The sequence below is a fragment of the Miscanthus floridulus genome, chromosome 5, assembly GCF_019320115.1.
Source record: "Miscanthus floridulus cultivar M001 chromosome 5, ASM1932011v1, whole genome shotgun sequence".
In the NCBI taxonomy this organism is placed as follows: Eukaryota; Viridiplantae; Streptophyta; class Magnoliopsida; order Poales; family Poaceae; genus Miscanthus; species Miscanthus floridulus.
In genome coordinates, this window is record NC_089584.1 from 625086 (window position 1) to 766829 (window position 141744).

General features: G+C 46.8%; 10 protein-coding genes, 1 non-coding gene and 1 pseudogene across 14 annotated transcripts; 8 read left to right on the forward strand and 4 right to left on the reverse strand.

Moving 5' to 3' along the window:
* Positions 1-27025: 27025 nt before the first annotated feature.
* LOC136451232 (uncharacterized) lies at positions 27026-38802 on the forward strand. Its single transcript, XM_066451956.1, has 5 exons — positions 27026-27399; positions 27483-28338; positions 28477-28750; positions 28916-29394; positions 38788-38802. The coding sequence occupies exons 1-5, from the start codon at positions 27026-27028 to the stop codon at positions 38800-38802; spliced, it is 1998 nt and encodes a 665-aa protein (XP_066308053.1).
* A 439-nt stretch (positions 38803-39241) lies between these two features.
* Positions 39242-42017, reverse strand: LOC136451285 (WRKY transcription factor 6-like). Of its 3 annotated transcripts, XM_066451991.1 has the most exons (5): positions 41499-42015; positions 41232-41327; positions 40591-41040; positions 40373-40486; positions 39242-40191 (listed from the first exon to the last, which is right to left on the reverse strand). In XM_066451991.1, exons 1-5 carry the CDS (start codon positions 41832-41834, stop codon positions 39415-39417), a joined length of 1773 nt encoding a protein of 590 aa, XP_066308088.1. In that variant the 5' UTR covers positions 41835-42015; the 3' UTR covers positions 39242-39414. The 3 variants fall into 3 exon arrangements, with proteins under 3 accessions (XP_066308088.1, XP_066308090.1, XP_066308089.1); XM_066451993.1 differs by lacking the exon at positions 40373-40486 and having other exon boundaries at positions 41499-42017; XM_066451992.1 differs by lacking the exon at positions 41232-41327 and having other exon boundaries at positions 41499-42016.
* Positions 42018-55652: 13635 nt separating this feature from the next.
* Positions 55653-61781, reverse strand: LOC136451233 (uncharacterized). The gene is made up of 3 exons (XM_066451957.1): positions 61514-61781; positions 57283-58071; positions 55653-57169 (listed from the first exon to the last, which is right to left on the reverse strand). Exons 1-3 carry the CDS (start codon positions 61779-61781, stop codon positions 55653-55655), a joined length of 2574 nt encoding a protein of 857 aa, XP_066308054.1.
* Positions 61782-63469: 1688 nt separating this feature from the next.
* On the forward strand, positions 63470-64118 carry LOC136451234 (AT-hook motif nuclear-localized protein 21-like; annotated as a pseudogene).
* Positions 64119-65023: 905 nt separating this feature from the next.
* LOC136553230 (uncharacterized) lies at positions 65024-66735 on the forward strand. The gene is made up of 4 exons (XM_066544607.1): positions 65024-65330; positions 65410-65477; positions 65778-65899; positions 66058-66735. The coding sequence occupies exons 1-4, from the start codon at positions 65033-65035 to the stop codon at positions 66596-66598; spliced, it is 1029 nt and encodes a 342-aa protein (XP_066400704.1). The 5' UTR covers positions 65024-65032; the 3' UTR covers positions 66599-66735.
* A 2751-nt stretch (positions 66736-69486) lies between these two features.
* LOC136553231 (glucan endo-1,3-beta-D-glucosidase-like) lies at positions 69487-70468 on the forward strand. Its single transcript, XM_066544608.1, has 2 exons — positions 69487-69619; positions 69864-70468. The coding sequence occupies exons 1-2, from the start codon at positions 69544-69546 to the stop codon at positions 70151-70153; spliced, it is 366 nt and encodes a 121-aa protein (XP_066400705.1). The 5' UTR covers positions 69487-69543; the 3' UTR covers positions 70154-70468.
* A 1367-nt stretch (positions 70469-71835) lies between these two features.
* Positions 71836-74941, forward strand: LOC136451286 (uncharacterized). 2 transcript variants are annotated; one of them, XR_010758577.1, is made up of 7 exons: positions 71836-72199; positions 73604-73709; positions 73868-73930; positions 74058-74105; positions 74229-74335; positions 74438-74501; positions 74686-74941. XR_010758577.1 is itself a non-coding variant. In XM_066451994.1 (7 exons), exons 2-7 carry the CDS (start codon positions 73608-73610, stop codon positions 74724-74726), a joined length of 372 nt encoding a protein of 123 aa, XP_066308091.1. In that variant the 5' UTR covers positions 71849-72199; positions 73604-73607; the 3' UTR covers positions 74727-74941. The 2 variants fall into 2 exon arrangements, 1 of the variants encoding a protein (XP_066308091.1); XM_066451994.1 differs by having other exon boundaries at positions 71849-72199; positions 74229-74282.
* A 5602-nt stretch (positions 74942-80543) lies between these two features.
* On the reverse strand, positions 80544-82915 carry LOC136451287 (uncharacterized). Its single transcript, XM_066451995.1, has 4 exons — positions 82546-82915; positions 81991-82125; positions 81785-81871; positions 80544-80935 (listed from the first exon to the last, which is right to left on the reverse strand). The coding sequence occupies exons 1-4, from the start codon at positions 82672-82674 to the stop codon at positions 80774-80776; spliced, it is 513 nt and encodes a 170-aa protein (XP_066308092.1). The 5' UTR covers positions 82675-82915; the 3' UTR covers positions 80544-80773.
* A 4395-nt stretch (positions 82916-87310) lies between these two features.
* Positions 87311-90605, forward strand: LOC136451288 (protein FAR1-RELATED SEQUENCE 5-like). The gene is made up of 4 exons (XM_066451996.1): positions 87311-87811; positions 87912-90045; positions 90151-90342; positions 90432-90605. Exons 1-4 carry the CDS (start codon positions 87798-87800, stop codon positions 90465-90467), a joined length of 2376 nt encoding a protein of 791 aa, XP_066308093.1. The 5' UTR covers positions 87311-87797; the 3' UTR covers positions 90468-90605.
* Positions 90606-94719: 4114 nt separating this feature from the next.
* On the reverse strand, positions 94720-96786 carry LOC136451290 (zinc finger protein MAGPIE-like). The gene is made up of 3 exons (XM_066451997.1): positions 96403-96786; positions 95866-96262; positions 94720-95753 (listed from the first exon to the last, which is right to left on the reverse strand). The coding sequence occupies exons 1-3, from the start codon at positions 96584-96586 to the stop codon at positions 94835-94837; spliced, it is 1500 nt and encodes a 499-aa protein (XP_066308094.1). The 5' UTR covers positions 96587-96786; the 3' UTR covers positions 94720-94834.
* Positions 96787-104924: 8138 nt separating this feature from the next.
* TRNAI-UAU (transfer RNA isoleucine (anticodon UAU)) lies at positions 104925-104998 on the forward strand. The gene has a single exon. It is a non-coding gene; the product is annotated as a tRNA-Ile (tRNA).
* A 14205-nt stretch (positions 104999-119203) lies between these two features.
* Positions 119204-119587, forward strand: LOC136451235 (uncharacterized). Its single transcript, XM_066451959.1, has one exon. It carries the CDS (start codon positions 119204-119206, stop codon positions 119585-119587), a length of 384 nt encoding a protein of 127 aa, XP_066308056.1.
* Positions 119588-141744: the final 22157 nt, after the last annotated feature.

Sequence of the window (141744 nt, forward strand, 5' to 3'; positions counted from 1 at the left end):
TGTAAAAATGGCTCAAATCAACAACACCAAGAAGCCACCCCAATTTGATGGCTCAAATTATCCTTATTGGAAAGCCAAGATGATAACTTATATCAAGGCAATCAATAGGAATGTTTGGAAGGTGGTAGAGACTAAGATTGAGATTGAAGATGAAGAGGCTCCCACCACCGCCGAAGAAATGCTACTCCAAAATAATGACATTGCTCTTAGTGCCATCCATGATGCTTTGGATGAGAGAACTTTTTAGCAAATCAAGAACATTGAGAGAGCTCATGAGGCATGGAAGAAATTGGAGGAATCATTTGAGGGCACTCAAGCCATGAAGAGTGCAAAGGCATACATTCTCAAAGAAAAGTTTGCAAGCCTCAAGATGAAGGAGGATGAGAGTGTGCCGGAGATATTCCATAGGCTTCAAGTGCTTGTCAATGATCTCAAAGCACTTGGAGAAGAGGTGAAGGATAAGGACTTCTCCCACAAGTTCTTGAGATGCTTACCTTCAAGATTTGGCACATTGGTCACTATTCTAGTGAGGAGTGGTTTGGACACCATGACACCAAACCAAGTGCTGGGAGATATAATGACCGATGATACATATAGAGATGATGATGAGAAGGAAAAAAAGAAGGAGAAGAAAGATGAGAAGAAGGATGAGAAGAAGGATGAGAAGAAGAAGAGTGTGGCATTCAAGGCCACATCATCCAAGGGCAAGGCAAAGCAAGATACATCAAGTGAAGATGATGGTTCATGGGATGATGATGATGATGAGAAGATGGCTCTATTTATCAAGAAATTTGGCAAATTCATGATGAAGAAAGGGTACCGTGCTAGAAGAAAGAAATCTTCATCCAAGAACAAGGAAGTGATGTAGACTAGTCCCGATCTTTCGAAAGGTATGATAGCGTCGATTGGTGGAGACTCGATGTTCATGATCTAGGCTTCGAATCAAGACTAATTTGGACCCCCGCAACCGTTACACCACTGCTCCGTTGGTTATCAACCACGCGAACATGATTGACCTCGTCGAGAAGGCTTTCCTGCAAGCGAATCGAGAACACAAGCAAGAACGGGATGAATGCAATCTAAAATTGCAAATAAATATGAGGCTTATGATAACAAGGAGTTCAAGTCTTTATTCGAAAGGACTAATCACCACAGACGAACAAGATCAAGAACTGGGGCCCTGGTTCACAGCAAGTAGCCTTGACGGCACAGTTGCAGCAAAAAGATGTCTGTTTCACGAGGAAATCAAGAACTAAAAAAACCCAAACCCTAAGAAGAGCGACGGCTGTTAATTATAGAGTCTTGGGTGTCACCCCCTGCACATGCCCCCTAATAGACCCAAACACGATACATGGTCCAACGGACCAAAAGACGGTGTCGCAGCACCCTGGCAGATTCTAGACGCTGACTTGTTTCGACGATTCCCGTTGATTCTGAAGGTCTTTTGATGTGAGACCACTTGGATTGGCTTCCTTATCAAATTAGCTTTCGAACCATATGTGGATCATCGAAAACGGAGTCCGGATGCGTCCTGGGTGACCAGTTTAAGGTAGACTGGTCCTGGAGGCCGAGGCAGACTCGAACTTGAGTTGCTTTGGGCCTCCACCTCGGGGACTCGAACCGAATTAGCATCGGGCCTCCTTCTTGACTTGGACGCCCTTACTGGCCTCCTACCCCTCCATACCATGCACCAAACATGGTCATATGCATGGGTGTCATGTCCTCATCATCCTCCCCTTCTTGACGAAAAGCCGTCCTCGGCGTCGATTGTGCTTGAAACTGATCCTGCACAACACAAAGGAGAACGGGGTTGCGAAGACAAAGGGAACTAAAATAATTGTGAGAAGGAACGTGACCATGTTTCTAAGTTTCTAGCATGTCATCTCGCATAAAAATTTCAGCAAGCATGTAGACTCCATGATCCGAATGCACACGATGTATGTCAACACTATCCTGCAAAAGATTAGAACTAACCAAAGACAATGCAGGAATAGATGGTCTAGCTGACATAGGTAGCAACCAACAATGCTCCCCTTCTTGGAAGTGAACTTGTTTCGTTGATGAACATGAGAAAATGTTTGTATTATTATGGCTGCCCTCTAAACGATCATAATCTTGTACAACAAAAGGAGAATTCATATTACTATGAACGTATACTCGATGTATCATATATTGTCCTTTGTTGTTATATTTGCCAATAACATGATATGTGTGTTTAGAAAACCAAGGCAAATCAGCATATTTAAAAAGGCTCTCCTCCAAACAATCTAGGTTACACAAAACATCAAATTCAATGTAACCCAAAGTATGTAAAGAAGACAATAGTTTGAGCTCATCAGTTTTAGTAGCAATATGAATAACATGTTTATTTTTAGCACAAGTGGTTGGTTCCAAAACATGTAAAACTGAAGCATCATCAACCAATTCATCTTTATCACAAGGAACATCAAGCAAATTATCATGGGACAAAGATAAATCAAGAGAGGGTTCCACTAACAATTGCTCTATGATAGCATGGTTTGAGAAAAATTTAGTACATTAAAACAATTCTCACCTTCTGTGAGTGTAGCACCATGGGCATTACCTATGTTCTCAGCAGGAGTAATAGGTGCATTGTGAAGTGATGGCTCTGAATTTGTATATGAGGTTGTGAGCTCCTCATTTTCTTCCATGTCATCCTCTCGCTTATGTACATTATCCTGTAGAAGGTTAGTCATAGCAAGAGGAATAACAACAGACTCTTCCTCTAAATGGTGCACCTCAGCATATGAAGTCAAAACAGGAGGTGGATTAACAAAGGTTTTTCGCATAAGGAGTTTCATATCAGTCCAAGTTTGAGGTTTATCAGAAGGATCTAAAGACTCCCACCAAGATAAAGCAGAATGTCGCAAAACACTAGCTACATTTTTTACCTTCCTCCTTAGACACATAAAGCGAGTAGCAAATATGTTATCTATGGCAATTTCCCACTCCATGTACTCATCAGCACCTATACCATCATAAGTCGGTGGATATGAACAACCTATCATTGTTAGAAGATAGCAAAAGACAACACAAAAGTATTATCCCTATCAACTACTTAGGTTGTGGACAAGGAAAAAACAAGGCACTCAACTCTCAAGCGTCTTACCACGGTCTTACAAGTGTTCTTACCAAAGCAATAGGCGGTGTAATCGGTTGGTGACTGTGATACCATTGTAGCTTGAGTGTAACAGTTGCAAGGCGAACCTGTACTTGGTTAGAAGAAAGTGGAGCTTGGACAGACACAATATAGTAACAAGGAATAGCAATATTCACAACTGAATAGCAAAACTGAATAAGTATCCCAAGTACTTGTCTTAGTTGCTGGCCTACTCACGTTCCAAGTACCAGATGTATGAAGTGATATGAACAGCAAGAATATGATTAGGAACAAAGCAGAAATCAGCACATGCAAATACAGCTCAAATGGCGCTCTATGTGCTCCTCTAGATATTGTTCCACTTTTGCCCCTCTTCTTTCTCTATTTTTTGGTTGTCGTTGTTTTTTTGGGATTCTTTGACTTTTTCTTTTTATTTTTTTGACATTTTTTATTCACTTAGGAGCACAAAAGAAATAACCACAGAACATATGAGCTTAAAGAAGTGAAAGGCGTGGCCTGTGGAAATTTTAGAAGACGTGCTCAAAATCGACAAAAAGCTTGTGACCACGAAAAGAGGATCTTATGACCAGTTTTTGACCAAAATAAAAATCTCCGACCCCGATTTTGATATATGGATAGATCCGAAAAAAATTTCTGATCGATTTTGATATATGGAACGTCGAAATCCGAGTTCGTATGCAAAAACTAGACCAGTTTTACAAACTGACTCTGAATTAGAGGACAAAACGAGAATAATGCGCGCAAAATTGGTCACAACAGCAAGGATTTGATGGAAACAGTGAAGACAAGTATAACAAATTAGATGGCGAGGACTAGGGTTTGATGGATATAAAGGAAACATAGCAAGACTTGAAGGTGTTCATGGATTATGATGAAAAACAAAGGAAAAAACCATAAACTGGACTCAAAAACGATCTAAAACCAGCAACCAGAGCTTGACCTAGGGCACAAACTCAACCACGTGACATAGAGACAAAATTGCACACCACAACGAGGCTATAGGACAGGGAATATGTGGCAGTGTATATTTTTTTTGGCTTTTTGTGGACTATAGGTAATGCAAAAATAGTAACAATCTAAAGGGAAAAACAAAGTTATATACCAAACGAGCAACAAGGTCTCTGATACCACTTGATGTAGACTAGACCCGATCTTCCAAAAGGTATGATAGCATCGATTGGTAGAGACTCGACGTTCACGATCTAGGCTTCGAACCAAGACTGATTCGGACCCCTGCAACCATTACACCACTGCTCCGTTGGTTATCAACCACGCGAATGCGATTGACCTCGCCGAGAAGGCTTTTCTGCAAGCGAATCGAGAACACAAGCAAGAACGGGATGAACGCAATCTGAAATTGCAAATAAATATGAGGCTTATGATAACAAGAAGGAGTTCAAGTCTTTATTCGAAAGGACTAATCGCTACAGCCAAACAAGATCAAGAACTGGGGTCCTAGTTCACAGCAAGCAGCCTTGGCGACACAGTTGCAGCAAAACGATGTCTGTTTCACAAAGAAATCAAGAACTAAACAAAACTCAAACCCTAAGAAGAGCGGTGGTTGTTAATTATATAGTCTTGGGAGTCACCCCCCTGGACATGTCCCCTAATGGGCCCAAACACGATGCACGGTCGAACAGACCAAAAGACGGTGTCGCAGCACCCTGGCAGATTCTGGACGTTGAATTGTTTCGACGATTCCCATTGATTCTTAAGGTCTTTTGATGTGAGACCACTTGGATTGGCTTCCTTATCAAATTATCTTTCCAACCATATATGGATCATCGAAAATGGAGTCCGGATGCGTCCTGGGTGACCAGTTTAAGGTAGACTGGTCCTGTAGGCCGAGACAAACTCGAACTTGAGTTGCTTTGGGCCTCCACCTCGGGGACTCAAACCAAATTAGCCTCGGGCATCATTTTTGACTTGGACACCCTTGCTGGCCTCCTACCCCTCCATACCATGCACCAAACATGGTCATATGCATGGGTGTCATGTCCTCATCAGGAAGAGTCAAGAAGGTGCTTCAAATGTGGAAGCGAAGATCATCTTGTTGCTCAATGTCCATACAATAGAGACAATAATGATGACAACAAGAAGAACAAGAAGAAGGACAAGAAGGAAAAGAAAGAGAATAAGGACAAGATGGCCTTCAAGAAGAGGAAGGGTGGTTCATATGTGGTCACTTGGGATAGTGATGCTTCCTCAAGTGATGATGATGATAGTGATGATGACAAGACCACCAAGAAGAAGGCACTTGCAAGCATTGCAATCAATGAGAAGCCTTCTCTCTTCGACACTCCATCATGCTTCATGGCTAAGGCCACTAAGGTACAAATTTGTGATGATGGAAGTGATGAGGAACATGATAATGAAAATGAAAATGAAAGTGATAGTGATGACAATGAACCTACTAAGGATGAACTATTTGACATGCTAGAAGATGCTAAAGAACACTTTGACATCAAGAGAAGGGAATGCAAAAGCTTGCGTAAGGAACTAAAAGCCCTTAAGCAAGCCTTTGATGAGCTCAATGCATCTCATGAGAGGCTAGAGGAAGCCCATGAGAAGCTTGGCAAGGCTCACAAAAAGCTTGAAAAGGCTCATTTCTCTTTGCTTGATGAGCAAAATAAAAAGAAGCATGTTGAAACTTGCAATATTGGCTTAACTTGTGATATAATTGATGAATCATTATATATGCCTATCATTGTTGCTCCCACTAATCCTTCGTGTAGCACTTCTACTTCCACCTCATCTAGTAGTGATGGTTTCACTTGTGATGCCTCACTAATGGTTGAGAATGAGAACCTCAAGAAGGAGGTCGATAAGCTCACTCACACCTTGGCTAAGGCTTATGGTGGTGAGGACCGCTTGCTTATGTGCTTGGGTAGCCAAAGAGCTCCTCTCTACAAAGAGGGATTGGGCTATACCTCTAAGAAAGGCAAGGCGGCCTTTGCTCCTCACAAGACTAGTTTTATGAAGAACAATGGTCGGTTTTGCACTAGTTGCAAGCAAGTTGGTCATAAAGAGCATGAATACAAAAACAAGAGTAAAAATGCTAATGTATCCTCAATTAAGATTAATTCTTACTAAGGGTACAAATGGTGTGAAGGCTAAGTTCATTGGTAAACCATGGATGGGCTCAAAGAAGAAAGCCATTTGGGTACCAAAGAGCTTAGTAACTAACCTTCAAGGACCCAAGTAAGTTTGGGTACCTAAAAAGAATTGATCTTCTTTTGTAGGTCAATTACAAAGCCGAAGGAAAGCATTGGGTTCTTGATAGTGGGTGCACTCAACACATGACCGGTGATGCAAGAATGTTCAACTCAATCGACACCAATGGCAATGATGGTTATGATAGTATCACATTTGGTGATAATGGCAAAGGCAAGGTTAAAGGGCTTGGTAAGATTGCAATATCCAATAACATGAGCATATCCAATGTGTTGCTAGTAGAGAGCTTGAACTTCAATTTGCTATCTGTGGCTCAATTGTATGATCTTGGATTCAAATGCATATTTGGGGTAGATGATGTAGAGATCATAAGTATAGATGGCTCTAACTTGATCTTCAAAGGCTTTAGATATGAGAATCTATACTTGGTTGATTTCAATGCTAGTGAAGCTAAATTATCTACATGCTTGTTCACTAAGTCTAGCATGGGTTGATTATGGCATAGAAGGCTTGGTCATGTTGGAATGAAACAATTGAATAGATTGGTTAAGCATGACTTGGTTAGAGGCTTCAAAGATGTTGTGTTTGAAAAGGATAAGCTTTGTACCTCTTGTCAAGCCAAAAAACAAGTTGGAAACACCCATCCTAAGAAAAGCATGATGAGCACTAGTAAAGCATTTGAGTTATTGCACATGGACTTGTTTGTGCCAACTCAATACACTAGCATTGGTGATAACAAATATGTCTTTGTGATAGTGGATGATTATACTAGATATACTTGGGTATTCTTTCTAGTGGACAAAAGTGATATGTTTGCAACATTCAAATCATTTGTCAAGGGCATCCATAATGAGTTTGAAACAACCATCAAGAGAGTTAGAAGTGACAATGGTAGTGAGTTCAAGAACACTAGAATTGATGAGTTGTGTGATGAATTTAGAATTAGACATCAATTCTCAGCCAAGTACACTCCACAATCAAATGGCCTTGTTGAGAGGAATAATAGAACACTCATTGATATGGCAAGGTCTATGCTTAGTGAGTATAATGTGAGTCAATCTTTTTGGGCCAAAGCTATCAACACAACTTGCTATTGTAGCAACCGTCTCTATTATCACCCATTGAAAGAGAAGACACCATATGAGCTCTTGAATGGTAGAAATCCCAACATTGCATATTTTCGGGTCTTTGGTTGCAAATGTTATATCTTGAAGAAAGGCACTAGATTGGGCAAGTTTGACAAGAAATGTGATGAAGGATTCCTACTTGGTTATTCCACTACAAGCAAAGCATATAGAGTTTGGAATTTGGATAGTGGTACTCTTGAGGAAGTTCATGATGTTGAATTTGATGAAACGAAGGGTTCACAAGTAGAGAATGAGAACTTGGAAGATGTTAGAGGCATTCAACTCTCAAATGTCACAAAGAACATGGATGTTGGTGAATTGGGGCCAAGGCAAGTAAATGATGATGAAGATGATCAAGTACAAGTGCTCTCTAACTCAAATGTGCAAGATGACACAAATCAAGCTAGTACAAGTGGCTCTCATGATAATGAACAAGATCAAGTGGCTAGTACATCATCTCAACCTAATGATCAAGAAAGTGCAAGCAATCAAGTTCCAATCCTCCAACCAACTAATGTTGCAAGGGATCATCCATTGGACACTATAATTGATGATATTTCTAGAGGTGTACAAACAAGATTAAGATTGGCTTCATTTTGTGAGCATTTCTCATTTGTGTAATCCATTGAACCAAAGAAGATAGAGGAAGCCTTGAAGGATGTTGATTGGGTAAATGCTATGTATGAGGAATTGAATAATTTCACAAGAAATCAAGTATGGGAATTAGTGGAAAGACCAAAGGGACACAATGTGATTGGAACCAAATGGGTCTTTAGAAACAAGCAAGATTAAGATGGGATAGTAGTAAGGAACAAAGCAAGATTGGTAGCACAAGGCTATACACAAGTTGAAGGTCTTGACTTTGGAGAAACATATGTTCTGGTTGCTAGATTAGAAGCAATTAGAATCTTGCTAGCTTATGCTTGTGCCCACAACATCAAGCTCTATCAAATGGATGTTAAGAGTGCATTTCTCAATGGCTACATCAATGAAGAAGTGTATGTTGAGCAACCTCCCGATTTTGAAGATGACAAGAAGCCCGACCATGTGTACAAGTTGAAGAAGGCATTGTATGGCTTGAAGCAAGCACCTAGAGCATGGTATGAGAGATTGAGGGACTTCCTACTCTCTAAAGGGTTCATGATGGGCAAGGTTGACACCACTCTTTTCATCAAGAAGATTAGAAAAGATTTATTTCTGTTGCAAATCTATGTTGATGACATCATATTTGGATCAACCAATCAAGACTTTTGTGATGAGTTTGGAAAGATGATGGCTAATGAGTTTGAGATGTCCATGATTGGAGAGTTGAGTTACTTCCTTGGTCTTCAAATCAAGCAATTGAAGAATGGTATATTTGTGAGTCAAGGCAAGTATATCAAGGACATGATCAAGAAGTTTGGCATGAGTGATAGTAAAGCCATTAGTACACCAATGAGAACAAATGGCAACTTGGATAGTGATGCAAGTGGCAATATGGTGGATCAAAAATTGTATCGGTCTATGATTGGAAGCCTACTCTATGTGACCGCATCAAGGCCGGATGTCATGTTTAGTATATGCATGTGTGCAAGATTTCAAGCCTCACCAAGAGAAAGTCATTTGAAGGCTACCAAGAGAATATTGAGGTACTTGAAGCATACACAAAATGTTGGTTTGTGGTATCCCAAAGGAGCAAAGTTTGAGCTAGTTGGTTACTCGGACTCGGATTATGAGGGATGCAAGGTTGAAAGGAAGAGCACCTCGGGCACTGTCAATTGTTGGGAAGATCACTTGTTTCATGGTCATCAAAGAAGTAAAATAGTGTTGCATTATCAACCGTCGAAGCCAAATACATATCTACCGGTAGTTGTTGTGTACAAGTACTTTGGATGAAGGCCACCTTGAGTGACTTTGGAATCAAGTTCAAGAAAGTGTCATTGCTATGTGACAATGAGAGTGCAATCAAGTTGACCAACAATCCGGTTCAACATGCAAGAACAAAGCACATTGATGTCCGTCATCATTTCATAAGAGATCACCAACAAAAAGGGGACATTTGCATTGAGAGTGTAGGCACCGAAGATCAACTTGCCGATATATTCACCAAGCCATTGGATGAGAAAAGGTTTTGCAAGCTAAGGAATGAGTTGAACATATTGGATTTCTCAAATATGTGTTGATGCACCCCCCCCCCCACTTATATGATATGCCTCTCCTTTGAGCAACCCAAGGTAAAAGTTGACTGGCATGCCATACATCCTTGCTAAGAACATGTTTAGTGCATCTAGACATCTTTCATATTTAATAGGCCCATTCATGAAAATCAAATGAATTTGATGATTATATGGTACCACTATTGCTTCTATGCTTTTTTTATCTAAGTGGTAGCAAATGACATGTTTGTGGGCTTGTAAACCTGGTGTTTAATCTAGAAAATGAGCTCTAAGTGTTTAACTCAACATGGTACAAGATAACCCTTATTTGAGAGGTGTGAAGAAGCTTGTCCTTGGATCAAACCGAGTTAAATATCTTTGGTAAATGATCTAGATTGGACCAAATTTGGGAAAATGATCCTCACCCCATTGATTGGCATTGATAATCTCACCTATCTATATTTTGAACCTTTGTGGTCATTGATGACAAAGGGGGAGAAAAACAAAGATATTAGTACATGGGGAAAAACAAAGATATTAGTGTACTAAGATTATGAAAAGACAACAAAGGGGGAAAACTTGACATGGGGGAGAGATATGACAAAGGAAGGAGAGCAATTAAAATTTTGAGCACACAAGTAGGGGGAGCAAGCTCATGAACTTGTATGGTGCATTTGAATGTGCATTTCATATGTTTGCTTGCATGGCACAAGTTTTAAATTTCAATATTCATGCTTGTGTGGTGTATGCTAGTTATAGGTTTGAATGATGAAATGAAAATCTAGCATACATAGGTTATCTAGTGATTTCATTTCTGAGTGTTTCCAAGTGGTATCAAGCTAACATGGTGCTAAGGATGGTATAATGGTGTACTCCGATTGGTATTACGCTTCAAAGGTCCATCTTTTACACCTTAGCATCATTTGGTAGACATTGTCTCCTATATTTCCTATCTAAGCATACGTGCAAGCTACAATCCAAACTCTTAGCACATATGTAGGGGGAGCAATTGCTACCATATGGAGTTCATGAAACTTGTCCATATCCTTTTACACATAGTAAATATGCTTGGACAAGCAACATGGATTCAATTGAATTTCAATTCATATCTTTGTGAAAGGGTTGTCATCAATTACCAAAAAGGGGGAGATTGAAAGCTCTAGTTTGGTTTTGGTGAATTGATGAAACCCTAAGTGCTAACCTAGTTTATCAAGTGATCATGAGATAGGTAGCACAATCCAAGTGATGAAGCAAATGAAGACCATGACATGATGATGATGATGCCATGGTGATGATCAAGCGCTTGGACTTGAAAAGAAGAAAGAGAAAAACAAAAGGCTCAAGGCAAAGGTATAAATGGTAGGAGCCATTTTGTTTTGGTGATCGAGACACTTAGTGAGTGTGATCACATTTAGAATCGATAGTCGTACTATTAAGAGGGGAGAAACTCGCATCGAAATGCGGTTGTCAAAGTGCCACTAGATGCTCTAACTCATTGCATATGTATTTAGGATATAGTGGAGTGCTAACACCCTTGAAAATATTTGTGAAAATATGATAACACATGTGCATAAGGTGATACACTTTGTGGTTGGCACATTTGAGCAAGGGTGAAGAAGATAGAGATGGAAAGGAGTTAGTCACGCTGGTCACAAAGTGACCGGACGCTGGTCTCAGTGGGACCAGTGCGTCCGGTCAATGATACAGCAAAGATGCTGGCGTCGGTCTTCGACCGGATGCTGGGTCACTTGGTGACCAGACGCTGACAGGGTGCATCCGGTCCTACTGATGTGGTAGTGCACAGAAGAGTCACCATGTTACCGGACGCTGGGTGAGTCCGATCGAGCTTGACCGGACGCGTCCGATCATGAAAAGTCATCTCTGGATGCTTATTGGATACGATCGGACGCTGGGGCTCAGCGTCCAGTCACTTTGAGCTGCTGCGTCCGGTCATCACTTGACCGTTGGGATCGAGCGCTCAATATTTGAAGAGAGGGGACACGTGGCGTGTATCGCACGACCAGATGCTGGGGTGCAACGTCCGACCAATATGACCGGAGAGTCCGGTCACCCCGTGTTGTGCCCAGTGAAGGGGTACAACGGCTCTATTTTGTGGAGGCTTCTATTTAAGCCCCATGGCCGGCTCAAGCTCACTCTCTTGGCCATTTGCATTGACATAGCAACCTTGTGAGCTTAGCCAAAGCCCTCCCACTCATCTCCATCATTGATTCATCATCTTTGTGAGATTGGGAGAGAATCCAAGTGCATTGCTTGAGTGTTTGCATCTAGAGGCACTTGGTGTTCGTGTTTCGCTGTGGGATTCGCTTGTTACTCTTGGTGGTTGCTACCACCTAGACGACTTGGAGCAGCGAGGATCGTCGAGCGGAGGGTGGTGATTGTCTCTGGCTCCGATCGTGGTGATTGTGAGGGGTTCTTGACCTTTCCCCAGCGGAGATCCAAAAGGTACTTTAGTAAATTGTTCATGGCTTATGTGATCCTCATCTTGTGTTGGTTGTGCGGCACCCTATTGAGGGTTTGGCGTGTGATGCCAATTAGCACGTGAATCTCCAAGTGAGTGAATCGCCACAACGAGGACTAACTTGCCGGCAAGCAAGTGAACCTCGGTAAAAAATCATTGTGTTCATCATTTGATTCTGAGGTGATTGGTCTTCATTGGTATTCATTCTTGTGATTGATTGGCTCCTTCCTCGACACGGTGGTATAAATAAATTGCTCACTCTCTTTACATTACCGCAAACTAGTTGTCAAACTCTTTAGTGTAGCTAGTTGTGAGAGCTTGTTAGTTTGGTTAGTGTGGCTCTTTAGTTAGCCTTTGAGAGCACACTAACTTAGTGTAGTGACATAGCTATTGTGTGGATAGAAACTATATAAACTAGAATTGTGGTTGGTGGCTTGCTATTTTAGTAGGCTAGCGCAACACTTGCTTCGCCTCATAATTGTCTAACCGGTTGGTTAAGTGTTGTTGTAGAATTTTTTTAATAGGCTATTCACCTCCCCCTCTAGCCATTAGGACCTTTCAACTGGACAGCTAGGGGTGGTGCCCCCAGGGCAGCACTCCGAGCCTAGCTTTGCCTTTCTTTCTTCACCTTTTGACTTCTCCTTTGCAAATGTGCTAACACCACCAAGTGATCACCACCTTGTGCATGTGTGTTAGCTTTTCTCAAATATTTTCCAAAGGGTTAGCACTCTTTTCACAATGCCACTCGATCCTAACACGTACGCAAAGTTAGATCGCTTAAGTGGCACTAGATGATTGATATGCAAACAAGTTTGCTCCTCTTGATAGTATGTCATCTATCCTAAACCCGATCATGCACTTCTCTACACAACCTTTGATCGGTGAAATGAAATGCCCTACAAATATTCCTTTGCCTTGCGCATTCCATTCCATCTCCTCCAATGTTGATGCAACACATGCACCAATCAATCATAAATGATATGATCCACTTCATATCATCATGTGACCTTGTTGGTTCATCGATCTTGACCTCACTTGCTTTTCACCATTGCCTTCGTCCATCGGCGCCAAGTCTTGCACAAGCTTCACCGCCACGCGGTCCATCGCTCCAAAGCCTCCAACTTGCCCTTCATGCTTGCAACCGGTCCATCAAGCCAAGCCTTGTCTTGATCTTCTCCACCTTAGTCACATCACTCCATGTCATGTCTCATATGCAATGAGCTCCTTCATCACATATGTGAGCCTTGCAACAAATCCATGCCATCTCCACCATCATGGCATGAGTTGCTCACACAAGTGTACCTATGGACTAATCACATGTATGTCTCACATTTAAACATATTAGTCCACCTAGGTTGTCACACAATTACCAAAACCAAACTAGGGACCTTTCACACCCCTATCTCTATCTCACTTCCATCTAGGCCTCACACGTCAGGGGGCAAAATGAAAAAAAAAATCCAAGGGCTTTCTTCTTCTTTTTCCTCGAGCTCGGGCGTGGGGGAAATCTAAGCAGCCAGGCGTGTGGCAAGCCAGGGGCAAGCACGGTGGCCGGCCGTGGCTCAGGCATAGAGGCCACCAAGGGGTCGGGCACGGCGGCTGGCCTCGGCTTGGGCACAATGGCTGAACTCGGCGAGCACGGCGGCCGACGGCCAGACTCGGTAGGCGTGTAGCCCCTGCAGGCGGGGCTCCGACGAGCGCGACGGCTGCGGGCAGGGCTCCGACGAGCGTGACATGCAGGGCCACCGTCGCATGCATGCATACTTTCTTAGGGCGTAGTCAACAATATGAGACAGCAGTTGGCTCATACATGCCATGTCATTGTCACTTCATTATGTGAATCCCACAAACAAGTGATTTTTTATTCTACATCTTCTTTTCTCCTCTCATTCTTTTCTTTACGAGCAGGCCCAAACAACCTCGTTTTCTGAGCGAGATAGGTGTAGAGATGAGAGATAGTCTCTTCTCTTTTTAATGCTAGTATATTGCCCATGCTAACGCCACGGCTTAATTTCATGGCTCTTACCATTTATACTCTATTACTAAAACTAAAACCCTATCAAGAGATCAACATCAGCGGGAGGGAAAACAAAATGTTAGAAAACCATCATTGTATCTTGTTACATCCATGCTCATTACAAGACCAAAAATGGCTTCACATGTGGGTTCAACTACACCAACAGCCCACATAATATTCTCTCTCTCCCACATAAGAAAAATGCTAATATAGATTGCTATGGGCTAGCTGAAGTGACATTATTGGTGACCTCCTTAGAGCTTCAGAAGAAGCCAGCCTGCAGGGCCCAGGGGACGGGGACAGGGACAGGGACAGGGACAGGGACAGGGACAAGCCGGTTGGAGTTGCAGGCGAATGCGTGCAAGACAGACGTAGCCTGCCAATTCGAATGTCAGTGTCGTCGTGACCAGTTGTCTTGGATCCTCAATGTCGCCACCACCGTTGTCCTGGATTTTAGTAGATTCCTAGCTAGCTACCTTGATTGATCCCCGTCTCGGGCCGTCACCGTTAGTCGTCTCGGCCCACGCGGGCTTTCCTAGCTCCCATCTTCCTTCTGCTTTTCGATCATCTATTGCTGTCCAACTGTCCATATGCATATGCGGTGGTGTGTGCCGTCTTTGCCCGACTTATTACGTCCTCACCTGCTCTATCCACAAAATTACCTACTCATATGTTGTATGTTCAGGGTATATGACTACTTATCACACGAATCTTATTATGTTATTAATATTAATAATTATAGAGGCCTCTAACAAAATATTCATATTAGTTTTTCACCGGACACGCTATGAAAAGAAATAAATAATCATATAGATTCTCAGAATAAGTATAAGCAATTCATCCTCATTTTGGTGGCCTCTAGTGAGCATCAACGATAATAACCATTAGATCTACTCTATTTCCTAAACAAAATACTCACTTTTGTCATTATGAAAAATATATAAATTATCCTCTGAACTTACATTTAAATTACCCACGTCTGCTATATGAAAAGATAATTTGAAATAACTCTTTAATTTGCATCTTTTTTCCTGCGATGATTAGGACAAAGACTCAAAGATATGACCAAGATGTTGGCATCGACTCATAAGGCACCTACGACGGAACCAGCCTGGACAAGTGGACAAGTTAGAAGCAAAGAAATTGTCTATAAGTTTGGAAAGTATTAATATTATCTAGTAGTATATCCTATCTAGTCGTAGCCCGTAGGCCAACACTTTCACGGTGCAACTGGTCAGCACAACACGCCAAAGAAGCGGTTGGCTGAGCCAGCCCGGGTTCGAGTCACGGCACCAGCTTCTTAAGATGAAAATCAGGGGGACATCTCTCCCCCTGGTCAAATCGGTTGAGCTTAATTAATTGTTGCCTTGTTCTGAAATTGCTCTAACTAAATGAATTAATTTTCCTTTTTAAATCACATTTAATAGCTACTATCTTTGTCTCTGAATAAATCAGTTCCTAAACATTTCTTAAGTCAATTTTTTTAGAGTTTAACTAAGTTTATAGAAAAAGTGTAAAATATGTTACATCAAATTAGTATTATTAGGTGCACCGTACACCATAAACTATATTTTTAATGTAGCTATTTTGTTTCATAATTTTTTGTGCTCCGCTTTTTTATAAATTTGATCAAACATAAAAATATTTTATTTTAGACAACTTTAAAGATTAATTTATTTAGAAATGAAGGGAGCAGCTGATTTGGAATGATGTACAGCTAGCTACCTACGAGATGGATGGGTATATGGTGATGGTACTGACATTAAGGGTATGTTTGTGACTATTTTGGTCCACCTTTTCAGCTCTGCTTTATGTTTTTTCAACTAATAAAGATATATGTAGCTTTACAAACTCTGCTCTAGAAAAAATATGAAGTTGTTAGAGACATGCTCTAGAAACTTAAGATTTTATAGAGCTGCTCTGCAGTAGAGAGTTTGTAGAACAGTCCTAAAGAAATCCTAAGTGTGCTCTCGTAGGCAGAGCAGACGAAACGTCTTGCTTGTCTGGCTTCCATTGCCTGCCGGTGCCAACTGACTAATTGATGATGGATTTATTTACTACTAGTAGTATAATAGTAACTATTAGTAGCTAGTATTAGACTAATCTTAGTGGAGGGTTTCATGTCTCAACTTTCAATACTCTATATGTTGAAATAGTGTAGATAAGTTTTATCCTACGAAACTTTTATCATCTCTCTTCATCTATTATATACCATGTTAGCTTATTTAGGGCATGTTATAGGTAGTTATTAGATAAACTAAAAATTAGACCAAATTAGTGATGGTTGGCTAGCTAGTTGAAGACTTGTCTAAAAAAATTTGCTCATCTATTAGTTCTCCAGTTTAGATGCACTAAAGCTAATTTAGGTTAATTTTTAGCTAGCTAGCAATTAGCCTTTTGATGCAACCAGGCTCTTAATAATGCCATAAAATTCTCATAAAACTTTCACTTAGAGAGGCCTTACTCCACAGGTTTATCAGCCGCCGCAAGGTTGGACTTGGACTAGAAATTAAAGAGAGCGATTCCCAAACTAAAGCTAGCAACGGAAGCACGCAACGCAACGCAATGCAAAGGAAACGAGTCTCGCATGCAATGCAATGGAAGCACGCAAATACACGCAAGCAGGTACCTGTCCCGGTCCCGGACGGCAGCATGTTGGCGACTGGGTCTTTGACGGCATATATGCATGGCTGGCACTTGCAGCAGAGAATTTTTTTTAATTTTAACCCTTGTTTAATATAATTTTAAATCTAACACTGACGATTTTTTTTAAACTAACACTTTTGGCCGCGCCTATTGCTCTGGTGCGGCCAAATGCCTGTACCGCGCCATGCATGCTGGCGCGGCAGAGGGCTGACGTGGCGGCGACCAGGAGCGCTAACCGCTGACGGGGCAGGGCTCTGCCGCGCCACCGTTCTTGGAGCGGCACTGCTGCGCCCTGATCCATGGCGCGGCAGAGCCGAATATAGCTCCCGCCGCGGCCTTCCTCCTCCCGTGCCCGAGCAGCCGCAACAGCGCAGCGCAGCGCCTAGCCACCGCCACGCCCGCCTCCGCCCGCGCCAGGCCGCCGCGCCACGAACGCCAGCAGCCCGCCCTCCGCCCGGCCCTCCATTGCCACCTCTCTCCCCTCCCTTCCATTCTCCAATCGCCTCCCTCCCTCCTCGTCCTCGTTTAAGGTAATGATGCATATTTTATTTTCGTTTGTGGCACCATAGTGGATAGGATATTATGAATGGGAGTTAAGGTTAGGAGAAAGATTATGTATGAAGGAAGATATTAGTTTGATTTTGTCAATGTTAAGGTTAATTATTTAGTTAGAAGTTTATTTATCATGTATTTTTTTGTTGCTATAATTGTCGGTTATATTATTTTAGTTGCATTGCAAATGATTATATTTTACATTAATCTTCGTAGTTTCGATTGATATTTAATTTGAACCGTTGTATTAGATGGAAGACATGTTTCGGGAGTAGTTATGGCGGAAACGGGGTCGTCCTAGAGAATTGTACCCCGACGCTTCTAGTAAAGATGCCCCCGTTCCTCCTGAACTCCCTGTCCCTAACTGTGACTGTGGGCGTCCGGCCGACGTGTTTCAATCGAGACATCCGGACACAGCGTCTCGTTGCTTCTACACATGCAGTTGTTTCAATGTAAGTAATTGTTTCCATATGTTTTTTTTCTTCATTTGTATTACTAGGTTACTAATATTTTGTTTGAATTTTGTTATGTAGGCCCATGAGAGGTGTTTTTTCTTTCAGTGGATCGACGGTGCAGACAAGTTTGACCCCAGGTACCTCCTTTTCGACGATTGGTGGAGGGGGCGAAATCCAAGAGAGCACTTCCAGCGGTGGGTTCCACCTCCCCTAACCCCCTCCAATGACGGGTAAGGAGAAGCACTTAGCCGCGGTCAGACGACTCGAGGAACCTCCTCTGTGCCATTACGGAGACCGAGCCGTGATAAACGCTAACAATACGTTGGAGTTTGTGTGTCCAAACAAGCATGAAGTAAGTGCAAATTGTATTTGTTGAAATGTTGAGCTATATGTGTCATGTACTAATGTCACCTTATTCAGGTGTATCAAATGGTGAAGTGTCGTTTCAAGGAGTGGTTGTATGGTCCTAAGAACAAATGGCCCGAAGAACCTCCAAATGCAAAGCAAAAGAAGAAAGAAAGGTAATCTTTTTTTGTGAGTTTGCTAGACAGTGAGTGCTTGCTGCATTATGTGCCAGTGAGTGCTTGGAATCTTTTTTTTACCTTGTCTGATTTTAAATGTAATACAGTCACGTTGCTAACAGATTGTATTTTATACATGAAGGGATTGGATGCAGCGAGGAATATGCTGCAGAGGTGGCTCGTGCAAGGTACGAGGAAAAGAAATTAGATGAGCACAGAAAGCGAGCTGGTCGCACCGTTCAATCACCGATTGTGTTGTCTGATGAGGGGGACGAGGATGAGGACGACACTGCCAGACTCAGCGAGCTCATCGCTCTAGCAGAGGCGGGCTTACAGGCGGAGGAGGCTGAAGACGACACTGGTAGACTGAGCGAGCTCATCGCTCTAGCAGAGGCGGGCTTGCAGGCGGACGAGGCTGATGACGACACTGGCAGACTGAGCGAGCTCATTGCTCTAGCAGAGGCGGGCTTGCAGGCGAAGGAGGATAACGACGCATTCTTCACTCAGGCCACAGAGGCCGCAGATGAAGCAGAGGCCGCTTACTACAGGCGAAAGGCAGATCAGGGCAATGCGGGTGAGCCTAGCCATAGCAACAGAGTTGTGGTTGATGACGAGTTGCTTACTCATTATGTTTCTGACTGAGGGTTTTTTATTACGCCGTCATGTATCATGTACTTGGATTTATTGTACCCATGTATCATGTACTCAAATTTATTGTACCCATGTATTATGTACTCGGTTTGTAAAACGAACGTAATCGATCGAAATTATCTCAAACAGAGCGCCATAGCCACTGGTTCGGCCACGACCGTGCGCAAGTTGAAACGAACATGAAGCAAATAAATGAACACCATGTTCGCACACAACATGTTCAATGGTTTATGAGTCTGCAAGTTTTCGGTGACAATATTCATTCGACAAAAGTTCGATGTAATGAACTAAGTTCTAGAAATGTAAGGATCCCTCGAACGCCTCTTGGAAACCTCGTCGTTCGATGGAAGAAGGTGGTCATCGTACTCCACCTCAAGAAGGTGGTACAGCTGGTGCGGCGTGGGACGGGCCATCCTATTACAATTTGATAAACAAAGGGTTAGAGTATTCAAATTAACAATATTCAGATTAACATTATGTAGCCATTTCTAAATTTGAAGTACTTGTTATGCAATACGAACACAATATAAAATCACCTGCTGCCCTCGTACTCTATGCCGGCTAGCCTTGTGACCAGATTGTTTACAAACGGAGCAAAGATTCCTACCACGGGTCTCATTGAAGTCTCCCCCGCCATACATATCTTTGTCGTACCCTCTCATAGCGTCCATGTCCCCCTTGAGTCGCCTCTTCTTCCTCCTACCCTTCCCTACCTTCATTAGATCTGGATGCGGCATGTAGTCATAACCATTATAAGGTGGCCACTGTGTCGGGTCAAGGTATGGCTTGAAGCTCATCTCCCAAATACTAACGGTGTTCAAATGGAGATACAAGGGTGACATATATGGCAGATCCTCATAGTTGTACCCACGAACCCTGCAGGCCGTGATCATATGAGAGCAAGGGGCATGCATGATCTGAGGGATGTTGCAACTGCACTCTACCTTTTCAAGATCAACTCGGTAGTTTCGTCCACCATAACATTCGCCACCCAAGCTTGTGCCACCCTTGCCCCGTACACTAAAGATATGACGGCAGGGTCCATACGGCTCGGCGGTGTGCTGCTTGGCCAATTCCTCGGCCTCCTTCAAATGTTCAACTCCGGCCTTTCCAAAACGCCCCTGCTCAGCTATATTCCTCTGTGCAAGTCCCCACCTCTTCACAAAATATTCGTTGCACTTATGAAAGGAGAACTCAACAATTCTAGACACAGGCAACGATCGTACTCCGGTGAATACACGGTTGAAGGACTCCTAGGAGTTAGTGGTCATGATGCCATACTTGAAACCCCCCTCGTCATATGCTAACGCCCACTGAGCCTTCTGTTCCATCTGCGCCTCTAATCAGGCCTTTCCCGATGCATTTACCATCTTGTCTAGTTCTCTCTTTGTCTCCTTGAACTGGTGCTCTGTACATACACAACATAGAGCCTTTACCTTGTCACATACCCCCTGCTTCCGTTGATGCCGCTTGAAATTAGCGGCAAAGTGTCTCATGCACCATCTATGTACTAGAGGCGGGAACCCATCTATATGCTCAGCTGCAGCATTAAGAAGCCCTGCGTGACGGTCGGAGATCAAACATATAGTGCGAGTTGGGCTGAGCACTTGCACACGAAGAAGCCGCATGAACCATGACCACGATTCATTGTTCTCTCCCTCTGCCAAAGCAAATGCGACGGGTACTATCTGGTCCTCAGGATCAACAACAACAGCCATCATCAATGTGCCCTTGTACTTTCCTGTCAGAAAAGTGCCATCAACAAGTACGACTGGCTGACAAAACTGGAATGCATGTTTCGTTTGCGCGAACGACCAGAACACACGATACAGGACATGCCTCAATGGGTCCCAAAAAACATCCCTCCGGTGTCCACAAACCATTTCAAACCAGGGTTGTAGTAATGCATTGCACATAAGATGCGGGGCACCCTATTGTACGCTTCCTCCCAAGTACCCCATCTAATGGCCAGAGCTATTTGCTTAGCACGCCAAGCCTTTTCGTACGTCACATCGTACTGAACAAATCTGGATATGGACTGTTGTAAAGAAGACACTGAGATGTCGTTATTGTCATCAATGAGCCCCAATATACGACGGGCAAGGTAACGTGTAGTGAGCTGCTAATGATTTTTCTTCCCCCTATTGTCTAGGCAAGTGTGGGGTTCAACAACTTTAGTTATCCTCCACTTGCCATCACTCTGTCTCCTTCGTGCATTTAACCTCCACAGACAACCGTTTTTGCATATCACGTGGTACCTCAACTCCTGGTCCAAATGAGTCACGGTGTACGGCCTATGGTGGTACACAGCATAGTCCTGAAGGAAGAGTTTCATCTCTGGCATTGTGTTAAATATCATCCCCTTCCTAAGGATTTCTTTCTCATGGTTGTACAATGAATTCCTACACATCTAGAGACCGGTGTCACAAACTGCCATGTCCGTCATGCTGACATCCCTATAGTTCAGAACGCCCCTGAAAGGTACATTCTTCGACCTTAGTTGCTCAAGCTCAATCGCTGTGTAAGGTGGTGGTGGAACATACTGCTGTGCTTCACTAATTCTAGCCCATGAATCATATGGGGTATCATCTGCATCCAAATCTGTGACTAGTCTACCCTGAGCCTAGGCACCATGCAAAACCTCAGTTGGTACTGGTAATGGCAAAGTATGAACAGGTACTGCCATGGCATTAGGCGATGTTGGCATAGCATCTGTACCTCCTTGGTCCTCATCATAATCGTCTGAATCACTGCTGACTACATCACCGATCCTGTCCTCCTCCTCCTGCTCCTCCTCTTCCCGTTCAAACTCATTCACATCGAAGTCATTGCTTATACAACCAACTGCAGTTGAATGAAACTGCTCCTGCGTCAACTAATCGTCCAAATCCATGTTATCCTGAGTTGCTTCCCCTTCGACCCCTAATTCTTGGTCATTGCCTCCAAAACCAACAATGGACGGGCCATCATGAACACCCTGCATCATGTACCCATTATCCACCACCACCGCAGCCATGGGCACATTGGAACCTTGGAGAACCCTATTGTAGTGGGACTAGTGAGCAGGGTCGCACAAGGGCATAAGGACATAGTGTGCCCTAGTCTTCCCAGTATCAAACCTCCCCTTTAGTGTGAAATCACCGCCAAACTTTTTATTCAAACGGACACAAAGGTCGTTGAAGCTAGGAGGTTCATCAAACCATTCCAATTCTTCTTCCATATCCTCAAACATACCATCTTCTCTCCTAACACTTCCTCCATACAAAACTCTAACACAACAATCCATCTGCAAGACTGTCGGTGTTTTGGACCGGTGAGCCCTCAACCAACTAGTAAATTTGTACTGTGTGTTCCCAATCCCGGATGGTGATACAACGAGACACAAGGTTTATACTGGTTCGGGTAATGGGTACCCTATATCCAGTTTGAGAGTTTGATCTTGTATTCCTTGCACCGAAATGCTCGTAGTAGGGCATTACAAGCAGGGTGAGAGAGGGGGCTTAGTCCCAGGTCTCTTCGTGGCGCGACGTGGATTGCTTGAGATGTTGATCTCAAGCCATGGGGGAGCTTGGGTATTCATCCGTGCGTTTATGCGTGAGTTCGTTGCGTGAGCCTAGGTCTAATTGCCTCTGTCCCATCCCTCGAAACGGCCCTGGTCCCTCCCTTTTATAGTTGAAGAGGGGACAAGGGTGATACATGCGCTAGTTACATGGCGTCGTGCGAACGGAGGCGGCATGTCTGAGCCCTATAGCCTGTTGCTGTGGTGGCATGGTCGATGGAGTGGTCCTGTCCTTTAAGTACTAGGGCGACACGCCGGTCACATCCGTTCCTGTGCTTCGTGGGGGCTCTAGTGTTTGCTTGAAGTGGGGCATGGCGGCCGACGCGCCGGTCATCATGTGCTAACTGCGTGAGAAGCTGAGGCTCAGCTGGTGCCAAGGCTAAGCCATCGTGGGAGGCTCGGTAGACGTGTATCTCGAGGTTGCTGAGACCCTGAAGTAGATTGTCGCGGCTCGGAGGGAGCGGTTGGGCTTGCATGCTGATTTCGAGGCTATGGTGACCCGGACTTGACTCCCCATGCCGCGTTGTTCCTGGGGTAGGGATTAGGTGGCACAGTGTAGTTTAGGCACTGATCGTGGGCACAGTACCAGTGCACAGTGGCCGGTAACCCCTACCCCATCCTATCCTAGACGGTATGGCCTTGATGCAATTTCTTGTCCCGTCGGCCACTCCACGGTGTCGAGCCGTCGTCTGGCTGAGATTGCGGGAGTGGTTGACGCATTAATAGGACGCGACGCACTATCGGGAAGACTGGTCGAGGCAGGAACGACGGGTTATTGCTGAGCCAGTCTTGAGCGATACGGAGAATCTGTGTCCGAGGCCTTATGCACGGGGCCTCGGGCGAGACAGAGAATCAGTTCCTCGTCGAGGCCTCCCGTGCGAGGCCTCGTGCGAGGCGGAGATTTGGTAGGCCATCGAGACCTCCCGTGCGAGGCCAAAGGCGAGGCGGAGAGCCGGTGGGCTCGGATGGGGCCGGTGGTTAACCAATGGCTTACCTTCTGGCTTTGTTTTTTATGGGGTTTAAGTGGTTCTTTCGATATACGCTCGGGGTACCCCATTTTATGGTACCCGACAGTAGCCCCTGAGCCTTAGGGAGAGCGTGAACGCTCTCCTTGAGGTTTTGACGAGGCTCAACTTGTGGTTGCTCCTGGTGGGACGGTGTTTTGTACTTCGAGGCCTCGGTAGGTGCGTGCAAGCGCACCCACCGGGTGTAGCCCCTAAGGCCCTGGGGGAGTGGATTCATTCCCCCAGGGTCTTTTTCTCATGTTGAGCGAGAGATTTTATCGCATTTGCCAAGCCCACAAGTGCGAGTTCGGGTCGCGGGGTTTCGGCAAGGTCGTAGGAAGGGCCCCCAAGCCTCTACATGGAGCGAGAGGGCGATCAGGAGCTCCCCTGACTTTTTGTATGACCCTCGCGCTTCCTTTTCACTCGGAAGGAGGGGTGGAATATGCTAGGCTAACCTCGGTGGGCGCGAGCGGTGACACTTCTGGTGAGCTGTTATCGGGTAGTCCGAGTGGAGGCCCATGCCCCATTCGTTAGGGGTCAGCTAGCGGTCTAGAGACACACTCCATGAGTACCAGAGGGTTTCTCTAGTGGGTGCCAGGGCCGTTCGTTGGGCCCCAGTGGCTCGGTGCCTCCCTACGGTGGGATCCCATTCGGAGACCTCCCTGCCGATCTCGGACACAACTTAGGACGTCCCGAGCGATCGTTTGCTTGGGTCTTGGCCATATGTGGGCTCGCCCATAGTCGTCCCTGACTCTGTTGCCCTGGGGCAGCTGTCGAAACCCTCGGGGGCCCAGCCTTTGAACCCCTAGACCGTAACAGGCTCGATGCCCTTTATCGTGTTTTTCTGAGTTTTTGAGTGCGGGCTTTGGTTGTTTGTCTTTGTCTTGGGTGCAGGAGGAGCCCCCGAGCCTCTGCATGGAGCGAGAGGGCGGTCAGGGATCCCCTTGACTTTTTTGTTCGACCCTCACACATCCTTTTCGCTCGGACGGAGGGGTTGTTTGCCGAGCCCATTCGGGTGCGAGCCTGGGTCGCTGGGTCTTGGCAAGGTTGCAGGAAGAGCCCCCTAGCCTCTACACAGAGCGAGAAGGCCGTCAGGAGTTCCCCTGGCTTTTTGTACGCCCCTCACGCGTGAGGGTTTGTTTGCTGAGGCCCCCTCGAGTGTGAGCCTAGGTCGTGGGGTCTCGGCATATCTACAGGAAGAGCCCCCTAGCCTCTGCACGGAGCGAGAGGGCTGTCAGGAGTTCCCCTGGCTTTTTATATGACCCTCGCGCTTCCTTTTCGCTTGGAAGGAGGGGTTATTTTGTCGAGCCCCCTCGAGTGCGAGCCGGGGTCGCTGGGTCTCGGCAAGGTTGTAGGAAGAGCCCCTTAGCCTTTGCACAAAGCAAGAGGGCCATCAGGGGTTCCCCTGGCTTTTTGTATGACCCTCGCGCTTCCTTTTTGCTCGGAAGGAGGGGTGGAATGTGCCAGGCTACCCTTGGTGGGCACGAGTGGTGGCACTTCCGGTGAGCTGTTATCGGGTAAGTCCGAGTGGAGGCCCATGTCCCGTTTGTTGGGGGTCAGCTAGTGGTCTAGAGACGCACTCCAAGAGTATCAGAGGGTTTCTCTAGTGGGTGCCGAGGCCGTTCGTTGGGCCCCGGTGGCTCGGGTCCTCCCTACGGTGGGATCCCATTTGGAGACCTTCCTGCTGGTCTCGGACATGACTTTGGGCGTCCCAAGCATTTCGCTTGCTTGGGTCTCGGCCCCATATGGGCTCGCCCACGGTCGTCCCTGACTCTGTTGCCCTAGGGCAGCTGTCAAAACCCCTAGGGGCCTAGCCTTTGAACCCCTGGACCGTAATGGGCTCGACGCCTCGTTCCTTTGTCTGAAAGGAATAGGGTGGGGGGATATCTCCCCCATCGGCTCGACAACGACTGGCGCGCCTTTTGAGGCAATTTTCTTAGGGAGGCGGAACGACGCCTGCCACTGCAGCGGTTGGACGCGACGTGGTGTTAGTGGATGGGACATAACTATTCCCGCGATTAATGAGGAAAAGGTGGGCACGTGGGCGGTAAAATCGGATCAGGATTAACCGCGCCGGATCTAGGGGAAACTTCCCCGATTTCGTCGCCCGTCCGTTTCGCCTTCACCCTGCATAAATACGCAACGAGCCTCGCCCCTCCCCTCCTTACCTTGCCTGCATTAGCTCTACCCCCATTGAGCCATCGCTAGAGCAGCGAGCACCGGGAAGAAGAAGGGAGAAGGGCGAGCCAGAGAGAGAGAGAGACAGAGAGACAGACTCACCGCCGCATTCGAACCCTCCACCGCACTCATGGCCGATGACATCGTTGTCATCGAGGCGGACCCTTGGGATCCATTCGACGTCACCATGGAGATGCTTCAGTCGCTCATCGACGACGGACTTCTTCGTCCGGTTATCAACCCCAACAGGCCAGAGTGGATCGCTCTGTTGGGCGAGCCAGAGTCAAGGCCTCGCGATGGTTACGTCGTGAGCTTCGTGTCCTTTCATGAGCGTAGCCTCGGCCTCCCAGTGGACCAGTTCATGTGGGCGCTCCCGCATTACTACGGCGTGGAGCTCCACAACTTCAACCCCAATTCCATCGCGTAGGCGGCCATCTTCGTCGCTGTCTACGAGGGGTATTTGGGGATTGCTCCCCATTAGGAGTTGTGGCTCCATCTCTTCTAGGCGGGGCATACCACCAAGCCGACGGGTACGTCGGGCATGAGGAAGGCGGTGAGGGCTAGCGGCTGCACTCTCCAAGTGCGCTAGGACCGCCAGCACCTCTACATCCTGGCCCAGCTCGCGTCAACCAATCATCGATGGTACATGAGCTGGTTCTATCTCTACAACGACGACGGCGGACTTCCCCCCTACACTGGGCGGATTGTGGGGAGCTACCTAGAGAGGTGGAAGTATGGCGTCCCAAGGGAGGATCAGCCCAAGCTGCAGCCGCTCCTAGAGTGGCTGGAGAGGCTACGGGACCGTAGCCTTACTGCGGCTATGGTCGTGGCCGCCTTCCACTGCCGGAGGGTGCTACCGCTGATGGCTCAGCGGTGGCTCCTGTTCAAGATGAGGCCAGAAGAGCCGATCGCGAGCATCCGGATGTCTGCCTCTGCCCTCCTTGACGAGGAAATTCTTTGCCGGGTGAGGGAGACGGTGGATGTGAAGCTGAGGAGCGGTGGTCTGACCACCCTCGTGATGCGTCCGTCGTGGGGGTTCCTCTCGCTGGTAAGTCACGTGCCGCTGCAGCCCCTGAGCCCTCTCCGTTTCTCATTATTTCTCATTCCCTTATCCGTGTTTGCCGTTCCTGTAGGGGATGAGGGACGTGCGAGCCTCCCCGCCGCCCGTTCCTGAGGACGTGAGGCGGTGGGCGATCAACCGGGTGCACACCAAGGCGTAGAAAAAGCGGAAGGATGCCAAGGTGGCAAAGCGCACGAAGAAGATCCTTACGCGCGAGGAACTGGACAAGCGCCATCGGCAGCAAAGGAAGGATGGTCTCCCATTGGAGGAGTCCCCTTCGCCGTCGCTATCGACGGATGCCTTGGACGGAGATGACGAGGGTGAGATGGGGTGGGGTCCCCTGGACCATCTCCCTGACATCGGGGAGACAGGGCCTGGGGCATCGGCAAGCAGCTCGGTGCTCCTAGGAGGAGGAGGAGGAGCTGTCCTGGGGTTGGCAATCGCCTGCCCCGAGGCCAAGGCCGACACGCCCGAGGCACAGGCGCTAGGCAAGCGTGCCGTCAGCCCGGTGGGCTTGACGGCAGTAGTGGAGCAGGTGGTGGCGGGGGCGACACAACTACCCCCACAGAGGACCGAGGGGGCGCCGGGGTCCGTCGAGGACCGGCCAGCGCCGGCGAATACAGAGGTCGTGCCTCTACCACCGCCGCCGCCATTGCAGATGAGGGTTGCCGTGCCGAATCGGTTGCAGCCTCGCTCGAGGTAAGCGTATTTTTGGCAGAGCCGCAACGCTTTTCCGTTCGTTCTTCGGTCTCGTGCTGACCCTGCAAGTGCTTTGTCCTTAGTCGGAAGCGACCTGCGGAGGTGCCTACCTTGGCGCCCCTAAAGGCACTCAAGGTGAACCCTGGCTCCACCGCCCACTGGGTGGCAGAGGCGCAAGCCGCCATACAGCATGGCGCGGTGTCGGCGAGGGCTGACCCGAAGGAGCCAGCCACCCAAGGAGGGGCTGGAGAGGCGACCCCGACACAGACGGGAGAGGGAGCGCCTTCGCCCCGCGAGGGCGAGGCTCATGAGTCAGATGGGGCCGAGGTGCCCTCAGTTGCTGAGGCCTCCGAGGTCGAGGCCCCCAGGGTCACTGAGGCTAGGGCGACGGAGGCCAGGGCGCCCGAGACCGCCGAGGCCGCAGCGGTGGGGGTCGGAGTCTCTGCGACCACCGAGGCCACGATGGCGGAGGCTGGAGCCCCTGAGACCACCGAGGCCGACGTAACGGTGGCGAGGCCGTCGGCCCAGGAAGTGGAGATGAAGGCGGTGGAGCCCTCGGTGGCACCCTTGGTGCAAGGCCCGCCGTCGTTGCGGGAGAGCGCCCGGGAGGTGGAGGTCCATCCGATCTCCTCCGATGATACTTCTCGGGCACAGGAAGTGGTCGATGCCGAGGTGGCCGATGCCGTGGAACAGCCGGTTCTGACCCTGGGCGAGGGAAGCTCGGCCCTCGTGTGGGTACGACCCGAGCCCCGTGGGTGGGATCACCCGCGTGTCCTGTGGCAGAGCCGATACGATCCTGAGGGGGAGCCTCTGTTCGCCCTCAAGGACGTGGCCGAGGGCGGGCGCTGGGACACCTTCGAGCAATACCGTGAGCTGGCGGAGCAGTCACTACGGACAGTGCTGTCTGTGGTGGCCGATGATCTGCCCGGAGTCACCCAGGTTCGTGCTTTCTTTTCTCGTGCGGTGTTGTCTTTTTCTGAGTTTTCTTGTAGTGAATGACCCTGTTCTGCTTCCCAGGAGCTCGAGACCTGGTCCCTTGGGAAGTCGGTCTTTCTCTGGTGGGAGAGGGACGTCTAGGACCAACTCCAGCGGCAAAAGGGCCTGCTTGCGGACACCAACGAGCTTCTGGCGGCGCGGAGCGCGGAGGTGGAGGACCTTCGTCTTCGTTGTGCCGATGCGAAGGTCAAGGCGGCCACGGCCCAGGAGCAGGTCACCCCTTTGGCGGCACGGGTCAAGGAGTTGGAGGAGGAGCTGACCCGTGTCACCGGTGATCGGAATGCCTTCAGGTCCCGGGCTGAAGAAGCGATGGCCTCGGGCAAGGTCCTTACTGGGCAGCTAGGGGTGGAGCAGAGTGCGCACCAGCTGATGAAAGGCGCCTTGGATGAGGCCCTTACGGTGGTTGAGGCCTCCTGGACTGAGGCTGTGGTCTAGAGGGGAAAGGCCGAGGTTGAGTCCTATTCCCCTCGTTTTATTCGCTTTTCTTGTGTTCGCCCCCTAATTCTCTGGTGTGATGCAGAGCTGGGGAGAGAGGCTTCCAGGGTGGCCGAGGCTACTCGGGTCGAGGCCCAGCACCTAAAGGAGAAGGCCGAGGCTTCCCGGGCCGAGGCCCAGTGCTGGAAGGAGAAAGTCGAGGCCTTCGTCGCGGTGCAGGCGGTGCTCGAGACCGAGATCAAGGAGCACGACGCGCTGAAGGGTGCTGCCCATACCGCCTGCAAGGCCCTGGAGGTCGAGGGGGTTCAGTCAGGCAACTCCCTTGGGAGCCGTCTGATTGCATTGAGTGGTCAAGTGCACGAGCGGCTCCGAGGAGCGCTACATACGAGCGTCAAGCGCGTGCTGGCTATCATTGCCTCGCACTACATCGGCGTTGACCTTCAAGCCATCAGCGATGGCTACGTCCTACCCGATGATGAGGAGGAGGCCGACGAGGTGGTCGCAAAGCTGATAGAGGCAGCGAAGGGCCCCGGCACGGCGCTGGCCAAGCTATTCGAAGAGGAGGTGGTCCCTCCCCCGCCGTCTGCCGATGCTGGAGGCCCTGAGCCTTGACCTGGGCCCCAGAGCCCATGTAAATAGAATAGGGATTAATTTTGTATCATAACGCTTGTGGCCGTCGAGGCCTCTTTTTAAAGTACTCGTGTTTCTTAATCGTTTTTCCTGTATTTCCGAGCATCTGCCCTCTTTTGTCCCTGATCAGATTTCTTTTGCAAAAAAACCTCCTTGGAACCTAAGCCGCCCCTTGGGCGAAAGGTGGTGAGGGAGTGCCATAGCCCGGGGGCGTAGGCCGTCTCGCAACTCTACCGGCCTTCTATCCCTGGAATAGACTTTTCAGTCCTTGGGTTTTTTACAACCGATTCGTCAGAGCGTGCTAGAGAGTTTGGCATAGGAATTTTTTCAAAAAACAACTTAAAAAAATGGTGTGTGGGACTTAGGGGAGAGTCCCCCATCTAGCCCCCGAGGGAGGCTCGGTTCTGTAGAGGCAGAGCCGAGTCTCCCTTATAGTGTTATCATATTGCCGAGACTCGCGATGGGTTCGGGGGGGTTTCTCAAAAATTAGAACAATTAAAGAACGCTTCTCAATTGTATTCCGAGAAACAATATATACAATGCTTGGAAATTTAAGGGTAAAAGCGACGTAGCTGTTCTATGTTCCAAGCGTTGGTGAGGATTTCGCCCTTCTCGTTGGCTAGCTTGTAGGTCCCGGGCTTCAGCACTTGGGCAATGATGTACGGTCCTTCCCATGGTGGGGTTAGCTTGTGGCGGCCCTTGTTGCTCTGTGTCAGCCTCAACACCAGGTCACCTACCTTTAAGTCTCGGCTTCGAATGCACTGGGCCTGATAGCGCCGTAGGGCTTGCTAGTACTTGGCCGAATGCAGCAGCGCGACATCTCGGGCTTCCTCCAGTTGGTCGAGGGCATCCTCACGGGTGGTGCGGTTGCTTTGCTCGTTGTAGGCCTGTAGCCTCGGGGAACCATATTCCAAGCTAGTCGGGAGGATAGCCTTGGCTCCAAAGAGCAGGAAGAAAGGTGTAAACCCCGTGGCTCGGCTTGGTGTGTTCCTCAGGCTCCAGATGACCGACGGGAGTTCGGTGAGCCATTTCTTGCCAAACTTCTTCAACCGGTTGTAAATTCTTGGCTTGAGGCCTTGTAGGATCATGCCGTTGGCACGTTCTACTTGGCCATTTGTCCTTGGGTGTCCTATGGCCGACCAGGCCACATGGATGTGGTGGTCGTCGCAGAATGTCAAGAATTTTTTGCCGGTGAACTGTGTCCCGTTGTCGGTGATGATGGTGTTCGGGACGCCGAACCTATGGATAATGTCAGTGAAGAATAGCACTGCTTGCTCGGATTTGATTTGATTGATCGGACGAGCCTCGATCCATTTGGAGAACTTATCGATTGCTACCAGTAGATGGGTGTAGCCCCCGGGGGCCTTTTGTAGAGGCCCGACCATGTCGAGCCCCCACACAGCAAACGGCCATGTAATGGGGATGGTTTGGAGGGCCAGGGCCAGGAGGTGCGTCTGCCACGCATAGTACTGGCATCCCTCATAGGAGCGTACTAACTTGGTAGCGTCGGTAACCACCATCGGCCAGTAGAACCCTTGGCGGAAGGCATTTCCGACGAGCGTCTGAGGCGCCGCATGGTGCCCGTAGGCCCCTGTGTGCAAGTCCCAAAGTAGGGCTTGGCCTACCTCGGTGGTGATGCATCGTTGGAGGACACTAGAGGGACTTCGCCTGTACAATTCACCATTGCAGAGGACGTAAGTTTTGGCTTGTCGTGCAAGCCATCGGGCTTTGGTCCTATCACTAGGAAGCTCTCCCTAAGCGAGCCAATCAAAGAACGGGACCCACCAGTCCGTGTCCTAGTCGGTCTGGGGAGGCCCGGTGTCGACTTCCACGACCTCGGGCTCGGCCGAAGGAGTCTCGGCAGCAGAGGGGGCGTCGAGCCCCGTGGTGGGTTCGGCCACTGGGCCCTCTTCCACTGCCGAGGCGTAGTCAATGGAAGGCTTGTGGAGGTCCAGGGCAAAGATGTTCGAGGGCACCAGAGCCTGTGTCGAGGCCATCTTTGCCAGTTCGTCCGCGGCCTCGTTGTATTTCCGCGTGATGTGGTTGAGTTCGAGACCGTCGAACTTGTCTTCTAGGCGACATACCAACTTGCAGTACGCCTCCATTTTGGGGTCGAGGTAGTTTGACTCCTTCATGACTTGATCAATGACAAGCTGCGAGTCGCCCCGAATGTCGAGACGCCGTACTCCAAGTTCGATGGTGATCTGCAAGTCGTTGACGAGGGCTTCATACTCGGCTGCGTTGTTGGAGGCGGCGAAGTGGAGCCGAACCATGTAGCGCATATGTACTCCGAGGGGCAAGATGAAGAGCAGACCCATGCCTGCCCCGGTCTTCATCAGGGACCCATCGAAGTACATGGTCCAGCATTCCGTCTGAATTTGAGCAGGTGGCAGTTGGGTGTCGGTCCACTCAGCCACAAAATCGGCCAAGACCTGGGATTTTATTGCTTTTTGAGGTGCAAAGGTCAGGGCTTCCCCCATGAGTTCAATGGCCCACTTGGCTATCCTACCCGAGGCCTCCTGGTAATGGATTATCTCTCCCAGTGGGAAAGACAATACCACAGTCACCGGGTGGGACTCGAAGTAGTGGCGCAGCTTGCGTCGAGCCAAGACTACGGCGTAGATCAGCTTTTGGATGTGGGGGTAGCGTGTTTTGGTCTCGGAGAGCACTTCGCTGATGAAGTAAATAGGTCGTTGGACGGGCAGAGCGTGCCCTTCTTCCTGCCTCTCCACTACCACGGCCGCGCTAACTACTTGGGTCGTTGCGGCGACGTAGAGTAAGAGGGCCTCATCCCTAGCTGGCGGTACCAGGATGGGAGGATTGGTGAGCAGTGCTTTGAGCTTGGCGAGGGCCTCCTCGGCCTCGGGGGCCCAAGAAAAGCGTTCGGATTTTCTCAAGAGGCGGTACAGAGGTAAGCCTTTTTCGCCAAGGCGCGAGATGAAGCGGCTCAGGGCTGCAAGGCATCCCATGACCCTTTGCACTCCCTTGAGGTCTCGGATTGGTCCCATACTGGTCATGGCCGAGACCTTCTCTGGGTTGGCCTCGATGCCGTGTTCCAAGACTATGAATCCCAAGAGCATGCCTCGGGGGACCCCGAACACACACTTCTCGGGGTTGAGCTTGATGCCCTTCTCTCTAAGGCATTTGAAGGCTATCTTCAGGTCGTCGACGAGATCCCTGGCCTTTCTGGACTTGACCACGATGTCGTCCACATAGGCCTCGATGGTTCGCCCAATATGGTCGCTAAAGACCTGGGTCATGCACCGCTGGTATGTGGCCCCTGCGTTTCTGAGGCCGAAAGGCATAGTCACATAGCAGTACATAATGAATGGGGTGATGAAAGAAGTCGCGAGCTGGTCAGACTCTTTCATCTTGATTTGATGGTAACCGGAATACGCATCAAGGAAAGACAGGGTATCGCATCCCGCAGTGGATTCAACGATCTGATCGATTCGAGGTAATGGGAAGGGGACTTTGGGGCAGGCTTTATTCAAACCAGTGTAGTCGACACACATCCTCCACTTCCCATTTTTCTTCTTGACTAATACGGGGTTAGCCAACCACTCTGGATGGGATACTTCCTTGATGAACCCGGCCGCCAAGAGTTTCTGCACCTCCTCACCGATGGTCCTACGCTTTTCCTCGTCAAATCGGCATAGGCGTTGCTTCACAGGTCTGGAGCTAGCCCGGATGTCCAAGGCATGCTCGGCGACCTCCCTCGGTATACCTGGCATGTCCGAGGGACTCCATGCGAACATATTGGCATTTGCTCGGAGAAAGTCGATGAGCATGGCTTCCTATTTGATGTCGAGGGTGGCGCTGATCCTCAGCGCCCGATCGACGGGGCAGGCGGGGTCAACTGGGACGAGCTTGATGGCCTCCGCGGGCTCGAACGTCCCGGCGCGACGCTTGGAGTCAGGCGCCTCACCACCGAGCTAGTCGAGGTTGGCGATGAGGGTCTCGGCCTCCACGAGAGCCTCGGCGTACTCGATGCACTCGACGTCGCAGTCGTATGCATGTTCGTATGTGGACTCAATCGTGATGACACCGTTGGGACCCGGCATCTTGAGCTTGAGGTAGGTGTAGTTGGGGACTGCCATAAACTTGGCGTAGCATGGTTGCCCCAGGATGGCGTGGTAGGTTCCCCTGAATCTGACCACCTCAAAGGTAAGGACCTCCTTGCGGTAGTTGGAGGGGGTGCCGAAGCAAATAGGAAGGTCGATGTGTCCGAGGGGTCACGTGCGTTTCCCCGGCACGATGCCATGGAAAGGCACGGCGTCACCCTGAAGCCGCGACTGGTCGATCTCTAGGAGCTCCAGGGTGCTGGCATAGAGGATGTTGAGGCCGCTGCCTCCGTCCATCAACACCTTGGTGAGTCGGGTGTTGCCAACGATTGGGTCGACAACAAGTGGGTACTGCCTGAGATTCGGGACATGGTTGGGATGGTCATCTCGATCAAAGGTGATCGCCTCCCGAGACCAGTCAAGGTATCGGGGAGTGGCCACCTTGATCGAGAAGACCTCTCGGCGTTCCCTCTTTCGCTGGCGCGTCGTAAGGCATGCCGAGGGTCCACCAAAGATCATGAAGGCGTTGTGCACCTTGGGGTACCCATCGTCCTTGTCATCGTCCCGGTTGCCGGTGCCTTTTTGCTTGGTGTCATCGTCGGGGAGCCTGAGCCTGGCGTAGTAACGCCGGAGCATGGAGCAATCCTCAAGGGCATGCTTTACCGGGCCCTGGTGGTAAGGGCAGGGTTTCCTAAGCATGTCATCGAAAGGCCTGGGGCCCTTGGGGCCTTCGGGATTCTTGCGCTCTACGGCCACGACTAGATCGGCTTCGAGGACCTCCTGCTTTCCCTGGCGACCCTTTTTCTTTTTCTTGGGGAGGTGGGGTGTCGAGGCCTCGGGGGCCTCGTCCCTCCGCTTCCCTTTGGCGTCGTTGTCGAGGAAGATGGCCCCAACAGCCTCTTCACCCGAGGCGAAGTTGGTGGCGATGTCGAGGAGCGCGGCGACCAAGCGCGGCACATTCCGGCCTAACTCTTGGACCAAGTCTTGGTAGGTGGTGCCAGAGAGTAAAGCCTGGACGATTTCCGAGTCACCGACGCTGGGCAACTCGGTGCACTATTTGGAGAAGTGCCGGATGAAGTCTTGAAGAGACTCGTCCGGTTTCTGGCGACAGCTCTTAAGGTCCCAAGAGTTTCCAGGGCGCACGTATGTGCCCTGGAAATTCCCGACGAAGATCCTAACCAAGTCGCGCCAGTTGTGGATTTGTGAGGGATGAAGGTGCTCGAGCCAGGCTCACGCCGAGTCTGACAAGAGCAAGGGGAGGTTGCGGATGATGAGCAGGTCATCATCCGCGCCACCTAACTGACAAGCCAGGCGGTAATCGGCAAGCCATAGTTCAGGATTGGTCTCGCCGCTATACTTCGTGAGGTTGGTTGGTTGTCGAAACCAGGCTGGGAAATGAGCAGCGTGGATGGCTCTGCTGAAGACTCGAGGGCTAGGCGGTTCAGGAGAAGGACTGCGGTCCTCCTCACTATCATAACGGCCACCTCGATGTGGATGGTAGCCCCGGGCGGGCCCCTCATTGTTGTGGCGTCGTCGCCTACTGACCCCCTCATGGTCTCCCTGCACCTCGCGTTGGTTGCCGGGGCGGTCGAGCAGCAAGGGGACCCTATGGGCTATTGGTGCCCGAGCAGGCTTGGGACATATCGAGGCCTCCCTATTCTACTGAGGCGGTGCCATGGGAAGGTCCGAGGCGTCCCCCGCACCGTCGAGAGGCAGAACTCTCGGCTTGCTGCACCGCGGCGGTTTCGAGGAGATCTTGGAGCTCGCCGTGGACCCGTCGCCCCTCCGTGGTGGAGGGCTCGGGCATTGTGTAGACTAGCATCGCCGCAGCCACGACGTTCTGGCTAGCGCGATTGAAGATCGGGGGTTGCTCACTCCCTTCGTCATCGTTGATGCGGTGGTGCACATCGTGGGCCCTCGGTCGGGCTCCTCCGCCCTCGCCGCGACCTCGCTGCTCCTGCTTGAGAGTGTCTCGAAGCTGCTGTAGGAGGAGTCGGTCTTGTTCGACCTTGTCCTGGAACTCACGGAGCTGTTCTAGGTTCGGGCGTTGAGGTCGTGCGGGGGCGAGGTTCTCGTTTCACGCTGCCGGCAGGATAACGCGCAGAGGTGTGGCGGCGCCTGCACCCAGGCAAAGCGGGGAACGGCTACCTGCCCCCTCGTCCTCCTCACCCGTCCTTGGCATCCTGAGCCCAATGTGGAAGCACTCGCAAGTGGGGTCGTAAGCACCTTCGTCGTCAGAGTTGGAGTAGCCGAAGCAGTAGTCGCTTGCGGCCAAGAAGCGGCGCATGGTTTCAGGGTCATGGAGTTCAGAGAAATCTACTCCGGCCCATGCCTCGTCCTCCTTCGAGGAGTCAGCGTGGGTGTGGGTCGACGCGGTGGTGTCGAAGTCAAGGGCAAAGCGCTGGCAGCGTCCGAAGGGATCCGCGTGAGCGGAAACGTAGGAGGCGGTGGCATTTCTCAACCCAAAGGGGTATGGAGATGGTGCCATCGTCGGGCTCTGCTCCGCCGGAATTGGCTCCTCAGGGAGTGGTGGAGCGGAGCTTGATGACGGGGCGTCACCGTGCGCCGTCGGCGTTTTTTCCTTGTCCAGGCTCAGGCTAGACAGGTCCCCAACTAGGGACCTTGTGCCAACAGCTGGGTGTGGGATACCGGCGGGGCGTGGTGCGTCGCCCTAGGTTTGCGCAGTGTCGTGGTGGTACTGCCCGTGTCGCGCTTGGCGAGCGCGACGAGAGCGGCCGCCCGGGCGCCGCCTGCGCCTAGGCTGCCGGTGCGTGGCGTCGTCGTCGGCCGATGGGGCTCAGGGTGTGAGGAGCACCATGTCGTACTCAGATCCTAGAGACATGAACTCTAGGCTCCCGAACCAGATCACCGTGCCGAGACGTAGTGGTCGTACGGGGTCTGCCATCCGGAACTTGTTGGGATGACGAGGCTGACACGTAGAGGCCCCTACCTGGCGCGCCAACTGTCGGTGTTTTGGACCGACGAGCCCTCAACCAACTAGTAAATTTGTACTGCGTGTTCCCAATCCCGGATGGTGATGCAACGAGACACAAGGTTTATACTGGTTCGGGTAATGGGTACCCTACTCCAGTTTGAGAGTTCAATCTTGTATTCCTTGCACCGAAATGCTCGTAGTAGGGGGTTACAAGCAGGGCGAGAGAGGGGGCTTAGTCCTAGGTCTCTTCGTGGCGCGGCGTGGATTGCTTGAGATGTTGATCTCAAGCCGTGGGGGAGCTCGGGTATTCGTCCGTGCGTTTATGCGTGAGTTCGTTGCGTGAGCCTAGGTCTAATCGCCTTTGTCCCATCCCTCGAAACAGCCCTGGTCCCTCCCTTTTATAGTTAAAGAGGGGACAAGGGTGATGCATGCGCTAGTAGTACATGGCGTCGTGCGAACGGAGGCGGCATGTCCGAGCCCTGTAGCCTGTTGCTGTGGCGGCGTGGTCAACGGAGTGGTCCTGTCCTTGAAGTACTAGGGCGACGCGCCAGTCACATCCGTTCCTGTGCGTCATGGGGGCTCCAGTGTTTGCTTGAAGTGGGGTGTGGCGGCCGACGCGCCGGTCACCGTGTGCTGACTGCGTGAGAAGCCGAGGCTCAGCGGGTGCCGAGGCCTAGCCATCGTGGGAGGCTCGGCAGACGTGTATCTCAAGGTTGCTGAGACCCTGAAGTAGATTGCCGCGGCTCGGAGGGAGCAGTTGGGCTTGTATGCTTATTCCGAGGCTATGGTGACCCGGACTTGACTCCCCATGCCGCGTTGTTCCTGGGGCAGGGATTAGGTGGCACAGTGTAGTTCAGGCGCTGATCGTGGGCATAGTACCAGTGCACAGTGGCCGGTAACCCCTACCCCGTCTTGTCCTGGACGGTATGGCATTGATGCGATTTCTTGTCCCGTCGGCCACTCTGCAGTGTCGAGCCGTCGTCCGGCTGAGATTGCGGGAGTGGTTGACGCATTAATGGGACGCGACGCGCTGTCGGGAAGACTGGTCGAGGCAGGAATGACGAGTTATTACCGAGCCGGCCTCGAGCGATACGGAGAATCTGTGTCCGAGGCCTTATGCACGGGGCCTCGGGCGAGACGGAGAATCGGTTCCCTATCGAGGCCTCCCGTGCGAGGCCTCGCGCGAGGCAGAGATTTGGCAGGCCGTCGAGACCTCCCGTGCGAGGCCAAAGGCGAGGCGGAGAGCCGATGGGCTCGGACGGGGCCGGTGGTTAACCAATGGCTTACCTTCTGGCTTTGTTTTTTATGGGGTTTAAGTGGTTCTTTCGATATACGCTCGGGGTACCCCGTTTTATGGTACCCGACAAAGACCATTTCCAGAAACTTCATCAAGTCGTCGAAATCGTCGTACGTAATATCCATAGTTTAATAACTATACTCGCTATACTAACTATACTTTAATAATTTAACTAACTTTATTAACTATAATAACTATATTAGGGGAGTACCTCGCTGCAGCGGCCGTGCCGTGCCGTGGCCCGAGGGGGTGGCGCGCCGACGTGCGGGCGCGGTGTCCGTGCCGTGCTCGGCGATGGGCTGCCTGGAGAGGGCGGACGCGGCTGGCTCGCTGGCTGGCGCGGGAGCACGCGGGCGCGGCTGCCGGCCTGGCGCGGGCGGAGGCGGGCGTGGCCTGCTTCACGGCGGCTAGGCGCTGCGCTGCTGCGGCTGCTCGGGCACGGGAGGTGGAAGGCCGCGGCGGGAGCTATATTCGGCTCTGCCGCGCCATGGATCAGGGCGCGGCAGTGCCGTGCCAAGATCGGTGGCGCGGCAGAGCCCTGCCCCGTCAGCGGTCAGCGCTCCTAGTCGCCGCCACGTCAGCCCTCTGCCGCGCCAGCATGCATGGCGCGACACAGGCATTTGGCCGCGCCAGGGTAATAGGCACGGCCAAAAGTGTTAGTTTTAAAAAAAAATCGTCAGTGTTAGATTTAAAATTATATTTAAAAAGGATTAAAATTAAAAAAAATCGCAGCAGATACATACGGCGCCGTGCGCCTGTGACCCGGCTGCCCTTGCATTGCATGCATAACCTGGTAGTCTAGTCGTCTCTCTCGCGATCTACCGAGAAATTATTCTTAGAATCGAGGGGCAGCGCTATTATACACCTAGGTGTAGAATATTATTTACACAAGGCAAAACTAATCAGAAAAAAATATTGAGTAGTACTGAACCATGTCCAGTATCAGTCAGTACTACACTCAGTATCCCGAAATACTGAATAATACTGAAACAGAAGTACTGAATAATACTAAATTTTGTTCCGTATAACAGCTTAGCGAAGAATAGTATTATATATATATATATATATATATATATATATATATATATATATATATATATATATATATATATATATATATATATATATTCTGTCAGAGACGCTAGGAGTACTACTACATGGAAACACGATCGAATTAAAGACAATTCTATAAATCTATTTATTCAGGACGTACACTACTACTAAGAAAACACGATCATCGAATTAAAGAGCTACTCCAGCACGGCCGGGAATACTAAATGAAATCGAAAAATTAATATACTAGATTGTTCCCATGTAGGAATATATACTGCTGGAATAGGATCGGTCGAGTACCAAAATTCATTCATTCTCCATTGATCCAGGATCTATTATCAGTTATTGCATCATGCATGCCTTGTGAATAGGACTCCTATGTATCACTGTATCTAGTTGGATGCCCTAGCAGCAACGCAAAGAAAGTTAAAGTTAGGGAAATAATGAATCAATACAACTTTTTGCCGCAGAGAATTAACAAAACCGTGCCACTGAGAAACAAGTTACAGAAAAAGAAAATGCAAGCTAAGAAATCATTTGAGCTAGCTAATAAGCGGAGCTGATGAGGTGATCTTGCAGGTTGTATGTATGTACGTATGTTATGTTCACTGGGTCTCGCTGTTGCTGGTCGCCGTGTTGTTGCTGTTGCTTGTCACCACCGCATTGTTGTTGTTGTTGGCGTTGCTGTTACTCGTCGGGGTCGGGGTCGGGGTCGGACCCTGCTGCTGCTGCCCTTGCCCTTGCCCTTGATGCATCGCAATTGGAATTGGATGGCCTCCTCCACCTCCTCCACCTATGATGGAGGTGATGGCTGCCGCCAGCGCCACCGTGAAGTTGGGGTCCGCTGTGATGGCCGCTGCCGCCGCGGTGACGGTGTCCATGTGCGGCGGCGCGTCAGCCGCTGCCACGGCGGCTCTGCTAGCAGTGCCAACATTATTGTTATTGTCCGATGTCGATGACGATGACATGTGCAGGCCAGAGAACTTGGACAAAGACTGGTGACTGCTGTAGAGCGCGGCCGCCGCCTGCAGGTGGTGGTGCTGGACCTGCTGGTGCGGTGGCTGCGGCACTTGGAAGTGCGGCTGCGGTCGTGCAGCAGGAGCACCAGCACCACCGGGCGGGCCGTGGGTGAGGTCGAGCGTGACGGTGGGGAATGGCGCGGAGGCGGAGATGGTGGCCATGCTGGAGGAGCACGGCAGCACGGCCCGCGCCAGGAAGTTGGATGTCATCATGTCCCCGCTGGGCATGGAGCCGGACAGCAGCATGGAGGCGGCGGCGGAGGTGGTGGAGGCCATGGCCATGGCGGCGGGCGGGAGCGGGTGGTTGTGGGTGCCCTCGTAGGTGGTGATGAGGATGGAGCGGTCGTCGGCGCAGCGCTGAACCTGCGTGTGCCAGATGCAGCCAGCTGGTCAGTCAAAGTCAGCATGCACAAAGGAAAGGAGCATCCCTCCCGGTCCAAGGTCCGGTCAAAACACGCAAATAAATGCAAACATGCAGGAAAGATAAAGAAAGGAAAAGGGGGAACTGAAGGTGCGTGGCGTTGACTGGGTCCCGTCTCCTCACCTGCTTCCGCACGGGGCAGCCGTTGGCCATGGTGCAGCGGTAGTAGGCTCGCGGGCATGGGTTGCCCTTGGCCATCTTCTGCCCGTACTTGCGCCACTGGCAGCCGTCGGCGATCTGCGTGCACCGCCGTCCGTCCATTGCAATGGATGTCAGGGCCTCAGGTGAAGGAAACCACATGTGCGAGGAAGAAAGGAAACAAACTCAGACAGACGACTTACGATGGGCGCTTCGGATCGCGCGCGCACCGAGACGCGAGCCTTTCTCATGCTGGCCTCCTGCTGCTGCGCTAGCTGCTGCTGCCTTGCTGTTGTCGACGGATCCGCCGGGTCCGGGCTGTCGCGGCGCTCCGCCTCAAGCTCCTGCCGCCTGTTGCCTCCGGTGGACGACGACCGCCGCGGGCTGCCCACCTCCGTGGACGAGTTGGACGTCTCCTCGGCAGCCGCCGGTCCTAGGCCGAGGAACTGTCTCGGCATGACAGCAGCGCCGTCGGTCGCCGGCGGCAGCGCCTGGGCCACAGGAGGCAGCATCGGGCCTTCGGCCCGCGCCTGCATGAGCGCCACGAGATGCATCTGGAGGGCCTGGTAGCTGCTGGTGACCTGGGTCAGCATCCCGCGCAGCCGCTGGTTCTCGTCGTTCATGCGCGCAAGCTCCGCCTGCATGGCCGAAAGCTGCAAGGGCATCAAGTCAAGGTCAAGGTGTAATAACTGGCAGCGCTGGCGGCGGACAGATCCGAATTGAATCGGATCGATCCGCTATACATGGCATGGGCATCAACGACGCTCGGCGGGCGGTGTGTTTGCAATCGATAAACAACACGTACATACGTAAATAAAGAAATAAAAAGATGGCCAGCGCATACCTCGTTGGTGTTCCTGCTCTGCTTGTCTTGGCCCGGCAGCCGGAGCCTGGTGGCCGCCTCGTCGTCGTTGGCGTTGCTGCCGGTGACGGGAAGGAGCTGCACGCACGCATCACGCATGGGTCGGTCATCGTCGTCACTCGTCGACGGGGGGAATTCAAGGACACACAAGGGGGGATCGGATCGAAGAAGAAAAAAAAAGATCCGCTGCTACTCTAATCCAATGAAGAAATGAAACAAGTAATTAACACAAGGTAGTAAGTAACGTACGTTAATGGTGAGGTCCTCCTTCTTGATGGCGAGGCAGCTGGCTGCTGATCCCGATCCCGCCGGCGGCGGCCCGGTGGTCCTGCAGGTCTTGTTGTTAGCTGCAGCAGCAGCGGTCTTCTTGTCCTTGTCGTCGGAGAAGAAGTCCACCTCGATGGACCTACGGCCCCTGCCTGGCGGTGTTCCGTTTCTGTCGGCGGCGGCCTCCATGGTGGTTGTTCTTGTTCTGTGGAACGGCGGCGACGTCGTGGGCGGTAGCAGATTGAGGAAGCCGAGGGGCCGCGGCGACGCGTCTCGAGCTAACAGGCCTCCTCCGACTCCGAGGTGGGCCTTGTCCATGCAAGAAGTGGGGGGGATGAGATCGTCCCAGGTCCGATCTGATTCGTCGTCGGCTGCCTGCAGGTGCAGCCAGCCGTCTACTGTAGGAGAGGAGACTGATCTCACTCAGACAGAGGAAGAATGGTGCGTGGTGTGGGCGGAAGAAAGAAAAGGGAGGAAGAAGCCTCTGACCGCTGCCACGGGGACGCGTATATATAAAAACAAAAGGGAAGAAGGAGGAGGCGATCGACGAGGGAGAGGACTGGGTAACAGACTAGTAGAGACATGACATCAGGAGCTGCGTCAGTGGAACGTGGCCCCTCCTCACTGGCCTGCTGCCCGTACCCGGCGACGAAAAGAGAGACGAGACGACGACCGGATCGGATCGTCTCTCTCTCTCTCTCTCTCATTTCCACGCCACGCCGTCCGTGCCGTGCCGTGCCGTGCCGTGCCATCCATCTCATTCATCAATCCTCGCCCGCCAGCGCGTCTGCGTGCGCGACTCGGCGACTGTCCTGTCCTCCTCTCCTCTAGTAGTATGTCCACACCACACCTTCACCTTGAACAGTACTCCTAATCTTTCTGCTTGTATTTGTCGTCGTCCCTCTGATTCTCTTCAATTTCCCTCAGCTCAACCGGCCTCTCTCTCTCTCTCCGGTCTCCTCCGGCCGACATGCCCGCCCTTTAGAAGAAGGCAACGCAAGACGACGACCAAGAACAAGAAGAAACCATGCCGGCCCGCCGTTTGATTCTGACATCATATGATGGTTGTTACTGTTATCCCTCACTCGCACTCTCACCCTCAAATGACGAATAACACTATAACATATGTCACTGACATGGTATTCCCCGTAAGTCTGATAAAAAGTTAATTATCCCTCAAATATCTATCTCCCTCGCAGATGAGTCGCAGCAGGCGCTTGATAATTGTAGGTGGGGATGGAGGTTAATGTAATGGAAGAAGGAAAACGAATCAACAAACCGATTATCTGTGCCTGATGACGAAACGCTTCCCCTGACATTGACTTGTGTCTACTCCACGTGTCCCTACCTACTACTACTAGCTTAATCACGCTATGCTAATGCTACTACTTACTAGTAGTATGCTACTTCCATTTCAATCCTATGTGCTTTTTTTACAAGACACCGTATAGACACGGACGGTGCATACTCCCTCGCTCCCTTTATATTCGTCTGCTGTAGAAAACGTGCATGTCAAAGTTTCTCATCTAACTCTAATTAGATTCTTACAAAATATTAGCAATATTTGTATCTCTAAGTAAATTTATTATGCAAAGTAGATTCAATAATCTTTTTAATCATGCTAATTATGTACCGTAAACATTAATATTTTCTTGTATACATATATTTGGTCAACATTGAGTTTGTTTGACTTCTCAGAAAATGAGAACGACAGATAAAAGGGACGGAGAGAGTACATATATGACTCTACTACATTTCAACTAGTGCTATCTTGTACTTCTTATTACTATTACTACGGTCCGTTTGGATCCTTTTATTTTGAAGGAGTTGAAGTCTACTCTACACATTAGACTTTTTATTTTGGAATTTTATATTATAGAATTTTCCAAAGTTTAGATATAAGTCTGTCGATCTTGAATTCAAGGGTTGAGAGATAGAAATACCTCATGTCGATCCCATGCTTGCTCTGTTTCTAATGTATCCCACTTCTGCCAATATTAAAAAAACTACAAAAAATAAAGAAATCCACTTCAATGTACAATTACGTTATGACCGACAGATGGACCCGCGATACAGTGACTCCCTGTGATTGTGGTGTGTCTGTCAACGCCGGTTGGTGATGAGCTGTTGTTGATTACTTGACAGCTACGGCTGCTGGCTATATAAGCCGTCGGGTGTTAGGAGATAGGGGCAGAACGGTAACCGATTAGCTGATAGATTCATAGAAATAGCAGTAGATTCTTCAGCGGTTCATCCGCTCTTGTATCCAAACATTGTTACGGTTCGCAATAAAGCTTACCGATTTGCCCCAATTCTTCCTCCCACTCATCCAGGTCGTTACAATTGGTATCAGAGCCTGTCGATTTGAGGGGAATTTTTTTCTCTCAATCGATCCATTCCGTTCTGGCGCCGAAGCGGGAACCCACCAAAATCCAGATCGAGATGGCGGCTTCGATCGAGGACCTCAAGACAGCCATGGATTCCATGGCGCTGCAGCTCATCGGTGTCCAGGACATGGCGAAGCAGGACATGACGAAGCAGTTCGTGGGATTTCAATGTAGGTTATCATCATATTAGAATGGCAGTAGAAGATGAGTACAAGATCGCTTTTAGAACGCATCAAGGCCTCTATGAGTTTCTGGTTATGCCGTTTGGACTGACAAACGCACCAGCAATATTTCAGAGCCTCATGAACACTATATTTACAGCATTGTTATGTCGAGGTGTCTTGGTTTTCATGGACGATATACTCATTTATAGTACCACTTTAGAAGAGCATATGAAGTTGTTGGTTGAGGTGTTTGCAATTCTAGAGAAACACTAATTCTACATTAAGAGATCTAAGTTTGTATTTTCCCAACCAGTTGTGGAGCATCTTGGTCACGTTATTTCAGCAGAAGGGGTGGCTACTAATCCCACAAAGGTACAAGTTGTGGTGAACTGGCCTACTCCTACAAATGTGAAACAGTTAAGGGGGTTCCTAGGATTAACAAGATATTACAGGAACTTTATAGAGCATTATGGGATGATGGCTTGACCCTTAACTGAATTATTAAAGAAAGGTTGTCAGTTTCAGTGGACAACACAGACTGTCATGGCATTCCAGTTACTCAAACAAAAGATGGTGCAAGCACCAGTTCTTGTGGTGCCTAACTTTGAGATTCCTTTTGTGCTAGGAACTGATGCAAGTGCCTATGGAATTGGAGCTATGTTAATGCAAGCTAATCATCCGGTGGCATTGTAAGAAAAATGGACCCTAGGCCCATTTACTTTGGATTTTGGTGTTTGATGACCAATACAACCAAATTAGATTAATAAATTTGCAAGTAATTGTTTTGTAGTTCAATAGGGTGCAAGACGTGACTTGGACGAATGCGACATGATGATCCCACGATCAACACCATAAGCAAGACCCTAGAAGCACAAGAGAAGACTCAAGATATCAAGCAAAGTCCAAGCACGGAGATGGGAACCTAGCCGGACACAAGATCACGAAGAAACGAGCTTCACAGAGGTGACCGGACGCGGTCCTTATAGCGACCGGACATGTCCGATCAAGATGCTCGGCAACGGCAGGCATCTGCAGCAGCGACCGGACGCTGAGGATTCAAGTGGCTGGACATGGTGATGACACTGTTCACTGTCGCGACAATAGCTTAGCACTGATCGGACGCTGGAGGGTGATCGACCGGACACAGGAACTGCATCGTCCGATCGACAGTGACCGGACTCAGCGCCGAGTCCGATCAACGTGCTAGCTTCAACAGTCGGGACGACCGGATACGTCCGGTTAGGACGACAACAGCGTCCGGTCAGTAGCAGAAAGCTGGGTTTTGCCCCCAATGGCTACTTTCTTAGTGGGGCTTAGATATATACCCCCAACCGGCCATTTGAGTAGTGGAGAGCTGAGAAAACATACCAAGGGTGTTGATACACCATTTTAGTGATCTCCACTTGCATAGTGCTTAGTGATTCATTAGGTGATTAGCGTAGGTGTTTTGCGAAGTGCTTAGCTTGATTAGACCACCGCTTATGCGCTTGCTCTAGGCTTAGGCCTAGTGCTTCATGAGGTTTGAATACCTCTTACCACTCGGTACTTACACGCACCATTGTTGTATATTAGAGGGGCTTGTAGTTTTACAAGATCACACCAACCGTGTTTGTGGTGTGGCCGCCATCGTGTACCAAAGAGAACAAGGCCCGCGGCATTTCGGTCAGAAGCTTGATAGTGAAGACGGCGGGAGCATCCAGGAGAGGCTTGCCGAAAGGCACGTCAGAGACCCACTTGCGCGTGGGGAAGGTTCGAGGCTATCCATGGAGTTACCTGACCGGGAGCTTGGCCCTTGCGAGGGATTCCTTGTGAGGGGCTCCAACGAGAACTAGGGGAAGCTTGTGCGCTTCTCGATACCTCAGTAAAAAATACCGGAGTCATTAATGGGAGTTTGCATATCTCTACCTTACTCTTTAGCTTTTGCATTTACATTGTTTGCATAACTCCTTTTTGTGGCAGAGATAGCAACACACTAGCAAAACCATAGTTGCACATTTAGATAGTTGTCGACACGAAATTTCTTCCCATGCCGAGGACACACGAGCAAGCCGGAAGGGTCCGCTCGATGGAGCTAGAGATCCGCCTAGCTTCAGCGCAGGGATGGTCAATACTGCGCACTCCTCCTGAGACATACCAGTCAATTTGACCCTGCAATTGACAAGGAGAGAAAGTTTATCAGTAATTAAGGGCGGAACATGCCGGTGTTGCCAGATAGTCCCGAATGTGCAGCTCTAAGAGCCGATATAAAAGGAGATCAACTAAATAGTCGATTCTAGCATATTCATACGAATAAATCAGTTAAAGCTCATGGGGTTGTGTTAGAAGAATCAGTTATCGTTCAGAATGAATATCATTCTTTAGACAAATATTAGTCAATGGCAATAAGATGTCAACAATAATTAATTCATGCTAAACCAATGACTGCAAGCAACCAAACTCCTTTATAAAAGAAACAGTTCATCAACATTCAACCATTTGATAGAAATAAATCTAATGAACATGTTAGATCTCATCTATCGTTATAACCAGTCGGGCATGAGGCAGAATCATGCAGGCCATAGAAACAACAATAGACTCGATGACTCTAACTTATTACTAATATCAGTGGGGCATGAGGCAGAATCATGCAGGCCGTAATACAATAATAAGATCATGGGGCTAGCACATCTTTCAACCTATCGCTACTTCAATGATCTCGTGATGTGAACTATTTATGAAAGCGCTTGATATCGGCTAAAATAGCCGATTCAGGCATAGCGCATAGTTAAGGGCATGCCCTCTCAAGAATAGATCTACCAAATAACGATCCCCATTCCATGGTGCTAACAGTGGGGTGTGAGGCAGAATCACACAGGCCGTGATAACGGGCCATGGAACAGTTTCGCTAGCCAATAGATCTACTCAAGATCAAACATGCCTTAACCGCACGCTATGCATGATCAAGATTGATGTAAAACAGCCGATAAAACATAACTCATCGTTTAAAGTACAGATTAGATCAGTTTAGATTAACAAACGATGGGTTAAAAAAGATGTAAGGCCGATCTAGATCAATCCCAATCGGGCGAAGTGATATTGCTGTAATTAAATAAATAATGGAAGCAATAAGCAATATCAGTAACTTAATGAATCTATCCGAAGGAACGCCACCCTTAGATAGAGCCAATAACTTGACCTTAATCTAGTTTGAGTAGTGCAGGTCGACTGGATCGATGCAACCGTACTTAAACTAGACAAGAGTCGATAACTAACTTATACCAGAGTCGCAGTGGAGGTCGACCGGATCGATGCAGCCGTACTTGCTGAAGAACTCGCCAAGATCTACTCTACTCCTACTCCTAAGGGGTGGCCAGAGCCGAAAAAAATAAATAACTTGTATTGGATTGATTGTGTGTTTTACAATAGCCGGGCTTTGATATTTATACCCGGGACCTATGCATGACTCCTATCTAAGCATGACTCATCATAATCTTTGACTCTAGAGAAAACATTCTTAATTTAAGATAACTTGGACTCTAATCTTTCTCTTTTTATAGAGTCCAACATGCTTTGCCCTAGCGCCGACCATAGCCTTTGTCGCTATCTGCTGGCGTTTCCTGAAGAAAGCCAATTTTAGTGTTGCATTCGAATCACCTGGTTCTGATCTGCATGCAATTGATTCCTTGATGACATGATCTTAGTTGCTTTCGAGTCCCTACGACTCTTCTTCCAAATTTTGGTGTAAACAATAGTTTATCTTTTTACATAGGTTTTGCTAAGGTTAGAAAAAGAGGCCATAGTTTAGAGTTGGAGTTTTAAGTTACCTAATTCATCCCCCTCTTAGGCGTCACAGTCTCCTTTCAATTAGTATCAAAGCCGGTTGGCTCAATTTGGACCTTTGGCTTCACCGCCGTTAAGCCAAAGTTATTTAGAGTGGTTGGGATAGATACCTCTAGACCTCCGCACTTTGACGGCACTAACTTCCCCTACTATAAAGCTAGAATGGCTTGTCACCTTGAGGCGGTAGATTTGGGTGTTTGGAGAGTCACTCGTGACGGGATGAAACCCATTAAGAATCCCGATAAACCCACAAAGAGTGAAGAAAATGAATTTCATTTCAATGCTAGAGCTAAAAATTGCTTGTTTGAATCTTTTAGCATGGATATGTTTAACCAAGTGTTCACTTTAAATATGGCACATGAAATTTGGTTAAATCTCCAAGAGCTCCATGACGGCACAACTAATGTTCGTGAGCAAAAACATTGTCTAGCTAAACAAAATTATGATTTCTTTAAAATAAATGATGATGAGCTTGTTCGTGATATGTATTCTCGTTTGAATCTAATTATCAATGAGCTTCATTCAATAGGATTAACGAAGCTAGATGATGTGGACATCGTGAGGAAGATCATCTCCGTGTTACCACAAAAGAAATATGCAAGCATCATCACCATCCTTCACAACATGGAGGACTTGAGCACAATGACCTCGGGCATAGTCATTGACAAGATAGTGGCTTTTGAAATGTCATGCAAGATGGGTCAAGAAGAAGCCTCTTTATCAAGAAAAGGCAAAGCTCTCACATGTAGTGAGAAAAAGAAGATGAAGGTCATGCAAGTTGAGACAAGCTCAAGCTCAAGCTCCTCAAGTGAAGATGAAGAAGAAGATCAGGATGATGATGACGACGAATCAAGTGATGATGATCAATCTTCCTCCTCCACCTCCGACCTTGATGAAGAATCTATCAAGCTTATCAACAAGGTGGAGAAGATGATCCAAAAACTCAATGTCAAAGGTATGCCCATCCAAATTCAAGATTTCGTCTTCACCAATCAAAGAAATGAGCAAAGAAAGAAATGATGCTATGGATATGGCGAGTTAGGGCACTTTGTGGAAGTTTGTCCAAACAAGCCCACACCCAAGACAAAGAAGAAGGCAGCAAGGACAAGGCCCTCACATCAATAAGGTCATGGGAAGATTCTTCAAGTGAAGAAGAAGACCACCACAAGAGGCGCGGGCACAAGCACTCATCATCAAGCACTTCACGTGTGTGCCTTATGGCACAAGGTAACAAAAAACCTATCCCTAGTGATAGTGACAATGATAGTGATAGTGATGATGAGCTACCTTCTTATGATGAAATTGTGCAACAAAATCTTAACTTTGCTAAAGTTTGCACTAGTCAACAAAAGAAGTTAAAAATGTTGCAAGAAAAACTAGATAGCTCACAACAAGCTTATGCTACTTTGCTTGAACAATATGAAACTTTTGCCAATCTTAACATGGAGCTATCTACTAAAATTAAGCAACTTGAGACTAGTGCAAACACAAATAATTACACAATCAATGATGAGCAACTTGTAAGGAAAAATGAAAAAATAAAGGAAAAGTTAGCTAGCTCACAAAATGATTATAAAAGTTTGCTCGCTAAAATGGAAACTATGTGCAAATATTGTGATGAGCTAACTAATAAAGTTGCTAATCTTGAAGTCGTCGATTCTACCCCCATGGAGGCACCTAAAAATAAAAGTTCTATCTTTGACATGCCTAAAAAGGATGCTTCTATTTCTTGCAATGATTTATGTTTAGACTCATCCTTGTACAACTAAGTTTGTGTTGAGAAAGTTGTTGTAAATATATACACACAAGAGGTCGCAATAGAGAATGAGCAACTCAAGCAAGAAGTAGCTCGCCTTACCAAGGACTTGACTTAAGTAAAAGGCAAAACGGAGCAAGCCCAACTTCATCAAGATAACACCGTCAAGGGAGTGAAGAAGCTTGATGAAGGACAAACCATGATTTGCTACGTGTGCCACAAGGAAGGCCACAAGTCCTATGAGTGCAAGGTGAAGAATGGGGGAGGAGCTAAGAAGAAAGAGAAAAACAAAAAGGAAACAAGCAAGCTCTCCAACACCTATTGCATGTCTCCTATAAGTATTTCATACTTGTGTGCATAAATTTAGGGGGATGTTACTCTACAAGTTGGATGCTTTGAGACTAATACCTTTTCAAGCTTATCATGTGTGTAGTAGTCTCATTGCAAGGAAAATGGAGTCCCCGAAGTTAAGCATCATACTTCAAATATCCACCACCTATTGCAAGTGGTATAAATCAAATTGGTTTCCAAATGTGGTATTTCTAAACCGATATCATCATGTTGATTTCACTTTGGTATTTATATGTTTTCTCCATGCATTATATAGATTAAACTCCCTTGAGCATTAATTTGCTAATTATGCATAAACTACGTTCTCTATCATATGTATGCATATATTTAGGGGGAGCTTAGTCTATGTAATGTGAGAGTCCAATTTTGTGACCTATTCCACTCCACATACAAAGGATCGCAAATTTTGACCTACCCTTGTGCTACTAAGGTCTTCCTTTTCGATGTTTGATTCCAAAGGGGGAGAATTTGTAGGACCAAAAGCAAGCCTAATTATAATAATTTACAAATGGTAATGGTCCGAGAAAGGGAGGATAGTGGATTATGGAGTTAGGGAAGGCTTAAATCCATAATGCCACATGGGGACATTTGCAAGGGCAAGATAAGTTTCCAAAGATGTTTACATGTGGTATCTTTTAGCATCACAGAACCTTGCCCTTTGCATTGCATCCTAGCAAGTAAATAGTTTTTAAATTCCAAAAATTTTATTATTTGCTTGTTTTGGTCATGTTGTCATCAATCACCAAAAAGGGGGAGATTGTAAGGAAAATGGACCTAGGCCCATTTAATTTGGATTTTGGTGTTTGATGACCAACACAACCAAATTGGACTAATAAATTTGCAAGTAATTGTTTTGTAGTTCAATAGGGTGCAAGACGTGACTTGGACGAAGGCGACATGATGATCCCACGATCAACACCATAAGCAAGACCCTAGAAGCACAAGAGAAAACTCAAGATATCGAGCAAAGTCCAAGCACGAAGATGGGAACCTAGCCGGACGCAAGAGCATGAAGAAACGAGCTTCACAGAGGTGACCGAACGCGGTCCTTATAGCGACCGGATGCGTCCGATCAAGATGCTCGGCAACGGCAGGCGTCTGCAGCAGCGACCGAACGTTGAGGATTCAAGTGATCGGATGTGACGATGACACTGTTCACTACCGCTACAATAGCTTAGCACTGATCGGACGCTGAGGGTGATCGACCGAATGTAGGAACTGTAGCGTTCGATCGAGTCTAGAGAGGTTCTAGAGCGGCGCTAGCTTGGCCGGACACGTCTGATCGACGGTGACCGGACTCAGCGCCGAGTCCGATCAACGCACTAGATTCAACGGTCGGGACGATAGGACGCGTCCGGTCAGGACGACAGCAGCGTTCGGTCAGTAGCAGAAAGATAGGTTTCACCCCCAACGGCTACTTTCTCAGTGGGGCTTATAAATAGACCCCCCACCCAGCCATTTGAGCAATGGAGAGCTGAGGAAACATACCAAGGGTGTTGATACACCATTTTAGTGATCTATACTTGCATAGTGCTTAGTGATTCATTAGGTGATTAGCATAGGTGCTTTTGCGAAGTGCTTAGGTTAATTAGACCACCGCTTATGTGCTTGCTCTAGGTTTTGGCCTAGTGTTTAGTGAGGTTTGCATACCTCTTTACCACTCGGTGCTTGCGCGCACCATTGTTGTACATCGGAGGGGCTTGTAGTCTTGCGAGATCACACCAACCGCGTTTGTGGTGTGGCTGTCACCGTGTACCGAAGGGAACAAGGCCTGTGGTGTTTCGGTCGAAAGCTTGATAATGAAGATGGCAGGGAGCATCTGGGAGAGGCTTGCCGGAAGGCACGTCGGAGACCCACTTGCGTGTGGGGAAGACCCGAGGCTATCCACGGAGTTACCTGACCGGGAGCTTGGCCCTTGCAAGGGGCTCCAACAAGGAGTAGGGGGAAGCTTGTGCGCTTCTCGATACCTCAATAAAAATACCAGAGTCATGAACGGGAGTTTGCATATCTCTACCTTACTCTTTAGCTTCCGCATTTACATTGTTTGCATAACTCCTTTTTGCGATAGAGATAGCAATACACTAGCAAAACCATAGTTGCACATTTAGAAAGTTTATCTTTTTGCATAGGTTTTTCTAAGGTTAGAAAAAGAGGCCATAGTTTAGAGTTGGAGTTTTAAGTTGCCTAATTCACCCCCCTCTTAGGCATCATGCTCTCCTTTCAGGCATACTTGAGCAAGCATCAGTGTCCTTGAAGCTAAGCTATGTCAGTATATGAGAAGGAGTGCTTAGCCATTCTGATGGCTATAGAAAAATGGAGACCATATTTGCAACACAAGAAATTTCTTATCAGAACTGATCATAAAAGCTTGCTGCACTTGATAGAGCAAAGGGTTACTTCAAAAATTTAGCATAAAGCTTTAGTCAAGCTCATGGACTTGGATTATCAAATCTAGTATAAGAAAGGGATCACCAACGCTGCTGCTGATGCTTTATCCAGATGTGCTGCTAGACAGGAGATAGTGGCTATTTCAGAGTGCATTCCATCTTGGGTGCAACAGCTCAGAGAAGGTTATGATGAACATTTGGAAGATAAGAAGCTATTGGCTGAATTAGCAATATCTAAAAATAATCATAAGGGATTTGCCCTGACAGAGGGTGTTATCAGATACCAGGGCAGGATTTGGGTAGGACACAATAAGTTAGCATAGCAGCATATCCTATAAGCCCTACATGCTAGTGGAATTAGAGGTCATTCAGTCATTTCTGCAACTTACAAGAGAGTTAAGGCTCTATTTGCTTGGTCTAGTTTGAAGCAGTCAGTACACCAATTTGTTCAGCAGTGTCACATATGTCAGCAAGCAAAAGTGGAACACACCAAGGTTCTAGGCCTACTACAACCACTTCTAGTTCCATCACAAGCATGGGAGGTCATAAGCTTAGACTTTGTGGAAGGGTTGCCTACATCTGACAGGTGCAATGCTATATTGGTGGTGATGGACAAATTCTCTAAATATGGTCACTTCATTGCTATACATCATCCCTATACTGCTTTACACATTGCAAAGTTGTTCCTGGATAACATCTATAAATTGCATGGACTTCCTAGAGCTATCATTTCATATAGAGATCCTATCTTTACCAACACTCTATGGCAGGAGTTATTCAGACTGACAGACACTTAGTTGCTTATGAGCTTGGCTTACCATCCCTAGACTGATGGGCAAACCGAGCGGCTCAATCAATGCTTGGAAGGCTTTCTCAGGTGCATAGTTCACTCTTGCCCAAAGCAGTGGAGCAAATCGCTATCAGTTGCTGAGTTCTGGTACAATATGCATTATCATTCAGCATTAGGGTAGTCACCATTTCAAGTATTGTATGGCCAGAGCCCGAGGCAGTTAGGCATCACTAATCTGAATCTAAGTGTTGTGCCAGAATTGGAGCAGTGGATGAAAGAAAGAGAATTGCTCAAAAGAATCATTCAGATGCAACTCCAACGAGCTCAGCAAAGAATGAAATCCCAGGCAGATAAACACGGAAGTGAAAGGGAGTTCCAACCAGGAGATTTGGTGTATATGAAACTGCAGCCTTATGTGCAGTCATTAGTTGCGGATAGGTCCAATAAGAAACTTTCATTTCGATTCTATGGACCTTACAAGGTGTTACAAAGAATAGGCAATGTGGCCTACAAGCTGGACCTTCCTGAAGGCAGTAGAGTTCATCATGTACTGCACGTATCCCAGCTAAAGAAGCATGTTCCGAAAGATCAGACTGTCTCTGAGGAGTTGACTTCAGTTAGTACAGACCCAATGCTTGTACAGCAACAGGAGAAGATTCTGGCCACCAGGGAAATCTTGCGCGGTTCAAGACGGGTGAAGCAGGTGTTGGTAAAGTGGAGTTTGATGCCTGAACAGATGGCAACTTGGGAGGATGAAGCAGACATTGCCCCGGAGCAAGTTCAGGAGTCCACAGACTGAGGACAGTCTATTTCTTAAGGCGGAGAGAATGTTATGACCGACAGGTGGACCCGCGATGCAGTGACTCCCTGTGATTGTGGCGTGTCCGTCAACGACGGTTGGTGATGAGCTGTTGTTGATTACTTGACAGCTACGGCTGCTGGCTATATAAGCCGCCGAGTGTTAGGAGATAGGGGGAGAATGGTAACCGATTAGCTGATAGATTCATAGAAATAGCATTAGATTCTTCAGCGGTTCATCCGCTCTTGTATCCAAACATTGTTACGGTTCGCAATAAAGCTCACCGATTCACCCCAATTCTTCCTCCCACTCATCCAGGTCGTTACAAATTACCAACATGTGCTATAATGAAAAATTGTTAAATTACCCATATACATGTTATCTCTGAAGTATCCCATTCTATTGACATTAATATATTCAGAATGATTAATTTAAACATACATGTGCTATCATGCAGATGATGAAGGGCACATGCTTGTATGAATGTGGATTCATCATAAGAAAACATTCACTTCACGGTGATGACTATAAGCATTCTATATTGATACTATAGTTATAAGCATTCTATTTCGTTTATATATAGTAAAAAACAATATTTTACATATATAATTATTTGATAAAGAAAATTCAAAGTCTAGATAGACAAGTGGGGTATGTTATTCCAAATGAGGTGGCTACGATCTCCTTTGAAATAAGCAATCATTATAAAGTTGTCTTCGTTCGTAATGAATTTAGTGGTACTTGTTGCGCATCATAAATATTTATACTTTTTTTAAAAAAAAACTTTGGTTAAACTTCAAACTGTGTGAGAATTGCATCCTTTTATTGACATATATAGAGAGTATGAATATGGATGGTTATTTCTTAGCTTCTCTATATAAAAAATCAGTAATTAGCTTCCTTGGTTTTTTTTAGAAAGCACTTTGTTGGTTAGTTGTGTTATTGGACAAATAAAAGATATACTGATATAGATTATCTCCTCCGAGTTTATATTGCCGTCAAATTGAGAATGGTCCTTGGGGCGAGGAATAGTCAACGGGTGGTAGCAGTTCCAGTAAGGTCCCTATTGGGCGGGGCCAGCACTACAACACGTGTGGTGTGGCCGGTGTGGACAAGCCGGTCAACGCCGGTCGGGCCAGGGTGGGAATGACCGAACGGGAACGGTCCAAGATGCCTGCGCTGCGCATCGCATCGTTTCTTCTGCTTTGCTTTGGACGTAGTACAATCACTTTAACCAGCAGGCTGAGAGAGCTGATACTGAGCGCGATGCTGTCTGTGTATCGGAATCGGAGTTCTCAGCTGAGCTACACATACCTCTCTCCTTGTGTAATTTATCCATGCCATGCTCGGCTAGGCAGTAGGTGGTGTGGTGTGCTGACCTAGCTTTTTCTTCTTCTCACTCAATGCATGCAAAAAGTCTCTTGTACAGCCGTACGTATACTTTTCATCCCACTGTATACGTGGGTTCCTGGCATCAATTTAAACTTGAATCCAGTGACGGACCTAGGTTTTATCTCTGGGTATGCGCAGCAAAAAAAAAAAATTCTTATGCAATTCGATAAACCATATATAATTTGGTAAAACCATATTCTCATTCGGTAAAACCATATTCTAAAACCATATAAATTGTTCAAATGAAATACAAAATACTTTAAAATATAGCCATATAAGAGACTTACAATATTACTTGTTGATCCGTCGCTTTCTCAATGACATGAATGTCTCAATTATATCATCTTCATCAACTTGAAAGAAAATATCCCGCTCAATAAATGTTTGTAGACAATCATCCAGAACAATATCACCTAGCTTATTCCTTGATTTTGTTTTCACTATAACCAATGCAGAAAATACCGTTTCAACGCTCGCAGTTGCCACCAGTAAAAGCAATACCAATTTGAGAAGCGAGTACACCATATCATACACTTTGTGCCTATTTGTATCAACAAGCTTAACTGAGAGATCAACAATGTTGTCTAGACCTTGGAAGCATTCGGTTCGTTTCATGTCATCAATATAATTATCAAGTTGCAATTCTAGCTGTACCAAATTGTTGTTGGAGAAGTCATTAGGATAAAATTCAGCCAATCTACGCAGCTTCTGTGCATCAAATGAAGCAAAGGACTTGGAAGGACTAAAGGCTGACATACAAGAGAGTAGCTCCATGTTGATCTCATCAAACCGATTATCAAGCTCTTGACTAATTTGATCAATGACACCAATGTACACTTCTCTTCTAAAATGGTCATCATTTTTTTGGTTTCGAGCACGGGCATACCTTGCTGATTTTCCATAAGGCACATAAGCATCATCCATAGCAGGAACTTCGACACCATGTGTAATACAAAAAGAAGTGACCGCCTTATGAAATTTATCCCAACCATCAGACCTCAACTGTTGTATTCTGCTCTTTGCTACATTAACAAGTGAGATTGCATTAAGAATGTCTTGATCCCTTCTCTGCAAACACTCGGATAACTCATTTGTGTATCCAAGAATAACATACATTAAGTGCACAAAGAAAACAAACTCAAAGGTTTCAAATGCTCCAAGCACAAAATGAATCTTTGTCCAATCATCCTTATATGCAATATCAGCACCAAGCTCAATGAGCACATCATGGATTGAGGAATACATAGTGATGATGCTACATATAGTTTTGTAATGCGAGCCCCACCGAGTGTCACCAGGCCTAGGCAAACCCATCTCTTGATTTAAACCACTCCCTGATTCAAGCTCACCACACTGTAGTGATTTGTTGACATTCTCCAGCCTAGCATTTCGAAGCATACCATGACGCTTGCAAGAAACCCCAACAATGTTCAACAAGATAGATACTTGATCAAAAAAGGTCTTGCAATCAGTATTTCCCTTGGCAACAGCTACAAGAACTAGTTGGAGTTGATGTGCAAAGCAATGAATATAATAAGCAGAAGGTGATTCTTTCATGATTAATGTTTTCAGCCCTTTAATATCACCTTTCATATTGCTAGCCCCATCATAACCTTGACCTCTAATCCGAGTCATACTCAATCCATTACTATCAAGTAAACCTTTGATTGCTTCCTTAAGTGACAAAGACGTAGTATCATCTACATGAACAACTCCAATGAAGTGCTCACATGGCCTTCCAAGTTTATCAACAAAACGCAAGCAAAGAGCTAGTTGTTCTTTATATGATATGTCACTAGACTCATCGGCTAAAATTGCAAAGGGCTCATCACCAAGTTCCTCAATTATTTTTTTCTAGTTTCTATGGCACAACAATGAATAATTTGCTTTTGTATCTTTGGGCTAGTCAAAGTGCAATTACCTGGTGCATTGTTCAAGACATACTTGTTCACTTCATCACTATTTCCTGCAAGAAACTTCAAAAGTTCAATAGAGTTGCCTCTGTTGCTAGACTCTTCACTTTCATCATTTCCACGGAATGCCAATCCTTGAAGCAAAAGAAACTTGATACATCTAAGTGAATATGTTAATCTTTTCTTGTAAAGATGAAGCTCCTCATCAATCCACTTGTCAATGTGATAATCAATTGCTACCTTGGGATTTATAAAACCAATATACCTCTCCTGAGCTGCTTTGTGTGCCTTAGAACCACTATGTTTGATGAGTGCAGCGTTTCCTATATTCCAATTATCCCATCCATTAACAACAAATGCATCTGACCCATTGCCCTTCTTGAACAAGTAGCATATAAAGCAAAATACAGAATCCTTTTTGATACTATATTCAAGCCACTCATAATTATACAACCATTGTAAACTGAATCGACGAGGTGTGTCTCCAATGTTTCGATACGGGAAATCATGTATATAAGGTTTGCAAGGACCTTTAGTAATATATGCTCTACGGATTGCATCTTGATCATTAACATGATAATCTTTTATGGGCAGCCTTTCACCTGGATCATATGGTAGAAGATTGATGTCATACACCAATGGCTTTGATGCGGGCGGTGGCGGTGGCGATGACGCTAGCGGGGGTGAAGGATCTGCAATTTCTTCAACTTCTGCTCTATTTTCTCGATTATGCTCTTCCACAACTGTTTCAACCGGAGGTGGGGTAGGGTTCAAAGCAGCTGCAGCCGGCTTCTTTGCTGCTTCGTAAAAAAAGGATCGAATGTCACCATTTCTCTTCATCATTCAACAATTCTTCTGAAAAATAGTTTATAATTACCAAACGTGCGAAACTCAAATAGTATAGTCACATGCGACTGATGCTAAATTGCTAATCAGTGGTCTGTTGAACAAACTCACGAACACGAATTGAAATAATAAGAAATCACCCATAAATAAATAAATAAATAAAAATATGACTATACGAGTACAGTACAAAGTTTTTTTACAAATAACAAGATCATCAATACCTGCAGTCCTGCAAGTCTGCAACTAAGTGCCGTCGGATTCGGAGTGCCGAACTGCCGATCAGTCGAGCAGTCGGCGGCGTACCGCGGATGATCCTGTCGTCCTGGGCCTCCTGGCCCATGCGGCCGCGCCGCGCCGAACTGGGCCAAACTGTCGAAGCTCCGCCGAAGGCCCGAAGTGCCGATCGTCGATCGATGCCCGACGCGGCGACGCGATCCGCCCGAGTGCCCGACGCGCCGTCGCCAAACTGCCAATTGCCAAAGCTCCGCCGTGGCCGGCCGCTGGGCGCTGGCGTAGAGACGAAGACGACGACAGACGACTCAACTTCTCCGCATGCAATTACTCCCAGGCCTAGGCCGGTGCAAACTCCGCGTCCGCGGTATGCGCGTGTGCGGAAGCGTAGAAGCCGAACTGAGTCGTTGCGTACTTGCGTTGCTTGCTTCCTCTCTCTCTTTCTACGTATAAATTTTCTATTATGTATGTATGACTGCTGGACCCCAGGGTATGCAGTGGCCCACCCAGCATACCCTGTGGGTCCGTCACTGCTTGAATCAGTGTTAGGGTCCTAATTTTCGCAAACCACTTTCATTGACATCATTGTTGTTGAAGCAGGTACTTTCATGTGGATGTGGACCGGTTAGTATGGGATGAATTAGTTGTGATACCATGTGTTTGGTTTCAAGAAGAGGTGGCTAGGGTGAGATGGTTCCATTCCTATTTTTTTTAAGATGGGAACATCCCAGCCCTTGTTTGGTTTGAAGAAGAGATTTTAACACCGTTATTATCTAACCTATAGTTGCTATGATCCCTACCTGTAATCCCTGGGCCCCACCTGTCTTCCTCCTAAGCTTCGTCTTCCTCCCTACACCCACACCAATGGCACTTGCACGTCATCCCGACCTTGGCCCGTTGCATGCTCGTTGTCTGCTACTCCTACCTCATCGGCAAAGCTACATTCCGCCTCCGTCGCCTGGTCACCGTCCATGTGGCCCCGCTCCGCTGCCCCTATCAATGTCGTGTGGCCCTACGCTGGAGCTAGGAGAGCTCAATGTATTTGGCATTCTAGTTCTATGCCAAATACAAACCCTATTTGTAGTACTATATTGATTGCCTTTGGCATTGCTGCATCTCTTTGTCTGAATGATATGTGGCTTCGTGCCTAACATAGTAGCTAAAAATGTTTTGAAAGGACAAACAAAACTTTCAGCAGTTTCATCATACAAAAGTGCAACATCAAAAATAGTAGTTTTATTATGATTATTCACTCCAACTAGCGTACTAAATGGGTGCCATCATTTAGTTTTGTGTATGTTGTTTAAAAGCAAACAACGTCCCAACCTTCATAGTCTGCAACCATTTAGAATCAGTTCAGAAAATGTTTATATATCAAGTCGTCCTCACCATCGTGAATGGAATATAAAGACTTCCTATCTTCTGTTGTTTTCTTCTCTAGATATTTCAATACTTCTCTAGTACCTCCTCGATTTATCTTCAATAACATCTTTGAATACAATTTATTCTTCATATCTTCACGAGTAAATCCAAGATTCTCAATTCCACCTGCTTCCCATAATCCCATGCCATGAGACCAAAAGTAGCTTTAATTATTTGAAATACCAATTGCTTTAGCATTTTCGATACTTCCAAGTTGTGCTTCGGTTATTCTCCTTTGGGATCTTAAATGATGGGATTGACTGCAAGTAGCAAGAATATGGTTATCCTCATGCTCAAATTTATAGATGTAGTAGAATTCGTCTCTAAGGTTTATCTTCATGCGTGCTTGGCGCATACATCGTGTCTTTGGCTTACTATAGTTGGAAGAAGGTTTTTCTCTTCTATCGTGACCACCAATACCTACGGATAAAGAAAAAATGGTAAAAGAATGATGTTCTATTCCAATTTCCAACCATGAAGGAAATATTATATGATAAATTTAATTTAATACCTGCACACTGCATGAGAACAATAAAAAAAGTTATATTCTTTACAGTGGTAGTATTTTTATATTATTTGAACTACTTCCAATGCTGAAACCCTTGTCTCGAGCATACGCATTGTAAAAAGCATATGCCTCTTGTCTAGTACAAAATCTTATGGATTAAGTTTACTTTTGGTTCCTTAACTATTGTGTTGGTCTAATTTTAACCTTCAACTGTAAAACCGTCTAGTACTTGTACCCAACTATCAAAATCGTTCACTTTTAGCACCTGGGGTGGGGGCAAGGCTGTTTTGACCGACGTTGAGTGGTTTTGACCACGCGCGGAAGCAGGCCGGCCCAGGAGGGGAGGCCTAGGGCACGCTGCGCATTTTGCATAAGAGACCCAAGATTTTCATAAAACTAACCTTCACTCCATACTACTATTCACATGAGTCATAACATTTGTATTTAGCACCCATAAAAACCTCGTCTTCACCTTTCCCGGTCCCTGGGCGGCTCTAGAACAGAGCACGCCACAGGGGGCGATGGCCGGCTGCCAATCCGGCCAGGAGGAGGCTCGCCGGCGGCGAGGGAGGGAGGCGCAAGGAGCGCGCAGCCCACGCGCTAGGTCTGCAAGGCCACTAGTGCGCAGTTGGGGTAGCGGTGAGGGCAGAGCGTGGCTGCCCATGCAAGCGCGGGTTCACCGGCGATGGCGCTTACGTTCCGACGAGACGGCGGCGGTAGAGGTTTAACGGGTAGGCGGATGAGAAATAGGGACTCACCGTGAATGCTTCTGTAGGGTTGGTTACGGGAGAGACGGCTCGAGGAAGCCTGGCCACATGTATGGCGGTGTGCCGGTTCGCAGCGATGGCGGCAGTGGCCTTCCCGTAACAGTGAAGGTCCTTCAGCTAACCTGTTTTGCAGGCAAGACCAAGGCATCATATCGGAGCAAAATCATGAAAAATAGCTCGAAGAAGTGGAGCAAGGAGAGTGAGGCCATGGCGATCTTAGTTCGGTGTCCATGGTGGCCGCGGCGGTGAGATTGACTCGGACGAGCACGCTGTTGCATGGAAGTAGTCAGGATTGTGTCCCAGAGATAGGTAGGAACCTGAGGCAGTTGTGTACGAGATGAATTGGTGAGGGATGGATTGGGCACGATGAATTTTGGAAAGGGATGAAGGGACGGGTGGTCGGTCATGGCAATCGTGTTATCGGCTTTTATAGCCACTCGGCAAAGGCGGGGCTGGGGCACAAACCGCAGCCGCAGCACTCGGCGGGCTCATAGGCTTTGACGCGGCGCGGACCAAGCTTGCGCCCATGTCGGTAGTCGCACAGCTGGACGGTGCCTGAATGCCCGCGGCGGCTTGTGACGTTGCCGTGGCGGCGCTGGACGACAGGGACGTGTTCCTGCTCAAGCTTGTCGGCGGCGAGCGGCTGTCTCCGTACGTCGGTGTGCTCCAGCGCTGGTCGCCAATAGCCACATGCACGAGATGTGCGTGGACAGAAGGTGACGGAGCTGGCCATGGCGCTGCTGGCATCCGGCAGAGCTGTGCACGTGCGCGGACAGGCGCGCGGTGGTTTCCTACCGGCGAGCGGACGGCGGACCATGCCACCTCGGCGCCAGACGGCATGGAATTGAGATGGACCGAGCCAGAGCCAATCCCCGGCCCCGCCGTTGCCGCTGCTACTCCCGCTGGTGCCCGCGGCCTCCTAGTGGCTACCGGCGGGCTGGAGTGGCGCAGGGCGTGGCATGCGCGTCGCGGAGGAGGGGTTCGCGCGTGCTAGTTGAGGTGCTCGCCGAGGTTCTTGCCGTGCTCATTGGGGTGCATGCCGAGGTGCTCGCCGTGATCGTTGGGGGTGCCCGCTGAGGTGCTCGCTGATGTCCTGCTGGCCCGCGCAGGGCCTCCTAGCATGGATGTCGCATCGCTGCCGAAGATGAAGCCATGCTGCCGAGCTCGCCGAGGTGTCGTGCTGCTGTGCTCGCCGTACTCGGCAATTCCTCCTCCCAGCGCAGCCGAAGGGTGGGCTCGCATGGCAGTTCTCCTCCCAACTACAGTGAGCTCACACGGCGGGCCGGACGGCATGGCCAGCGGGAAGAACTCCCTCTGCCGCCGTGCTCGCCGGGTTGCTGCACACCCACCGCGTGAGGGAGTAGCGCCCGCCCTGCCGCGAGCAGGGAGAGGAGGCGTCGGGGGAGTGGCCGTGAGGATGGAGAGGGAGGGGTTGAGTCGATGACACGTGGGCCCCACAGGTCATTGAGATGGTCAAAACCGCTTCACATTGGACAAAACAGCCTCACACGCGCTTAGGTGCTAAAAGTGAACGGTTTTGACAGTTGGGGTATTAGCATTAGACGGTTTTGTAGTTGAGGGTCAAAATTAGACGAACCCAATAGTTGAGGAGCCAAAAGTGGACTTAATCCAAATCTTATAGAAGTCTTTCGTATCTTGCCTTCCAATGTATCCTTGCGCAATTAATTAGTTAGAGATGAAGGAAACTTGTAGGATAGATAAAACAAATACTCCCATAGTTCTAAATTATAAGACGTTTTGTCTTTTATAGATACACTGTGTATATAGAAAAGCTAAAATATCCTATAATTTGGAATGGAGGGAGTAATATAGATCTGTCTTATAGTTTGGCTAGCAATTTCTATAAACAATATAATGTGTCAATTAATAGAGACAAATGTTTATTATGAAATTAATTTTCATGATAAATCTAGTAGCACCAACCTTATGTTGTAATCTAAAATACATAGCATTAATTTGGACTCAGAGAAAGTATTGATTTAGGTTTGTTTGTCTCCTTTTAGGTACACAACTGAAATGACAAGCTATATGAACTAGGGTGAATTCAAAGTGTACAACAAGTACATGCGCAGTGAGCTGTAGCAATACGCTGGAGCAATTGATCACACGCCTAAGCTACTGCTTTTGCCCAGACTTAATTAGAAAATCAGTACTCCGGCGTAACAGTTGGGAGCTTGTTAGGATGCTCTCTAGAGCAGCACCTACCTCACACAATTACATAAAATAATTCGTCACGCTTATTTGTCTTGTTAACAGACAGCTAGCCTCTGCTTGTGCTTATGCGGCCTGGATGAACATTAAAGACGATCGAACACCTTTAAATGCCAAGCCAACAGATTATAGATGTGACCGCCCTCAGCCCCTCACCGTTGTTTGCAGGCAGGCACGGCCGCACGGGCAATGGCCACCGCGAGTGCGATGACGGGGCACCAGCAGCTCCCTCGCCGGCCCGCGTCGTGCTCCAACTCCAAGCAGAACCGGGCCAGCAAGAGCAAGCCGCCGGTGGTGATCGCGCACGAGTGCCCCAGCGCGATGCGTGCCCACGTGGTGGAGGTGCCCGCGGGGCGCGACGTGCTGTCGTGCGTCTCCGCGTTCGCGCGGCGTGGGCGGCGCGGCGCGCTGGTGCTGGGCGCGGCCGGGCACGTCACGGACGTGGTGCTCCGGGAGCCCGCGCTGGTGCTCCGCGGCACCATGGAGATACTGAGCCTGGCCGGCTGCTTCTTCCCGTTCCCGGGGCCTGGGTCGGCGGCAGCCACGGGGACGGCGGTGTTCCTGGCGGGGCCGCGGGGCAGCGTGCTGGGCGGCGGCGTTGCGCTGGGAGGGCTGGTGGCCGCAGGGCCGGTGGTGGTCATGGTGGCCACGTTTGTAGCGGCGGCGCTGGACAGGCTGCCGTTGCCCAAGGGGGAGGAGGCCGGGAAGGCTCAGCAGGGCTGTGACGTGCATGGACACCACCGGGCGTGCAGCTGGGCTGCAGTGTGCCGAAAGCAGCAGCAGCAGCTTGGCGCCAATAGCTGATCGAAAGCCTTGCTTCCATCTCTGGCGAATTTAATCAATTGATTTACAGCAACTTCGTTTACAATTCGAGTTTAAACTTGACCACGGACAAGAAGATTCCATTCAGATGTTGTTTGAAACCTGCTCTCAAAAAGATCCACCCCGTGCAAGAACGTATATGTAATAGCTACTATTAATTATGATTTTTTTTTCTCCAAAAACAACAAAAATTGCAGTAATATATATTTTTCTCTTCTTGTTATGTATATACTAAGTGCATTGCAACGAGATGTTGAGGTTGTTTAGTTATCTGTATAACTTGTGGCTCGGAGATTTTATTTAGTGATCACGTCATACATTTCAATCCGCCTTAAAATCGAACTCCATATTATGGTTGGACGAATGTTGCTCTAACTTGTATGGGTACGAGATAATTCATTTTGAGATCGGACTTCGCACTATGCCTGAACACTTAACTCGTGAGGGTGTGAAGGAGAATGGTAGACCATGAAAACACTTGTTACTCTAATTCATTTTAGAATCATACTCTGCGCTATGTTTGGACATGCTACTCTAACATGTCCGAGCATGAGAGAGATTGGCTTTGTCGGATCCCTATTGAGCGGTTGTGTATGATGAAGGATGAAGAAAAATCTTAGCCTCTTCAATACTCCCTCCGTTCCAAATTATAAGACATTTTGGATTTTCTATATATATTGTTTGTACTATATATCTAGACATAGTGTATACATGCATATGTATCTAGAAATCCCAGAGCATTTTATAGTTTGAATGGAGAGAGTATTAATTAGGGAGGATATGGATAGGGGGTTATTAGACATGGGTCGAAATAGCTTGACCGGCCTGCCTGATGACTCGGAAAACTGGCCCAGTCACGTATTGCACGCCCTGATATATCCTTTGATGAACAAGGCCCACCTGCCCGTCCTACTCCCCTTCCCCAAGGGAATGAATCGGTCGAGTGGAGTCAGCGCCGCCGGGCCGGTCGCGGTCGGACCCCCCCTTGCTTCCCCGTTCCCCCGCCGCTCCGCCCGCCTCCTCTCCTTCGATTCGTTGCTTCCCGCTTCAAATCCTCCTGCGCCGCGCCAAGCTAAGCCACCAGCCCACCACCCTTTCCTTCCCATGGCTTCCGACGCCCCCGCGCAGCAACCGGCGCCCCAGCAGAAGCCTACCAGAGTCTCGCTGTCCTACGAGGAGATCTCCAAGCTCTTCTCCCTCCCCATCGCCGAGGCGGCCTCCATCCTCGGTATGTACAATAAATCCATGCCTGTGCCTTGCGCGCTGCTTCCAATTCCCTTCACCCTGCATGCTCCTCTTATCTGCAGGAGTCTGCACTAGTGTCTTGAAGAGGATCTGCCGCACCCACGGGATTGTTAGGTGGCCCTATCGTAAGGTAAATTCCTATGGGACAAGTGTGTGCTTTGTCCTTACCATGTCTACGCCTGCAAAATCTTACTGTATGCTACTACTACTTTTGTGTGATATAATAAGCACACAACATTTTGAATCAAGTAGTTCCATGCTGGACATGTCTTAAAATCTCATATGGCCATAGGGGGATTACTCAAAGCCAGCCCCATGTACGTTTTCTCGTGTATCTGCTCTAAACAGAGTTGCGTTGGTCCATACAACTTTTAATACCTCTGCTTTGATTTCTTATTCTGTCTGGTCATTTGTAGTTTTACTCTTGCAGCTTGTTTCTGGGAAAGCTGGGGACGACACAAAAGGTCCTGATAGAGACAAAGCCAAGGAACTCCTTGAGTTATCAAAAATCGCGAAACAAAAGGCTTCCAGTGCATCAGGCCCATCAGTAGTGTGAGTAATGCTTTCCCCTGAGGCCTTGGTAGACGATTCTTGTGATTTAGTTGCTGCCTGTGCCTTCTTCTCTCCTGGAAAAAAAAAAGGAAATTGATCTGTGAAACAGATCGCATCATATTCATCTCACACTTGGACTGGACTGGACATGTTTATAGGTCATCAAGCACTTCCCAAGGAGTGGCAAAGTCTCAACAGGGCAGTTCTAAGGCAGGACAAATTTCAGTTTCGCCCCCAGCAGGTAAACAGAATGCATCACCAAGCTTGGCCCATGGTAGCCAAGCCAAGGCCATCCCTAGCTATATGGATGATTTCAAGTACGGATTCCCATCATCTGGCTTGTCTTGTGAAACTATGAAATGGTGGGGCACAAGCAGCGACACGGACTGTGTGCCTGCCAAAGATGGAAGCCATGAAGCCCATGAATCAACAACACATGAGCCTGCCAAAGATGATGACGAGTTGGACTGGGGAGCAGATGAAGCGGAAGCTGAAGCTGATGGCGCTGTTACAGCTGAAGCGTCGGCGCAGCTGTGCTCCCTGAGAAGGAAAGCAGTAGATGACGGGCGCAAGCTATTGAATGGCGACAACCGCAGGGGCCAAGAATTTTCTAGGCTCAACAAAAGGCAGAAGCTAGCGCTGGCCCAGGTATTTGGGGCTTCACTGCCAGATGTTGTATTTCTCGTGTCTAGTGAGTGAAGAGCAACTGTAGCTGTGTTTTCCCTCCCTCTCCAGGTCCTCATGTAATCTGACCCATTATTAGCGAGAGGTGTGAAATCTTCTCATTGAATTCAAGAATGGCAGGAGCTTGTTTTGTCTTCCTATCATACAAGTCATTGCTGCCGCTTTTCTCTACACATTTTCTCTTATCTCCCATGTGTGTACGAGGAGAGCACCTTATGATATATATATGAATGCACATATATATGTACATAACATCATCCCATTCCATTGTGTTTTGTTCCTTTTTTGTTTTTGATAACATTGCGTTTTGTTCCTTGATTTCAAGTCAAAACTGTTAAACACTTGTAAAACTAGCAAAGATGTCCTCAAACTCAAAGTGAACGGATCCAGAAGATAAGCATACCCATGGTGTTTGGTCAATGGAGGATATAGCATCGAATACACATCCAAGTGAGTTTGGCTGCCCTTAATATATCTCTTTCTGCATTTTTTCCATATGAAAACCCATCGATGCAAATCTGAAAGAAATAGCATTCTTTCTTCAGATAACATGCCCTTCATCTTCAACTGTAGGTTGTGAAATGTTTATGCTTCTAAAAGTTGTTATAGTTTCCAAATCCATGTGTTTTAGGCAACTGTGAGACAATTATACCTGTAGGTTTATCTTTTATTTGCGCTGTATTTTTTTTTGGATTTTGTAACAGTGGCCAATTCTACATTTATCTCATCATCATATTGATACAGAAGGTTATGCGTAAGAATCACCTTATTTGTCGATTTGATATGATCATATGAAAATCGAATGCATGTAGGTCTCAGGCAGACAGCATGTGTAGTGTTTGATTTACTGCTTGGGTGCTTGCAGAAGTAATACGGTTAGGTGTTATGTTTAACTGTTGGTGTAATATGTATTTTGGAAGGTGTTTTTTTCTTCCATCTACAGTCACATTGTAGCATGCAGAAGATGTTTATGTGTATTGATTTAAACTTTTTTATGTCTGGCTCTGAAGCTTTGCCATCCATTACTGTATTACAGTAATGTCATGATATCCTTATATTACAGCATTTGTGTAAAGGGATGGCAAGCTAATCTGTTAGCTGGCATTCACTTTTGTAATGATATCCGCATTACAAGACTGAAAGAATCTTGCAAAGTGTGCACTAACGATTTGATGTCAAAGGGATAAAGCTTTAGTAGTTTAGTTACTGATTTGCCTGTTATGCTCACATATGGAAGCAATACTGACTTTAGTGTGGCTGAAGAATTTACATCACAACCACCTTTGCTGCCTCCTTAGGGCATCTCCAATGTATGGTTATCATTTCCGCGAAGTGAGCTTTAGCTGTTTATGATGTTCTGGAGGCATGCACTTTGTCTTGTAACGGCATCTAACGGTGAGTTTGTTTTGTCTAATTTCTCCTTGATCCAGGCAGAGATAGCACTGAACTTAAGCTACCTGGCATACGGGATCTAACATTGCTTCTGCTGACTGCTTTGGGATTGGATGGCACTTTTTGTGGGCAAAGAGCCTGAGACTACTATATTGCCTTTGTTAACCAAATATTTTCTGTTAGAACTTAGAAGCAACCTGCATAATACGTAAGCAAATAAGCAATGGTAGGCTTTTGATATTTGCCATTGTGGTAAGGCCCAACTGCCCAAGGATAATGAAATATACAGGGCAGGGCATGTGTTTGGCACTAGATGGCCTGACCTATAGATAGCCATCATGTGTTTGGTTTGCTTGTGGCATACTGTTCTTTTTTTCAGTTGAGAAGTATCGTGTGACATGAGAATATTATTGACCTCTTTTGTGTTTGCCTCTACTGATCTTGATTGGTGTTCACATGAAGTTTTTATATAACCTGCTTTTTCTTTCTTTCTTTCAGAATCAAGGTTTCCAAATGTTGAAAATATATATCTGGCTGAAATCAATTCAATCTTTCCATGCGAAGTGGGCAAAATTGGTGTTGCAGGGCAAGGGGACAAATGTGGATGGGAATAAGAGGAAGAGCAAAGGGCAAAGGCAGATAGAAAAGGCGTATAGACAAGGAGGAGGAACAGAGCAAGCAAGGTATATGCATTCAACATCTTTTACGGGCAGCAGGTGGTATTGGTTTCTGGATCTACCTCATTGGTGGTTATGGAACATCCACATGGGTAGAGTAATGTATGATTTGGTAATCATCATGACTTTTTGTTTGGTTTTGGTATGGAGCATGTTGTGCATGTAGAGCCATCAGTAAATACAGAGGAACTCTGTGGGTACTAAAGTGAACAGATATGATCTCTGGTAGAGCCATCAGTAAAAAGATAGGGAAGTAAACTCACGTCTGGAAGAATCATGAACAGGAGGAGCAGTGCCTCTATCCCCCATTGCATAACACCTGTTTGGCTGTTTTGACTACATAACAAGGAATGGGGACAGAGGAAGGAAAGCAGTAGAAGTCGGGATCCACCAAGGCAAGCTTTGTGATGAGGTGAGGTGAAGTGACAAGTGAGGGACCCAAGAAAAGGCCACTGCAGAGTTAAGAGACAGACTTGAGAGGGAGAGATGCAAAGAGCAGAACAAAATCGGCAGCAGTATTTGCTATGGAGCTGAAGCAGGAGCACATGGTAGGTTGCCTTGGGTTGAAGAGACCTTACCTGTGTGTGCGTGTAGCATGACCGTCCAGCAAGTAAAGCAAATGCAAATGCAAAGCAGAGCAGAGTGTCACCTACTCAGCTCCACTCAAGGTCCAGCGGGTGCGGTGCGGGAGTACATTTCCTCCGTTTCCCAACCTCCCCCCACCCAAAGGTCCAAGGACTTGTTCTCTATAAACCAGAAGAGAAGCTGCAGGCAGGCGTCCTGTGCAGTGCAGAGCACTCCATCTGATCTCAGTGGCCTGTCTCCACGACAACGAGTGCACTGTCCACCCAGCCCAGCTCTAGCCTGCTGCAGATCAAGAGCAAGAGCAAGATGGCAAGAGGTGCTCGGCCATCTGCGCGGCTCCTGCTCCTCTCCCTGGGGCTTGTGCTCCTCTACTTCAGCTCAGGTAATTTCACTGCCGGTTATTGGTTTTAATTTCTTTTGATTTCTGAACCCCACTTTCTTTTCTGCCACACCCTTTCCTCTACTTTTCTCCTTGTTCCATTTCATTCATAAGAGTAAAGGTTTCCCTTTTTGGGGATTGCCGTGCTGTGTGTCAACTGTTGATTGATAGTGCTCCAGTACCCACCAGTAGCTTGTGCTGCCTTGGCATTTGGAATTGCTTGATTGGAACTGTTTTGATTTTGTAGGAAGCAGCGTTGGCGTTGCTGATGCCCAGAAAACGTGGTGCGTGGCCAAGCCGTCGGCGTCCAAGGATATCCTGTCTCTGAACCTCAACTACGCGTGCTCCCAGGTGAGCTGCGCCGTGATCCAGAAGGGCGGGCCGTGCTACTACCCGGACAACCTGGCGTCGCGCGCCGCCGTGGCCATGAACCTCTACTACGCCGCCAATGGCAGGCACCCCTGGAACTGCTACTTCAACAATTCGGCGCTCGTGGTGCAGTCCGATCCCAGCTATGGCTCCTGCACCTACTACTGATCGATTGCCCTCCTCTCCGATGCTCAGTTGTAGAGCTGCAGAGGTCGATCGATGAATGAAAATCTAATCCCTGTGTTGTGTTGCGTAATTGTGTCGCGTCCTAGCAAAAGTTACTCTCCCTTGTATTGTTCCATGCATCCAGATGAGTGCCCCCATAGATATATAACCATACCAGCTTAAGCTTACGTTTGGAGATGCATGCATGCATGTGATTGTGTATTCAAGGACAAGGTGATTGCAAATGAAAGAAAAAGAGGGGTTTTTTTTCTTCTCTTTTGATCGATGAGATGAAAAAGAGTTTCCAAGCGTCTTAGCGAGATTGATGGTAATGGTACATTGAGCAAAATAACTAAAGTGGTGCATGGGCTTGTTTCTTTTGTCATCAGGAAGACAACAATCATTCATAAATCTGCCATCTCAGATTGATCATGATATACCAATCGCTGGCTGTAGCGTCCAGAGAGATCACTGCCAAGCCAATAGTATCCACATCAACGCATGGCATCCTTATCCTTAGAAAAAAAGAAGTGCAATAGTATCGTATAATTTGACTGCAGAGCAACGGTGGAGCCACGTAAAAAAAAATGAGGATATATGCTGCGGATGTGCAAGCTCCGCCATGTTAGCCAGTGCAAAGCTGTAGGACTGTCCGAGCAAATAAGTTAGTCATACAATAGTAGAGATGCAGTAGTAATAATATGAGTATATCTGTGCCAGTAATAAATAATACGCTTGCAGCAGAACAACAAGCTGCTCTCAAGTGGTAGTTCAAGGATGCTACGGCATAATTGGCTCCTCCTTAACTTTGATTCACGCTCCGCGCACTGCTGTAGAGTGGCAATCGCAATAACAACGAGGAAGATTTTTTTTTTTTGGCTCCATCATCAGGAGTATGTATCCCTTGTCGTAGCGCAGATTTGATCTATATAACCAGTGATCTTCATGAAGCATCTGCAGAATTAAGGGGACCATCATATGCATGCATTCGTACTGTGAGTGTGAGATCGATCTGGTTGTACTGTACTGGCTAAATTATACAGTAAGTAGCTTAGCTAGCGCTGGATCATATTCATAGCGGCTTCGTCAATTCCGTATCTTTCTTCATTAATTCCGCCAGTACATCATCAACCATGCATCCATCCATCATCCTCTTGCATTTTGCAATTTGCATTGCTGCGAGCTACTCTTTGTTCTTTTGTTATCAAATACAAAAACCACACCGTCTGAGCCTGAAAGTATGGCTATGGCGCCTTTTGTTTTTGTTTTTGTTTTGGAGCTAGTGCCAAATACACTACAGTGTAATAGTAGACTGAAACCGTGTGGGTCCTGCCCCCTCTTTTTTTTTTTGCATGATAGTTTTTCTCGATCACGCAAAATGTTTACGCGTCTTGTATTAAGGTAGAGAAATAGTTCAATACAACACGCCTAAGGACACCCCTAAAGAGTCCGTAAAGGTTTTTACGTAAGCTCAGACCCAAAGTGTATATCACTCTGTTCGCTTGTTGGTTTCAGCCAGACTTATTCAACTAGCCAATAATGTTTTCCTCTCTCAACAAACAACACCAGTCAGCCTAAATCAGCCCAGAAATCAATCAACGAACGTATGTCCCCAATGGAGTCCCCATCATCATCATATGCATGACCCATGGGAGTGGGAGGACCCAGCCAACAACGATGCCAGCCATGTGCAATGCAAGGGAGGACCCACCCCACACGCTCTCCCTGAGTCCCTGTGTGCTTGATCCAGATCCGGACCGATCGGGCACCGATCCATCCAAATCACCCTTCCCTTCCGGCCTTCCCCTTCCTCTTCTCTTCCACCACCAGCAGGCAGCAGCAGCGGCGGACTCTTCGTCGTCCTCAATTCTCCTTGGATTGGATCAAATTCAAAATCCCCGTGCTGTGCTGAGTGCTGTGTTGGCCCCGCCGTGGTTGCTCTGTACTGGACTCGATTCCTCACTCCTGTCCCGAGTTGTGCTGTGCTGTTGACCAGACGGACCGCAGGAGATTCATCCCGTCCCCTCCGCTTCTCCTTGTGCTGCTCTGGTAAGCAACCGCCCTACCTCTGCTTGCTGCTTGCTTGCTTCCATGGATTGATTATTACAGTACATACTGTTACTCTATGAGCAAGCCCTCCTCAACCCCAAATCTCCGATTTCAATCATGCGGATGGAATATGGATGGATGGATTACTTTGCTTTGCTGCGTGGCGTCCATGTTACGAGAACCAACAATTTCGCTCTGGACACCCAAATCCAACCGCAATTGGATGGATCCCCTTGTTAAATTTAACTTACTCTATGTATAAACACATGTGTCCTACGACCATAATTGGGGTCCTTGTTTTAGCTAACTACTGTATGCTTCAGATTCAACCGCAGGCACTTTTTTGACTTCACATGCATGCACACTACTGTATGTTCCAAGTCACCTTTCAAAGCCATGTCATACCAGTTTCCTTTACTACTTGTTACTATACTCTATTTCTTCTCTGGATATCGCACTAACTGATGAGTGAACATCACACACACAGATCCTTCAAACATCCATCACACGTAGTGAAAGGCTGAAAACACACAATTGGTGGTGGGGGGTTGATATCTCAAATAATCATACATGATCTCTTTCTTCACTACTACTAGGAAAGAGAAGCCAAGTCAAGTAACATGCATCACCAAAATGTTTTAAACAACAACAACAACAACAACAACAATAAAGCCTTTAAGTCCCAAACAAGTTGGGGTAGGCTAGAGTTGAAACCCAGCAAAAGCAATCAAGGTTCAGGCACGTGAATAGCTGTTTTCCAAGCACTCCTATCTAAGGCTAAGTCTTTGGGTATATTCCATCCTTTCAAGTCTCTTTTTATTGCCTCTACACAAGTCAACTTCGGTCTTCCTCTGCCTCTCTTCACGTTACTATCCTGGCTTAGGATTCCACTACGCACCGGTGCCTCTGGAGGTCTTTGTTGGACATGTCCAAACCATCTCAACCGGTGTTGGACAAGCTTTTCTTCAATTGGTGCTACCCCTAATCTATCACGTATATCATCGTTCCGAACTCGATCCCTTCTTGTATGACCGCAAATCCAACGCAACATACGCATTTCCACGACACTTATCTGTTGAACATGAGCTATTGATGTTATCAGCTGGTGGGGATGCTGGAGTAATTTGTTCAACACCAAAAGAATAGGAACATGCTGCCTTACCTATTCAGAAAGCACCACTTAGTTTGCCTTTCTGTTCTAAGCCATATACTGCATTGACATTATTACACAATTATTTCCTCCATCAGCTTCTTCGTCCTTTCTTGAGTTATGTATGTGTCCACAACTTTATGCCTTATATAAGTTTGCCCTTTTGCCATGATGCATGCCTTTTTTTATGTAAACGTTGACATAATGACATTAGCTTCTTGTTTTTCTCTAATATACAACAAACACAAAAATAGCATCATGTCGGAGATGAAGGACTCCAATGCGCCTGCTGCACTCGATGGAAATCCTCAACCTATGGACCAAACTGAAGACAATTCTATGCCCTCAGCTCAGCAACAGGTTATTTTCTGCACTAGTCCTGGAGATTATACAGTAGGTACAGTAATTTCAATGGCACCCCCTGCACTCTATTGGTGATGGAATAACCATCCATCCAAATTGCTTTAAGTAAGTGGCATGATAGGTTGTACTGAACATAATAATGTTTCTATGGATAGGAAGAAGCAATCAAGAAGAAGTTTGGAGGACTAATGCCAAAAAAACCACCACTCATCTCAAAGGTTCCTTGCTGACATTTTTTTTCACGTTATCCCAAGATAGATGAAATAGGAGGGGAGCAGAACCAGATAACATCCGCATAAGTTAAGTGCTGTGGTCAGTAATAAAAATCTCTTTTTGTAACTGTAGGATCATGAGCGGGCCTACTTTGATTCTGCTGACTGGGCTCTAGGAAATGTATTTGCTGTTACCCTTCTCTTTAATTTCTGTGGCTTCAGTACGTTTGATCTAGCGAGTTGAGGGCGCAAGTTTGGAACTTGCATGAATTAGTACCATGCATGACACTTTGGTTGTGTACAGCAAGGTGTCGCTAAACCAAAAGGACCACTGGAGGCACTTAGGCCAAAGCTGCAGGTATCACTCTGCTATCTATATGTAATGTACATATGGCCAAAGCCTAAGTGATGGTGTGTGTTCTGGTTGAGGTTCAGCTAAAATTACTCACTCCGATCCCCTGTTCAACACACTGATGTACTGTGGATGACATTATGTTGTGTTTATTGTTTCAGCCAACACGCCAACAGCAGCAACAACGTGCAAGGCGCTCTATTTACACTTCGTCAGAAAACGAGGGTATGTACTTTGATTTGTTGATGATGCCATAGCTTGATTCTGGTCCTTGTGCACAAGCAAAACAGAGCTAAGATAATCTAAGCAGAGTATATGCATATATAGAGGTTTACTGGTAGAGTAGTAAATGAAAGATGGGCGCTAGTTCTCTGTATTGTTTGTAACATAGTAACATGCATGGTTGCAGACGGAGATGGTGCTGGTGCTGAGGATATGAGCATCAACTGAAGTGGAGTTGAATCTGTAGGACGTGGGTACGGTTGTTGCAGAATCGCAGCTTGCTTTGGCCACTGCCTGAATTGATTGATGAGGAAGTCGTCAGTATATGTCAAGTGTTGTATTTTTCCTTTGCAATTGAAGGACAGAGGGTGATTCATCTCTATACATATACATGAAACTAAATGATTCACTGCTGGGTTAATGAGTTGAACATTTGATATGCATGATGAGATGGCCTATTATGTACTACGAGTACTATATATAAATTACTGCATAGTATTTTTATTATCTTTTTTTAGAAACAGCATAGTATTTTTATTATCTGTGGATAAACGTATATATATTAAATAAAGTGTGTGTATTGTTGAACATCTATGTGTTATTATTACTGTTATTGGTGATCACTAGTAGCCATGCACGTGCGATTCATGGAAAAAATCATAAACATCAGAGAAATGGTAATGCTATTTTTTACAACATTTACCATTGTTCTCCCGCATATCATGTTCATCTTCATACTTCGCTCTCCTATTGTTGAATTAGAGGACCATCATGTGCTTGACAATGCCACCTAGTGGTCTTATTTGATTGTTGATGGAGAAAGGAGCCGATGGCCATGGAAACTTGTGGTTTGCTTGATGAAAATGGACAATGTTCCCAACAATTGTTTTCCAACATTGAGCTGCATATGGCCTTGCTAAGTGCTAAAGGGTAATTCTACGGAAAACTGCAATGAGAAAATAGATGCATTTAGATTTGTGAAAACAACGAAATATGGAATGGAGACCTGACTGAGTTTTCTCCTCAAATAGCTTAGGCTGAGCATCAACAAAGCAGATTGAAGGTCACCTGGAACAGTTAAAGCCCTTAAAAATCTCCTTCATATTTGTTAAGCAGTGGACCACTTCAATTGGCGTAAAGGAGTGCAGCATGGGGTCTGCAGGTCCATGAGACCATGACACCCACGTCACTTGCCAATCATCTTTAAAAAACGAAGCCCCGATCATTTTTTATTATAAAATAAAATAATTTAAAACGGCAGAGAAAAAACAGGAGACATATACGTTTACAATCTGGTACCGTTGCACAACAAAATTCGTTTTTTCAAGTGAGGTCAAGTAAGAAAGTGCAAATCAGATCAGACCGTATCAGATTACGGAGGGTGCGGTGCCGGTGAACTTGGCCTTGAGGTATTGGCAGATCAGCTCGACGACCTCCCTCCGTTTGGCACTGTTCTGGAACCTCTTGTCATCACTGCCGGCCCTGGCCATAACTAGGCAGCACCGGCAGCATGGGCCGCGAGCAGACCAGATCATGGTCTCCTTGCGTGAACCACTTCCAACCATTGAAATCCTGCTAAGCTGGCTTTTTGAATCAAATTTATATGTGAATGAAACTGTAACTACTGTCCTTTCATAGCAAATAGCCGGTAATTTGGCGATTCAGAAAACACAAAATAATCAGGTTCGCAATAACGATATTTTTTCTTCCCATGTTTATTTGTTTCATCACAGAACTACCAGCACTACAAATCAGCCATCGTATATTTTCAAACAGATCCTGCATTCTTTCCAATCTCATATACACATTAGCTCAATTTTGAAAATAATAGGACTGTTTGCACCTTAAATTCAAAGAAACTGTTGAGAGTATTGTGTTGTTGAACTACCTTATGAGATCTAAAAGAAGGTCAAGTTGAATCAGCGAAACCAGGTGACGGAATGCTGGCTGCTGCTTGAGCAGTAGATCAGATCATGCGGGGCAGCCAATGCTTTCATCTTCTCGTGAATCAGCTTGATCATACTCCCGTACGTCACCTGCAGACTGCCCCAGAGATCTATATCACAATCACAACTAATAATCCCATAAAAAAAAACAAATCTCTGTGGCTGATTTTAATGCCATGGTCCTGAATGCGCGCCTCGGAGCCTTTCGCCTCCACGGGGATGTTGTGACCCTATCGACGTCGTCGGAGGCAGCGCCGACCAAGGGTGCCATACCATGGCGTGCTTTAGCAACGACGCGGCCATCGTGCGAGGTCGTCCGTTCCGGCAGGAAGCGAGGATACGCGACACAGAGAGGAAGCGCGGCAGTTGTCGCGGGCAGGGAGCGAGGAGCGAAGAAGCGCGGCGATTGGCGGCGTGGCTACACGGAGTCGTGTACGCATGCACATGCCGGCGGCTAAGGCCTAAGAGCATGTATGAAAGCTTATAGCTAATCTATTAGTCTACTCGTGTAATAGCTAGTCGGCTTACAGTGTGTCTCACAGAACTTTTTATATCCTGTGCATAAGCTGACGGTAAGCTTACAGCCCACTTCTCTTCTCTCTGCTTCTCTATCCTCCACGTCAGCGTTCAACCCACTTACAGCCCCTTATTATACTTGTTCTAAGAACCGTGAAGGTGCAGACGGGGAAGTTGTCGCGGGCATGGAGTGAGGAAGCGCGGCTGTTGGCGGTGTCGCGAAGACGCGGTTACTTGCGGGCGGGTAAGGAAGTTTGCCGGTGAATTTTTTTTGCCGTAGGCGCTCGTATCTTCACGGAAACACACGTGTTCCATAGGTTAGGATGTCAAGAAACGCTTTGGGGCCACAATTAATGCTTTATCAAATGCGTTAGATATACATCCAAAGGAGGAGATCTAAGGTGGGTAGGATCATGTATTTTTTTAATTCGTTCACTCCTTTATTAGTGATGATTATTATGGATGGTGTTGCATTGGTGGAGCTGCGTTGGTTAATATAACGACGCGGAGTATATATGAGCTCCATTTAGCTGCGCTGGCCAGGCGACTGGCCGGTGGAGATGGAAGAGGAACGGGACATTTCCTCCAGCACCTGGCCCCCTGCTAATTCGTTGTTTCGTGCGTGTTGCCCGCGGTCGCGGGAGCGGGGAGTGGGAGTCCCACGCTGGAAAAAGCAACAGGTGACGCGGCGCCTGCTAGACGCGCTCCGCGCCACGCCTGAGCACCATGCGCGCGCTCGCCGACCGACGCGCTGGCGGCCGCGCAGCTGTCGGAGGCGGAGAGCAGAGTCTTGTTTCTGCTGCTGCATCGCTGTGCGTGGATTGGACACGTACGTACTGGGACTGCTGCTGCTGCTGCTACAGTTGTAGCTAATACTTGTATCTAGGACCTGCTTACTTACGTTATGTTGCTGTTGTACTTTAGTAGCTAGAAGAAGAGAAGAATGAGGAAAGATGGAAAGAAACGGTGGCATATATATAATGCTGTGCATGGAAATGAACGATCCATCGAGCAGTCTTCAGGATCATTATATAGGGTTGAGGGTTCATATATAATTGTCTGTGTTTGTTGGGTTTCCATCACCTCCACCCCTCCCTTCTTTTCCTCTTCCGTTTCGGCCTCGCTTGCCCAATCACAATCGGTTTCGGACTCCTCCCTTCCCCTCTGTCTGCATATTTTGGATCCGAGCACAAACCAAAACCCAGACATCTGTAGCGCCGTGAGAGAGAGCCATGCCGGTGCCGGTGCCGGTGCGCAAGGCCAGCTTGCACCCGCCTGCTCTTGATGGCGACGGGGGAGAAGAAATCCAAATCCCTTGGGTGCTCCTCGAAGACGCCGCCTACGTCGCCGACCGCCGCAACGCTACCACCGCCTACACGCATAAGGTCACTTTCTGCTTTGCCCGCCCGCCGCGCGTCTCCTACGTCTGCGTCTACCATCATCCTAGTAGCAAGGCAAAGGAGGAGGAGGCCATCGTCTACGATCCCAGGGTCCTCTCCACGGACGCCAACCGCGTCCTCCTCAGTATCGCCCTCGGCCCTTTGCCCGACCTCTACATCTACCGTGTCCCGCCGGCGACGGCGACGGGGGCCCCTCGCTCACGCGGCTCGAGCGGCCGCCCTGTGACCGCTTCGATACCACTCAGGTTGGCGTGCTCAGCTGGCACACCATCCGCCGTGACGACCACGACGATGACAGCAGCGGCCTCTCCTTCCACCGAGCTCGCGAAGAAGACACGCCCTACATGGTCGCTGCCCTCTGTTATTCCGACTTTGGCCTACAACCGGGACACCAACTCTATGTCTACGACTCCAAGCAGCCCGGATCTTGGAGGACACACACCGTCTCAGTGGACGAGCAACATTCCCAGAAACACGGCGGACAAGACGGCTACATCCTGCACCAAAACTGCAAAGTCATCGCTATTGGAGGGGAGCATGGCACCATGGGCTTTGTCGACCTCTGGCGGGGCATCGTGCTCTGTGATTTGCTTCTGCTCCTCAAAGACAACCCCAGGCTTGGGTATATCAAGCTTCCGCCGCCTCTCCTGCCAGATGGATTTAGCGAGGACGACGACCAGGGCGATGCACGACTTTATCGAGACATTGCTGTCGTTGAAGATCGCATCATGTACGTCGAGCACGACTTTCACCTGTTTGAGTTGGAGCCTTGCCCAACCTACTGGGATCAGAATCACTGCCGCGAAGATGGGTGGGTGGCAGGCACATGGAGCAGGCTGATTACCAGTCCCGTGGACGGTCCTTCGGAGAAGCATCACGAAATCGATTCATCCGGCCGACATGGACATCACAACCCCACAGTTTGATCTCCTCCCAAAGGTGCATGACTACGAACAAGGCAGGCCCCTTCCACCCTTCAAGCAGAGACTCACCATAATCCAACCCACGCTCAGTTTGTGCGCAGCTGCTGATGCTACACAACTAGTCTGCTTCATGGTCAAGAAGGACATCAACGATGGCAAGGCCTGGGTGATTGCTGTCGACATGCCAAATAACAAGCTGGAAGCAGTCTTTGAGTTTGATGCACAGAGGTCTGCCTGCGTGGGTTTTGTCTACATGCAGAGCGGGATATCCAAATACCTCAAGAGGGGTGCTGCCGCTGCTGCTGGGATCCTCATCCTCCAACAAGAAGCATCATCCCGAACCCGGAATCCTCAGGCCAATGCCATCGGGCACTACTGAAGAAAAGCATCAGGACCTTGAAATGGAAGACATGATGGCTGATGATGGAGATGATGATAATATGCTGCTGGACCTTTGATATTTTTTCTGTCAATAGAAATGAAAAAGATCTTTAGAAGAAGAAATGAAAAATGTTGATATGTTGTACACAAGGGTTTTATCATTCATCTAAAAAAACTCCATCTATGATATGATCACCACCCTCTTCAACAAATTACAGCCAGACTCCACCCCGGTGGTGCTCTGATGATCTTGTGGTTCATTAGTACTAGCTAGTTGCAAATTCCTTTGATGAATGCACCATTGTGGCCGGTGGCTGTTGCTGTTTTCGTATACACCGGCATGCCATGGTATGCCAACATGCATGTTGTGCGCTGCTGGGGCATGATGGGGTCTCGGCGTCTCGTGGTTAACAACAGTCGTTGCCGTTGGTGTCTGTCCAGAGCAACAGCTGCTCGCTCAGGTGAGGTAGCATCCTGTCAGCGTCGCGCGCCGTTGCGGCCTCGACAACAGGCGACGCCACTGCAGCGGAACCGGCAACACATGAAGACGCTGAATGAAGCTACTGAAGTTGGGCCTCCTCGGCCTGCTAGAGCTGTGCATCCGAGCACACGTTACATGGGCCCTGAGTGGCAGTAGTGTTTGTATTATGCCCAATTGCTGAGTGTATAGCACAACACAACGCATTTACTTGCGATGGAACAACACAACACATATATGAACATATATATAGCAGTGTAATAACACACACGTCGCCTCAATCTGAACCATAATTAGCAGGCAGATGTGTTGTTTAAGAAAAGATACAAAGCCAGTTCAAACATTTACTTGTGTTCTCAACTTGATGTGTTAGCAGCGGGCCAATGCAATGCAAGATCGCATTCATCTTAACATCTGGTTCTGTGATTGCCACCACCAAGTAGCACATACATACTGCACTTTAATTTCTTTCTTACAATGTATTATTCTTTCAGGGTGTCCATGGATCAACCACTACAAATTTAGATCCAATATGAGCACCAAAGAATAGTGGGAATGACAACACAAGTGTCACCAAATAATGGGGGCAACAAGGAATCCTACTTTGCCACACCAAAGCAAAATTGCTTACTCACGCAGGTGTTGCTTCCTTGCTGGCTTCTGCCCCATGGACCCCTTTCAAGTTCAAGATTCCTGTCAGGCCTCGCCCTTTAGCAAGCCGCTCAATTTCACTAAGCTTCACTTTAAGATCTTCCAGTTCTTTAGCTAAACTCTCTTCCCTTTGTTTCAATTCCTTGATATCAGTAAAAAAACAATTGTTAAGCTAAAATAGCACTTGTAACATTGGAAACAAAATTAACAAACAATCAATGCCTCTCAGCGTGTGCACACGTCAATTTTCCAGAGCATATATATGACGGATCAATTCAGAATTTTTGCAGGCCCTGAACCGTACAAAAGTGGTTCTCCACTCTATCACCTAATAATTCAGCTAGGAGCATTGCATTCACAAAAAATTTGAGTTGAAGACTTGCTGTCGAAAATTCCATCAATACCCAGTTTTAGGCAGTTATTAGAAATTCTCTATGGTTATGTGAATTCCCAGGCCAATAGAAACTCCCGTGTTCCACAGGCAAGCTGTAAAAGCAGTGGTGACATACTTTGACTTGCTTTGGCAAGAGCAGCATGACAGCATCTAATGCTTCTGTTGCATAAACCCTCTTAACTTACTACCAACATCTCTGAACATGCACATATGAGTCATAATGAATGTTCATAGTACTGAAGCATGTGCTGTGCACACCATCACATGATATATCATGATCAAATTCCTGGCAGGCGAGCTGCACTCAGGATGTCAATTATTTCTTTAAGTAATAAATATATCCTCCTTATGACACTGCGTATATCCTGATATCTCTGTATAAGTTTTTTGAAAACAAACTACGATTATCAGAATATTTCTATTCCTGTGGCTACATGGTAGGGAGACAGGTTATGTTTCACGTTTATCCCGTGTTGTGGAGGGGGAAATAATCTTCAGGACAGGATGGAGAATAGTGAATAAGCCAGGTAAAGAGCAGTTAGCACGGCACATTTGTGTGAGCTCAAACTCTTAAGGCACTGGAGAGAAACGGCATACCTCAAGTTCCTGTTTACGAGCTTCCTCCTTTCTAGCCTCGGACCTTGCACTTCTCTGTACCTCAAAAATTAGAGCAGCAACAGCGACCTATGATAATAACAAGAGGTAAACAGTGTAGCATTAGCTGAGAGTTAAAGAGCATCCCTGTGGGGGAGCTGCAGATGTAATAGTAGCACAGATGATTTATGAATGGTTTAGAGAAGCACCGAAAAGATAAAGCCTTCCCCGATGAGATCTGTAGCAGCTTGAACAGCTTTCTGCTCATCTAAAGGCCTGATCTCAACATTTGTGGCGTGCCCGTAAATGCGCCTTTGTATCTTGGTGGTGATACGATGGTTTATCTGTAACAATGCTTATACCGTCAATGTGTATGAACCACTAGAGGAGAAGCAAGGATCTTCATTCAGTAGCATAGAGTGCTCCCACGTAGTAGCTTATATTCTGCTAATAAAGCATTTAAGCAGGCAATATTGAGTTGAACAACAAGTCGGACAGTAAGTTGTGCATATTACAATTTATTTATGAGCAGAGATCTGTCCTCGGATCCCTCCCTCCCTCCCTATTGAGTTGTAAGATTCAGATTGGCACAAAATGGAAGCGGGCTAGCCCTAATCGAATGGAAGGGAACGAAGGGATCTCCATTTGAGTAGCGCTACATTGTTTGTTGATAATCTAGTACTACGACTAGATAATTCCCCCAGAGGCAGAGGAGGAAGGCGAGAGGACAGAGAAGAGGAGGTAAACGGCGGTAAATTTCATACCTGGGCGATGGCGATGATGAAGTTGCGAAACTTGGGGTGGACGGCGGCCTGGCTCTTGAGGCGGCTGGCGATGGGCTTGGACAGCGTCCGCAGCGCCAGGGTCCCCAGCTTCGCCACCGGCAGCGCCATTCACGGCGCCCCTCCTGCTGCTGCTGCTGAGTGCTGATGCTTCCCTTCCCTTTCCTCGCGAGGGCGAGAGAGGGAATCGAACCGAATCGAATCGCGCAGGATCTCGCTTGGTCGATGCGAATGCGATGCCACCAATCCGATCGAATCGAAGCGATGAAGAGGAAGTGTTGAGGGCCGGAGCCCGGAGGGAAGGGGAGGGGAGGGAAGGCTTCAGCTGAAAACGGAACAGGGAGGAGAAAGAGGTGGGAAGGCCTCTCCAAGATTGGTGTTTCTGACAGAATTTTTTATATTTTAGTTTTTTTTTTTCGAAAGTTTCTCACAGATAGATTCTTGTTGGAAAGATTTTATAATATGGACCCTTAACTCGGCGCTATTGGTGTTGGCGCCGAGCTAACACGTCTCGGCGCCAGCGTCCCTGGCACCGAGATCTTGGGCTCGACGTTGACGTTGCACTGATTTGTCAGGCAGCTCAGCGCCATAGACGCTGGCGCTGAGCTCGGCGCCGTAGCTTCTGGCGCCAAGCCTCCTTTCCTCTCCCTCCCTCGCTATGCTGGTACTTTATTGCGTGTAGCTTTTTCAGCAACAGGATGGCCGGACGGCGGGTGGAAGAGTACTATGCAGAAATTGGAGCATTTATCGTGGCTCGTGGGATGGATATGTACGTACGATTACTACGTCCCTGCGTGTTTAGATTTTTTATTGTCTGTACAGGTTGCATCATGTCAATGCCACTCTACCCACTCCGTCCTGCGCGAGCAGTGCTCGACTGCCCACACCACGCGACAAGACTGTCGCTATAGTGGACAGGAGGAGGGAAGGGGGACGTGTGATGGGACAGGGCGAGACTGCGAGGGCCCCGCTTGGAGCCGGGCATGCTATCGTTACTGCTGTCATTTCCTGTTGGACGGTGAAATAGTTGTTCGCTATAGTGGACGGTGAAATAGTTGTTCGCTATAGTGGACGGTGAAATAGTTGTTCGCTCTCGTTGACATTACTGCTGGCCTTTCCTGTTGGTGCTAGTCTCTCCTGCTTGGCACCGGGCATGCTATCGTTCTACGTTTTGCGTGTACCTCTGCTATAATCTTGTCTCAGTACCTCTTCCATGGTTCCACCTTTTACATGTGTTTTGCCTCTTTCCTCTCTTGCTTTCTCTCGCCTCTTGTAAGTTGTTCGTCATTTGTGCTTACGCATATGTTATCGTGCTATATTTAGGCCGACGCAAATCTTACCTAGTACTAATTAGCAAGTTACACGAAACCTAATATACTGTATTTTAGAATAGGACTCTGTCATGCTACGTTTAGGCTGACACAAACCTACCTAATATTAACTAGCAAGTTACACAAAACCTAATATACTGTAGTTTAGAATAGGACTTTGTGCCATCATTATTAGACATAAGTTATTCTAACTCATATGAATATGTGTCATAATCCAAATCAAATACGAGATACGGAGAACGCGACGACAGTTCGGAAAGTAAAAGAAGAGTAAAATGATTTGCCCTGTTCGCTTGGATGATAAGTCATGACTGAAAGTACTGTTGACTGATTTGTTGTGAGAGAAAAATATTGTTCGTTGGCTAAAAAAGTACAGCTTATAAGCCAAGCGAACAGGATGATTATTCTGTCGGTCTGTTTTTTCCCTTTCTACAATGCTCTTGCGCCCCTTTCTGTCTTATACGTGACACGGACTCACAACCTTGCTCTTATAAGTTAGAACCATACTCATACGTATTGAAATAGATAATCCAACCATTACGTAAATCTCTGAGCTATAAGTTGTTAGGTTAATCGAGCGATAAGGTGTTCCATTGCAACGTGCCAACATGTTTGCTATTATATACGTATGCTCGCTAGTGGTCTCCTTCAATTCACTTCAATCATTCTATACAGGCGGAATCATTATTACATGCGGAACCATTATATACGTGCCAGGAGCTACAGCGCCGAGCTCGGCGCCAGCGTCTATGGCGCCGAGCTGCCTGCCAAATCAGCGCCACGTCAACGTCGAGCCCAAGATCTCGGCGCCAGGGACGCTGGCGCCGAGACGTGTTAGCTCAGCACCAGCACCAATGGCGCCGAGCTAAGGATCCATATTCTAAAATCTTTCCTCTAAGAATCTATTTGTGAGAAACTTTCAAAAAGGGGCTAAAATGTAAAAAAAATCGCTGTTTCTGATGAGTTTCGTTGATTATAACAAGTAGTACGTACAATCACAATCATCCCTCCATCTCCATACAAAAGATGGAAACAAAAAGAAACTCTTCTTCTTGGCACCCAAATATGAGTTGTTACTGAATTAAATTGATGTTAGTAGAAGCTAACCTAAGTAGCTTTTTCTGGTGCATACAAGTTGTGGCAAATAATTCCTACGGCAAATAAAAACCAATGAGAGGTGTGTCCACGTCAATAGCCATTAGAGCACTCGCATGAATGAAAAGTGGCCGCTTTTATGATATCGCGATCCAAGAAAGCAAGTTGAGATGTCTCTAAGAGCAACTTATGTAGCTTTGTATCCCCTTACAAAAACACGCCTCAGTGATTCTGGGCAATAAAACACGTCTAACAGCTTCTCTTTCCCCTATCCCGACATTCTCTTCAGCCGGCAAGCAAACTCACGAGCCATGGAGTACAGGCCGACTAGAACTCTTCCTGCAGGTCGCGTCTCCTCTGGCAGCATCACGTAGACTTTGGCACTTCATCCGCTCGATGACCTCATCCAAGCGGCACGTCATCCGCGGTGGCATCGATCATGGACTGCAGCCTAGACCATCCAACACGCAAGAGGCTATCGTGTGGTGGTAGAGAAGGCGGCTTTGGCACTTGCCAATTTGCCATCTCTTGTTGTGACAGCACGCGAATGAGGGAGACGGCAGTGGACAAATAACGTGGGACTTTTTAAATACAGAGATTATGGTTAATTTACTTAGTTGTTGTGGTGCTCTAGTTTTTAATAAAACATTATCTATTTTGGAGATCATCTAGATCCTAGGTTTTTAAAGTACGTTTTACAGAACTATAAAGTTGCTCTAAGAGTCTACGCCTCTTACTTGACCCAATATAAGCTTCATGAGTCATCTGATAGAAACCGGTCAAAATTTTCATGGTGCTCCCGTAAGTCACCCAATAAATGCCGCCCTAACACTAACTCTTCTTGCTATGTCCGGTCATCCCAGTTGTGCATACTCCCTCGTCCCTAAAAAAAAGTCATTCTCGCTTTTCAAAAAGTCAACGACTTTTAACTTTGACCAAATATATATAATAAAATATTAATAATTATGGTACACAATTAATATCATTAGGTAGATCGTTGAATATACTTTCATAATAAACTTATTTGGAGAAATAAATGTTGCACGTATTTCCTACAAACCTAGTCGTAGTTGAAAAAAGTTTGACCAACACAATTTCCGCGACTCCTTTTTAGGGACGGAGGGAGTATTACTTAGTCAACTCCACTACCCTCAAGCCTCTAGGCAATGCAACCACACCATGTTCCATTGGGCTTTTTTTATCGTTGATGGGCTATGCTCCACCAATTTTAAGAAAATTATATACGGATTCCATATTCTACGGCATCATAGAGTTTAATAATTAGATTTTAAGTTGGATCATTTTATCCCATTAATAACTTTTCTGTATCTATGGATGGAGGCCATTAAATATTATTATCACTACCGGAAACTACGAGTTTCCCTACGGTTTTTATTGTTCCCTACAGTTTTCTATCAGTCCTAGGGAATTATCCGTCTCCCTAGGGTCCCATTCAAAACCGTAGGGAATCCTGTATTTCCCTAGGAAGTGCGTAATTTCGTCGGGAGCAGAAAGAGGAGTGGTCCTTCAGCAAGCCATGCCATCGCCAACGTGGAACCTTTCCCTAGCAGGTGGATAGAAAATCCTAGGGAATCAAATCAGAATCCTAATAATCTTTAGGGTGCCACTTTCTCCTTCCGCCGCCCAATGTTCAGTTGCCTCCATCTACGCCTGAAGCGAGCACAAGTCCACAACAAAAAAAATGAAAAAGAAAAGAAAGAAAGAACGCTCGTATTCTCTTCTCTCGTCGAAGCACGTGAGCCGCCCCGGCCGCCCTAGCGCCCCGCCGCCTGCCTGCCCAGCGCCTGGCCGACCGACCGCCCCCACCAGCCGCATATCTTCCCCAAGCTGCCGCCCTTCCTTCCCCAAGCCGCCGCCCTTCATCCCCGACCCAAGCCGCTGCCCTTCCTTCCCCAAGCCGCCGCCCTCCACAAGCCACCGTCCGCCCTTGCTAAGCCACCATCTTTCCCATTCTCGATCTGCTGCTGCCTCCCATTCCCTCCCTCCATGTCTTGTTCCTTAGATCCGGGGAAGCAAAGGATGGATTGACAGAGGAGGTAAGGTATGTTCTTGGGATTCCTAGTACATTCTTATGTGGACAACAGTAGGAGGATTGACAAACAATTGATGGATGTATTATTTTTAGGTCCTCCCATTCCATAGTCGAGGCACCCTTCTACTGCTTGGTCTTGCCTGAAGCTCTGTTGTGAAGGAAGTCACCACATGTTCACATCTGCATAGGAGGGCAAGGTAGCCTGACTTTCAGTTGTGCACAAAAAGAGGGCAAGGGAGGGAACGAGATCGTCTAACTTTACCTCGAATGACTGCGCTGTGCAGTCATGACATCGTAGACGTCGGCTCACGATCGGACGCCTGTGCCCGTTGGCCGTATATCCATCTGTTTTACTCGTCTGCTACCTGGGCCTTGGCCCAAAATCAAGTCGCCCGCTATCCCGTGGTTGCCCAAAACCGAGTCTGCTGCTCCTCTTTGCCGCGATATTTTTCTTTTTGGCGCGAGCGCATTCTCCTTTTCCCGCGGTTGCGTGGCGGTGACGGTGGCGGTGAGCCATCGGCGGCGGCGGTGAGGCTTCGGCGGCCATCGGATGGTGCTTGTTTCGGTCGCCAACAACATGTTTGCAGGTCTGCATTCTATCTCTTTACCTGTATAGATTTCTGTGTTCTGTCTCTTCACGTGCGTTTGCATCCTTTGTAATTTATTTGCCTTCCCGTACTCCATCAGCTCACGTTAGACTCGATTAAAGAAACATCATCTTCCGTACATCAGAGAATAGAATCAGGGTATACGAGATGGAAGAAAAGAGGTGTGTAATCAATACTTGTTTCTTTCTCCCAAATGCGGTCAGATATATATTTTAGTTGCTTAGTATACCATTACCAAATAAAATATTTCATTTGCTGTAGGGATGGGTTTTTTTCTCTTTTCTTACCTCAAGTTGGCATGGAATTCAGCAATACAGATGAGGCTTGGATGTTTTGGGTTAGCTATGGTGGTCAAAAAGGATTTGAGGTTAGAAAAAGATACTCAAACAAAAGAAAATCAGATGGAACAATTACGTCATGCAGATTTGTTTGTGCCAATGAAGGTCACAGATTGAATGATAAAAGGGATCATTTAATAAAGTGTCCGAGAGCTGAAACACGAACTGATTGCCAAGTTCGTATGGGTCTTGTACTAGATCGGGAGAAGGGAAATTATAAAGTCAGTGAGGTGATTTTAGAACACAATCACACCCTCCAGTTGCCGGAAACCTCACATTTGTTGGTGTCTCAGAGGAAAATTTCAGAGATACAAGGTTTTGAAATTGAGACAGCTGATGATGCAGGAATTGGGCCAAAAGCTGCACATGAGTTGGCATCCATCCAAGTTGGTGGTTCAGTTAATCTCAGTTACACTCTTCGAGACCACAAGAATTATTTAAGGGCCAAGCGCCAACGTGAGATGGCGTATGGACAGGCTGGAAGCATGCTCATGTATTTTCGAGAAAAAATTGCTGAGAATCCATCATTTCAGTATGCATTGCAAATGGACCGGGAAGAACAGATAGCGAACATATTTTGGGTTGATGCTAAAATGCTCACTGACTATGCACATTTTGGGGACGTTGTCAGTTTTGATACTACTTTTGGAACAAACAAAGAGAGTAGGCCTTTTGGAGTATTTGTTGGGTTCAATCATTTTAGAGAAACTGTAGTTTTTGGTGCTGCTCTCATGTATGATGAGACATTTGAATCCTTTAGATGGCTATTTGAGACCTTCCTAAAAGCACATAATAGTAAGCAGCCTAAAACAATCTATACTGATCAAGATGCAGCAATGGGAAAGGCTGTCAAGGAGGTCTTTTTAGAAGCTTGGCATGGTCTGTGCACTTTTCATATTATGCAAAATGCTGTCAAGAATCTAGCTGAAGCTGATGATGAAGAATCATGTACTCCTCCAAAAAGAAAGGCCGAAGATAGCAAGGAAGAACCAAGTATCCTCGCAGATTTTAGTGCATGTATGTATGAGTATGAAGATGAAGCAACATTTCAAGAAGCATTTAACATCATGAGGACAAAGGCCAGCAAGCAAACTTGGTTGGATAGTATCTACAAGGTAAAAGAAAAGTGGGCTGAATGTTATATGACAAATGTGTACACATTAGGGATGAGGAGTACACAATTGAGTGAGAGCCTAAACAGCGACTTGAAGCGGCATTTCAAATCAGATTTTGATATCATTCGATTCCTTAAGCATTTTGAAAGGGTTGTGGAATATAAAAGAAATAATGAATTGCAAGCTGAATTTGAATCAAGGAAAAAATTACCAAGACTCAAAATGAGGACACATATGTTAATACAAGCTAGCAAGCTGTACACACCAATTATATTTGAAGCTTTCCAATGTGAATATGAGAGGTCCATGGCAGCATACACCACCCCATTGGAAGACAAAAATGAATATCTTGTAGCAATTGGGAGTCTTGATGAAAATCCTACCCTTGAGAAGGAATACAAAGTTACTGGTAACCCTACAGACCAAACAAGCACATGCAGCTGTGGGCAGTTCAATAGAATCGGAATATTGTGTGCCCATGCTCTGAAAGTTCTTGATTTGATGAATATCAAGTCAATCCCAGAACAATATATATTGAAGCGATGGACTCGTGAAGCACGTAGTGGGATAGTACAGGACAACCAAGGCCGAAACATAGTAGAGGATCCAAAATTAGATACTATGCTTTGCTACAAAGATATGACTCGCAAATTTCTTAATTTGGTACACCGAGCTGCAAGTCATCCACGGTGCGTCTTATTAGTAAACAATGCACTTGACATGGTTAGCAAGCAAGTCGAAGAAGAAATCACAGGTTTTCCTAGTGCAATGGAGCCTATCAATGTTCCTACAAATGATTCGCCCCCAATTAATTTGCTGAGCACAGCAAGCCTAAAGAAAAAGGACATTGAAACTAAAACCTCAAGGCGCCAAAGAAATTGGCTTGACAAAAGACGTAAATTTGCAAAGAAGGGAGGTAAGGAAAAGGAAAATGGTTCAAAGGTAAGTGATAACACAAAATACATTTGATTCTCTTTCAGCATGTTCAATAAGAAAATATATTCAGTTTTGTTTTTTTTTTACTTGAAGGAACAAGAAACGGCAAAGAAGGGAGGTAAGAAAAAGGAAAATGGTTCAAAGGAACAACAAACTGTAAAGAAGGGAGGTAAGAAAAAAGAAAAAGAAGGAGCAGTACAAGAAACTGTAGCTGTGCAAAATATCTCTCCAAGTATTTCTTTGCCCATGGAAGAAATGTCTGAACAGTACATGGCTATCAATACATTCTCTCAGATACTGACGGTAATATTTCAAACTATTACACCATTCTACTAAAACATACATGGCCGTCAATACATTCTCTCAAATGTTCTCAACCTTTTATTTTGCAGGGGACAGTCACAGATGATGTTATTGCTGATTTCTAGTAGCATGGACATTTGCTGCAATCTGAATATATTTTTTTAAATCTGTTGCTTCCTGAAACATAGATTGTTTAGGAGAGTAGCTTTTGAAGAATAGCCTCATGAAATATTTGTCATTGAAGTGTAAGTTCAGGGAACTGCATCTCTGAACAACAGAGCGTCAAGTGCATCTCTGAACCTACATTCAGGGAATTGCATCTGTGAAAAGCAGAGCCTTTTGTTCATCAAACTTGCAACAATCAGCATTACAATTCCAGGACAATTTGCAACACAATGGAAAGCTATACAATTTGCATGATTTGTTGCCTTCGATACAATCACAAGTTACACAGTACTAGCTCTTGCACAAATGTCAATTTACAGGCAAGCTAGCAATAGAAATTAGAAAGGGGAAAAAAGGCCGTGGAACAGCAGCCATGTCCGGAGCTCTGCAGAGGCGGAAGACGTGCAGAAGGTGGGCGACATGGAAATTTCGCAGGCCGGTGACGGCAACAGCGACGGCGACACGCTCGGCGAGGATGGCTGCTCGTCAAGGACGGCAACCGAGCGGCGGTCTGCGAGGGCAGCGTGGCACAGCTCTTGGCGAGGACGGCGCGGCACAGCCGGACGCTGACGGCGCGGCGCAGCTCTCGGCGAGGACCGCGATGGGACGACCTGACTCCGACGGCGCAGCAGTCGACGACGCCTTCGAGTGAAACTACGGAAGACAACGACTGCGATTACCTTTCTGGGCTAGATGGGCCTTGCCATTTGGGCAGCCCATTACACTTTAGCGTATCCATCGTCCGATCGTGAGCCGACGTCTACGATGTCGTGACTGCACAGCGCAGTCATTCGAGGTGAAGTTAGACGATCTCGTTCCCAAGGGAGCACCACATTTGTAGAAAGAAGGCTTCACGGACTGCTTGTCACTCCTGAACAAAGGGTTTCAGGTGAGAAGGAATTTTTCCTTTTCTTGGTTCTTTTTGTATTGTTAATTAAGTCAAAACAAAGGGTTTCATCTGCATAGAAGACTTGTATTGTTGGAATAGAAAGTCCTGAAGAAACATTGAGTAGGATTGCTCAAGGAAGATTCTGTGGCCACAAAAATGCAGCAACTACAAGTGGTGGTGGCAACTACTCTCCTCCGATCGACGAGTTTCCATTTTTCTGAATTCTTATGTTGCCAAAACATGGTACTTATCTTTTGTCGCCAAAACATGGCACCTATGTTCTGTTGCCAAAACTAACATGGATTAGACAACTCCTTTTGAGTTAGTGTTTAACTGTTAGATGGACAGTTATTATTAGTGAATGAACACCACAATTGTAATGTGATGATGCACTGTTTGAGTTTGAATGCACTAAATTATTGCTGATGGTATTGTGTCACCGTGTTCAAATTTGAATTTTGTATATAAAATCAATTACAATTATTTGAGGTCAAATATGATGCCATGCCAGATATATTTCCCTAGAGATCAATTTCCTAGGGAATCCTGAAGTTCTAGGACAATACCTTTACACGTTAGATTTGTGTCAACATGCACATCAGGTTCCCTAGGGAGCCATTTTCCTAGGGAAATAAGAATCCCCTATGGTTTCAGTCAAAACCGTAGGGCACCTTCGTATTTCCCGTCGAAGTGTTCCCTAGAACTATTTTTCTACGAAATACCGTAGGGGCTCAAGTTCCCTACGGTTTTGGGTCTTTTCCCTAGGAATTCAAACCCTAAGGAAACTCGTAGTTTCCAGTAGTGTATTCTTGCATTTTTTTAAATTTTGATAATGAAGATTGTTTGGGTTGAGGATACATCATACCACAATTATTATAAAAAGTAGCCAATACGTGTTACAACAAAAGGCATATGTATAAACTTGCGCAAAAAAAGGCATATGACTAAAGGGGCATATCAATAAGGCAACAACTACATCTGATATAACTAAAAAAATAAAGAAAAGGAAGAAAATGAAATCTACAACAGAACTCGAGTAGTCATTCATAGCATTCCGGCTTGCTACGTGATGTCAGCTCCAAAACAACTAGGTTCGCCACACTTTATGTGAAAATAGAACCAAAGCGTGAGCTAAATCCAAGATAGGTGAAATAACAAACTCTGCCTACTAAAAGAACTCTGACCAACAAGTTGAGAATTCGCTACCAAAACATGCCTACAACCCTTTAGGACCATGAGAGTCTATAGGACATCAACCACTGTTGAAGACTCTAGATATTGAGCCTGGCAATGGCACCAAGGCCTTGGTGATCGAGCATGGCAACCTCCATCGAGCGACATCAAAAACCCTATGCCACCAACAACTCAAGGGGGTCTTCCAACATGACATCTCTAAGGAGAGAACGACTTCCAAAGACGATGCCATCGCATGACCAGATGACCAGTGTCGTTGGGTTTTCAACCAAATAGGCCCTTGCAAGAGAAGAAAAAGGGTAGCTGCGATGGCACCTCCAGTGCAAGTGGCATCCACAGACGCCACCATCAACAAGATCAGACAACTAGCAACCAGATCGTTGTCAAAACCCTAAACCAGCGGTCACTGGGAACATCACTTTTACACAACACTTCCAACACTGAGGCAAAAAAAATGTGCCTAACACCAAACTAGCCAAGACAGCTACCATATCTGGCCAATCACAATCTGCCAAGGTATCCGAAGTGCATAATCTGTGACCACGTAGATTGTGGCAAGGAGTAGGAACGCCACCAAGGGCTTGGCGTTCAATATCCTAAACAATCATGCTTGTCTTAACGAGGAGTAAAGGTCACATTGTTCGAGATCGATCTAGTAGAATGGATCTGCGATAGATGGAAGTAGTCACGAGCGACTACCTTTATATGGTGTTGTCACGGGCCGCTGTCACTACCAAATAGACAGGTGGTGGTGGCTAAGGAGATCCGTTTGAGCCTGCTCTGGTGGCACCGAGTTGAACGCCGCTCGAGCCACCCGAGTAGATGACATGGGGGCTATTGGTTCTGAACTTAAAGATAACCCTTTAAAAGATACACTGCAATAGCAATGCCTAAACCTATGGCCTATTCCTAATTCTAGCGATGAGCTTTTGACCCTACTTTACAATTGATAAAGGCCAACTTTAAGGACGGAGATCCTTGATTTAGCTATTTTTTACCCATGAATTGAAGTGCAACAATTCTAATGTTCAAATCAGAAGTACTGAAACTATTACCCATTACTCCAACTAATGTCCAATCATGTAGTACTAAGGATAAGTTAGGTTGTTACTTGTTCTCATTCCTAGCTATGAGGATATGTATATATCAAGGAAAGTAAGCTGATTCTGCTTTATTTCTACCAGCACTCCTGACAAAAATTAATCGAAATATCTCTAGACAGGATCCTGGATTGTGTGTTTCAGCGCGCACACACCTTCCATTAGCAACCAAAATGCACTGAGCATGCAATTAAGTTAATTAACTGGCACTAGCAGCAATGCAAATGTGTGTGGTAGTGTGGATGTGCATCGTCATTAATCAATATATAATTACTGACAGAAATATTATTTGTGGAAGGCCAAAACCACTGGCCGCGTCATCTTAATTGGATAGCCATCTCCATACCCTCTCCCATGTTGATGCTGGTAGGTTATTGGGCGCCCCATTGTCTTGCTGCAACCTCCCTTTAACCTACTCGAACCTAAGACCATCTGACATTTGGACAAGCACATGAAGATAGCTACTTCAGTTTTGCCTCCTTAAATATTGGGAGCAAAGATCCTCCTTTACTGAACTGCACTATGTCTGTTAAATAAAGATAGATCAAGCTGCACTGAAAAGGTTATAATTAACTATTTATAAGTATATTGGTTTAATTGGACAATAATAGAGTAGTAAAGTGCCCCCTCTTCCCATACTTTATTTTGTTATTAAGAGCACATAAAAAAGTAGTAGACTAAATTAAGGGGGCTAGTCTTTCATCAGTGGTTCTTTCATTGAAACTATGCATGGATATCTGTCCTTTTTACTTTGCTTGCCATTGCATTATATTGCCTCCCCTTCTCCTTGCTCCACACAGCTCTCTCCCATTGCATCTATACTTACTCCTCCATGCATGTCTCCTGACATCCATTCTTGCATTGCCAAGGTTTAACTCCCCGGTAAAACAAATGTAAGAAAACATAACACAACAAGGCATGCAAGAAATGACAAATAAATAAACTATAGATAGTAGTTGTACGTGAACTTGGAAGCATCGATCGGTTTTAAATTGTTGCTCACTTGCAACTTACAGTGCTTCGATCAAATTCACACTTGCTAGTCACTAATCAATAATCCTCCATCTCATAGTGGCTACTACTACTAACGTGAATGTCATGCAAGTTACTAATAAGGAAGGCTCATCATATCATTCATCATGAACTAGGTATAGTAAATCCAGCCATTCAACGACGATGAGCACAGCGCTTGCACGCCAACGCCCAAGAAATCCCTGGTCTCCTCCCTCCCGACGGCGACGGCAGCATCCTTGAGGCCGGCATGGCGCACGGCCGAGAGCATGTCGTACGGCATGTTCCCGGCGGCCGCCGTGAGCTGGCTCATTAGCGTGTTTGTTCCAGAACCCCTGAGATTAGTAGCGTTCTGCTGGGTTGATGCGCTAAACAGCAGACCTCCACCACCGTCCGACGACTGATGATGACCAATATCGGCCGGCTCCAAGGCCCCCGCCATCGCCATCGACATCGCATTGCCGGACCCGGACGTGACGGCACCCATCTGCACGGCCTTCTGCAGAAGCGCCGTCGCGGACATGTCGGCGGCTGGCGCCGCGGGCTTGGCATGTTGCTGCCCGCTGAACACGGACAGCACGCTGTCCGTGTCCTCCTTCCCCGACGCAGCGGCTGATGAAGCGGCGACGCTCGTCAGCTCGCTGGCGTTCGACGACGCGAGCTTGCTGCCGTTCCCGCACAGCCAGCCCAGCTGCGGCGGTGCGGGCGAGGCCGGCGCGAAGAGATCCGCGTACAGCTGCGGGGGCACCGCTGGCGCACCGGGTAGCAGGATACCAGTAGCACCAATGTGGCCCACCATGGACGGCAGCGCGCCGTCCCCGCCCCACAGCGAGAGGCCGCCGACATGCGCACCGAGCGGCTGGGCAGCAGGCTTGAGGTGCGCGGCCGGGGCCGGGGCCGGTGGCAGCATCATGTTGGGGCGCACAGCGGGCAGCCCCGGCGGCGAGCCCGCGAAGAGGTAGGACGTGGCGGCGCTGGAGGCGGCGTTGAGCCTGGCCGTCTCCTCGGCGAGCGCGTCGCAGAAGGCGCGGTGCGTGATGAAGCTGTCCCTCCTGTTGGTACGTACAGACGTGGTCAGTCAGCAAGCAGCCGCAACGCAACGCGACGATGCATGGATTATGGACAAGCAGGAACAAGAACGAAGGAACTGAAGAGACGACATGCCTGGAGAAGAGCGTGCCGCAGTCGCATCTGTACTCCCTGGTGCCGCAGGTCTTGGAGTGCGCCTTCCAGTCGGACTGCACGGCGTAGCGCTTGTTGCACTTGTCGCACTTCCACTTCTTCTCGCCGTGCTTGCGGCAGAAGTGCTTCTTGATGCCCGTGAGGTCGCCCAGCGCGCGGGACGGGTTGTGGTGGACGCACGTCTTCTCCGGGCACACGTAGACGCGCTTCCGGGGCTCCTTGCCGCTGCGCTGCCGGAGCTTCCAGGGGAGGTTGTGGCCGCGACGGTGCAGCTGCAGGTTCTGGTCGCGCTGGAACCCCTTGCCGCAGATCTCGCACACGAACCGGTTCGTCGCCAGCAGCGTCCGCGGCGAAAGCGCGATCACCTCCGCGTCAGGGTCTGTAACCAACCAATTATTCAATCGATCATCGCCATGAGCGAGCTTGCTTGCTGCGTGTGTATGTCCCGCAGCACGCATGGAGCTGATGACGATGAGCAACAACAAGAAGCTAAAAGAGGCACTACTGCACTATACTTGCCTGGTGTGCCCGGGAGGTTGCGCTTCTTCTTGGCGGGAGGAGGGAGAGGCAGCGGCTGCTGCTGCGGTTCTTGATGAGACGGCGGCGGCGGTGGCTGCTGCTGTTGGTGGTTGGTGAGATGAGGAGCGAATAAGCAGGTGTTGTTGGAGATGATGGATGCCGCCGCCGCTGCTTCACTTGCCATTGTTACTTATCTTCTTGCCCTAACGTACCTTAATTAGCTTGTTGCTGTGCTTGGGACTGATCTGATGATCTGACTAGTTGCACTTGCGCCTAGATAGATATAACTCCTGTTCTTGATCGATCTCTCGTATGTGTGACCTACCTAGCTAGCTTCTATCATCTGTCGATCAATCTCTTCTCTACCAAAAGCAACTAAATGAGTTGCTACCCTCTCGATCGACCTTAGGCCCTGTGGTTGTGGACACAGGTTGTTCTTCTTTGGTACTATACTATCTATGGCCAGTACTAGTAGTAGTACTAAAGCAAGCAAGCAAGCTAATTAAGGTACTGACCGCCGGCAGCAACAAGGCAGCTCGGAGAGGATAAATAGAGCGAAGGAGATGGCACTGGCACTGGAAGAGAGGGAACTTAACCAAGGCAATTATATAGTACTAATGGACAACTGAACTGGCTGTGGACTTGGTGGAGTTGGAGATGCTCTCTCTCTAGCTAGTGACTAGTGAGACAGTGATGTAGCGATAGGCAAGGGAAGGGAAGGGATCGCATCGGAATAAATAAAAAATTGGAGATAGAGGTACGGTAAAAAAGGTGAAAGTTGAAAGGTGGAGGGTTTGGCTTGGTGTTTGTGCAGACGACAGCACAGAGACACAGAGATTGTGGCCTGCGTGTGCAATCTGCAATACAAACACACTGCTTCAACTCTCAACTGCAATGGAAATGGAATCAAACCATGATGACACATATGATGAGGAGAAAGCTAGCTAGGATGCCGATGGCGAAAGGTAAAAAGCTGTGGCTTGTTGCCTTTGCAATTGGCATCATTAGCCCATAATGTGATGCTGCCCCGGCATGCATCCCACACAGCCACACTCTGCTCTGCTTCTCTTGCAGTGCATGGTCTGCTACTCTGACCAGTAGGACCCAAACCCACAGTAGGCAGGCATGCTTACCATGCAAACTCGGTCGGTCAATAATCTGTCTATGTAAATCCAATTGTACCTAGTGTCCTCTCTACTCCGTGGGTCAACTCAACTAATTAAACATGGAACTGAGCTTCCTCCCAAAACTAGCTAAACCATAAATATAAGCTATATATACATTGTTGTAATAATAATAATAATAATAATAATAATAATAATAATAATAATAATAATAATAATAATAATAATAATAATAATAATAATAATAACTCCTAGATAGAGATACATATATATTGCAGATCCTAAATCATAATTAGTTAAATAGATCACTATATGCATAGCTCCCTGAATTCATTCATTTTCATAATCTTTTTTGACCGTGCCATTTTGATGGTTTTTAGCCCCGTATATATATTAACTACTCCCTTTATTCCGAATTATAAGTCGTTTGACTTTTTTGGTACATCCACTTCGCTATATGTATCTAAATATAACAATATGTCTAGATACATAGCAAAATCGATATACTAAAAAAAGTCAAAACGACTTATAATTTAGAACGGTGGGAGTATATGTTATGACCCGTGCATCTATATATCAATGATCTAGTGCTACTATCATTACACAAGGTAGCTAGCTTGCACGTGTTAACCAAAAATTCAATTAGAAAAATTTAGCTGATGTAAAAAGCCAAGGACGAGCACTCAACGTATATACATATACAAAAATAATATACAACACACATGTATGTACGTGATGGCTTAAGCTTAATCTGCCCGTTTCTTCCTAGGAAATGGTCGATGGCTCAAATTATTTTATTCATAGTAGGTGATAGATAGATAGAATCACTGCACGGCCGGGCAGAGGTCAAAATCTACATATATATATATAGGCCGGGCAGGCAGGTGCACTATACAGTATCTCTCTTAATTATAGCATAGCAGCTTGCCGGCCTTGGATGCCCTGGTGCGTGGACCATCCAGTTCGTCCCCTCGATGCATACATGTTTCGACGACCTACTATGTTTTCTCAAATCAGATCAAATAATAATATACCTTAAGCTAGCTATAGCTACATATACATAGCTAATATAATATGCTATATATAGGGTCGAGCGGGTGAGTTACAATGCGACCGAGATAGATCGAGAAATTAGCATATTCACGTTACTACAAAATCATCTAGCACTACCGCGTGCAGGTTGTTCTATCTACTACACGATCATGTGTTTTTATACAGTTTTAACACATAATTTTTTTGCACGATAGGATTAAGATCCAACAACCTCTACCCTTCTTCTATCTCCAACCTCTAACCTCCACAGATCACAGATCATAATTTTTTTTCTATGGAAGAACAAATCATAAATCCGCCACCGGCGCCGCCAACGCCACTGCCATGGCCGGCGCGGGCGCCCGGCGATGGTCGAGCGGATGTTGTTGAGTTTGCTCGTGTATGATTGGCAGCGATTTGAGATGGTTTTCTCCCGTAGTTTCGTGAGTTGCTGGACGGGCTTGTCCAGTTGCACTTCGCGTAACATCTAGAACCCGTTGGTGGATAATCCCTGTCGTCCCGTGGTGAAATCCAGGCAGCCAATTATTTTGTGTGGATCGCGTCCGCCAACTCCACCAAACAGTAGTAAGCTCTAGCGGCACGGGCGCGGGTGCCGGGGCGAGCTCGCCGGTCGTCGGCGCCGGCGCCGGTGGTCACCGGTGAGAAAGAGAGAGGGAGAGAGATAAAAAAAATCCAAGTGTTTTTTTTTGATAAAACACATATGTGTTGTATAACATTTCTGTTTCTAAAACCAACAGTGATAAGATATCAATGTTGAATAAAAATTGAAACCGGCTATAGAAATTAGAATCGACAGTGCAAATATAATAGTATCACGAATACAACCTGACATTGATAACTGGTATATATCGACGGCCTCTATTAGCAACTAGAGTTAAAATATAGTATAATTATCGGTTCATAATGCAACTCGCTTGCCCGTCTCAGATCTGGACCCAAAAACTAAAAAAATAATTAAATAAAAGTCTAGTTAAGTCATGGACCCACAGGTCCGCACCTATTTCTCATTCTTCCAGATAATTAATTCTCGCATCCCTCTCCCATCGCTCCGCTGGTCTCTCCCTCTTCTAATCTGCTCATCCCGGCCTCTCTCTGATGTGCTCTCGTCCTTCCCCTTTGGCTCCCTCGCATATACACTCGTACTACCCCCTTCTCCCCTAGCTTGGCCCTGACTCAAAGGGCTAGAGAACTCTTGGACGTGACAGCGCTGGCGCGCGCTGAGGAGAGGAGCGCGTGGTCAACATGGCCTATAGTCGACCGCCTCGCTAGGGTGAGGGTCAACGGATTCCTTCCCGGGAGGGATTTTTAGGTTTTTGCCGTGGTTAACCTGTCGAAACAAATCGGCTAAGAGCTGGTTTTCTCTATCTCACTGCGAATTTGATTTCCGAGCAGTCCTAGTATGTTTTTTTTGTGTGTGTAGGACCAGATTTACATCGTCAACACGATTCATCCAAAATGGAGTAGTATTATCGTTAGCTGCATCAATTAGCGAAGTTACGGATTTAAGTGGTTAATAGTAAGGGACTAGCTAGTGTAGTACGTAATGAACGTAATAATAAATTGATCGATGTGCGCGATCATGCATATCGCCGTCGAATATCAATATGTGTACGTAGTCCATTTCCTAGTCCTACCTAATAACCTAGGTAGCCGTGCTCCGATCCGGCGCGGGGGCATACACGTGTGTGCAGGCATGCATGTGTGTTCTTGAGATGCACGCACCTCTGCATGCATGCAAATTGCAAAAACAAGGTAGCTAGACGCAATGCTTGGGGAGTTGGGGCGCGAGCGAGCGCGGGAAGCACGCACGCACGGCGGCAGCAGCTTAGCTAGCGGCCATGTAGATAGACGACGCAACAAACGACAGGAAATGGAATATTTGTCCCCGGCATTGCATTGCATGTAATTAAGTGCTTTATCGTCTGTCTGAATTACTATTCATGTTGTCGATCGACGGCCTCTAGAATACGTAGTGACGTCATGTATATATGTATCATATGCGCATGCACATGCATGCATGTCGTATATATATATATGTAATGTATCGTCTATGGCCTCATCAAGTGAAGTCCGATAATCCATGGCAGGCACCACACTCCATCGAAAAACTGCATGCGATGCGCGCGTCATTTAATTTAATTTATATATAAGTACAATGCCTGGCCCGCTGGACCGACGCTGTCCTGTCGGTCATGGTCATGCATGTAGTGGCTTCACTTCTGATGTGTTTGGTGTGTGGAATCACCATATGCTTCGTGAGGTGATGCATTATGTTAGCACCTGCGATATAGAAGGAATAGAGGAAGGAGCAAGCACGAGATAGGTTCAGATCAGAGTATTCATAAGAACAGAGGAGTGCTTGATACAATGACAGAGTTCATGTATTTTCTTAATCTCTCATCCTCTCCAGCTAGCTACTCATATACTACTTCGTCACGGCTTCTTCTGGTCGACTTGGCTTCATGCCCACTCTGGGCCCTGGACGCGCTCGTTGGGCCGGCGCTCCCTCTTGCTTCTTCTCGGCCCATCACCAGCATTGCTGCTGTGCGTAGCGCCGGCTTCTTCAGTAGCAGCACCAGGGCTGCTGACACATTCTGAGATCGTCCCATGAAATTTGGTGAAATCAACCTATTATTTATGCATATATTAATTACTAACTCATGATGTATGAGGTGGTTATGGATCAACTCATTTTATTCCATAAACCAAATAAAAAAGTGACGAATGAGAAGATGATAGATCAGCTCACTCATTCCCAAAACCAAACACTCACGGACGACGCGCCCTGACGCTGAGCTCAGGCTCATATCAGGGCTAGCTAGCTTAATTAGCTACGGAGTAGCTTGTTAGTCACATGCACACGTAATACGCCGCAAGCCTTCCAATAATATTATTCAAGGGCGGGCGATTATATTCATCAACGAATCGAATCACTTGCTGCATTCGTATATATATTCCTGCGACTGCGACGATGAAGAACGTATAACTAGCTAGCTCATCATGGAACCAGCTCGACCTATATTATATATATAATATAATATGTATGCTTGAAGTGACAGTGCATATATATAAGTGATGAACTGTCGTGTCTTGATTGTCCAGCTAGCTAGCTTCCTCAGTTACGTCGTCCCATGATCTTACTCAAGCAAGGGTCAAATATAACCATGCATGCATGCTGCATATAGTTGATCTATCCCAAAATTTAGAATAGTTAGGATTATATATATTAATTTCATCACGTAGAAAAGTAGAATAAGAAGAAAAAATAATACCGACGGCATGCATGATAGAACAGTGCAATACATAGTTTTGGTATACTCTTACACATTATATATATATATATATATATATATATATATATATATATATATATATATATATATATATACACTACCCTGTAGCTGGCTAAAAAATAACTTATTCTGTAGCCACTTTGAGTTACGATAATTACTATGTTAATTTACGAGATTATAGTAACTCCTTGCTAAGTGGTTTACTATAACGTTATGGTAAATATCTCTATATGTTATAGTAACCAAACTATCGTAAATATGTATTAACATTATCGTAAATTAGTATATAAAATTATCGTAAATAGAGTTGGCTACAGAATAACTTATTTTGTAGCTGACTACTGAATATACTCTCCCTATATATATATATATATATATATATATATATATATATATATATATATATATATATATATATATATATATATATATATATATATAACACATCGACATGGAAAATATTGTACTCCGTATCGTATACTAATTGAAAAAGGCATGAATAAAGAGGGAACATGCAAAATTGCTCTTTAAGTTGAAAAACGAGGACAATGGAGGGAGTAAGTATATACGTATATACACATATATAGCCGATGCATGCATGAGAATATACAGCTTCTTCGTTTCGTCGTAAACGATCGTGAATTATTTATTGCTAGCTGATTTGATGTAAGAGAAAAATATTATTTTAACTTATAATTCACGACCGTATTAGAATGCATGGGAAGTGGGTGGTGACAGGAACATGCCATGTCAGTGTGGCAACGTGTGTTTGTTGACGACTGTCAGTGTACTAGTCCACATACTACAGTACTATCAGTGCATGACTGCAGGCGCAGCCAGAGAGATGCGAAATCTAAAGCGAGAGCAAGCGAGAATCAATCAGCTGATGGCGTTCCACGCGTAAAGTCGAATGTTATACTGAGGATGTCGTATGAGGTGTTCGGATACTAACGAAAAAAATAAATTATAGAATCCGTCGATAAATCACGAGATGATTAGGCTTAAAAGATTCGGCTCGCAAAGTAGTCGTAATCTGTAGTAATTAATTTTTTTAGTCAATATTTAATACTTCATAAATGTGTCCAAATATTTTATGAGATATGGTGTAAATCTTTAGGAGAGAAACTAAAACTGGATCGTTCGAATCGCAATCCATATCAGTTGGCAGGTGAATATTTGGATGTGTGGGAAGGCGTCTGCTTGCGAGCTGACTTTAGTCGTCAGCCCAGCTAGCCCTAGCTAATACTAATATAAACGTAACCAGCTGAAGCTGATTGATCGAGATTCTAATCTAACACTCCATTATTATATGTATATAAAAAGCTATGAGCTGAGAGGATCCGTGATAATTGGCCTTTTTGCCTTTGAGCTTTGTTTAGCGCTAATCCCTTGGATTCTAGCGTATGAACTCTAGCAGGCCCTAGGATATTCTCCTCGCCTTTCCTCGTGCATCCATTTCCAATTTGCAGTGTGCAGTGTGCAGTGTGCATGCACACCCTTAGAGGCCTAGAGGCTATGCTAGCCCCAGCCGGCCAGCCCTCTCTCTCTACACACACAGCCTTTCCAAAGGGACACAAGATTCCTTTCCAAAGTCCACAGAAAAAACATTTCGCTTTCTTTACTTCTCTCTCTGGCTCTTTGGTCCCCTTTGGCCTTTTGCCTGCCCTGCCCTTGTGCCTTGCTAGGGAGGAGGGAAGTGAGCTATGATGCTTTGGGAAAAGAAAACTAGGGGGTGTTTGGTTGACGCTGCTAAATTTTAGTCGTTGTCTCATCGGATATTTGGATACATGTATAGAGTATTAAATATAGACTAATTACAAAATTAATTATATAGTTTGTGACTAATTTACGAGACGAATCTTTTGAGCCTAATTAGTCCATGATTTGACAATGTTTTGCTACAGTAAACATATGCTAATGACGAGTTAATTAGGCTTAAAAATTCGTCAAGTGGAGTACTGACGGATTATGTAATTTGTTTTTTTATTAGTATTCGAACATCCCCATGTAATATCTTTCCGACACATCCTCCTAAATTTTAGTAGCCGGATCCGAACACCCCCTAACATGAAGGCTTGGGAAAAAGAGAAGCCTTGTCAACATGGGTATGTTTGCTTTTGCTTGAATTGCTTGGATTGACCTTGGCCACTGCATGCATGGACCATGGCTGTTTCTTCTAGGACGACTAGGCTTCAACAACCATGCATATGCATACATAATAAATTCCATTTCATTTCATGTTAAACTAGGAGCAATTTATCCTGGTGTCCCCTACCTAACTCTATCCTACCTTTCCATAATGTTATGACTTAAAACTAAGGGTGTCTAGCTGTCTATGTACATATGTGTGGAACTACAACAGCTAGCTAGTAGTTTTTGTTTTCAATTTTTTGCTGTGCACCCCCCCCCCCCCCCTCCAGTGTTTAATGGAAGCCTGTTGAGCCTACCTTTTTTTTTTTGAAAGGTCACCAGGGACGAAGTATCCCCACTTGAATTTCATTACCACATATTCCGGCAAGCCGGTAATGGTACCAATTGGAGAACTCTTGTGCAGCCCAAACATGCTACAGAAACATAGAGAAATCTTTTTAGGAAAAAGAACAAAACATTCTACCATCGACTTCACACATTCAAATATTGTTCACAGCCATTGGATTTTATTTGCTTCTAACTATCCACCTTTGATTATTTTTTAAATAAACCCTCAAATTTATCGCCCACATCTGAGTATTAAAATAACACGTTTATGGGGTCCGAGACAAAGAAAGATCAAGACAACATGTAATTTTGAAACTATGAAGTTGATAGGTCTGAGGAGGTAGAGGTGCAAGGGGGTTGTCCGCGAATCCAAAAATATGGGCTTATTTTTTTTGCGAGTAACTCATATCATAATATTAGGATTATTTTGTGAATTCATTGAAAACCTACTTTGCATCACTATGAGAACATCCTTTACTAGTTTCTTCACTGCAGTCCTAGGTCTATGAACCTCTCAGCTGGATCATTCTGTTATATTACTATATGTAACTTTTAAAAGAAATTTGTGTGAGCGGGTCCTGTAGCTCAGTTGGTCAGAGCGTTGGTCTTATGAGCCGAAGGTCGCGGGTTCAAGCCCCGCCAGGACCAATTTTGAACCTTTTTTACTTTTTACCTCTCCTATATTTTTCTCAGGCACATTCTTTTGTTCTTTTTGCACAGTCCATTTTTTAAACCAGATTCTTTTCTTCTTTTTGCACAGTGATAATCTTTTATCCTTTATACTCCTTCTGTATTTCACTCAAGTTTGTTCCTTTTGCCAAAAGAAAATATTAAAGAAAAAACAGAGAAATGCACATTGGTCTCTTTTTTTTTAACCCTTTCTCGGGTAGGGTCTTTTGCTCTTTTTGCACAGTGATCATCTTTTACCCTTTATACTCCTTCTGTATTTCACTCGAGTTTGTTCCTTTTGCCAAAAAAAATATTAAAGAAAAAATAGAGAAATGCACATTGGTCTTTTTTTTTACCCTTTTTACTCCTATATTTTACTCAAGTTTGTTCTTTTTGCAAAAAAAAACCCAAAATTGAGACGAAAGAAGAATAGTATTAGATTATAGCTGGGTACATCACCACGTTACAAGCACTCTGGACTACATTACATATATCCAGAAACTGATTTTCATCTAAATTGTATCCACGCTGTGAATAGCTCTAGATCTCAAATCCAAACCCGTATGACGCTTCGTATGGATGACCGCACAGGCAAACACTCGGCAAAAGCCTAAGAACAGATGCCCAACAAACGACGGCCAACATTCCTGCAGGTGGAGTTTAGAAACTTCTTCTTTCTTGTGTCTTCCTTCTTCTTTCTGCCACCGAAGAATGAGGAAGACTGATCTGAAACTTATTCTCCCTAGTGCTTCATTGTGGCTAGATCCTAACCACAATAAAAAGGAGAAGAGACTGAAGAAAATTATTCTATAGTGGTGACATCATCTCCGCCTTGATGTCGTTGTCTAGAAAGAAAAGTCTACATATCATCATGCCGATGAAGTTGCCGACGCCGTGGTTGTCACACTCATCTTCAACAGAGCTGTCATGGAAAAAACGATTCCATCCTACTCCCTCACCCGTCGGCGGAGAGGAGCAGGAGATAAATCTCAAAACCAAGAAACTTGGCATGGAGAGACCCTAACCCTAATGAGTCGATCTACTAGAAAGCTTATTGAAAAAGATGGACCCCACTCCCTCCGCCCTTCGGCGAGGTGTTAGAGAAAAGCCATTGCCATCGAGGGTCATGCAGAACACTTTGTATCAGCGACACGAAGCGTAAGTTGCATTGATTGACAAACGAAAAAAATGAGAGAAGAACTAGCATTTGGTTTTGACATAAAAAATTACTTATCACTTTTCCCCTTACCTTCTCAACAATAGCTTACTGTGTTCTGGAACAAAAATGATATTGTTAACTTGTAAGTAATGAAAATACGGTAGCAATTAGAGCTATGAGCCATAATTAACAAGTCATAAACAATTAGTAGATGTAGTATGAACCACCATCATATTAAAGCAAGTGGATTTAAAGAGATACGTGCATTTTTTCACTTGGGCTTGAAGGTTTTTAGTTGATTTTGAAATACCACCTATCATGAATGGCATGTCACAGTGTAAATGGTGTTATTACCTTCTGCAAGTTTAATAATGCAATGGTAATTTGGAGTAAATTTTGAGAAAATATGTGGATATGGACGCTTTGTACTGAGCTTAAGCCCGATCCAGACATATATAATTAAGATGTAAGCTCTTCATGGTATGTTTTTCTTTTGGCGGTCATTTTATGTAGAAATTCTTTGCGTAGCGCAACAGTGTCACAAGCTCAAGGAAGTCCCCTTTCAGATTTGCAGATCACCTTCTAGAAGATGCCTGAACCAAGGCTGTCCAATTTAATTGAACAGACGCAAGATTCAGTCATTCACTGCAGCGCTAAATGGAGTCGTCGGCGGCCTCCCCTTGAAGTGGAATAGGCCAATTTCCTTTTAAGTACTTCGCTATTCCTAAGAGTCATAGAAAAACTTGATAACAAATATTGGACATTTGTTGAAGAACATTTTCGAACTAAAAACTAAGTAGTCGTAAGCTACGAAAACTGCTTGCTTTCTTATGGTGGTTGATTACTATTGGTTAATGTTGTTTTGAACACGATTTCTAAAAAAAAGTAGTTTTGAACAACCTTGCCATGCATGTGTATGATGCATGTCTTCTTTAAAAGTAACACAAGCTATTCTCAAGAAACTAGAATTTTATAGATCATGTTTTTTCTAGCAAGGGAACAACCATAAGAAAAATTATAGATTGAAGAAGTAGCGCGTTTTATGATTGCCAAAGGAGCAAGGTGGCTTGGGAGTTTAAAACCTTGAATTGCATAATTTCTTGCTCCTCGGTAAGTGGTTATATAAGTTAATAAAGAAAGACAGAGTTGCCAAGAGCTTCAGAAAGAAGTACCTTAAAGACAAAATCATTGGTGAAGTTTGTTGGAAGCCAGGAGATTCTCACTTTTGATCATGCTTTATGAAGGTTAAGGACTGATTCTTGGATTTGTTCAGTTTTAATCTCCATAATGGCACTCAAATAAATTAGGTTCTGAAAGGATAAGTGGTTAGAAAACTTGACTCCTAAAGAGCAACATCCTTCCCTATATCATATTGCAAGAAAAAAGGCATATTTATGTTGCTCATGCCCTCAACTATACACCTATCAATTTAAGTTTTGGAAGAGCATTAGCGGGGGACAAGTTCATAAAGTGAAATGAGTTATTTGCAAAAGTTGCATTAGTGCAACTAGATGACCAGCATGATTCAATCAAATGGTCCCTTAGATCATCTGCAAGAGTTCCTAATAAATTGCTTGTCAAATCTATGATTACTTCAAACTCATAAAAAAGAGTAAGGAGAGAATTTGTTGTTTATCTCCAATCATTTTTAATAATTTTCTCCTAAATTTAAAAGGGGCGACCTCGGTCTTTCCTCAATCCTCTCATTTCTCCTTCACGCTGTCAGGATCATGTGTGTGAGGACTTCACCTCGGCCTTCCAGCTAGTATCATGTGCTTTGTCCTCTTGATCAGTGTAGTACTAACTTGAGGGTTGCAAGAGGGTCGCTGGAGTCCCCAACCATGATCTCCACTAGCAGCTAAACCGCATGATCAAGTCATAGAGTTACATGCCATAAAACCAACCATCAAGAATCATATATCACAAGAATTGTACTTGGCAATCATTAAGAAAATTTACAGTTTGCAATAAAGAAATAAATTATGAGGGTATCTATCGATTTGTCTAATACGTATCCCAATATCTATGGTCATGCCCTCGTTACATTCGCTTCATCAAAGTAACTGCAGCTTCTGGGGGACACCCATACCTATTCTACTAAGCCATTGACTTCACTCAAATTTGACTTAAGTGATCACCAAATCTTCGGCACATGTAAACAACTGACTTATTCCAACATAAGTATTTGGTGGATGCAACATAGAGAGGTAATTAATGGGCATTTGTAAGATTACGAAAATCATAGTGTAGGTTAGAGTCAGTGTTTTAAATAGCAGGCTATAACATTTAGTGGAGAGGTCTGTTCAGCCGCTATATCGTCGTTGTATCACGCTATTTACTACAACTGTGTTGTAGCGGTAATATCCCGAGCTGCTATAGATCCGCTATAGCACACTATTTAAAACACTGGTTAGAATAGAACATGATATGCTATGCTCAAGTTGCTACTCATTAAGTGAAGTAATTAAGTAAACATGTAAGCATATGAACAACTCAAGTACAAGTTATAACTTACACTCACTACTCTGAAACTAGAAGTAAGAACAATAGAGATATCATCTAATGATATTTATGTCTTTGAAAGGTCCTAAATGGCTAGAGGGGGCGAATAGCCTAATAAAATTTCTACAAAACCACTAGAGCAGCTAATTAGTCAATTAGAAAGCGAAGCTTTTTGTTCTAGCTCTATAAAGGGTTGCAAGCCACCTATCTCAACAATTCTAGTTAATTAATGTCTCTAGATCAATCAATGGCTAAGTCACTACTCACTAAAAGCTCTCAAACATGCTACACTAAAGAGCTTCACTAAATGAGCTACTCAACTAACAAGCAAGCTCTCAAACTAGCTACAATAAAGAACTTGCTACACAACTATATATCAATGTAAATACAAGAGAGTGAGTAGGGTGATTATACCGCCGTGTGAGAAGAGAGATGAACCAATCACAATATGAATACCAAGTGAATCACCGGGAGAATTCCAATCACAATAGACACAAGATTTTTCTCCCGATGTTCACGTGTTTGCCAGCACGCTAGTCCCCATTGTGTCGACCAACACTTGGTGGTTCGGTGGCTAATAAGTATTTCACAAACCTAGCCCAACAAATGGACACCGCAAGAACCTACCCACAAGTGAGGTAACTCAATGACATGAGCAATTTACTAGAGTGGTATTGGTGTTTCGAGTTACCACCAACTGAGTAAATTTCTAATATTACGCGTTTGGCTCGGATGGTGTGCTTAGAGGACATGAGGTTTATACTAGGTTCGGGTAGAAAGTCCCTACGTCTAGTTCATTGCTGCTGCTCATGTTACTAGCACTGTAAGTTTGTAGTAGGGGATACAAATGGGTGAGAGAGGAAAAGGATCCCAAGTCTCTGGTGGAAAGAGTGAACGGGTGCTGAGAGCTCGATCAGTTGCTCAGCCGTGTGTTCGTGTCATGTTCTTGTGTGTTTATCTCATGTTCTGATAGGTTCAGGGTGATTCGATCGGTCCTTTATGGTTTGATCCCCTCCATGGGACGTCCTGCCTTCCCTTTTATAGGTCAAGGGAAAGCATGGGTTACAACAAAGGAAAAGAGAACAATGAGAGAGAGAGAAGAAGTCCTTTAGGATTGCTGGGTCCTTCTTATCCTTCATGCGGGTCCCGCTGACCCTATAGATGTTAATAGGGATAGCTCCATGTCATGGCCGTGTCTGTTATTGGCACCATGCATAGGCATCGTCTACCGGTCATGGCATTCCATTCTGTCACAGCGAACGTCGTCGTGAGCTGATGTGCCTGTCAGCGTTCGTACGGGGGTTAGGTAGAACAACACCAGTACGCCCGACGCTGTTCTTGATGTGAATCCTCAGTATGGCCCGTCATGGCCATGGGTTACATCGGGGCATGTCGGTCTCTTCCTTGGTGTTAGAGTTTTGACCCAGGCCCATACGTTTGGACCTAGGGTGGTTGGTGGTGGTATGGGTCCCCATCAGGTGAGGCAGAGCCCATGGCCTTAGGGGTCGAGCGAGGCCGAGCACAAACCCAAGGGTCAGGTGAGGCAGAGCCCATGACCTCGAGGTTGGGCGAGGTGGAGTCCAGTGGCCTCAGGGTCAGGAGAGGCAAAGCCTGCCCCCTAGACGTCGGGTGAGGCGGAGCACAAACCCCAAGGTCAAGCAAGGCAGAGCCCATGGCCTCGGGGTCAGGCGAGGCAGAGCCCACCCCCTAGAGGTCAGGCGAGGCATAGCACAAACCCAAGGGTCGGGCGAGGTGGAGCCTGTGGCCTTGGGGTCATGTGGAGCTATAGTCGCACTCATGACTGCTCGGATGAATCAATGTTGATGGTCATTAGCTCCTTCTCTTTGGGTACCCTAGTATTGGTCCTCGACAGTAGCCCCCTGAGCTTGTAGAGGAGTAGAATACACCTTTGGAGGCTTTTCTGAATGGGAGGACTCTGAGGTCCTTGGCCTTTTCTTGTCGCCCACTGGTGTGTCCTAGGGATGGTGATTCCCTTTCATCATGATCGGGCCTCTTGAGGGTATAGCCATGAGATTTGGTGGGTCAGAAAAAGTCTTTCTTGATTTTGACCCCTATGGGGGTCTGTCGTTCTACGACCATGTGTTCGGTCTCCTTACGAGTCCAACTTTCCTCAAGCCCCTACATGTAGTAGGGGTCTGGTCAAGGGTCGACTTGTCTTCGTGATCATCTTCCCTTAAGCATTTTTTGATAAAATGGAGCAGCCAAGCCATGCTATGATTTTCCTCTATGGACGAGCCATGGTGCTCGGTGAGTTGTTAACGGGCTAGTCCGAGTGGGGCCCTGGCATCCCGTTCATGGGGGTCTAGCTTGGGTCAGCTGGTGACCTTCTCTAGATTCTCAATGGTCAATCCATATAGTTCTTAGGTCCGTACTGATCGGTCCCGAGGGCTCTCTGCCTTTCTTCAAGGAAAAACTATGGATCGTATCCAGTCCGAGGCTCGAACATGGGCCGGGACACCCATATCCCTCATGCACCTAGTTATTGGCCACTAGCGAGCCATCCCTTTCCACCCCACACTCTAAAAGTGCCCGAAGCAGTTATCGAACCCCTCGGTGGGACAACCTTCGAACTCCTAGGCTTAGACGGGCCGTATGAGCAGTTTTCAGCTTCATATCCCTCTTACCTATGATGGGTCATGGCCCGCTCGGGGAGGTGAAATGTCCAGTGAGTTTTCTGAGGGGACAACCATAGGTTGCATGCGCATGCCCTATGATGAGTCATGGTGATAGGTCATGGTAGGCGCGGAGATCTAGGTGGACGGTAGGGGTGCGTCGGCATCCAACTTCGGAACTAATCGGGTCGACTGAGTACCCGTCCATAAGGCTCTCGATGTCCAACAAGGGGTGGCACTCATAGTGGTTCTACCTCAAGAATGACGTCGCCGCCCCTCTACTAGAGTTCATCGGGCGCCTGATTGAAGAGGCCCTAGAGTAGTGGAGGAAGTGGGGCATCCTAGAGAAGGACAAGAAGAAGATCCAAGACCACATCGCCGCCATCCACATCCTGAAGGAGAATGACCTAAAGGGGTTAGGAGTCATCAGGGCTTACCACGCGAGGAGGGTGGTGCCGTTGATGACGCGCGCACTCCCGCTATACGCTGATGGCGCTCGAGGCATCATTCGACTGGAACCGCGCTCGCTAAGGGAACGCTCCCCAACTCCAAGATCATGCAATGCATCAAGGAGGTGATGGAGCCTTTGTGGGAGGACATGGGTGCCGCTGTGGTAGAACCCCCTAAATTATAGGGCCCACATGCACCTATCACTATCCAATGACCTCTAACGACTATGCATATGTTCCCGTTAACTTAAGAAGACTATCGGGTGTCCTCAGGAGAACCCTGAATCATCCACGATTTTCCAAGCAGGATCCATTATAGAGTCATTACAGTATTACAATAGTTTATTCATTAATATACATTTGAGTAAAATAGTGGAAGTCTTACAGTAACTTAGTTTACAAAATAGTTGTTTCAAACCTTACAAACTAAGTATGATTATTATTACAAACCATCGTAGGGGAGTGGCATTAGTAACATAAACATAACACACAAAGAAAGTGCCCTGTCCAAGGACCACATATTTACTTGTCATCATCGATTTGAACAACAGTCATGTAGCACTGGTCCAAAGCAGACCTGCTCATGAGTCTCACCTGCAACAAGGGTTAACGAACCCTGAGTACAAAAGTACTCAACAAGACTTAACCAAAATAAAAACTGATAAGACTCAGGAATGCAGGCTCAGGGATTCAAGGTAAGGCTTTAGCAATAAACAAGGTTCTTTTGCATAAAAGCTCTTTAAAAAGATTTTTTCTTTCAACATAGAACCCTCATCATGATCAGATATGAATTTGCCATGATCCGTATTGAGATCATGAACTTCATATCGAACCCTTTCTCAAATCTTCCTCAAGTTTCATTTATTAACTATGATGATGAATAGTGAGTTGAGTCTCCATAACCGAGGAGCAACGATGATTCAAACTGATTATAACCCAGCTGGGGATTCTCAACCATACAACATATGCAGGTCCCCGACCTACATATACCAACCCACCCTCAGATCCTCTAAAACAAGAATGGGTCCGCGCCACCCGAGAGCATAGTACTCCACCAATCTAGCCCATTGCCACATGGGTACATGCTACTCCCGCCATCTCTCCACTCCTAGTGCGTGAGTAGCCATTCTCATAATAGAATAGCCGAGTTAAGGCTTACCGGAGCATGTGGCCAGTACTACAAAGTCTTAGCTCAAGCAATTCAACAACGGACGGTTCTTAATCGACACAGGCGGAAAGAACCCGCTCACAAGACATCCATGTCTTGTGGCTCTCATACACCGAGTCCGCCCGGTCTAGATTTATTACTCCACATGCTCATATCTCATGACAACATAAATAACCAGTCGTATCCAAGAAACCATTTATATCTCACAGGTGACCGGTAATCACCCGGCTTTTATCGTTCTAAGCATGGCTAAGCATAATTAAGCATTCTCAGATTGAAACGGGTAACAAGGTTGATATGGAAAAACAAGGTTGGTAATGCACCAATTAGGTTTCCACTCAACTCCTAATCACTTAATGCAGTATTTGAAAGCAAAAGCGATATAAATTTGTAAAACACAAGGTAGGTTTAAATGCATCTAGGGCTTGCCTTGATTGTCGAAAAAGTCAAGTTCCGGGGATGTTCCACATAGATCAAACCCGACCTCAATAGGTGGATTAACTTCCTCAACAACTTGGTTAACTACCATGTTCTCACTTTCGTTCACTACACGTAGTAACAATGCCATGTTTAATATGATGCACGATATAAACCATGATGCTTGATGATAGATGAAAAAGTTAATAACTTGAATACAACTTTCCTTCGTGGTATAGTTGCAAACCTACAACTAACTAAACCTTTTCATAAACTCAAACACTTACTTTAAGCACCAAGGATCATTATATGCTAAGGACCCAAGGTCATCACCCAATCCAAAAATTCAAACAAAACCTAAGTCATTAGGGTTTACTATTTGTTTTTATTAATTAATAACTAATTAATAATTATGAAATAAATCAACTTTCTCCAAATGAGCTCAAAATTTTGACCCAGGCCCATATGTTTGGACCTGGAGTGGTTGGCGGTGGTATGGGTCCCCATCGGGCGAGGCAAAGCCCGTGGCCTTGGGGTCAGGTGAGGCGGAGCACAAATCTAAGGGTCAGGTGAGGTAGAGCCCACCCCTAGAGGTCGAGCGAGGCAGAGCACAAACCCCAGTGTCGGGCGAGGCGGAGCCTGCAGCCTTCGGGTAGGGCAAGGCGGAGCCCACCCCTAGAGGTCGGGCGAGGCGAAGCACAAACCCAAGGGTTGAGCGAGGCTAAGCCTATGGCCTTAGGGTTGGGTGGAGCTATAGTCACACTCTTGACTGCTCGGATGAATCAATGTTGATGGTCATTAGCTCCTCCTCTTCGGGTACCCAAGTATTGCTCCCCGACAAGTGGCTTTTGGCACTTCGCCGAGGAATAAGCCCAAGAACCCCTCACAAATATATCCTTGATTGGGGGCAGACACAATCACCAAATCCCCTCACCAATCAACAAATCACCAACCATCTAGGTGACGATAATCACCAAGAGTAATAAGTAATCCACAATCACAAGAATCACCTAGTGCAACCAAGTATGATCTCAAATGCACACATTAGGGTTTCCCTAACCTCTCATGAATGAGCACCAAGGTTGTAGAAGGAGAGGAGAGGGAGGAGATGCTCTTAAAGCTCTCAAAATCAACACTAGAACTCGATCTCTCACTAGAATGGAGCATAAATCCTTGGGAGTGAGAGAGTTGAGAGAGGAGAGAGCTTGTTCTTCCTTAAGGGTTTAAAATGAGCAAGTGGGGAAGAAGAATGAGCAAGAGATGGGAAGAAAGGGGGCTTTTCCACCCCTCAATCCCCTCAGCCCACGCACATGACCAATGGGGCGAAGTAGATCTGAGCTCAACTAGAAATTCCACCTCGGGCCAGAAAAATTTCCAGGCAAATGCGCTTTTGACCGTTGGTGTGGGAGGACTCCCGCACTGGAAATTCCAGCTTGGGTGCAATGATTTTCTAGTTAAATAAGTGCAACAACCAGTGGGGGTCTGCCTAAAAAATCAGCATAGCTGAGCGAGAAATTCCAGACGCAACCCTCTTTTCTTCTCCAAATTCACCCTTTTCAAGTGCTAACTTTTCCCAAGAGTACCAAAACACTTTGGCACTAAAGTTATCATTACTCAACCATATTTTCTAGGTTTTTTATGCATCTCACCACGTACGTCACTAAGTGCAATGTATATGCAAATGAGACTCACACTTAGTGGCAGTAGATAACCATTGCAATTAAAAATTTCCCCTCTTTATAGTACGGTTATCTATTCTGAACCCGATCATGCACACTATTGTGTCTTGATGGGCAAAACAAAATGGCCTTAGGTTTTATACCTTTGCCTTAAGCCCATTTTGTTTTCCCCTTCTTTTCCAAGTTGGAGCATCATCACCATCTCCATCACCATGAGTGTCATCTAGATCCACCTTGGTGTGAACCATCCTTACTTCAATCACAACACTTAGAGAGAAGGTTAATCCACAATGGTTTAATCAATTAGTCAAAACCAAACAAGGCTTTCAGTCTTCGAAAAGAACTCTGCATAGGTGTACAATTGTACCCACATGGATATTAAGGATGAACCTCCACATCTATCTCGTATAATGGTTGCCTCAAGGTTCCTACCTTTCTCCAATGTGGCCGACTAGCCCATGAAAGGTACGACGATGAGCTGAGGTATGTCAGGGACCAATACTAGGGTACCCGAAGAGGAGCTAATGACCATCAACATTGATTCATCTGAGCAATCAAGAGCACGACTACAGCTCCACCCAACCCCAAGGCCGCAGGCTCTGCCTCGCTCGACCCTTGGGTTTGTGCTCTACCTCGCCCGACCTCTAGGGACGGGCTCCACCTCGCCTGACCCAAAGGCCACGGGCTCCACCTCGACCGACCCTAGGGTTTGTGCTCCGCCTCGCTCAACCTCTGGGGGTGGGCTCCACCTCGCACGACCCTTGGGTTTGTGCTCCACCTCGCCCGACGGGGACCCATACCACCGCCAACCACTCCAGGTCCAAACGTATGGGCCTGGGTCAAAACTCTAACATCAAGGAAGAGACTAGCATGCCCTGATGTAACATGTGGCCATGATGGACCATACCTGAGGATTCACATCAAGAACTGTGTTGGGCATACCGGTGCTATTCTGCCTAACCACTGAACGAACGCTGACAGGCGCGTCAGCTCACCACGACGTCTGCTGTGATGGAATGGAATGCCATGACTGACAGATGATGCCTACGTATGGTGCTAGTAATGGATAGGGCTGCTATGTGGAGCTATCCCTATTGACATCTACAGGGTCGATGGGACCCACATGAAGGATAAGAAGGACCCGATGATCCTAAAAGACTTCTCTCTCTATCATTTTTCTCTTTTCCTCTGCTGTAACCCATGCTTTCCCTTGGCCTATAAAAGGGAAAGCAGAGCATCCCATGGAGGGGATCGACCCATCAAGGACCAATCCAATCACCCCGAACCGATCAGAACACGAGATAAACACACTAGAACACGACACGAACACATGGCTGAGCTACAATCGAGCTCTCAGCACCTGTTCACTCTTTCCACTAGAGACTTGGGATCCTTTCCCTCTCTCGCCCGTTTGTACCCCCTACTACAAACTTGCAGTGCTAGTAACATGAGCAGTAGCAACAAACTGTATGTAGGGACTTTTTTCCCGAACCAGTATAAACCTCATGTCCTCTAAGCACACCATCCGAGCCAGACACGCAATATTAGAAATTTACTCATCGGTGGTAACTCGAAACACCGATAGTTGGCACGCTAGGTAGGGGCCTTTTGCGCATCTCGATGTCCACTTTAGGTCTTGGATGGCCAGTCATAGTGTTAGCTGGGTCCTAGGGGCGCACGTGTGCTTTGGGGACCTAGACTTCATTGTCACAACAGAGGGAGAGTTGGCACAGGCTCCCACCGATGCCAACCTCTCCACTCCGCCAGCCTCGATGTGATCGCCAAAGCGCTTGAGGAGTTGTAGCTTCATGCACTAGAGGCTCATGCCTCCAGAGCGACCAACTCCTTGGCTTTGACTATAGGAGGTTAGAGCACCAGCTCAGTGCCTTCCTAGGACCCCGACAGTCCTAGGAGGACCTATGCCACCTCACCTTCTTGTTCACCAATGTCATGGCGCACCTTGCTAGAGGAGAGCCGCTCTCTCTAGAATACCTCATCTAGAGCGCCCTGACAGCACTCCCGTCTGGTCTCTGCAATGCTGCAGAGACCGTTGGCCACCTTGTGGTGCAACACACTCCTCCATCCCCCACGAACGATGAGTTTGTGGGGATGACTGAATATGTCACAGAATCTTTCCATGACCTCCTCGTAGGAGAATCAAAGTCGCCCTTCAGCTCTGACTCCAGCAGGGGGAGCCATCATTCCGCTCATGAATGTTTCATGGTAGGTACCCTCGAGGGACATGTCGAAAGCATCCATGAGGGAGAGGCTACCCCAACAAACAACTTTGATGATGAGGTCAAGAGGGATGTAGGGCCCCACCTCGCCTGTGGGTAGAGCAGCTGAATGCCCGGCACCAAGAGCTCAAGGAAGCATGACTCTAGCTTGAGTAGGAATAAGCAGAGCTCGAGTGAGAGATCGAGCACCATAGAGATGGTGGGCATGTGCGCACCATGGCCCACAATGTGAACCAGAGGATCATCTATGATGATGAAGCCCTCCCACACTTCACCTGGGCGAGCCAGAACATCGCTGCTACGATAGCCTTGCTCTAGGGGCTTCTAGGGCCCATGACGCTAGAGGATCATTAGGCCCATCATGAGATTCACATGCTACTCGAGCGTGCGGTGGCATAGCAGGCCAAGAGCTCATTGTCCCAATGATGCGAGCTCGACGCCAACCAGCGCACGCCCTCAGAACGACCCAATAAGGACGTGTCAGTCCACCAGGCGCCTTAAGGAAGTAGGCCACACATCGTGGTCCTAGTGCATGAGCACCTCGACCGCCACTATGATACACATGACATCCTTGATGCCCATAGGCATGCCCATAGTGATGCAAGGGAGGGGCTAGCCACGGATACCACCCTTGTCGTGGCGAATGCTACGATAGTGGCAAGGACTGAAGCCCGAGCCCCAACTTGCTGGGTCCTCAGGCCTTGGACCGACACATCCTCAACATCGTCTTCCCACCACGGTACCAACCATCAACCAACATTCTAAAATACTCTGGAGAAACGAACCTTGGACAGTGGCTCAAGGATTATCGGTTTGCTTGCCAAGCCTATGGAGTAGATAATGATGATTTCATTATCCGCAACCTTCCATTGTTCCTGGATGATTCAGCGTGAACATGGTTGGAACACCTTCTGCCCAACAGAATCCAAAGTTGGGCAGACCTAAAAGAGATATTCATGGAAAACTTCCAGGGCATAAACACACATCCTAGGAACCCATGGGATCTCAAAAACTGCCGATAGAAGACTAGAGAAACCCTTTGTGGGTACATTCGGTGCTTCTCCCAGCAGTCCAATGAGCTACCCAACATCGCCGATGTCGACATCATAGGAGCTTTCCTATCTAGGACCACCTATGAGTTCCTGGTCCATAAGCTAGGACATAAGGGCACTTGAACAACCAAGGAGCTCCTTGACATCGCCACCAGCCATGCCTCGGGTGAGGAGGCGGTCGGAGCGATCTTCAACCGCCTCAAGGGCAAGGCAAAGCAGGGCGAGGATGCCGATGAAGGCGCATCTAACAATACTAGTAAGAAGAAGAACAAGCAACGCCGTGAGGGCTCACTCGTGGCCACTATCGATGGCAAGGGGGGTCAAAAGCCCACCGAGGGTACCCTAAAAAACTTCAAGAAGCTACTCGAAGGGCCATGCCCAAACCATGCCTTCCCTGTCAAGCATCTATATAAGGACCATGACCTTATGAAGTGGTTCTTGTTCGAAGACCATGCCTTCCACAACCTCAATAAGAGGGAGCATAGGGCGGACCCCAAGCTAGCCACAGACGATGCCAAGGGGAAGGATGGTGGCTTTTCGACACTAGATGGCTGCCTCATGATCTTTGGAGGGTCGGCGGCCTATGACTCCAAGTGCCAGTAGAAGCTTGCACGTCATGAGGTCTATACGGACAAACCAGCCATGCCTTCCTTCCTCTAATGGTCGGTGTCCGCCATAACCTTTGATCGGACCAACCACCCAGAAAGCATCCCATAGCCGGGATGATATTTGCTCATGGTCAACCCGATCATCGGCATGAAGCAGCTCACCAAGGTACTGATGGATGGAGGCAACAACCTCAACATCATGTATGCTAAAACGCTCAATGCCATGGGCATCGATTGAGCGCATGTTTGGCCAACCTTCGGGGATCCATCCAATTATAGGATGGAGCTCCTTACCTTCAAGGTGGTCAGGTTCCATGGAACCTACCATGCCATCCTGGGACATCCATGCTACGTGAAGTTCATGGCCATCTCCAACTACACCTATCAAAAACTAAAGATGTCGAGTCCATGCGGGGTCATCACCATTGGTAACTCCTTCCAGCACGCCTATGAGTGCGAGGATGAGTGCTACGAGCACGCCATGGTAATTGTCACCTCCAAAGAGCTCGCGGCCATCAGAAAGGACATCGCCATAGAAGCACCTGACCCCAAGTGGTCACTCGAGTTAGTTGAACCTATAGAGGGCTCCAAGGAGGTCCTCATAGACCCCAGCGGCTCCAAGGGCAAAGTGCTGCGCATTGGCACCATGCTTTCCTCTAAATAGGAAAGCACGCTCATTGACTTCCTCTGTGCCAATAGAGACATCTTTGCGTGAAAACCCGTGGACATGCTAGACATTCTAAGAGAAGTCACCGAGTATGGCTTGAAGATCAGGCCAAGCTCTAAGCGGGTGAAGTAGCGCCTGTGTTGCTTTGATGAGGAGAAATGCAGGGTGATCAGCAAGGAGATTGCGATGCTTTTTGTGGCTAGGTTCATCAAGGAAGTATACCACCCTGAGTGGTTAGCCAATCCCATTCTTGTACAAAAAAGGAGTGGGAAATGGAGAATATGTGTTGACTATACGGGTATCAACAAAGCATGTCCAAAGGATCCATTTTCTTTGCCACGCATAGACCAAGTAGTCGACTCAAACTCAGGGTGTGAAACCCTTTGCTTCCTTGATTCGTACTATGGGTACCATCAAATCGCGATGAAAGAGTCCAACCAGCTCATGACATCTTTCATCACCCCATTTAGATCATTCTGCTATGTCATAATGTTGTTAGGTCTGAAAAACATGGGGGCTATGTACCAGCATTGCATGCTCAAGTGTTTTAGGGACATCATCGGGTGAACCGTTGAGGCCTACATGGATGACATTGTGGTCAAATCCAAATGGGCTGACTAGGTCATAGCTGACCTAGAACAGACCTTCATGAAACTCCAAGCAAACGGCATCAAGCTCAATCCCAAGAAGTGTGTTTTTGGGGTCCCAAGGGGTATGCTATTAGGTTTTATCATTTTTGAGCATGGCATCGAAGCCAACCCAGAGAAGATCTTGGACATCATGAGGATGGGCCTGATTCAGAACATAAAGGGGGGTAAAGTGAGTTATAGGGTGCCTCACCACGCTCAGCCGCTTTATCTCATGCCTCGACGAATGAGGTCACCCCCTCTATTGGCTCCTAAAGAAGGATGACCATTTTGAATGGATGTCCAAGGCCTAGAAGGTACTTGACACGGTCAAGCAGCTTCTGACGAAGGCCCCAATCCTGGTCCCCCCGACCGATGGGGAACCGCTTCTGCTCTACATCGCAATGACCACGCAAGTGGTTAGCACCGTCCTGGTGGTAGAGCAAGAGGAAGAGGGACATGCCCTCAAAGTGCAGTGCCCCATATACTACATAAGCAAGGTCTTGTCCAATTCCAAGACCCGCTACCCCCAAATCCAGAAGCTCATGTACGCTATCCTCATCACCAAAAGGAAGTTGTGTCACTACTTCGAGTCACATCCAGTGACGGTCCTAATGTCCTTCCCTCTCGGTGAGGTCATCCAAAACAGGGATGCCATGGGAAGAATCTTAAAGTGGGCATTCGAGCTAATGGGTCAAGGCATTTCATTGTAGAGTGGACCAAGGTCCAAATGCCGCTAGCAGTCATCGACTAGGAGTACTAGATGATGTACTTTGATGGATCACTGATGAAGAAAGGCACTGGTGTGGGGCTAGTCTTTGTTTTGCCCCTTGGGGTACGCATGAGATACATGGTTCGCATCTATTTCCCCTCGTCCAACAATGTGGCCAAATATGAGGTGCTCATCAACGGCCTGCGCATCACCATTGAGTTGGGTATCCAACGGCTTAACGTCCGGGGCGACTCTAAGCTGGTCATCGACCAAGTGATGAAGGAATCAAGCTGTGATAATGCCAAGATGGTTGTGTATTACCAAGAAGTCCTCCAGCTAGAGGACAAGTTGGATGGTCTCAAGCTTAATCACATCCCGAGGCGTCTCAATGAGGCAGCTGACACGCTGGCAAAAGTGGTGTCCGGCCGAGAGCCGATGTCGATAGGCATCATCGCCAGCGATCAGTACAAACCCTTGGTCTGCTATGAGGAGCTGAAACAAGCTGGTGATGGGCTGCTTGCCCTAGGCTTAGGGGCTAACCAGCCATTGGCTCCATCTGACCCTAAAGTCATAGAGCTTGACAAGGATCCAACAATAGAGCCCAACCCTCTGGCTGACTAGAGGATGCCTTACCTCAACTACCTCCTATGCAAGGTGCTACCGATGGACAAAACGGAGGCTCGGCGGCTCTCATGTCATGCCAAGTCCTTTGCCATTATTGATGGCGAGCTCTACAAGCAAAGCCACACCGGGGTCCTGCAACGCTGCTTCCCCATCAAACAAGGGAAGCAGTTGATGAGTGATATCCATGGTGGGGTCTGTGGTCACCATGCCACGCCTAGAACCCTGGTTGGAAACGCGTTTCGACAATGCTTCTACTAGTCAACCGTGGTAGCCAATGTTGAACATATTGTGCACACCTACAAAGGGTGTCAATACTATGCTCGGTAGACCCACCTGCCGGCCCAAGCACTCCAGATGATCCCCATCACATGGCCGTTCACGGTCTAGGGGCTCGATCTTGTCGGACCTCTCAAGATGGTGCCTGGGGGCTATACGCACTTGCTTGTCACTATAGACAAGTTTACAAAGTGGGTAGAGGCTCGATCGATCTCCGCGATCAAGTTTGAGCAAGCCGTGTTGTTCTTCCTTGACATCGTCCATCGCTTTAGAGTCCTGAACTCCGTTATCACGGATAATGGCATGCAGTTCACCAGAAAGAAGTTGCTCCGATTCTGTGATGAAAACTAGATCTGCATCGATTGAGCCACCATGGCGCACCCCCACACGAACGGGCAGGTCAAGCGCACGAACGACATGGTCCTACAAGGCCTCAAGCCTAGGATCTTCAACCTATTGAACAAGTTTGGTGGATGATGGGTTGTGGAACTTCCCACGGTGCTCTAGAGCCTGAGGATGACCCCCAGCTGGGCCACCGACTACATGCCATTCTTCATGGTCTACGGTTCCGAGGCTATCCTCCCGACCAACCTCGACTATGGAGCACCAAGGGTTAGGGCGTACGATGAACAGGGAGCCGAGACGTCCCTCAAGGATGCCATGGACCAGCTAGATGAAGCGCATGATGTTGCCCTCCTCCACTCAGGTAGGTACCAGCAAGCGTTACGCCGGTACCACAGCCGTTGAGTGCGGGGTCAGGCCTTCAACGTCGGGGACCTAGTACTCTGCCTTGTCTAGAGTAGCAAGAACCGCCACAAGCTGTCTCCACCATAGGAGGGACCATACGTCATTGTGGAGGTGCTCCAACCAGGTACCTACAAGCTCAAGACCATTGATGGCGAAGTCTTTGTCAATGCCTAGAATATCAAGTAGCTACGTCGCTTTTACCCTTAATATACGCACACTTTCTCTTATCAGTTTTGCTATCGACTCCCCAATCTTTAGTGACACCCGACCCCGGCAACGGTAAGGGGTCGGGCCTCACTTAGGGGTTAATAAGAGCATATCTATCTGGTAGACATTCTCTATGTCCGACCCTCTCACATTGAGACCTAGAAACAAGGGTTGTGGAAACAAACGCTGAGTAAAACTGGTCAGACTGCAAGAAACCTACGCCCCAGCGTGTGGCAGAACCACCCGAAATAGCGTACTTATGGAGGCGCTCGTCTTCCACCAGACACTAAGCACCCCGAAAGCCACTACCACGAGTGGTATCTGTCGGACACACCCAGAGGGAGAGCCCGAAAGATCCACATTTTTCCCCAAGGATCCAATAATGAAAATGAGTTACAACACAAGTCCATCTCATACATTAGAGTTTCTGAAAAGTACGTTATTACAATACCAAATACAGAGTTTGGAATGATAAACAGCGGAATATTAAAAGATAACATCTAGCGATAAGGTAATGAGGATTTCGTCTGAGCCCACCAGAAGAATCCTCCACACAAGGTACTCCTTAAGCATTACCTGCAATAGGGGTAAATAAACCCTGAGTACACAATGTACTCGCAAGACTTATCTGATAGTGGGAAATACTTTCCCGACTCCAAGGAATATGCTAGGCTTTATGGTTGCTGGTTTTCTTTTAGCCAAAAGCAGCACTAATAGTGAGTCCTTATTGATATATTATCCTTATCAGCCGTATTAAGTTTTTATCTAGTCAATCTATATAAGCACCTATGCTATTTTCAAGCAAGAGTTGAGCAATCGATACTGTTTCTTCTCCTTTTCCACTTCCAGTTCTTACTACGGTGCTAAACCGCAGACAAGCCATACCGGATAACCCGGTGATTCGCGAATCAATGTGCCCAGCTGGGTGCCCCGAAGACACACGCCCCGCTTGTACCCCAAGCACAAGCAGGACTAACCCACCAGTACCAAATCCACATCCCTGTCCGGTCACCATTTTTCCTTTCCATTATTTCATCATGATATCATAGTGTAATCACCTATTTGCGAGTAACGGCAGGTTACTCATGCTACCGACATCCTGAGCATAGCAGCTACTCGACCTGCACTAGTAGGACTCATGGTGGATATATCTATGCATATAGTTTCCATAAAATGCCTGTAACGTAAATGCATATCATATAAATATATTCAGTGATCATTTAAAAATAGGGGTTATGCACCGGGGCTTGCCTTGGGCAGGTGCTGAGTCAGCAAAGTCAGTACCAACAGGCTCCTGGTCTCCTTCCTGCGTGAAAAGCTCCTCCTCATACTCCTCGATCACCTCGTCGTACTCCGGATCACCGACGGGTACGAAGTCTACCTGTTCGTGATCTACATGAAATGACGATGCAATGATTACACTATGGCAACAAAAATTCTCAATGCAAAAGTACCTCTATTACATTACTAAGCGAGGTCTTCCTACTAAAGTCTAAGTTATATACCAGTACTACTAACAAGTATGACCATGTCCTATATTCTTACAATGTCTACGGATATTCATACTCCTAATGTCAGTTTATGATAAAGCAAGGATAACAACTACGTCCTCCAACGACTCGTTCTATGATTATCATCAGTATAGCAAGTATATAAATGCCTAAGGAACCTACGGTAACGATTTCAAAGCTAAAGTTATTGTCGGTTTACCACAACAAATCTTGCACTTAAAGATCGATATACCGCTAAGCCCTCTACTTCAAGCTTTATGGGCCTACCATCCTAACCACTAATGGGGAACCAAGTGTACTAATAGGTAGTCGATATTTTTGTGAACCTAACAAACTTTGTTTCGCTATTTTTGGACAATCATGCAATTTACTACTAATTATTGAAGTTCAGTTCATAACCTAAATAGATAAACAATTTCTAATACCATGAAATGGAGAAAACGAAACCTCCCTGGCCGGCCCACGACGCGCAGCCCGACCCAACTCGCCATCCCGCCCGCGCGCGACAGCAGCCAGGCGCGCGGCCCAGATGGCCAACGGCCCGCGAAGGGGAAAGCCTGCTCGTGCAGTAAAAATTGCACGAACACCCCTGACGAAGTCAGCATTTACTACGAGCTCTACGGTACTGTTTCTCTACTCTACCGTTTTACACCAGCACCCTCCCACTTCCTCTTCTTCACCGCGAGGAGGTCCCTAGCCCCCCCCAGGGCGCGCATCGACGTGACGGCACGGCACCGGGCGACCACGCCGGCCTCACCTGAACCCCTACAGCCTACCTAAGGGGTCGATGGGTACCTGGATAGCATGTAGAAGCTACTGGAGGCGACACGACGAGCAGAGATGCAGGCACAACCTCCCTCCCCGGCGATGGCTCCTGACTTGCAAGAGCGAGCACGTTCCCGTGAGCAACATCGAAGGCGAGACCAGCGCATGAGCTAGCGAGCACCAGGGAGCACTCACCGACACCCCTGCGTTGATGGTTAGGTTGGAGGCGGTCTGAGCAAAGCTGGCCACGTGAGCTCGCGGTGGTGCGGTGATGACCGACGGGGGCACTACCGTGGCGGTGGGGCTGGCCTGCTGCGATGCTAGGACTGAGGTGTGCGGGGTGCTCAGGAGGACATGGCGAGTCTATGGGTGCACTGAATCGCCACGAGGTGCACTGCAGGACTGGCTCGCCGCTGGAGGGCGTCGGCACAGCCTTATGGACCCGGTGGCACGGTAGTCCAAAATTGAAGCACAGTGAGTCAAGAATGGCAGCGCGGTGGGGTAGGCTAGACGACCGGCTGTCTAATGGAGCTGCAAGCAAAGCCAATAGGAAAGCGGTGCACCCACTATGGCGAATTGGAAGAAAAGGTCGCGACGGCAAGGAGACAACGTATACAGAGGAGGTCCCGTCATGGTATGGCTCACCAGCAACGTCAACGCTCGGTACTGACCTGCCTGGCCATGGGGAACCTTAGGGTGTGCTCCCGACAGCCGCTCGCACGGCCGTAGTAGCAACCGATGAAACGCGGCATGGCTCGTCTGTGGGTAGTACCCACCCACAGACACCGCAATGCGACATCGAGGAGATGGCGAAGCAGGCTGTAGACCAGCGCACAAGCAGCCAAGGGAGTCCAGGCGTGGTACCACGTAGCTGCTGGTGACGCGAACGCGAGACCCGGTGGTGACACGGCCACGGTGGCGTAGAGCAAGGCGCGGGCAGAGCACGGCCACGGTTCGGGCGCCACGCGTTGGTTGGCGAGGCGAGCAGCAGCGAGGCTAAGCGCGTAGGCGGGCAGCAGCAAGGCAGAGGGTCGAGACGCGCGGGGCGTGCGAGTGAACAGCGTCGTCAGCACAGCCGAGCGCGGCAGTGGCTCAGGCCTACGTGACACAGCGCGTTGGCAAACCGACCGTGGTGGTGACCACGCCCAGCGCCCAGCCAGGTGGTGTGCACGATTTTTAAAGCAGCTAGAAATTGCGTACGTCATGTCCCAAACGCTAAGCCAATTGCTCGATGCGACAAGGGGTACACCGAGCCATCACCCATAGTTGCGACATTTCGCTACTCCTTAAGACAATTGTTCCACAACTAATGCCAAAGGTGGCTTCGTCGACCACTTCAAAAACCACCGCGGAGGGCGTCGTTTAGAAAGGTTTCGCGTCGAAACCCCAAACCCGACCCCCAGGACGTACGCACTAGCCATCCATGTCATCGACCGTAACTTTTTATCATCATTCCCAAAACGTTTATAACATTTTGTGTTAACAAAATTTTGATTCAGTTAATAACCGCGTTATGTGACACGAAACATAACCTTGTTCTGTACGTTTCATAAAAATGTTTCCAAGCCCAACATGGATTATAAAGCCTATCATACACCAATGCACATAAATCAGATGCGTACGAATTATTTCAGCAAAACGTTACAATGTAACACCAGGGTGTTACAAATCTACCCCCCTAAAACAAAATCTCGACCCGAGATTTCATGTGCCTAGTGTGAGAAAAGGTATGGAGTACATTTTGCGCAAAACTAACTATCTGGCCCAGAGAGGAGATGGGGGTAATGCATTGTTAAGTAGTTCTCTTGCTCCCAGGTGGCCTCGTCCTCTGAATGGTTTTGCCATAGTACCTTGTAAAACTTTATCACCCTATTCCTAGTCACTCTCTCCTTCTCATCCAAGATTTTTATAGGATGTTCCACATAGGACAGATCAGGTTGGAGCGGAAGTCCTTCTATTTCCACAGATTCTTCAGGAACTCATAGGCATTTCTTCAGTTGCGAGACGTAAAATACATTGTGAACTGCCGAGAGAATTTCAGGGAGATGGAGACGATAAGCAATAGGACCACACTGCTGCAACACCTTGTATGGACCCACATACCGAGGGGCTAACTTGTCATGGACACCAAACCGATGTACTCCTCTCATAGGAGATACCTTGAGATACACAAAATCTCCAACTGCAAATTCTAAAGGCCTTCTTCGTTTGTCTGCGTAAGCCTTCTGTCGACTCTGAGCTGACTTCAAGTGTTCACGAATTATATTTACTTTCTCTCGAGCCTCCTTTATGAAATTAGGCCTGAAGTACCCATGGTCTCCTACTTCAACCCAGTTTAGTGGTGTCCTACACTTCTGTCCATATAAAGCTTCAAATGGTGCCATACGGATACTCTCCTGATAGCTGTTGTTATAAGAAAATTCGGCCAGCTTCAAACACTAATCCCACTTCTTAGGAAAAGAGATTGTACAAGCCCGCAGCATATCCTCGAGCACCTGGTTCACCCTCTTAGTTTGACCGTCTATCTATGGGTGGTATGCCGAGCTCCTGAGAAGGCGAGTACCCAAACACTCCTAGAGTTTCTCCCAGAAACGAGAGACGAAAACTGACCCTCTATCCGAGATGATGGTGAGAGGAACTCCATGTAGGGTCACAATCCGATCAAAGTATAACTCCGCATACTTCTTTGCATTGTATCTAGTGTCCACTAGAAGGAAGTGGGCAGACTTGGTGAGATGGTCCATGATGACCCAAATAGAATCAAAACCAGAGGAGGTGCGGGGTAAACCCACAATGAAATCCAGGGATATATCCTCCCATTTCCAAACAGGAATGGGCAAGGGCTGTAGATATCCCGGAGTACGCATATGATCTGCCTTGACTCTGCCACAAGTGTCACATTCCACAACAAACTGGGTGATATCTTGCTTCATATATGACCACCAGTACAGCCTGCGCAGATCATGATACATCTTGTTGCTACCAGGGTGGATAGACAGCTTGGAATGATGGCCTTCTTGCAAAATCTTCCTTTTTAGCTCTTCATTGGATGGAACTACCAGTCTATCCTTGTATCTTACGACTCCCTGCTCATCAATGCTAAAATGAGGTCCATGCCCTTCTGCTAGCAACTTCTTGATGTGAGGAATCTCTTCGTGATCTCCCTTCTATTCCTGAATAATTTGCTCCAGTAATTCTAAGGTTAATGTAATCTGAGCTAGCACCTCAGTGTGGTGGAGTGACAAGGGTATTTCCTCAACCTGATGCGACTTACAACTCAAAGCATCAGCCACCACATTGGCTTTTCCTGGATGATAGTGGACTTCCAAATCATAATCCTTGATCAACTCTAACCACCTCCTCTATCTCATGTTCAACTCAGACTGAGTGAAAATATACTTAAGGCTCTTGTGGTCAGTGAAGATGTGCACTTTGCTGCCCAACAAATAATGCCTCCAAATCTTCAGAGAGTGAACTACAATAGCTAGCTCTAAATCATGGGTAGGGTAGTTCACCTCGTGCTTCTTCAGTTAGCGCGAAGCATAAGCTATCACACGCCCCTCTTGCATAATCACACACCCCAAACCCGTCTTCGAGGCATCACAGTAAACATCAAAGGGCCTCTCAATATCAGGTTGAGCCAATACAGGAGCAGTGGTCAGAAAAGTCTTCAGGGACTGAAAAGCTTCTTCACAAGCTGGACTCCAAACAAACTTAGCTTCTTTCTGGAGCAGCTTAGTCATGGGCTGGGCTATCTTGGAGAAATTAGGGATGAAACGTCGATAGTATCCAGCTAGCCCAAGGAACTAACGGATCTGGTGTACAGACCTAGGAGACTTCCAATCTAATACATCTTGCACCTTGCTGGGATCTACAGAAACGCCTTCAGGTGTCAACACATGTCCCAAAAACTACACTCGATCTAACCAAAACTCGCACTTGCTGAACTTAGCATACAGCTGGTGCTCCCTTAGCCGAGTTAGTATTATCCGGAGGTGAGAGGCATGCTCTTCCTCATTCTTGGAATAAATTAAGATGTCATCAATGAAAACTACCACAAACTTATCCAGCTCTGGCATGAAAACTGAGTTCATTAGGTACATGAAGAAAGCCGGGGCATTGGTGAGACCGAAAGACATCACTAGGTACTCATACAACCCATACCTAGTAGAGAAAGCTGTCCTTAGTATATCCTATGGCCTGATCTTGATCTGATGGTAGCCCGATCGGAGATCTATCTTCGAGAACACCATGGCACCAGCTAACTGATCAAACAAAGTATCTATGCAGGGCAAGGGATACTTGTTCTTAACTGTTACCGCATTGAGAGGGCGGTAATCCACACACATCCGCAGAGTACCATCCTTCTTCTTCACGAAAATTGCAGGGCAACCCCAAGGTGAAGAACTTGGGCGGATGAAACCCTTGTCCATCAACTCCTCCAATTGCTTCTTCATTTCTACTAGTTCTCTTGGGGCCATGTGGTACAGACGTCTGGAGATAGGAGCAGTACCCGGCTCAAGCTCAATGGAGAATTCTACCTCACGGTACGGTGGCAATCCAGGAAGATCCTCGGGGAAAACATCTGGGAACTCACATACTGCTGGAATGGAGGTAAGATCAAGAACGGCTTCAGCATGGGCAGCAACAGGTAAGACCGGTTCTGAGGGTATGATGAGAGACATCCTATCCTCAGAAGACGGAAGCCGTAGCTCTACACTTCTTCTCTTCATATCCAATACTACCCCATACACCCGCAACCAGTTCATCCCAAGAATAACATCAATGCCTTGCCCAGGCATTATCATGAACTATAGATGGTACGTGTGGGTGGCTAATACCAAACTTACTGTATCCGTACGAGTATTGATAAACATCTGAGAACCCATAGTACGGATCTTATAGGCATATGGTATAGCCACAAGTGATAAATTGTGCTGCTCTACAAACCCCATGCTCATAAAGGAATGCGATGCACCAGAATCAAACAACACCAAAGCTGGATGGGATTCGATGGTAAACATACCAGCCATAACTGTCTCCTGTTGCACAACCTGCTGAGCATCTGTGAAGTGCACCTGACCGGATCTGCTGGGCACCTTCCTCTTGATGAAAGTCCTCTTAACCAGCCTGGAATTTGTAGACGGCTGAGACGGCTGAGCTGTCTGCTGCTGAGGACACTCCCTGGCATAGTGGCCCTCCTTGCCACACTTGAAACAAGCACCAGGCTTGTTCCCGAATCCCTGACGAGGTGGGACCTGCTGTCCCTGAGTCTGCTGGGGCTGCACCTATTGCTGAGGTGCCTTGTACTGAGTAGCAGAAGTATGTGATGTCTGCTGGGGTGACCGGAACGGAGGCCCGTCGGATGGTTGATAGGGCCCCTGCCTAACAATTTGCACCTTCTGAGTATGAGGGTGGCTGGAGGATCCTGCTGCCACCCTCCTCCGCTTCCAATCCACCTGAGATGCCCGCTGAAAACCCTCAAGAGCAATGACGGCGTTCATCAGAGCCCCAAAGGTCTAATAGTTCCCTAGGTATAGTTTCTCCTGAAGAGCAGGAGTGAGACCGCGAAAGAAGCGATCCTTCTTCTTGTCATCCATGTCCACCTGACTACCAGCATACTAAGCCAAGTGGTTAAACTGGGTCACATACTCCATTACCGTCCTGCTCCCCTGACGTAGCTCCATGAACTCGGTCACCTTCTGGTGGATAACACTAGCAGGTATGAAGAACTCGCGGAAGGCGGTGGAGAACTCCTGCCACGTTGCCGGGTGATCCGACAGCTCTGCGGCCTAGAAGGTCTCCCACCAGGCACCTGCGGACCCCAAAAGCTGATGGGACGCAAAGTGCACCTTCTGCTCGTTGGCCACTCCAAGCAGCCGAAACTTCTGCTCCAGTGTGCGAAGCCAGTGCTCCGCCTCCAAAGGATCATCCGACGGCGTGAACATGGGTGGGTGGGTCTTGAGGAAGTCCTGGTAAGAGGACTGTCCCTCAGGACGGCGAGTACCACCCCCATTCCCACCATTGCCTCCGGGGCCTCCACGGGCGAGACCCGTGACGGCCTGTGCCATAACTTCCAAGGCACGAGCAGTCTCCTGTCAAGCAGCGGCTGACTCCCGATGAGCAGCTAACAACTCCACCATGACCTCCACGGCGGACAGCGGCGGAGGCGGTGGTGGCGGCGGGAAAGGATGAGGAACCAAAGGTGGAACCTCTTGAGCTCCCTCGTTGTCACGCTCAAAGGCCCGAGCACTATCACCATGGCCCTCGTTGGCCGCTCCCGAACTGGTGCTCCCACGTCCGGACCTCAGATTCATCTGTAAGAGAGACGAACCATCCATTAGGACACCCTTCCGATTAGAATCTAGGGATTAAAGAGATGACAACACATTTTATTAAAGTATTCATTAAGTTAGTCCTACCCATTTACTACTTTCATTATACGTGAAGGGGAATTCCTAGTGCAAGTAAGATGCTATTATATGATGCATGCTTCGACCTATACGTTCACTCAAGCCGGAATATAGCGGCGTTCGTAACATGTTTGGCACATCGCACACTCACTTTCCGTATACTAAGCGATTTCTTACGCAACGTAAGTCAGTGTACCTGCAGAAAACTGATTAGGTAAAACCAGTGCTGCTATCCTAGGTATACCATATAGCTAGGGCTTATACTTATATAACTTAACTTAATCGCATCCTATTTTTTGCAAAACTTTTGTTGGTCAAACTTTTAGTTTTGTAAAAGAGTGAGGAACTCGTGACCATTATTGGCTCTGGTACCAACTGTGGCAGAACCACCCGAAATAGCGTACTTACGGAGGCGCTCATCTTCCACCAGACACTAAGCACCCCGAAAGCCACTACCGTGAGCGGTATCCGTCGGACACACCCAGAGGGAGAGCCCGAAAGATCCACATTTTTCCCCAAGGATCCAATAATGAAAATGAGTTACAACACAAGTCCATCTCATACATTAGAGTTTCTGAAAAGTACGTTATTACAATACCAAATACAGAGTTCGGAATGATAAACAGCGGAATATTAAAAGATAACATCTAGCGATAAGGTAATGAGGATTTCGTCTGAGCTCACCAGAAGAATCCTCCACACAAGGTACTCCTCAAGCATTACCTGCAATAGGGGTAAATAAACCCTGAGTACACAATGTACTCGCAAGACTTATCCGATAGTGGGAAATACTTTCCTGACTCCAAGGAATATGCTAGGCTTTATGGTTGCTGGTTTTCTTTTAGCCAAAAGTAGCACTAATAGTGAGTCCTTATTGATATATTATCCTTATCAGCCGTATTAAGTTTTTATCGAGTCAATCTATATAAGCACCTATGCTACTTTCAAGCAAGAGTTGAGCAATCAATACTGTTTCTTCTCCTTTTCCACTTCCAGTTCTTACTACGGTGCTAAACCGCAGACAAGCCGTACCGGATAACCCGGCGATTCGCGAATCAATGTGCCCAGCTGGGTGCCCCAAAGACACACGCCCCGCTTGTACCCCAGGCACAAGCAGGACTAACCCACCAGTACCAAATCCACATCCCTGTCCGGTCACCATTTTTCCTTTCCATTATTTCATCATGATATCATAGTGTAATCACCTATTTGCGAGTAACGGCAGGTTACTCATGCTACCGACATCCTGAGCATAGCAGCTACTTGACCTGCACTAGTAGGACTCATGGTGGATATATCTATGCATGTAGTTTCCATAAAATGCCTGTAACATAAATGCATATCATATAAATATATTCAGTGATCATTTAAAAATAGGGGTTATGCACCGGGGCTTGCCTTGGGCAGGTGCCGAGTCAGCAAAGTCAGTACCAACAGGCTCCTGGTCTCCTTCCTGCGTGACAAGCTCCTCGTACTCCTCGATCACCTCGTCGTACTCCGGATCACCGATGGGTACGAAGTCTACCTATTCGTGATCTACATGAAATGACGATGCAATGATTACACTATGGCAATAGAAATTCTCAATGCAAAAGTACCTCTATTACATTACTAAGCGAGGTCTTCCTACTAAAGTCTAAGTTATATACCAGTACTACTAACAAGTATGACCGTGTCCTATATTCTTACAATGACTACGGATATTCATACTCCTAATGTCAGTTTATGATAAAGCAAGGATAACAACTACGTCCTCCAACGACTCGTTCTATGATTATCATCAGTACAGCAAGTATATAAATGCCTAAGGAACCTACGGTAACAATTTTAAAGCTAAAGTTATCGTCGGTTTACCACAACAAATCTTGCACTTAAAGATCGATATACCGCTAAGCCCTCTACTTCAAGCTTTATGGGCCTACCATCCTAACCACTAATGGGGAACCAACTGTACTAACAGGTAGTTGATATTTTTGCGAACCTAACAAACTTTGTTTCACTATTTTTGGACAATCATGCAATTTACTACTAATTATTGAAGTTCAGTTCATAACCTAAATAGATAAACAATTTCTAATACCATGAAATGGAGAAAACGAAACCTCCCTGGCCAGCCCACGACGCGCGGCCCGACCCAACTCGCCATCCCGCCCACGCGTGACAGCAGCCAGGCGCGCGGCCCACGCGGAGGCACGGCCCAGATGGCCAACGGCCCGTGAAGGGGAAAGCCTGCTCGCGCGGTAAAAATTGCCCGAACACCCCTGACGAAGTCAGCATTTACTACGAGCTCTACGGTACTGTTTCTCTACTCTACCGTTTTACACCAGCACCCTCCCACTGTAACAGAACCACCCAATTTATACAAGATCAAGTACGGCTGTCCCCGTTAACATGTTGACACCCACATACTTTCACTCATATAAACCCGGTAGTCCGCCGAGTGTCCCTAAAGACCTCGGTAAATCAACATCACAACCAAGATCGCATGACTAAGCAAATACACATCACATACACAGGGTTGCAGCGGAAAATAATATTACACATGGTTTCACAAATAATAGTACAAGTTTGGGTTTCAAAACCGATTAGTGAAAACAACATAGCTTTCAAAAGATTACATTAATATATGTTCCAAATACCTTGCTAGCATAAGTGACATCATCCGACAAAAGCATATAGATGAGAAGTAACTATAGAATCACCGAGCCCATCGGCGGTTAGCCACCATCTTCAACAGGCCGAGAACTTCACCTGCAACATGGTGGGATAAACCCTGAGTACGAGAAGGTACTCAGCCAGACTTACCCGTCGAAACCAGAATAAAAGACACCAAGGATCATGCAAGGCCTTTTAGGTGGGCTAGCTTGACACAGTTGCATAAAAGAGCTTATGATTATAGTAACCAATTTAAACTTAGCATCAAGCTTATCATCATTTACCTGTCCACTAGATTAGCACCTGTACTAGAGCACTCACTTATTAGGAGCAAACAATATTAACCATAGCAGGTATAATAAGGCTGTCATCATCATATCATCATTTCCGAACCATTATGTTATTTAGTGTATCTACATTGGAGATAAGCCCGTCAAGTTCTCACTAACCGGGAGAGACGGCGATTCGAATCGAATTACAACTCAGCTGAGGGGGTATTCCTAACTCTCACCCTGGCATACTTAGCAAGGGTAGCCGTGGGTTACCTTTGGTACAACTCAGGAACCAAATTCGCGGGTTCGATCAGCGCCAGCGCTCTCAGGGATTACCCTTCTGCCAGGACGATCAGGACTTTTAAATCACCTGCCCTTGGACTCACGCCTACGGCTCCCTTCCGAGGCGTACTTTATACTTATTGACTCCCGGCCTGAGTTGAGCTACTCGGCTTCGCGGTCGGTCTCCAGACCTGGCCAACTAAGAGAGAGGCATGCGTTCAACATGAACAGGAAAGGCTCCAAGAATCAGTCCTTAAGCGACACGGATAGAGTCACTGCAAACCGGCAAGCCTCCGTCCGGTCTTCATTTCAAATTAGGACTGGTTCTTTTCCACGATAGCAAATATAGCCAACCGTGCCACATGTATATTCCTATATCTCGCAGGTGACAGGAAATCACCCGACTTCTACCGCGTTTAAGCAGGGCTAAGCACTACTCGAGCCTGAGCTACATAGGATTCAGGGTAACAATATCTGGACAAGGATTGGGTAACCAATGCAGCAATTGTTTGCATTCAACACCTAAACTTAATGCAACAATATATATATGTAACAATAATACTGTAACTGCATTTCAGAAATTAGGAGGCTTAATATGCTCTGGGGCTTGCCTGGGATCCGACACGAATCAGTCAAGTTAGCTTGCTCCGTCTTGACGACGTCTCCACTCTAGGCATGCACTCCAGGGTCCTTCCATCCTTGGGAGGGATCCACCAACACCATCTTCGGGTTTGGCTCCAACATCTCGTCCTTCACGTGGTGCATCTAGCGTACCTAGATGAGATGCAAGATGCAAGTGCATGAATATGAAGAATAGTACCATGAGACGCATCACAAATAGCAAGCAAGACAAGCATCGTTTACACTAAACACACTTAAGTACTTTGCGATGCTTAACTTAACATCACACAATCTATCATGCTAAGATAACAAAGAATATTATACATGGCACATAAGTCTCACAAGATCTCAGGTGTATTTAACTTAATTACCAAGGACGTGAACCACACCTAGCAACATGCAAAGCAAGTCAAGGTGAAGCAACAACTATAACCGGAATATGCCAATTTCTGGACTTGCAAACAATAGCTTCATAAATCAATCATATCTGGAGTTTTATAAATCCAAATGATATAAAACAAGACATTCTGGAAAGCTTAGGAAATTATCCACATTTCATCTTTAATCATCTCAGCATGATTCCCAAGTTATCATGACCAAACATGCTAATATTTTAAGTCTGCGTAGAATGTAATCAAAATCTGACAGTAGACTTATTAAGCATGCAACTCCTAAACTATCAGACCTAGGATCATGAAAATTTAACACAAGCAAGATAAGATAATCATCTACGACTTTTGTATTTACCAAAACTACAGTAAACATCATTTACACCATGAAACTAGTTGCACATGTAACACTTGCACTAGCAGCCTAAACAGCAGAGGCACAGCTATGGACAGAAAACTTATAGGAACTTTAGAGAAGCATAAATGGAGTTCTAGACCTCCGACAAACATGATTCTTAACTTTATGGAAAGCTTATAAAGTTACCTACAACTTTCTTATTATCATCTTAATATGATTTCATAGTTAACAAGGTCAATTAAACCAAGGAAGACATCTATATCCAAAACATGAACAGAAACTGAATATGCTACTTTAAACAGCTATAAGTTGAGTTCCACATGTCCAATAAATATGGTTCTGGAATTTTTGGAAAGCTTAACAAATTTTGAACAACTTTGCTATAAACATCTAGAACTAATTCTGCTACTAACAAGGTCACACATGGCACACAAAGCAACCCTGTCTGGGTTTGGGCAGAAACTGCCACAGTACTTTAAACAACTATAGCTAAACACATACTTAACCAAAAATTGTGCTCTTTAGCTTTTTGAAAATCTTATGAAAATTACTACAACTCATTTATTATCAACAAGGCATGATTCATAACTTAACTGAGCCAAACAATGCATACATGCAGAACTGTCCAGAATAGAAGCAAAGCAGCATATGTCATTTGTTATTTTTCATATCTCTAAATTGATCAAGCCTAAAATCCTGAAATTTTTACCACACATCAAACATCACATGAGTAGCATGCCACAAAAATTTCACTTCATTTGGAGCCGTACAACTGCAGTTATGAAAAAGACAAATACAACTAGAATTGAAAACCTAGATGCATAAATCCATTTTCACAGCTAAAATTTTAAACTAAAACATGAAAGATTATAGATCTACTGCATAGAAAACTTCACAAGGATTCCAAAAAGTCCTCATTTGCTATTTTACGAATTTCCTATGATTTACTATGAAGTTTTAAAGTTCTACCCGATTTACAACAAATAGGTCCTCGGAAGCACTATTCACTTGAGTCAATGACATTGCAGTTAGGCCCCTGACTTTCAGTCGAATTCTAGTAAACAGTCCTTGACGGGATTAGGAAGCAGAGGAGGCACTGTGGCTCGTCGGTGACGGTCGTAGGGGGCTCGTCGGCGATGGTGGAGCGGCGGCGGAGCACCGGGAGGCCCGCGCGCACTCGCCGGTGGCCTCGGCTTGGCCGGCATTGTCCTAGGAAGGTCCAGCCACGTGCATGGGCGACATGCCTTGGCGGTGGCCGGCTATGGCAGTGGCGAGGCGACGCGGTAGTGGCGTTGTACGGCACGAGCGCGGAGCTGGACATGGGGAGGCCGAGGGGCAGCAGCGCTGGCGGCAGAGCTTCGCTTGGCGGCATAGAGGAGGGAGTCTGGCAAGCACGGCGTTCATGGCGGCGGCATGGTGCCGTCTCCTGGAAGCAGGAGAGGGAAGGGGAAGGGAGAGGGAGAGATTGGAGAGGGCAGCGAACTGAGGGCGTCGGGGCGGTCTTTATGGATGTCGAGCCCTGACCGGAGGGGCCAGCGACGACGTACGGGCGCCACGGCGCATCCACGCGGCGTCGCCGGTCTGTGGCCGGTCGGCCACCGAGCTGGCTTGCGTCTGAATCAACGTCCACGTTTCTCCGACTGAAACTCCATTTTCAACGATCCATAACTCCAAATATGTTCGTCCTTTGCCACAATTTCAGTAATACAAGATGTAGAGCTACATGGGAACTACAACTTTGTCAACATGAGTTAGAGCTAGGATCGACCTAGATTGAGAGTTACATTGTTCCAAAGTATGAACCCCGAAACTGTAAAACAGCTTAACACTTAGCAAAATTTGCTAAGTCTAAAACAGCCCCAATTCTGCCATGTGGGCCACTTTTGAGGGTGTTCTGATCATTTTCATGAGATGACCATAAAACAACTTTTGTTCCTTAGCAAGTTTACTACAACTTTTCTTAAGGGTGCTCCTCCATGCAAACACTCCAAGCTGCACTTTTTAAATAGTCAAACAAAACTAGTTCTAGGGTCAACATGAGTCAACTAGGGCTTAGAAACCTAATTTGGACTAATGACCTTTATGAACATTGTTCCTAATGACATTATAAATGTAGCTAGGGTGTTTTGGTGGGTCACCACATTCATTTGCATGTGATGCAATTGCTCTAGCTTCTCAAATCAATTTAAACATGCATTTGCAACACATGGAATGTTAACTCGAAACAAGCGAAACAATCCGTTGAAACACTGGACCCTAGTACATGGGACATGTACAACCCCTCTAGGGTACTAGGCATAACACACAGACACCACAGAAGGTACAAACATACATGAGCAGTAAAGAACACCGTGTTGCAACATGGAAACATAGAATGATGCACATGTGGTAATGATATGAATGTGCTTATGTGATGCAATGCAGATGCACCAATGTAAGGCAAACACCAGGGGTGTTACAGCCCTCCCCCCTTAAAGGAATCGTGTCCCGAGATTTGGTGCGAAAGACTTTTAAGGGAAGAGAAACTTGTCATCCTAGTTCCCAACATCAGTGATAGCATTAGGCTACTTAACTTTGGAGTATCAGAGAGGCTAATTTGGTCACGACACTTTCTGATACTTGCTCTTCGTCATAAGCTATTGTCTGAAGAATTTCCTTCGTTGGCGTCCATAAAGCATCGTTACATTGGAAGGAATCCAAGATAGCACTGTCCTGCGTACTTCGTCCACGATGTACGAAGAGTGATACAAGCGTAGACTAAATACTTGTAACATCTACTTCCCTAGTGGATATAACATAGACAGATGGACTTTGCACTAGATCGCAGTCGGTTGACGTATATTCCTTACAACGGGGTTATATTGGCTCCTAAGGTCTGAAAAGCAGTTCTCTACTCAAGTGGCTTGAGCACAACTTCTCGTAAAGGATGTGATCATAGACTAGGGTAAACATCCTTTGAGGGTATGAGAAGCTAGTTAACCAATATCCAAGTTGGTTGAAGCGGTGCAATCACTCATATGTCAACTGATGGAAAGCTACATAATGTTCCATGTGTGCAGTGCTCTTTCTGGTAACAACACTGTGTTATCTGAGTCTGTTGAGTGAGTGGTAAATGTAATAGCTGACTCAGTCAGCTCAACGTTCCCGATGATCATTCCTTAGGGAGCCTTTGGATCCAAGTTGCAACAGTAATCTAGGTTGAATCTGAGGCAACCTATTGGGTAGAAACACATATAAGGTACCAAAGGCATATCAGCATTGGAGAACCATTGACGCAGAAGGATGTTAGCGAGGCTTGGAGGACAATATAAGTTGCAAGTAATCACAAAACTAGGGACTAGTTCACTACCAAGCAGGTTAAGTAAAATTTGCCTTCGTGGTGCAGTTGCACAGCAAGCTGGGTTTACTTGCATCGTAACAAAACCAGCTTTCTTAAACTATATTTGACATCGAGGCTTCCATTCTTAGGCCAATCAATATCTCAAAAAAAACATACTCCAAAAATCTATGGTTTGACACCTTTCCAATTACTTTCGAATTGTAAGGGCACAATTTGACTTCTAGAACACCTTGACTGCTCACGCATTGCTGATCTAAGAGGGTAAAAGCAAGGCACATAGGGGTGCAATTAATCTTCTCAAGGTTATGGAGGGTTGTCTAACAGCAATACACCTATAAGTTGTAATTTCTTGGCATAAATTACAAACACATCCGTCTAATGCAAAGGATGATCGCAGTCACAGCGAAATTGCAGATTCTGTACCCTTTTGTTTTCTATTCATATCTCACAATCTACTGCTCCAATATGCACAAATTTTGGTGGGCATGTAGATCCATGGGTCTTCTAACTACTCACCAAAATTCAACTCAACCGGACACCGTTTGACCATCCAAACAATTCATCTACCAAAACTGCTCTGTTCTGAAATGGCAGCAAAGCGAGCCGACAAGATATCTCTTAAATCCGATGTTTTACTCAACCAATACTCGAACAACTTAAGGAATTGACTTATCCTAAGTGAGGAATGAGGTCACCAAAGTTTGAGGTCATTCCAATAATGTTCGGGTCACTAATCGTTGGCTTGAAGATGTTCGGTTTTGGTACTCTAAAATCTGGACAGATTTCTCGTGCTTCTCTTTCTTTGCTTCACACGTTGTGGTGTGTGTTCTATACTCTCGATCTCTTTGTATAGCAGCAACAACTCTTTTCTCTGAGGATATAGACTAAGGTTTTCCATATGTGGTCCTCAGGAAACAACCTAATTCGTTTGAGTTAGACACTAACTTGATGATGCACAAGCATTGGACTCGTGACTATGTTTTTAGGACACAAAGCATCCTCTTCATGAAGGGACTGTCCTATAGAGATAAGGAACCATTCCTATATATCCTTCGGCACTTCATCCAATAGAGTCCGAACACTTGTGTTAGTGGCACCTTGGGGCACAAAGATGCTGACTGAAACTAGGGACATGCTTTCGCTAGCTCCTACATAGCCGATACAATGTCTTGTACTATCTGTGTAATTGTCCAAGATGGAATTGACTTGATAGCACAGGTTTTGGAAAACAAGGCAGTAGTTGCATTTCCAATTGACTTGTTGTTTCGTTGCTTACATTGCTCTGCGAGACATAGCCTTCATAATTAGCAAAAGTTGTCACCTAGCTGGAGGTTAAGCTTCCGATTAGTAACTAATCAGTTGTCTCTCAACACTCAAAGTTCCAATTTTCTTACTCTTGACCACAACAAGAATTGCAATCGAGGCACAAACAGACGGTCGCCATCGAAGTCAGCAGACAAGGGGTCACACTAGAGATTGTTGATCTCGACTGTGCGATCAGCATGCACATAATAATCAAGACTTGGATAGCCAGGTCATAATCATACTGTGACGTTCGCTTCTTATCTGACTAACCACTTGTCCAACATTAAGTGTTGTGTGCCTTTCTGATCCAACAATGATGACATAAGTTGTTCACTAGGTGACGGACGTCAATACTGGGTCAACCAAGTGGAGTCACTTGTCTACCACCTCTTGTAGTCTGTTAATGTTTATGTCAGTGACCAGTTCTTCAAGGGTATCCTTTTTGTGACTTCAAAAGGAAGCTCTACTACTTTCGGTCTGATATATGGATCTTCGATAAGATATGGAGAGATAACCAAGGAAGAGCTCACGTGGAAATAACACATCGGTACAGTTTGGCAATGGATCATGACTAGAAACCTCGATACCAGCGTGCACCCAGCAGCACAACCATGCGTCGGCCGCCCACAAGGAGGCCCTAGGTTCCGTCGCGGCACCGTAGATCGCTAATCGTGGCACCATTACTGAACATACAACCAAAGTGAAACTTCTAGTGGCACCAATTAGATTGTAAGAACAAGCATTGTGCAAAAGAGGGATAGCAAACAAGGATAGTCATAAGGTTAGGAATCAACAAGGAGGCGAGCAGAAGATCAAAACACAGCGCAAAAGAACATAGCCTAATTGCTGAAGGCAACTAAGCAGGAGACTCTTGCTTAAATTCCATATACGCCTTATGTCCACCAAAGTGATTACCAGATAAAGATTAACATGAGATTTGGTCCTGTCGAGCAGCAACAGGAGATCAAGACTGATAAACATCCAGAGACTTGAAGGAGTTGGAGACAAAATACACGAGATTCGAGGGATAGAGCCATTGCACTAACTAGGG

What these genes read in the sequence shown, in the direction of transcription:
- LOC136451232 (XM_066451956.1), top strand. Translation starts at nt 27,026, where the DNA reads ATGGGGTGGGGTCCCCTGGACCATCTCCCTGACATCGGGGAGACAGGG. An exon ending in CGGTTGCAGCCTCGCTCGAG is followed by an intron (nt 27,400 to 27,482) that starts GTAAGCGTATTT and finishes CTTTGTCCTTAG; the next exon opens with TCGGAAGCGACCTGCGGAGG. An exon ending in ATCTGCCCGGAGTCACCCAG is followed by an intron (nt 28,339 to 28,476) that starts GTTCGTGCTTTC and finishes AGGGACGTCTAG; the next exon opens with GACCAACTCCAGCGGCAAAA.
- LOC136451285 (XM_066451991.1), bottom strand. Translation starts at nt 41,834, where the DNA reads ATGGACAAGGCCCACCTCGGAGTCGGAGGAGGCCTGTTAGCTCGAGAC. An exon ending in AGGAGGACCTCACCATTAAC is followed by an intron (nt 41,328 to 41,498) that starts GTACGTTACTTA and finishes GCGTGCGTGCAG; the next exon opens with CTCCTTCCCGTCACCGGCAG. An exon ending in GCTGCCCCGTGCGGAAGCAG is followed by an intron (nt 40,192 to 40,372) that starts GTGAGGAGACGG and finishes TGGCACACGCAG; the next exon opens with GTTCAGCGCTGCGCCGACGA.
- LOC136451233 (XM_066451957.1), bottom strand. Translation starts at nt 61,781, where the DNA reads ATGGCCAGCTCCGTCACCTTCTGTCCACGCACATCTCGTGCATGTGGC. An exon ending in CGCCGAGTGCTGCGGCTGCG is followed by an intron (nt 58,072 to 61,513) that starts GTTTGTGCCCCA and finishes TTTACGAAGCAG; the next exon opens with CAAAGAAGCCGGCTGCAGCT. An exon ending in TGTCTTGAACAATGCACCAG is followed by an intron (nt 57,170 to 57,282) that starts GTAATTGCACTT and finishes TTGCAATTTTAG; the next exon opens with CCGATGAGTCTAGTGACATA.
- LOC136553230 (XM_066544607.1), top strand. Translation starts at nt 65,033, where the DNA reads ATGAATCGGTCGAGTGGAGTCAGCGCCGCCGGGCCGGTCGCGGTCGGA. An exon ending in CGAGGCGGCCTCCATCCTCG is followed by an intron (nt 65,331 to 65,409) that starts GTATGTACAATA and finishes TCTTATCTGCAG; the next exon opens with GAGTCTGCACTAGTGTCTTG. An exon ending in GCATCAGGCCCATCAGTAGT is followed by an intron (nt 65,900 to 66,057) that starts GTGAGTAATGCT and finishes ACATGTTTATAG; the next exon opens with GTCATCAAGCACTTCCCAAG.
- LOC136553231 (XM_066544608.1), top strand. Translation starts at nt 69,544, where the DNA reads ATGGCAAGAGGTGCTCGGCCATCTGCGCGGCTCCTGCTCCTCTCCCTG. An exon ending in GCTCCTCTACTTCAGCTCAG is followed by an intron (nt 69,620 to 69,863) that starts GTAATTTCACTG and finishes TTGATTTTGTAG; the next exon opens with GAAGCAGCGTTGGCGTTGCT.
- LOC136451286 (XM_066451994.1), top strand. Translation starts at nt 73,608, where the DNA reads ATGTCGGAGATGAAGGACTCCAATGCGCCTGCTGCACTCGATGGAAAT. An exon ending in TGCCCTCAGCTCAGCAACAG is followed by an intron (nt 73,710 to 73,867) that starts GTTATTTTCTGC and finishes TTCTATGGATAG; the next exon opens with GAAGAAGCAATCAAGAAGAA. An exon ending in AACCACCACTCATCTCAAAG is followed by an intron (nt 73,931 to 74,057) that starts GTTCCTTGCTGA and finishes TTGTAACTGTAG; the next exon opens with GATCATGAGCGGGCCTACTT.
- LOC136451287 (XM_066451995.1), bottom strand. Translation starts at nt 82,674, where the DNA reads ATGGCGCTGCCGGTGGCGAAGCTGGGGACCCTGGCGCTGCGGACGCTG. An exon ending in TCATCATCGCCATCGCCCAG is followed by an intron (nt 82,126 to 82,545) that starts GTATGAAATTTA and finishes GCATTGTTACAG; the next exon opens with ATAAACCATCGTATCACCAC. An exon ending in GGGAAGGCTTTATCTTTTCG is followed by an intron (nt 81,872 to 81,990) that starts GTGCTTCTCTAA and finishes TTATTATCATAG; the next exon opens with GTCGCTGTTGCTGCTCTAAT.
- LOC136451288 (XM_066451996.1), top strand. An exon ending in AAAAGGAAAATGGTTCAAAG is followed by an intron (nt 90,046 to 90,150) that starts GTAAGTGATAAC and finishes GAAACGGCAAAG; the next exon opens with AAGGGAGGTAAGAAAAAGGA. An exon ending in CATTCTCTCAGATACTGACG is followed by an intron (nt 90,343 to 90,431) that starts GTAATATTTCAA and finishes TTTATTTTGCAG; the next exon opens with GGGACAGTCACAGATGATGT.
- LOC136451290 (XM_066451997.1), bottom strand. Translation starts at nt 96,586, where the DNA reads ATGGCAAGTGAAGCAGCGGCGGCGGCATCCATCATCTCCAACAACACC. An exon ending in CAACCTCCCGGGCACACCAG is followed by an intron (nt 96,263 to 96,402) that starts GCAAGTATAGTG and finishes GGTTGGTTACAG; the next exon opens with ACCCTGACGCGGAGGTGATC. An exon ending in TGCGGCACGCTCTTCTCCAG is followed by an intron (nt 95,754 to 95,865) that starts GCATGTCGTCTC and finishes ACGTACCAACAG; the next exon opens with GAGGGACAGCTTCATCACGC.
- LOC136451235 (XM_066451959.1), top strand. Translation starts at nt 119,204, where the DNA reads ATGGAGCTCCTTACCTTCAAGGTGGTCAGGTTCCATGGAACCTACCAT.